Genomic DNA, 144,179 nt, shown 5'->3' with positions numbered 1-144,179 from the left:
GAGGACATAAAATTATCTGGGAGCAGGGCCAGGAAGGTGCTGGTGGGTAAACAGTTCCCCTTTATGTGCCACCCTGCGGAAAGGCTGCCTTTGCTTGGGGCCTTGCCCTGAGTTATGGGGCCATCTCCACCTAGGAGATGCTAAAAACTGAGAACAAGCATCACACATCAGTCCATGATTTATACTGGCAGGAAATGGTGTGTCAGATGTCCTTACAGCCTCCAGACAGGGTGGAGTAGAAAGGAGGAGTGTGAATGAGGAGACCCGGAAGGATGGCAAGAGATGATTTGTTTGGGAGAAAGTCTTAGAAGTTCAAGGTGGGAAGAGATTTAAAAGTTATCTTACTTAATCCTCCTGATCCCCTCCCAACATCCCCATCACATTGTCATCCTTCTTGGCCTCCACGGAGCAGCTCAGAGGCCACCTCTTCTGTTACCTCCCACCTCAATTCCTCCAGCCTATACTTTAGGTATTCCTTGTTGTTCAATTTTATGAGAAAAAAATTCAGTGCCCGCTGTGCACCAGGCAGTGTGTTTATGATTCGTTGATTGCAGTATGCCCTCCTGTGCCTCATGTTGTTTATTTATTTATTCAGGCAACAAACATGTATCAAACACCTACACTATGCCAGGCGATGTTCTAGACATTGTGATACAGTGGAGAGAAGGACAGCCAGGATCTCATGTTCTCTTGGACCTGTCATTCTAGTGGGGGAGACATACAATAAACAAAAAAATAAATAAGAAAATACCGGGTTATAAATGTCAAGAAGTCCTCTCTGGGAAAATCTAGGGGAAGAACTTTACATACAAAGAGAGCAGCTAATTCCAAAGTCCCAAGGGATAATTGTTGCTTGTTCTAGAAACAAAAAGAAGAACACTGTTGTATCGTGTATGGAGTACCCTTTTATGCTTTATCTGCAAATGAAAATCTTCTCATTTTTTAAGGACTTGGCTCAAGCATCACCTCTTTAGGCAAATCTATCCTATTTCTTTTCCCCAGGTAAAAGTGACCACTGTCTCCTTTCCTCCCCAGTGACTCAGAGCAGACATCTGTCAGCACACCTGTAACGACTTGCCATTCTTAACCACACTATAGCATTGCTACTCCCTAGTGCACCTCAGTTTTGTCAATGGCAGAGCTTCCTGTCTAAATTCCTAATGCCCGTCAGAGAGCCCGGCACAGAGTCTGTGATTGGTAAACATTTGTTCCTTGAATACATGAACTCTCACATAGCACTTTCTCAGAATCTCCCTCCCTTTATTGATCTGTGCCAGGCCCTGTACTGTGTTCTGTGTTTTTTCAACTCTGCTGCCTCTTATAAGCCTCATGACTGCCAGGTGCAATGTTATTATCCTATTCTGCAGTTAAAACTCAGAGAATCAGCGTGACTTCCATGGTGACTCAGAAATAAGAATCAGGGCTGAGGGACTTCCCTGGTGGCACAGTGATTAAGAATCCACCTGCCAATGTAGGGGACATGGGTTTGATCCCTGGTTGGGGAGGATCCCGCATGCTGCTGAGCAACTAAGCCCATGAGCCACAACTATTGAGCCCATGCGCCTAGAGCCCATGCTCCACAACAAGAGAAGCCACCACAATGAGAAGCCTGAGCACTGTAACAAAGAGTAGCCCCTGCTCAATGCAACTAGAGAAAGCCTGCATACAGCAATGAAGATGCAACGCAGCCCAAAATAAATAAATAAAATGAAAATTCTATATTAAAAAAAAAAAGAATCAGGGCTGAGATCTGAACCCAAGTCCTCTTGATGGCAAATCACAGTGCTTCATTTTCTGTGATGCACCCATCATGCATTAGTACATCTTGGACCTGTCCTCTCTGTTCTCTTAGATAACCATTTCTCTTAGAGAAGGATCTGTACCTGACTCCATCCTGTATTCCCTGTGACCCCAGAACAGTGCTATGTATTTAGGACACACTCAATACAAATCTCTAAGGATCAAAAAGAAAGAATGAATGTGTGAATGAATACTTCACCCAAAGTGGATCGACATCTGATAATAGTTCACAGGACTGTGATGCCGTGGAGGAAGAGATGTTTCTGAGCGGAGGGGCCTTCCCAGACACCTCTGCGCCCATCAGGGAAAGCTGAGTGTGCCGTCTCCACGCTACAGCACTCATTTCTTAGAAATCACACCTTTCACTCAGTTGTGCATCTCAGCAGGCAGGCAGGGGCACAGAGGGGAACACGCATGGCTTCCAATGAGTTGGGAAAATGAGGTTAGGTTTCGATTCAGATAGTTATTTGTGTTTTCTGGGTCTGCACGGTCGATAAATTTTCAATGAGCAGTGATTCTGTTCCTCATCTTTCATTGCTTTATGGGACTTCAGGGAATGAAAGCATAACATCCTGCTTTCCCATAAGTCCTCTGGCCGCTACCCTGGCACCAATTAAAGACATGTACATGCAATTAATCAAAACCAATTTGGAAGCACTCTGGCGCTGCTCCTCTGATGTGCTGCCTGCTCCACATACAGTAGTTCCTCAGCTACAGCGATGGAGCCAGGCACATAGGAGCTTTTGATGAACTGGTTGTGCCGGCCCCAAGTGTTAACTATGTCATCTGACATGACTAATGAGGCTCCCAGCTTGATCCTCGTGAGCGGAGCAGCCCTGTAGTCTGGAGCGGGCTCGGTTTCCACAGCCAGCCTGGGAAGAGGCTGCAATATGCAGGGTACACACTCCATCATGTCAGCTGGAGTCCTGGAGGCCTCTAGTGTTCAAGCTGAGAGTCGTCCATGGGGACGCTGATAGAAACTGTGGGCCAGGCTCTGTGCTGGGCGCTGGTGGGAATGTGACCCGATTTAAACTTCTAGCTCAGCCTCCTCATTTTACAGACATGGAAATCAAGACCCAGCAAAGTGAGGGGCCTGCCAAAGACCTGAGCTGTGGGGAGATAAATAAAGAAGACATGGTTCCTACCTTTGAGAAGCTAAACCCCTAGATGAGCAAATAAATGTGCGTAAGGGTAACAACTGGGGTCTGATGCAGGTACACTTTCTCAAGGGTTAAACTGTGGGTTTCCTTCCTTCATTCTGCAAATGTTTATCAAGAGGAAGACAGTCTGTGTTTTTGTCACCTCTGCAATCCCAACAGCACGTGATTTGAAGGCAACAGGTCTGGGTTTGAGTCCCAGCTCTCCTTAGAGTTGATGTAATCTTGAACAAATCACTTCATTTTTCTGAGCTATGGGTTCTTTGGCTGCAACATTGGGACAGGCCAAATATTGCCCACCCAGCCTACATCCTGCAGTCCTTGTGAGACCCAGTAGAGTTAATGGGTGTGAAAGTATAAGAGTCTCTGCACATGTTAGTTATTATTCGTATTACTACCCTCTCTAAGGACCCCTGGCTGAAATCTCTGCAATATGGATCCACAGATAGCTTTAACTCTCTTCCTCTTCCTGCCCCTTTCAAAATGCACAGGAAAGAAACGGATATAAAACCAATTGGTCATCTGCCTACAATCTCAACAGCTTTCCCAGAGAGTTCATGACACAGAAAGAGGAAGAACTCAGCTGTTGTAATTTAATGTCATTCCACACTTTGATTGAGCACCTACCATATGCCAGGCGTTGGCCACGCTGTGTGGGGAATCAGAGTTGGATAAGACATGCTCCTTGGCCACGCTGAGAAGCTCACCATTTAGTGGGAGAAACAGACATGGACATAAATAACTATAACATACTGCAGGAAAATACAATTGCCATAGGAAAGGTACAAATCAAGTGCTGTGGGAGTCAGAGGAGGGAATGATTCATTCCCCAAAAGGAGACTGGGAAAAATTTCATCAAGGAAGTGGTGTTAAAGGATGGGCAGGATTTAGCTCTGTCAGGAAGCACCAGAAAGGGTGCTCTAGATTGAAGGTATGGCTTAGGCAAATGCATGGACTCCCGAAAGGAATGGTAACCTAGAGGACAGAGTAAAATTGAGTGAGGTAGGGAGTGTTAGCATGAACAAAAAAATACTCACTGGGTTTGGATGTTGCTATTTCACTCTTCTCTTTGCTGGCTGAGGTCACCTTGGCCTCTGTCCCTCAATCAGAGAGAATCCTGTACTGGCTCTTCCTCTAGCAAGGCCAAACCCAAGCCCCAGGCAGGAGAGCCAACAACAAAAATGAATGGGGCAAAAAAAAAAAATGAATTAGGAACAAGGACTTCTCTGGTGGCACAGTGGTTAAGAATCCGCCTGCCAATGCAGGGACAAGGGTTTGATTCCTGGTGTGGGAAGATCCCACATGCTGTGGAGCAAATAAGCCCATGCGCCACAACTACTCAGCCTGCGTCTAGAGCCTGCAAGCCACAACTACTGAAGCCCGTGCACGTAGAGCCGGGGATCCGCAACAAGAGAAGGCACTGCAGTGAGAAGCCCGCACACTGCAATGAAGAGTAGCCCCCACTTACCACAACTAGAGAAAGCCTGCATGCAGCAGCGAAGACCCAACGTAGCCAATAAATAAATATGTATATATATATAAAAATGAATGGGGAACAGCAACAACCATCAGATACAAAGTGGCCTGGACCAGCCCTGGTCACAACCATACCTTCCAGCCCAAATGAGGGGGTCACACAGGTGCAGCCATGACACCAACATCTGAAGCATGATGGCAGGACCTGACGCCTCTTGGCATGGGTCATACACTACATTTCTGTCCTTTCCTCCGTTGTCCAGAAGAAGCCAACTTCTTTATGTGTACTGCCAGCAGAATGGCTTTAGAAGGCCAGGAGCTGCAGCTGGGATCAAGGCATGGCCATGGGCCAACCCAGGGGCTCATATTTTCTCCATGTTTCCATTTTTCATTGTAAATTGTTTTTTTATTGTGCAAATAATGCAGTGATAAGAACAGAAACCTCAAAAATAGGAGAAAGAGAGCACCTACTTACACATTACCTGTTTCCATTTCTTCTTGCCCCTTCCTGCTGTGGACTGGGAGCACAATTGTGGCAGGCAGAGTTGATCACTGATACAATTACATATTCTTATTGCTCAGCTTTGTATCATACAGCTTTTTCCATTTTGCTACCTACCACTAATCTCTGGTGTCCACACAGTCTTGGCTCTGTTTTCCCAAGAACGACGAAAGGTGCCAGGGCCGTGTAAAAGGGATGCCCCAGAGATAACATGGTGGTCGTTGACACTTGGCATTATGGTGCAGAGGGGAAACACTGGCTGCTCTGCCATCATATGGACTTGGGTTGGAATCTGCTTCGAAGCTGGATAGCCCTGGGCAGGTCACACCATCCCTTTGAGCCTCAGGTCCTTGTCTGTAAAATGGGGATGGTATTAGTACCACCCTCATAGGATTGCTATTGCTGTGAGAATTACATGAGAAACGAAAAAGCAAATGCCGGATAATAGAGGCTCCCCTTGCTGGGACTGGCCTTGGGTCCACTCTGCTTCCACCCTTCTCCTCCTGCCCACGTTGGACCTTCTCCTCTCCCCTGAACCCAGCAGGCCTCCTTGGTGAGTCCACCTAAATCTGACAAGCACTCCAGTCTGAGTATTTATTATCCATTGGATGAATGCACCATCTTTTGCTTAGGTATTCTCCTCTGATGGAAGTGTTTGTTGTTTTCCAATTTTTCACTGTTTCCAATGCCGAGTAATAAATATCTTAACATATATTGCTTCATACATTAATGTATAATACTTAATGTATAATACTTAAAAAAAAATATTCCATATGAACAATCCCCAGCAATAGGATCGCTAGGACAGAGGTTAGAAACATTTTAACAGCTTCTGATGCAAATTTCCAAATTGTTTTTCAGGTTTGTACTTGTTATTCTGCCACCAGCTCAAGAGAGAGGACCACTTGGACTACATTACAGGCTCTTGGATTCTGGCCACAAACTCTTGTTCCTGCTTTATTTTCCACCATTTTCTTCTGCAACATTTTGCTTTCTTTCTTGCCTCCCACGTGCAACCACACAGGACAACTCAATATTTTTCCTCCAAAATAATATTCCCATGCTTTTGTGCCTTTATACTTCCTACTGTTCCCCATCACCCTTGCCTGAGAATATCCTTCCCTTAACATACCCTCTCACCCCAGAGTTCATCCTTTGTGGAAATGGGAACTTCTGCACTATCTTTAAGACCCAGCTCAAATATCCCTTCTCTGTGAGCTAGTTCCAATCCTCCTAAGTGGAGTTAGTCACTCTTGCCATATGTGGTGACTGGAGGGACCCTTGGCATCCAAGTGCTCACCAAGAAACCGTCATCCTTAATCCCAGTTTACACGCCCAAATCTGTGTGATTCTCCCTCTCCCCCTCCCTCACTCTCTGCACCAGGCAATTACCAAGTTATGCTAATTCATATCCTAATTATCATTTTGGATCCACTTATCTCTCTCATTGCCATCATCATTGACCATCACCTCTCATCAGGATTCCTGCAATAGTCTCCTAAAAGAAAAAATAATATGTACATGGTTCAGAAGTCAAATTTTCTTTAAAGCTTATAATAAAAACCAATAGATTCTTCTCCCATCTCTCCCCACACCAAGCCCTTCTCCTCAGAGACAACTAGACACTTTCAACTCTTCCAGCTGTTTCATGTGGTATTTATTTCTACTTTCCAAATAATATAGCTATATTGTTATTTCTTGATTTTTAAGTCCAGACATTATATATTGACTTGGAACCATGGAAGATTTCTCTAACACCACTTCCTTGCCTCATCTTCCAATATAATTATATCACAATTTTTGGTTACATCATTATGTGGTATTTACATATTATGACCAAGAGTACCATTAAAAAGATTTGCCATCTGAGATGCCAGCATTTCCTCTAGGACCGTTGTCTCTCAGGGGTGAGGTCTAAGCATGCTGGGGGAAGGCAGAACATTCAGGAATGGGGGTTGATGTGTGGGAGGTGGAGCAGGCCGGAGGCTGGCTGGTAGCTGGTGTCCCTGGGACCCTGTAGGTGTAACAAGCAGGACTGAGTTAAGCCTTCTGGGGGAACCAAAGGCAGCGCCCAGGAGGGGCTGGAGGCTGCTGACTGACATAGGCACTGACTGATCCAAAGAGATGCTGGCCTTTCCAGCAGGGTCTGGAGCCCCAGGCTGTGCCAGGTATTGTCTCTGTAGTTGTGGATCCTGGGAAGGTTTAGGGAGTTCTAAGATGGGGGGCGAGGGCAGCTGGAGCAGTGGCAGCAGGGTACTCAGGGAGCTTGGGGTAGCTACTGTTGATGTTTACTAACCAGTATAGAAAAATATCAAAACGTTAACAACTTATGAAGTCTAATGTAACTAATACAGTCCTGTTGACCCTGATTATGACTAAATAAATATTATTCATAGTCAAGCCATGTAGGGCTTTGCGATTGCATTTCCATTTTTGTTAAGATTTTTCCTGGAGTTTTTCCTAGAGTTGATAATTGTTTTCTTTGCTTAGTTTCAATACACCCATCACTAAATCTTCTCCCAAACTCTTTGGTAAAACAATATGATTACCAAATCCATCAAGTAATTTCTCACTTTCAGCTACATCCCAGGCACTGTGCTAGGGGACTCAACTGTGAACAAGAAAGACATGGTCCCTGCTTTCACTGAGTTTAAGTCCAGCAAGTGATCAGATATAAGTAATTACAGTAATTTTAAGTGTCACAATAGGAGAAGTATGGGTTTCTCTCAGAATACACAGAAGAAATACCTCACTCAGCTAGAGAAACAGGAAAGGTTTCAAGCCTGAAGAATAGATGGAAACTATTCATTTAGACAATATATATATTTATTGAGGGCCTCTTACATGCGAGCCACTGTTCTAATTGCTGAGAGCACAGTACCAAACAAGACAGACAAAGCCCCTGTCTTCCTGGAGCTTACATTCTAGTGAGGGGAGACAGATAATAAACACTGAAGATAATTTTCAATTGAAACAAGGATGACTTGATGGCTGATGGCTGGGGCAGGAAGTTGTGGAGATGAGGCTAGTTTAGACAGAGTGACAAGGTCTTGGAAAGTCTCTCTGAGGAGGTGACATCTGACCTGATATCTGAAGGATGAGAATAGCCAGCTATGTGAAGAGCAAGGGAGAGCATGTTGCAGGCAGGAGGAGCAGTATATGCAAGATCTGAGAAGGAGCAAGATCATAAGGTTTCGGAGCAGAACTGAAAGCAATTCCATGCATCTGGAACATAAAGGGCAGGGGGCAGTTGCTAGAGATAGGGAATGGATGGAGCTACAGGATGAGACTCCTGGCATCTCCTATTATTATTATTATTATTGATAAAACCCCTACTCTGCAGTTATTTGTCTGTTTGCTGTAAGATACATTCCCCCAAACTCTTTGCTCTCTTTAGTATTACAAGAAGTATAGAAACTCCCAAATTACATTTTTTAAGCCTCCTTTGCCAGATGGAAGGCATTGACAGGAGACTGAAAGGCATGTAGAGGGAAGAAGCCATTGTTTTGTCCCACTTTTTGGTAGTGCCTCCAGCAGCAGCACCTCTAATATATCAGATACCTACTGTGGGCTAGCTTCTCCCAGGTGGTAGCACCTTCCTCAGCTCCCCTTCTCTCTTCTAACCCTCCTAAGCCCTTTCTTCCTTGGGCTGTTCCTATATGCTCAACAATTTCCTGCTTTAAATCCCTTTCTGCTTGAAATGATCTAGAGAATTTCTGTCTCGTAGAATGTCCTGTGATGATAGAAATGTCCTAACTGCCCTGACTAGTACAGTGTCGACTGGGCTTATGTGGCTACTGAGCTCTTGAAATGTGGCTAGGGTGACTGAGGAATTGACTTTTTAATTATTTTGATTTTAATAATTTAAATGTAAATAGCCACACATGGTTAATGGCTACTGTACCTGACAGCACAGACCAAGAAGGATGTTTTCTGACTGGACAATTGCTGATACAGTAGCTGATATGGAAAATGGTTGAGAAACTGACCCTCAAAATGGCACTCTGGAATCACCTCACACCAGTCAGAATGGGCATCATCACAAAATCTACAAACAATAAATGCTGGGAGGGTGTGGAGACAAGGGAACACTCTTGTACTGTTGCTGGGAATGTAAATTGATACAGCCACTATGGAGAACAATATGGAGTTTCCTTAAAAAACTAAGAATAGAATTACCATATGACCCAGCAATCTCAGCACTGGGCATATACCCAGAGAGAACCATAATTCAAAAAGGCACATGCACCTCAGTGTTCATTGCAGCACTATTTACAATAGCCAGGACATGGAAGCAACCTAAATGTCCATCGACAGACGAATGGATAAAGAAGATGTGGCACATATATACAATGGAATATTACTCAGCCATAAAAAGGAATGAAATTGGGTCATTTGTAGAGATGCGGATGTACCTAGAGACTGTCATACAGAGTAAAGTAAGTCAGAAAGAAAAATAAATATATATATTAACGCATATATGTGGAATCTAGAAAAAGGGTACAGATGAATTGGTTTGCAAGGCAGAGATAGAGACACAGATGTAGAGAACAAACGTATGGACACCAAGGGGGGAAGTGGGGGGGTGGGGTCGGATGAATTGGGAGATTGGGATTGACATATATGTACTAATATGTATAAAATAGATAACTAATAAGAAAAAAAAAGAAAGATGGGACTCTGGGATTGTTATATGACCTGATTGGGCTTGAATTCAATGATGAGGTCATTGCCAGTAGAAAACAGGATACTGGTCATGGAAGATGGCAAGCAGTAACAGGACTACAGGTTGGCTTGCTACACTCTAAAGGTCCCAAAAGTAGAAATGTTTGGTGGGTCAGAGAAAGACAGTGTATTTCACAGCACTGCAAACAGCAGGAACAACAGCATGGTACATCTGTTTCCTTGCCCTCAAGTTCCATGGGGCAATGCAATGGGTCCAGTTGGCAGCTACACATGCAATAGAGTTGCACTGTCACTGAGGAGCCCTGGACAAGGTCTCAGAACCTTTTATAACAAGCAACCAACAAGCCAGTCTCCTTCCCAAGGAAGTGAGTGAATAGTTGTACAACAGTCATGCCGTGGTCATCTTGGCCTACTTAATTGCCTTTGAGACTAGTTACAGAAATGACCCAGGGTCCAAGCATGGCTAGGCCTTGCAGTTTGGCACACTCAACAAGGATGTACAGGGACCCTTGGGGTCCCTGGTGGATTGCCTCTTCCAGTAACTAGTAATCCATGACATGTAACAGTAGAAGAGTGTAACTCACCTGTGAAATTAAAAAAAAAAAAAAAAATCTAAAAAAAAACTATCACCTGTGAATACCTGGGATGAAATGCCTATTGAAGGCCAGTCTTTGGGAGACCAAATTTTTGTTGAAATGATTGTTATGGTAGGAATTGTGACTATAAGGATTTTGAGACAGGTTGGCTGTTTCTGAAAGCATGGGAAGTCTTATTGGAAGAAAATCACAAGCTCAGAGTTCTAAACTCTGAGTTCTACACACATTAAGAGAAATGGAGAGCTTCTACTATGGCTCTAAAATAATTTTTTACCTATTATAGCTCCAGGACTAATATAATTGAAAATCAGACTCAAACTTTGATCCTGTGGCTGCCCAATTATAATGTTAGTGGAAGTCACAGGTTCCCCAGGTTTCTTAGATGAAAATTAGGGCAAGAATGGAAAGGAATGGAATCCTGAGACTTGAAATGGAGACATTTGGTTTGGTTCAGACAAATAGGAGAATCTGAAATACCTAAATTCTCCTGAGCTCCAGAAAAATAAAAAAGCTTATGCGTCTCTTTTCTATCTATCTAATTTCTTGGGGAATTATGAGAATGTGACCAAGTTTAAAAAAAAAAATCCTTACACATAGATGTGTGTGTGTGTGTGTGCGCGTGTGCGTGTGTGTGTGATGAGAGAGAAAGGGAGAGCAGAGAGAGAGCACACGTGCATAAAGGCATCTATATCCCCCCAAGACTATTTAGGACCCCTATGTTTGAAGATGTAATGTACAAACTCAAAGCTCTTTCCAAGTCAGAAGAATCTAGGTCTCCGATCTCCTCCAAATCACTTTCACTCCAGCCCTGACTGTTAGCATAATAGAGGCAGGCAAGGTCCATGTGGAAACACAAAATTCCCAATCATAAATCTATCAGCCTTAGAAGCATTCGCAGCTTCTTGCCAAGTCTGATTCAATCCTCCTCTTGAGGGCTTACATTTCCCTCTCCCATTTGTTCTACCCTTTTATTGTTTGTTTATTGAAATGCTCCACTTGCTGGAAGGCTCCCAAGAAAGTAAGTCATCATGCTATCTTGTTGCGGTTGGGATTCTGGGGGTGAAAAGGGAGGGAAGGTGAATGTGGTGCTATGTGGGGCTCCACACAACACCCATGGCAACTTCATTGGAAATTGCAGAGCTCCCCTTCACTGATAAAACTTCAGTGCAGTGATAACACTTCAACATGCTACTTATCTGAGGGTAGAGAAATGAATAAGTTGGGGAACCCTGCCCTCAACTCGTGGTCTTACAATCTCATGGTAAAGATAAAGAAGAAAAAGATAGTTACAATCCAGGGAGATCAGTGCAATGATAGAAGTAAGGTTTCAGGATCACCTGAGTTGCGGGTAGTAGGTGGAGAAAGAGGGGTTGCTTTCCTGATCCTCATCCTGAAGGATGAGGAGGGGTTTTCCAGGCAAGCATGGGAGTGGGGTTGGCATTACATTCCTAGCAGTGGAAGTAATATGTGCAAAGGCTTGGAGGAGAGAGACAGTGTATCTCTTCAGGGACAGCAGGTCATCACAAGGGACCAGCAACCAGAATTTGAAGGGAAACTGACGAAAGATGAGGCTACACAGGTGAGCAGGGACACCTGTTCCGGAGTTTTAGGTGTATGAGTGACACAGTCAGCTTTCTCTGTCAGAAGTGTCATTCTAGAGAATGCATGGGGTAGAGAGACCAGTTAAGAGGCTGCTGCATTACTCCAGGCTGCATTACTCAGGGAGATGTTGGAGGCTTCAGGCAGGGTGATGGTAGTGGGAAGAAAGAAGCATGTAACAATTTCAGGGTTATTTAAAAGGTAGAGTTGACAGACTTTAGTAACCTATTAGACATGAAGAGTGAGAGAGAGGGAAGGATGGAGGGTGAGCCCAGGCCTGGCTAACTGGAGGTATTCATAAGTGTGAACCAATGGGAGGTTCAAGCAAGTGCTCTTGGAACTCAGAGGTTAGAGAAACCACTGTGGGGAGGGATGTGGAAGGTGTGGTTAGTGAGGGTCTCTGCCTTCAGAGAGGAGGTTAAATGAGCAGAGTAAGAGGGAAAGATGGGTCTGTGGAAGGGTATGGGACTTTGGCATCAGAGATACATGGGTTCAACTCCCTGCTCTGCCATTAACTTGCTGTGTGATCCAGACCAAGCTCTTATTCTCTGAGCCTCAGTATCATCAGGTGTGAAAATTAGGCTAAAGCTAATTTCTACCTCTACTGGGAAAATTTAGTTTGTAAAAGTATAAGCATTGGACTTAGGTTAATTTATCACGGTCTTCAAGTGCATATGTGCACGAATTTACCTTCTGTAATCAATCAGCAAATAGTTATTGAGTACCTACAAGAACACTGCCACTGTGGCTTGAGAACATCTGTTGTAAGGGACAGCCTGGCCTCCAATGAGACACAACTGGACTAACTCTAATGCTTTTGTATACAAAATTTCTCTCTTGCCCCAGGTATTTAGTTCTACCTCCATGGACCTAACCACTTTCCAACTGCCCCAATAGGAAATTACTTTGCATCATCCACTGGGAGTGAAGCCAGGATGTCAGGAAGAGATTCTTAGCATCAAATGCAGGATTAGGCAAAATAATAGCTAAGGTCCATTCCTTTGCTGAAGAGTCTAGTATTACCTGAGAGGTACCAAGTAGCCTAGAAAAGCATTTGAGGTCCTCCTGAGAAAGTTCCAACATGCCAGGGCAGATGACTTGGTCTGAATTTGGTAGGAAATGAGGAGCCAATGAAGGCTTTTAATCAGAAACATAATATCCTCATGGGAATTCCCTGGTGGTCCAGTGGTTAGGACACTGAGCTCTCACTGCTGAGGGTACGGGTTTGATCCCTGGTTGGGGAACTAATCCCTCAAGCTGCATGGCATGACCAAAAAACAATACACACACACACACACACACACACACACACACAAAATATGCTCAGCATTATGCTTCTGTGTAGGTTAATTCAGCAGGCACAAGCAGAATTGCGTGGGAAAAGATGGGGAATCAGGGAGATCAATTTGAAGGTTTAAGCAATCCCTTCTCCCTTACCACCTAGTGAAAGCACTCCTTTCTGACTAGCAGAGCCCAAGTGTCTTGCATACCATGGAAAGGCAGCTTCAATGGCCTGGGAAGAAACTCACACCTCGCTCTGAGGGTTCCCGCCCAGCTCAAAGCTCACACTTGTCATGGTGCACGCAGCAGAGGCGCTGACAGAGCCAGAGGACCAAGATAGTTACACAGGGAGAGGAGGTAAGACTGCCAGGGCCAAGCTGCAGAGAATTATCACTGAAGACAGGAGACCCCAAAGGAGCTCAAAGCAGCCTCTCAGGCAACTGTGAGGAGCTCAGAGGAAGAGTTTCAGGCTCTGGGAAGGCTGGAGGCCTTAGTTAGTACTTAGAAGTGCAGGGCCGTCAGTCCCAGGATGTGAGGACCAGGGAGGTTTCTGAAGGATCCAGTAACACTCTTACTGAGAAGCTGAGCCAGTTCTGCATGACTACTGGGAGCAGCTTGGTCTTCTGGCTCTGAATCTAGAAGCAGGGATTGAACTGCATTTCCTCCATACTGTCACTGGCTGCAGAGAACTCCTGCCATTAGCTGCCTTTGGGCCATGGACAAGCCCTTTTCTGAGCCCTCTCAATTTCTTTCTACTTGATTCATCACCTATTTGAGATTCTGAGAGTCAGTGTTGGCTTCTCTTTGACAAGCTCTGGCCAGACATGCACATGTCTCCTACACCTTCTTTAAGACTAGCACTCCTGGCACATTCCTTCTTGATGGCCTGTGAACGTTGCAAAGTTTTATGAAAAGTAAGGCGGCCCCATGAAATCATCGCTCTTTATACAGCAAACCCTGCCGGTAACATAAATGAGTGAGGGGCCTGGGTTTAAGAGAAAGTTGCAGTTCTCCAACAGATACACGTTTCTTCACGTCCACAAAGAAACATGCTGTTCCTCATTTTTTTTGAATGTCTGGCCCCTGTGATCTAACCTCCATTTCCCCACTTTTCACGGAGACATGGGTACTAAGAAATATTTCTCCTGTTAAAGAAGAGTGCAAGTGTGATGATAAAGGGTGTGGTGGAGACTTGCAAGTTATAAAACACCTCTGGCATCTAAGAAGGACAAACAACACTTGGCTCATGTGAGAATGACAGCCTGGTGTGGCCAGATCTTCTGATTTTCAACAGAAGCTGGAGATCCAGAATATTATGTGAGATCTCCCAGTTTTAAAACGTTGGCTCATTTCCCTCCACTTCCCCACTGTGCTTCCACACTCTTCCTACCACACCAACTGCCTGCAGCACTCTCAGAACTTGATCTCTCTTCTGCAATGCTGGTCTCAGTCTGCAATGCACATCCCTTTCTCTGCCTAGGAATCTCCTAAGCAATTTCTCAAGACCCAGATCAAACTATACTTCCTTCTGACACCTACTCTTCTCTTTGTAAGATAAGGTGCCTTTCATTCTTTCTCTGCTCCCACAGTACTCTGCATATACTTCAACCAGACCTCTTACCACACTGTCCTGGAATTGCTGGACAATTTCCTTGAATTTCCTTGTCTTTTGTTCTCCAGCCTGAGAACTCCTTGAGGGCAGAAACTTTTATAGTCTCTGAGCTGAGAACCTAGGATTAGGAGGGTGAGAAATATGCCAAGAAAGTAGAAATAGTTTAATCAAAGGGGAAAATAAATATCCAAACAAGATAGAGAGTCAAAGGCCTGAACATTTCAAGTAATGGGTCCAAGAGGTGATTGTAGATGATAAAGAGAAGACAAGCCCAGGAGGCAGGAATCAGGATGATTAAAATAGGTTGGGAAGTGGACCGGTTTAAGATAGAAGCTATGGATGAAATAAGGGTATCTGAAGCCTGTTTTTACAGGGTGCTGCGAGTGTGATAGGGACAGAGAAGGGTCTTAGTGCCTTAATGTCTTTGTGCTGGGCTCCACTATTAGCTTAATAGTTTGATGAGTTTCTCTTCTCCATTTCAAGTATTCATTCTCAGCAAGTATCTGTTGAGCATCTATTCTGTGCCAGGTTATGTTAGGTACCATAACTGTAGAGCAGAATCAGATGTGATCCCTGTGCTTGAGCTTGTGGTCTGGGGAGGAAATGGATACATAAACAGATAATGACAAGAAAATGAAATAAATGCTACAACAGAGAGGAGCACAGAGAGCTATGGTAGCACAGAGCAAGGGCTCTTGATCCATTAAGGTCCAGAAATATAATTTACCCGAGCACGTACAGCTAGGGAGGATCAGAACTCAGGCCCGTTAGACTTAAAAGGCCACTCTTTTTCCCTTGTAGAAAATTGGGGGAAGTCAGAAATGACTTTATGATGACAGAGGAAATTTATATGTGTCAGCTTGGTTAAGCTGCAACTGTGTGATTCTAGATTAAACTTGGCTGAAAAAGGATAGTTTTTTGAGATTTGGAAGCAGAAGTGAATCACTGCAGCCATTGCTCTCTGAAGCTGTGGGTCTGACAGCAGACAGGGAAGTGCCAGCAGGTTCCAGTTTGTCTCCTCTCTCCTCCCCTCCACATCCAGCTCTTCCCACTGCTGACTCTGCTGGCCTATCATAGCTCCAAGCCCACCACCAGACATTTGGCTGTGTACCTACAGACTTCCTCCTTAGACTGCTCCATCAGCTCCCCGTCACAGCCCCATTGTGCTGCTGGATATGCTTGGCTTCTTCTGGGATTGGCTGGTTGGTGACTCCACTGATCCTCGCCACTTTCAGAGCTACACTGCCCCAGCTCCTTCCACAATTGTATAAGTTTCAATTCCTATAATAGACCCCTTATCCCATAATTCATAGTAGTTCTGCTTCCTTAGTTGAACATGGACTAAAATACTGTGTTTTTCCCAAGGAAGAAAATAATTAAGTGGAAAGAACAACAGGCTAAGATTAAAAGTCTACCTTCACCATTATCTCCATAACTCGAAACCCCTGCACTTAACAATTCAGTAAATATTTGTTGAACGGGATGGGATTTTTAGATTGCTTCCAGTTCATTGGTACAGATATCACTGTAAAGAATAGCTTCTGGGGAAGAGATTTTTTAATTTGTTTTTTGCTTTTGCTTCTGTTTAATTCTTTTCCTAGGATCATTGCATAGGTATGGAGTCCTTTATGGCTCAGGCTCTGAAGTTTGGACCCAGCAAAGTATCTGTTGTGTTGGCTCTATGTGTTCATCTCTTGGGGTACAACAGATTTTCCTCTGGCTTCAATTTTCCTCTTTCTCCCTCACCTTCCATCCCTTGAAAAAACAGAGGAAAACCTCTCTCTTGTGCATTTTCTCCAAAGAAAGTATTTCACACTCTAATCAGATCAGCAAAAAAAAAATACATATATTGAGTTACCCTTATGGGAATGCTCCTCTGGCCGAGCTGAGTTGGAAGTGAGAGAAACAAAGACATCTGGAAGTGGAGGCTCTGCTCACTTGGGCTGGATGGGCAGCAATCAACTCTGAACCACTTAATTGCAGGGGAATTTCCTCCTTGCTACTTACACCATTCAGGACGGGTTGGGAGAAGACACGTTACATGCTCACTTTGCCTCCTGGAAAGCTGGGTTAAATGTTGTTTCAATTAGATAACCATTCATGGAATGTCTGTCCTAAGCTAGTCCCTAATGTAGTTGCTGGAGATACTGCCCTCGAGGCATTTTCAGCCAAAGGGGGAGGGAAACACAATGAGTTATAGCACAAGTCAGTTTATACTAAGTGCTAGCAAACAGGCATAAACAAAGCACTATGGAATAGAGGAGGGAGCAATTATGCTTGAGGGAGTGGGGGGGGGGGGGGAGGGGGAGAGGAGTGGAAGAAGAAGCCTAAAGGAAACACTAAAGAATGTATAGGCTGAGGGACCTAACATTTTTAAAGCACTGAGCTGGGTTTCAGAGAGCTAACAGTTACTGATAATCTGTCTTGTGCTGGTCACTGACCTAGGCACCATACATATGTAATCACATTAAATCTTCCCCAAAACCCATCTGGAGGAAACAGAGGCACAAAGAAGTGAGGTCACTTGTTCAAGAACTTAAAAGAGGTAGAACTGATTCAAATCCAAATCTTTCTGACTTCCAAGAACATGCCCTGCTCCCATTCTGTGCTTGGAGAATTATTTTCAAAAGACATCTGAGATGGGCTGTAAATAATAAGAAGGATTTTGATAGGCTTCAAAAAGCAAGCGGGTGGATGAAGGGACAGGGTAAAAGCATCCAATGCAGAGGAAGAATGGAAGAACAGCCCCAGGGCAGAGCATGAAGGCGTAAGGCCTGTCTGGGAAAACTTAGGCAGTCAAGGGTGATTGTAGGAAGACATTGTCACAGGCCCACACCACTGTCCTTTTGGGTTCAACACACCATTCAGTAATTCACTCAACAGTGCTGGGGATTCAGAAGTCAAAAACCTCAGTCCTTGCTCTCAAGGAGTCTCCAATCTGATGAGAGTCTGGTGTTAGCACTGACTGCCTTGTACACTTCAGCTCAGGGTGTGTGTGGTGTGTGTGTGTGTGCGCACAAACATGATCATACTCACACAACTGTTCTTTGGACCATTTCCTTCCCACAATCATTTCTCAACACATATATTCCCCAGGCTCTCCATAAGCCTGTGTTCTTTTATTACCTCTGCCTTTAGCAAGGCTTGGATTTGAACTGCTGGCCTTGATGTGATAAGTTTAAAGTCCATAGCATCTCAACAAGTGCCCTTTCAACCCATGAGAGACTTGACCTAGTCTTCCACTAGCTCACTTAGAAAATAATGATCAATCCTCAGGCTGCAAGGAAAAAACCCTCACTGGAACTGACAAGAAAGTGGACACTTTCTACCATTTCTCTGCAGACTTCCCAAGTGCTCAACACTTTTTGAAAGAGAATATGGCTCTGAGGCTTTCGTTCTGCTGGCTGGAGCAGAATTTTTAAAAATGCATTTCATCTCTGGCAAATCACAGCAGAATGTCATAAACAGCTGGAAACTCTCTGAGGTGAAGACAAGTTAAATATTATGTTTGGATTTATAGCCCCCTCCTCCTTGATAGCTGATTTCCATTTCCGACAGGGTTATTATTTCCATCGTCATGAAATATCTTGGATCTCACCTTGGATAATTACTGATTATCATCAGCTCCTCACCTGAGGCACCTTAGCACTTGGGTGAACCTGAATTTTTTTTTTTCAAAAATGAACTAGGGAAAACTTAATGTGTGAGACTGTCTTTATTTCTATTTTCATTTGCAATTCCCTTTGGCTTTCTAATGATCAAGTCATTAATCAGTGTCAAATAACTGTCCAGAGTATGGACAGTATTCTTGCCACTTGGGTTCCAACATGGATTAAATGGCAATAACTTGTGTTATTAGGTCTGGTGCTCTCTTGTGAAGTACTGTGGTAATTATTTAGGGTACAGACAAGATCTCAGCAGCCACCTAAGGTTTTTAGCCAAGAGTGTACATCATAATCTTCTGAAATTTGTTAGAGCTCCCCAAGTTGTTTTGACAGGTACTCCCTGTTGAGGACCACTAAGAGTCCAACATCCCTCATTTCACTTCTATGTGTCCTTTTATGCCTCCATGCCTTTGCTTCTATTTCCTTTGCTGTGACACCCTTGATACCCTCTCCTTACTTCTCTGCCTGGTAAAATCCTGTTACTTTGTGAGGCCCAGTTCAAATGCTACCTCTGCTAAGAAGCTTTCTGTGATGGAAACAATCTTTTTCTCCCTGATCTTGTAGCACTCCTTAAATGCCTTTGTGAACATCCTGTGCTATCTCATTCTCCCATGGTATATAGAGCTATCTGCATGTGTCGAACTTCCTGACTTGACTGTGAGCTCCAGGAGGATAATGGTCGTATCTTACTAATCTTCATAACTTCAGGGCCTGACATTCACTGAATGAATAAGTTGATATCCAAAAGAAGTAAACAGTTGGGCCATTAAATTTAGCCAGATCTGGGCTTCCTTTGCATTTATTCACTAAGTTGCTTACAAAGAAAGATATGCAACGATATGAAAGGGAAGGATCTAAAGGGCCATGATATTAGTTTTTAATATTCTTTTAAGAACATCACTTTCCCAACAAACATGATTAACTGCTTTAATCTGAATTAGTAATAGAAGGCTAGATATCAGCTTGAATTTAAGGATGGGTTTTCAGAAAAGCAGATAATCTCACCAAAACCCAAATCTTCACTGATTGGTTCAAGCTACCTCTCTGGGTCTCAGACACTTCTGTAAAACGAGGTTAAAATGAGTATCTCTGAGGTTTCTTTTAACTGTGAGGATCTATGACCTTAACCAGAATCACTAGCCAACTGATGTAGCAGTTTCTTTATTCTGACTCTACTCCATACTTAAGAGAATGAAGTATTCTTGGTAAGATACTTGTACTAAGGAGTTTTACAAAATACATTAAATCATAACAATAATATAAATACTTAAGACATGGAAATATAGTGAAGGAAAAAGAACCACCCATGGTTCTACCACCCTAGTATGTTATTGTTTTGGCACGTTTTTCTTCCATTATTACCATTATTTTGGGGGTGTTTACATGTACATGCTTTTACCACTTATAAGCATATTCCTTGATGTTAATTATTTGTAATTTTCATCTTAAATGACTACATACTGAAACATATGTGTGGGTGCTTATCTTACAAATACTCTCCTATTGTAAGATAATTGTCAATTTGTTAGATAGCATTTAAATTAAAATCTTTGTATATATAAGTTTTCTCATATTTTGAATTACTCCGACAAATGGGAATCCTGTTTCAAAGGGTAGGAACATTTTTATGACTCATCACATTGCCATTGTTTACTTTAGTAAGCATCTGTTATTTTGCTGTATGACATTTTCCTCTGATAATAGTACTCTAACTTTCCTAAGGGAAACCAAGCCCATCCTCACACCCACTCCCTGTGCTTTGGGAATAACTGACTTTACCCACACCCTTCCTCCTCTCCCAGAGAGTAACATGTGGTTCAAGCCTGGCAAATCAGGGCATTACATTCCCCTGGCCACAGTTCAGGGATTGGCATGTGACTCAGATGGAGCCAACAGCAAGACTTTTGATGCGACTGTTGGAAGGGATGACATGTGCTCTTTTCTTTTGTGCACATAAGCAGGGGGATCATATAAACTTGGAACTGCTGGGAGCCAACACATGGAGCCTGAGAATGAAGCCAACACAGTAGAAGACAGAGCCGTGGGATGGAGAGATACATACTAAGACTGGCCCTGTTTGAATCCCTGGATTCAGTTATGCCTGAAGCCAGAACTTACTTTTTTTTTTTTTTTTCAAAGAGAACTTTATTATTTTTTGGCTGCCTTGGGTCTTCACTGCTGCACAAGGGCTTTCTCTTTAGTTGCGGCCAGCATGGGATACTCTTCGTTGTAGTGCACGGGCTTCTCATTGTGGTGGCTTCTCTTGTTGCAGAACACAGGCTCTAGGCACGTGGGCTTCAGTAGTTGCAGCACACAGCCTCAGTAGTTGTGGTGCATGGGCTTAGTTGCTCTGAGGCCTGTGGGATCTTCCCAGCCCAGGGATCGAAACTGTGTCCCCTGCATTGGCAGGCAGATTCTTAACCATTTCCCACCAGGGAAGTCCCAGGATTTAGTTCTAAGTGAACCAAAATTTTCCATTGTTCCTTAAATCATTTTACTCACTCACTCATTCATCCATCCAGGTATTCATTCATCTATCATTTGTCACACACACAAATACACACACACACACACACACACACACACACATAGGGCCCCTAACTGTACAGGTAGGTTTTTTTCCAATCCTTTTAACTTACAGTTTTGGTTTTTTCTTTTTTAATTAATAAACTTTATTTTTTTAGAGCAGTTTTATGTTCACAGCAAAATTGAGTGGAAAATTCTCATTTACCTCATATCCTCCCTCACTATCAACATCCCACACCAGCCTGGTACATTTGTTACAATCAATGAACCTATACTGACACATCATTATCACCCAAAGTCCAGTTTACATCAGGGTTCACTCTTTCTGTTGTACATTTCACAGGTTTTGACAAATGTGTAATGACTTGTATCTACCACTGTAGTGCCCTTTTGCTTCTTATTGAGGTATAATCTACATAAAGGACACAATTTCCATGTGCAGCTTTTTTTTGTTTAATAAATTTATTTACTTATTTTTACTTATTGGCTGTGTTGGGTCTTCACTGCTGCACACGGTCTTTCTCTAGTTGCGGTGATCGGGGGCTACTCTTCCTTGTTGTGCGAGGGCTTCTCAGTGCAGTGGCTTCTCTTCTTGCAGAGCATGGGCTCTTAGGCGTGTGGGCTTCAGCAGCTGTGGCACATGCGCTCAATAGTTGTGGCTCTTGTGCTCCAGAGTGCAGGCTCAGTAGTTGTGGTGCACGGGCTCAGTTACTCTGAGGCATGTGGAATCTTCCCGGACCAGGGATCGAACCCATGTCCCCTGCATTGGCAGGTGGATTCTTGACCACTGTGCCACCAGGGAAGTCCCTACATGTGCAACTTGGTAAACATGTACAGCTTACATGCACAGCTTGGTAAACTTCTACATGTGCATATCTATTTATATAACCCCTATCCAGATAAAGATATAGAACATTTACAGCACCCTGGTATGTTCCTACAAGCTCCATTCAAGTAGTTGCTCCCCTAAAGGTATTTACTTTTTAGACTTCTATAACTGAAGATTATATTTGACGGCTTCTGACTTTATATAAATGGAATGTCACAGTGTGACTGCAACCTCCTAGTCTCTGAACAGCCCAGGTCTGTCACAATGGGAAGAGACCTTCAGTTTTGGGTGGAAGGAATGAGTGTGTTTTGCATGTGAGAGGGATATGCATTGTTGTGGACAGAGGATGTTTTCCAAAAACATTCCTGGTCCTACATGTTCTTTCAGAACTCTACCACTCTTCTATCTAGCAATGAAATCTATTTCCCTTCTCCTTGAACCCAGGTGGGCTTGACTATGCCAATCAAGAGTATGGCAGAAATAATGCTATGACTTCTGTAGCTTGATTACAAAAATGATATAGTTTCCTCCTGTTTTCTTCTCTCCAGTCACTCACCCTTGGAATCTGGCCACATGTTGTAAGGAAGCGCCACATGGAGATGCCACACACAGATGTTGCCACTGATAATCCCAGCAAAGATTCCAGCAACAGCCAACATCAACTGCTAATCATATGAATGAATGAGCACTAGATGATTCCAGCTCTTAGACTTCAAGTTGCCCAGAGGAGTAGAGATGAGCTGTTCCAACTAAACCCCACCCAAACTGGAGATCTGTGAGCAAAAAAAATTGTTTAAGCCACAGCAATGGTTTGTTTTGCAACCATTGATAACTAGGACTCTGTAGTATCTGTGTGTTCTTGGGAAGTCTTCTAGTGATATCAGACTTTGGATAATTTTTTCTCTCTAGGCCTTGGTTTCCTTAGCTGTAAAATGGACAATAATTACTACATCATGGGAATGTTGTGAGGTTTAAATGAGATAAAACATATAAGGTGCTCTTTTTATAATGGGACTTAAACAAATGTTACCTAATATTATTTCAGCTTACTCCCGTCAAGTTGCTCTGAATTTATTGCTTTATACAAATTTCCTTTCATGGTATGTGTGTGCCATATACAAATATAAAACCTGATTTTGTATACACACAGGCAGGCATGTCACAATACTGCAGTTTCTATGTTGCTCTCCTGGATCACTTGCTCTGGGAGAAGCCAGCTACTATGTCATAAGCATGGTCAAGCAGCCTTATAAGGAGATCCATATAGTGACAAACACACCTCTTGCCTCAATAACTTGCCAACCATGTGAGTGACCTACCTTGGAAGCTGATCCTCTAGCCCTAGTCAGCCTTCAGATGACTGCCACCTTTAAAAGATCCCAAGCCAGAACCACTCTCCTAAGCCACTCTTGATTCCCACAGAAACTGCAAAAACTGTATGAAATTAAAAATAATTTTTTATTGTTTTAAGTCACTATGGTTTGGGATAACGTATTACGCACTAATAGTTAACTAAAAGATCAATCTACAAGAGGAGGGAAGCAGGGAAGAAACTAATCCAAGGTTGAGGGCTGTTTCAGGGTCTATGTGGAAGGACAAAGATGGCTGAATGGACTTGAAAGTGCTAATGAGACTGAGTTTGATATAAATCATCATGGAGTCCAGGGTAGAAAGGGAAGAAAGCAAAATCAGAGGAGGGAACAGACTGGGAACTGGGAGACTATAAATTGCAGATTTCACTGAAGTTGAAGAGCAGGTTTGGTGAGGGTAAAGGAGTAAGAAATCTGCAATAAAAGAAAGTTTTGTTCTGAATGTGGAATACCTTGCTTACTGATTTCAAAGGGTGGAACAGTTTTGGATAACAAAGTGCAGGATGTGGTCACAGAAATCAATGCATGAACAGCAATGCTGGGGAAAGGTTTTTATACCTTTCTGGGGAGTACACGGGCCAAGCAGACTATGCGGCAACCTAAGCTGATGTCAGCAGACTATTAAAAATCTTCTCTTTAAGATCCTTTCATCTCTAGAGTGATGGAATGAAGGTAGAACAGAGTTTGAATGGCTTGATGGTGAAAGCCTTAAAACAGGGGTAGTTGGTCTTAATACATATGGTAGTGACAAGTTAGGGGAATGCCAGTCTTTATTTCTGGTTCACGACACTGAAGGTGCAGGGAGAAGGAAGAACTCCATTTGAAAGGGCTTCATGGGAAGCAGAGAACTTAAGGAATACAGATTTTAGACTAGATTAAAAGGTGACAGCAGTGGTCTAGGGAAAGGTTAGATGCGTAAGGATGCTTCTTTGCTTATAAAAAAGCTAAAATTTTATTCTGTTACATCTGGGAGCCTCCCAAGTTTTATGCAGGGGACTGACAAGTGCTTTGAAATTTAGAAAACTCACCCTGACAGCAGTGGCAGTATGGTAGATGTACTGGCAAGGAGTACAGAGAGGTTCCTTTGGAGAAAGAGGGTTGGTAAAAAGGTCCATTTCACACAGGTGATGAGGCCTCATCATCAGCCTACTAAAACAATGGGGTCAGCTACCTAGGAAGTAAAGACTACAGGATTTAATGGACAGCAAGGGAGAAGAGTGGAGGCAGTCGATAAGGCAGTGGCCAGATCTTTTACCTTTCTGAATCTGTTCTAGATTGTTCAAAGCTAGAAACTTTGTTCTAGATTGAACAGAGGACTGTTCTAACCCTCTACTGAGCCTGGATGTGTAATTGCCAGTTATCTCCAGTTTACTTTCCTTCTTTCTTTTCTGTCCCCTAAATCCACTTATTTTGATCTACTATTTGATATTCTACTTGTATACATATTTTTAAACTTTGGTCATGCTATTCCCTTTTAGGACACATTCTGGCTATACCAGTATGGTAATAAAACTTCTGACAGAATCTAAGGGCAGTGTGATACAGTGGAAAGAGCAGCAGCCAAAAGGGCTGGTTTCCAGTTCAAGTCGCGCCATGAAATTCCTGTATGACTTTGGCTAACTCATTTCACTTCTTTGGATCTTATTTTTTTTTTAATTTAGAAAATGAATCTCTAAGGTCTTCTCTAGTTTGATTTGCCTACCGTACAATACCATAGAAGCTATTTTCAGATATTCTCATGATAATGGTGAAATCCACCTTCTCCAACATAGTACCACAAAATTAGAATGGTGAATGGTAGGCATTTTGAAATTTGTTCCAAGGAACCTGCTTAATATGCTTTGTCAATACAGGAATAAAGTTTGAGATAGCTACTATACGCCAATACATTTTTCCCAGACCAGAGGTAAGGGAAGGTGGTTCTCATTTTATTTACCACACATTACCTGGAGTCAAAGTGCCTTCACTTGAAATCATGGCTCTGCTACTTACTAGCTTGTTACCTTGGGCAAACTACTTGTCATCTCTGTGCGTTAGTTTCTTCATCCATAAAATGGGGGTAATAATATATCTCATAAGGCTATTATGGAGATTAAACAAGTTTATTAGGTATGTAACAGCATCTGGAACAGAGAAAGCCCTAGATAAGCATTAGCTATTATTCTTATGTGCTAGGCACAAGACTGGTCAGAAAGATTTTCAAACAAATGACCATAACTCAATGTTCTGAATTCTGTAACAAGATGTGTAGTAAGTGGTGTAGGAGCAGAGGCAAGAATGCCTGTCTCATCCTAGAAAGAAAGGCAGGGGCAGGACAATATTCTTGAGGGTAAAGTTTGAGTCTGATCCTTATAGAATTGAATGTTGGGATCATTTGGGAATATGGAGCAGCATGGGAAGGCAATTTCTTGCTGCAAAAGACAAATATGGTTCTGAGGAAAGGGAGGATGTGTGGTAGATCAGAGGTAGTAGTTGATGCCAGATCATCACTTGAGAGCTTGTTAGAAATACAGGATCTTAGGCCCTACTGAGACCTACTCAATTAAAATTTGTATTTTAATAAGATGCTCAGGTGGTTCTTTGAGGTTTGAGAACCACTAGTCCAGAGCAGACTCTGGAGCCAAGCTGCTTAGGTTTAAATCCTAGCTTTACCATCTACTTTGGCTGTGCCACTGCAGCATGCGTGATCTTAGTTCCTCTACCAGGCATGGGACCCATGCCCCCTGCAGTGGAAACAAAGAGTCTTAACCACTGAACCACCATTTACTTATATTGTGTAACTTTAGATAAGCTATTTAACCTCCTTCCTACGCCTCAGTTTCCTCATTTGTAATTAGAGATAACAGTTTCTACCTCATAAAGTTGTTTTAGGTATGGAATATTTTAAATGCTTAGAACAGTACTTGGCACCTACTAAGCCCAAGGATAAGATATAATAATTCTTGACTCATACACTACTTATTATGGTCAGGGTTGGTTTTATAAGCAGCTTGTCTTTCCATTTGTACTCCATTACCTGTCACCTTGATATATGTTGTAGAGGAAGATACTTGGAAGTCAAAGAACTTGAGTTATAAGCCCAGCTCCCTTCAATTGGGTGAGTTCTTGAATATCTGTGTTTTTCTCACTCATAGTAGGGGGTAACCTTAACTATACCTGCCTCACTAAGCTGCTATAAGACTCAAAGAATGTATGTTCAACCACAAAATTTTCTATTAAAGTTTCATTTACCATCTTTCCAAGAGTTCTTAAGAAATTGGTCAGAAAGCAGGTGGCACCTCAGTTTAGTAGGAAACAGATGGAAGAGAATGCATTGGAATATCAGGGAGGGAGTGGTGGGAAAGTCTGGAGACTATTTGTCCCACTTCCTGACTTTCTGAAGGAGCAGATTTGGGTTTCAACAATAACAATTTTCCTGGGCCTCAGAGAGGATTTTTAGCTAATGGGCAAACAGCACACAAATGCTGTTGTTTATTTTTTCTTCCTAACCTGCAATGGAGATTCAGGAACGTGAAGAGTCTCACATGCTTGTAGAGTGGTCCAAAATTTACAAATAACTTTTCTCTACGTTGTGTATCATAACATCCCCATAGGGTAATAGTAACCTAACATTTTATGAGAAAACTTTGTTAGTCATAAAGAAGATGAAAAACTCCTTTACATTTGAGCATTTTTTACCAGATCTGATGTTTCCCAAAGTACAAAACTTAAAAGGGAGGGCAAATCACAAAACTTGATTGGATCTTCAACAATAGCTGGTACTGGCTTCTAATGGCCGCGATTAACTCTATACTGGGCCCCGTTTATCATTCGTAAAACAGGTGCAACAATACCCTCTTCACACAACTGTTCTGTGATTAAATAAGAACAAAGGCTAAAGGGTAAACCTACCACGTCGCAGGGCCTCAAATAAATCCCTTCTCCTTCTTGCCTCTGTCAGATACAGCACTACCATGCCCACTTCACACGCGGAAAAACCCGAGGTCGAGAACGCTCGGGCTCCTGTTCTCCGCTTGCAACCCCCAGGTCGCGTACTCGCAACTGCGATGTCCACCGTGTCAGGTCTCGTAGCGTGGACTCTGTCTCCTCGAGCTGCGTCTGGCTGGGCTGGAAGCCGCTAATAATTGCTCCCAAGACTCTTGAGGAATCCGACCCTAATCCTCAATGGCGCTTCAGAGATGAACCTGCTTTCCCACCGTCCCTAACCCCGCCTAGAATAAAGGTCGTAGGGAACCACTGCGCCAGCTACCGACGCCATCTTGACCGGTACGTGTGACGCCACACGTAGCGTAGAGCGCAGCCCATTGGCTGGGAGACGGCAGCCGGAGGAGAGGCGCGCGAAGCCGGAGAGGAGGGTATGGAGGACAACCCAAGGAAACTACAATCCCAGCCTTCTTTGCGCGTGCACAGCGAGAGCGAAAGCGGAGGGAGTTTGGGTTCGGACCACAACTCCCAGCACTCCTCGCGATGTCTCTCCTTTCCTTTCAAAACGTGGAGGAAAAGAGGGACAGAAGAATGGAGGCCTTCTGGTGTCCGTTCTCCGAAAGGCGGGAAAGGCGAACTACACCTCCCGACTGGCAGCGCGCGGCTGCGCCTGCGCCCTGATACCTGTCGCCATCTTGCCCCTTCTGAGGCACCGCAAACAAACCCAATTCCTGGTGTCCCCTAGTCTTGGCGGAGGAGCCTTTTAGATGAGCCCAGAAAGGCCGGGCAGGTGGGTGACTCTCAGACAGGGTGCTGGGAGGAGCTGGCAGGATAGCCAGTCTGGAGGAGTGCCGGGCCAAGCATTCGGAGCCCGGCTTGGGGCACCCAGCCCCATCCTCCGTTGTCTTCTAACGGGATCATGGGGCTCCCCGAGGTGGGCTGAGGGGCTCTGGCAGGCCTGGTGCTGGGATTGCGGGGCTCCAGCCTCGGGAGGCCCCCGGTGAGTCTCGGTCGTCTGCTTGGCTGTCCGAGCGTCTACTCTTTCTCCCCGTTGCCCTCTCCGCTGAGGAGGGAGCGAGGCGCTGTTGCCTGCCCGGGCCCCTGGCTCCGGCTACTGGTCCTGAGAGGGCTTGGGTCGCGGGCTTGACATTGGGGTGGGCGCTGAGCCGCACCGGTGAGAAGGGTGGGCGGGCTGCTCTTGTTGTGGTGCTTCGAGAGAGTGCGTGTTTGGGGAGGGGGCGGGGCGGGTTTGCCTCCTTGACACTTGAGTGGGGGAAGGATTAGACAGTATTCTGGTTCTCGGAGCGGGCTCCGGCAACCTCTGCCCAGGTTTCCAGTGCGATGCGGCCCTGCAGTGGGGTCCGCTGGCGGGGACGCGTCGGGATGCCGTGACGTGGTGCCTGATTCCGGCGGTCGCCTGCCGCCTCCAAGATCCTGTCGGGAGGCGGGGACTGGCTTGTGGAGGGAGCGGATTCCTTTGGCTCTGCCCCTTCTTCCTCCTCCCCACCCCTTTTCTTTATGTCATTCTGCCGGCTGGGGCGCGCAGTCCAGTTCTCCTTGCTCTGGGTTGGTTCTTAGCTGAGAGGACTCTGGGAAGTAGGGGGAGGGGGTTCAACTCCAGGCGTGGAGTTGGAGTGAACCCCAGCTCTTGGAACGGGAGATAGCTCCCTCATTCATACATTCACTCACTCACTCGCTCATTCATTCATTCACTCATTCATTCCTTCATGTTACTCGCTCTTCTCAGTCATTCGTTATTTATTTAACAAATACTTACAGCGGATTCTCTGTGTGCTAAGCAGCGCTGTTGTCTTTTTGTCTAGACCATGGAAGTCCCAGTCCCAAGTTCCTGACATCTAAACTTTTGGTAAATGGTTTTTTAAAGACCGCGGGGTGTAAATTTCTGTTTCATTGTTAAGACTTGAGGAGAAAGTACTTTATTAAGTTCCATTAACTCGCTTAACATCGTAGGAACTTTACATATTGTATCTCTGTAACTCATAGTGAGAAAGCCAGAAGTCAGGTGACTTGCCCAAGGTTACGCAGGCAGTGACACCTATTTATTAAATAACGTGTCGGCCACTTAGGGTAAGAACTTCATACACGCTGTTATTTAATCCTCATAACAAACTGAGTGATAAAGTCTCTGTTTTACAGATGTATAAAACTTATGTTCAAATAAGCCAGTTTACCCAGGAGCACACAGCCAGTAAGTTGAAAGATCGAATTAGAACCTATAAGTGTCCGATGCCTATGCACTTTCCACTATGATAAGCTGCAATAGTAAGCTCCCAAATGGTTAAGTTCTTCTTTTGTCAGAAGTTGGAAAGTGTGGAGGTGAAATAGGATTGTGAGATACTCTTACTGGTTTTGCTTCTTAGCGTGTGGGTCTCCAGGTGAGTGGGCTTTTGAATGTACTTTGGTAATTTGAGTTTTTGGTTTTTGTTTTGGTAGGAAAAACAAGCTCTTTGGGGCTACCAAAAAGAAGCAGCAATGCCTGTTGTGTGGCCAACACTTTTGGATCTCAGCAGGGATGAATGCAAAAGGATTCTTCGAAAATTGGGTATGATTTTCATCTTTGATGTTTTGTGCTTCTCTGTGATACTTTTCCCTTTCTGTTTGGGTCATGGCTGTTTGCGTGGATATGTCATATTTCATGCTGTATTAGAAATTCTTTAGAGGTATAGTTCTTGCCCAAGGTGGGCAAGAACCTGTTATTTCCCTAGTGCCTTGTACACAGTAGATGCATGAATCCTAATAATAATAGCAGCTAAGAGTTCTTCAGGGCTACTGGGCTATTTTGAGTTCTTTACATTCAACATCTCATTTAATCCTCACTCAAACCAAAAAGATAGGTATGTTTCTTTTTTTGTTCCCATTTTACAGATGACAAAACTGAAGCTTAGAACTTGAATTAATGCTGATAGTAAGTCATGGGGTCAGGATTTCAACCCAGGGAATAGGATTCCAGTCTCACTTTAGCATGCTTCTAACCTTCATGAATGAATGTGTGAGTTACATACTGTTTCTGAATTCTAAGTTAATGTAAGCTATGCTGACTTTCCCAAATTATAATTTACTATCAGTAATAAAACACCATTTATGCTTGTAATCAATTATTTAGTGCCTTTTTTCCTTTAGAGCAGCCTTTCTCAACTAGCACTTAGGGAGAGAATTAAGCCCTAATGCTTAATCTGTTGTGTGTAATAAACTAACTTTTCTTCATGCATCTAGAACAGTATGTTATGTATTATCCTTGGGAAAGGGGAGGGAAAAAAAAGAGTTACTCAAATCATTTTCTGTATTCTGTGGTTCAAATGAGAATCCTTGGTTGAAGAATGCAGCCTTAGACTGTAAGGTCCAAGAAGGAACCTTTTTGTCTTATTTATTTACCACAGCCTCAGGCCAGCACATAATAGGGACTCAGTAAAGGAAAAAATAATTTGAAAAAGAACATTAAATATTTTGGCAGTGGATAAGAATTATTTAGATATCTGTAATTTTGAAGGGGAAAGTGTGGACCTTGAATACAGATAGACCTCGGGTCTTGGTCCTATTGCTAATGACTGACGTGATCCAAGGACAAGTTGTTTAATCTCCTGAAAACTGTTGACACTTTTGTAAAGGAAGGATAGTAATATGTGCCTCATAAGTTTGTTACATGGATTAAGTGTATATAAAAAGGGCCTATCACAGTGCCTGATATCTGAGTATATAGCATTTTAAAACAGTTGCTTTCAGACATTTATTTATTTGCAGGTGAATCTTTTCTTCAAAGGAAATCTTTGTTGGGAATTCCTATGAATAAATCTGAATCATAGCTACTCTGGCCCTGCCTGCTAATAACCTTTGCCCTTTTTATTTCCCCTTAGGCCACTATGAGGATTTCTATATTTTAAACTACTTCTTAGTATTGTATTTTAACACCTGTGGAGAGGTTTTTTGTTTTGTTTTAATTTTTTTTTAATTTAATCTTGTATCCAAACTTTTAGTACTAATTCGAGGATGATTTTCTACACATTTATATCCAATTGCTCTAACTTGCTAGCTACCAGTTATAAAGTTGTATTTTTATTTATTTCATGCTGGAATAATTTCAGAGGAACAGATCACAACTGCAGTTGATTGCATTAGAGTCTCTGGGCTTTTGGGACTTTGAATCAAGAGATTATGTTTAAATATACAAATTGTAACCTTTAAGTCTGAATTTATCCTTAATTTTAGTCAGAGCTGTGTGGGTAGTGTTGCTGAAGAACTGCTTCTGTACAACAGAAAACAGCCTTCCTACAGGGTAATGTCATCTTCAGTGACCCTTCTTTTGGGAGGTGAGCCATGATAGTGATTTGCGGAAAGACTTCCTCCCCACCCGTTGGCTCATTATCATAACAGTGAAACCTTTGAATTGCTTTCAAACACTAGCTCTAGGTCCAAAGTTTAGAGAAGGTACTGTATTTAAGCATTAGCTTAAAATATTTTAAGAATTAGCTTTAAAAAAATTCTTTTTAAAATAGTTATAAATTATTTTAACGTAAGATGCTGAACATTTACATATTACTTAAATGTAGAGAAATTGGGATAGAGAATTTCTTTATGACACACTGAACATACCAGTGATAGATAAACGCTTCATTCCTTCTATCCTGCTTCTCCCCTGCCCTGTTTTTTATGACCATTCCTGAGCTATAACATGAGGCTTTATGAACTATAGTATAGTTGAATGGCTGGTTTGTTTAAATGGAATGAGTTGAGGGCTTTATAAAACTGGTTTGGCAAATCTTTTGTTTTCTGTGTTTTTTCATGTGTTAATTATTTCTTTGTACTTATGTATCATTAGAGTAATAGAATGTTACCAAAAATAATATTAGAAATTCAACTAAGTTTGATATTTGTCGCAATCTTACGATTCTCATCAAATGAAATCCACAGATGTGAATGAGGTGGGGAAGCTAGTAAAAGTTCTTTACGATGAGTGAATTTCTCATTGAATGAAGGAGAGGTATGCCTTGGTGTAGCTATGAGAACTGTGTTCTGAGTTACAGTTTTATGTGAGGTTGCCACCTCTTACTTTTGTGCAGGCCATTTTTTAGTTAGACTTGGTATGAAACTCAAGAATCTTTGTCCTTTTTTAGTTAATTTCACTTTTTTTGAAATACTGTGAATAGTGAAATTTAGATCACCATAAATTCCAGAGGCCAAAAGTGAACTTTTTCCTCAAACCGATTCCTCTCTCTGACCTCTCCATTTCTTTTTATGGTGTTTTCATTCTTCTAAATATCTTGGAAACTGAAAAACCTGATTCTTTTCCTTGTGCCATTTGTTCCACATTTACTCAATCACCGAGTCCTATCAAAAACTTTGACTGCAGATAGCAGCTTTTTAGTCTGGCCGCAAACAGTTTTTCCATTTTTATCCTTGTTGGATTTTAATCACCTTGAGGGTAGGGACTTCGTGTTGTTCATATAAAAATTCGCCATGTACCATGTAGTAGTAGTGTTCAGTTAGTAGTTTGGTTTGAATTAGTGACTAAGTACAGGTGTATTTTTACTTTCTTTAGTATAAAACTCTCAAAATAGTCACTGACTATTACTGGAAGTTTAACGTCTCTATGAAACATTATATGCTTTTTTACTCTCACTGTTTCTTTTGGACATTTGCATTCCCCCCCCTGCTTCCCTAGAGCACAGATCTCTTTCTGATTAAAGCTTATGCTTCCAGACTAGATGGTATGTTTTCCCTCTGTGTCTTTACTATTGTAAACTGTATCAGAATTGTCTGATGACTTGTTTCATTGTAGCTTTATTCTAGAGTTAACTTATTAAGGGCAGGATTTAGCATACTGTCTGGTATATATAATAGGACTCGATACTGATTTGTTGAATAAAATATTCCATAAATGGGGTATAAACGTTTAGAATATAGTGATTTCTTAGTTATCCCCAGTGTCTTTCTGAACTCTACTTTGTGTCCTGATAAAAGCTGAAATATATGTTTCCTGGAACAAAGTATTTCCTTCACTACTCCAGAGAAGCAGAGTTTGTCCTTCCAGAGAGACCACATGAAACATCTACATAATATCCAGCATAGATTGAACATGCATGATATTTACACATGGGATAATTGAGTTGGACCAGACTTTAATATGGTCAGCTCACTCTTCTGTATAGTCTTTTTTTTGACAATCAGAACTGTAGATAATACGAACTAAGTGAGGCTACTATTTTATTGTTGGTGTAGTACCTTGGATACATGTATGCATGCCTTAATTATTTGGCTAACATTCAGTATCTGTTGTATGTAAGGCATTGGCAAATACTCGTAGCAAGTTGAATTGAGTAAGAAAATAACTGTAGACTTGGACACTTACTTCCCATCATTTTGTTTTGCTCATGTATACTTGTCTCATAGTGTTAATGGTTTGAAACAGCTATTTTATTATTTCTCATGATTCTCTGTAGGTTGCTTGTCTTGCCTGAGCACTCTCATGTGGCTCTATTCAGCTGGTAGCTTAGCTGGTTAACTGGACTTAGCTGAAATGGCTGGGTCTCCCTCTCCATGTGATGTTTCATCCTGGGCTTCTTCACAGCTTGGTGATCTCAAGGTTCCAAGAGAGCAAAGTCCTGTGTCCAAGGCTGCTGTTTGCATCACATATACTGATGTTCCATTGGCCAAAGCAAGTCACACGCCAAGTCCAGAGGCAGTGTGGGAGGGACTAAAGAAAGGTAGTACACGAGGAAGTACACAGAGAGGCAGGCATGGTTCATTGGGAGCCACTGAGGGCTTTTTGGTTTTATATTTTAACCACTAGTAGGGACTGACAGTTTCATTAAATAATGGTTGTTGCTATGGAAAGTCAGTGAAATGAAACTGTCCGGCATTAGGGTTCAGTGTATTATACTGTGATTGCTGTAAGAGCAATTCATGTTTGCTCATCTGCCTTAGTCATTTTGCTGGTGGTTTTTATAGATGCAGAGGATCTTAGAAACAGAAGGTGGCTTCAGAGTGTTTTCTAGATAAAGAAACTGAGGATCAGTGATGAGAAAGGACTTGTCAGGTCACACAACTAGTGTCAGTGCTGGAGCCAGAATCTGGTCATTTGACTCTTGATCAAGTAGTTTTTCAGTTGCTTACTATTCACAGATGGGAATATAGGTTGAATTCTTAGGCAAGCCCAGGGATTTATTTCAAAGTTTGCTCATTAAGGTATCTAACAATAATGCTAAAAACTTCTCTCATCAGCCTTATCATATCACTTGGAACCTGTTCCCAGTTGTTGGTAGCATCTGAGTTGAATATTCTTTAGTATGATGAGTAAGACAAAATATTTACCATTAGATTTTTCTGCCTAAACTTTTTACACACGTGACTTCTGTGAGGCAGTTAAAAGGAAAATAAGATTATAAAAGCCACATTTTAACCTATGTTTTTAGATAAAATTTTTGAAAGGACTTTAATGAAATATTTCCATAATGATTTTTAGGTTTCCTGCCCTGAAGTTTCACTGTATGTAGCCATAGTATTAAAATATCAATGGACTTTCTTGATAAAATAATTTTCTTCTTCTAGAATTGGAGGCGTATGCTGGAGTTATCAGTGCACTTCGGGCACAGGGAGATCTCACCAAGGAAAAGAAAGATCTTCTTGGAGAACTCTCAAAAGTTCTTAGGTAAATTATCATAAAAGTTTGTGAGACATGACTCTAGAAATTTCATTTTGAGGTGTTTCAGTACTTTTCACTCTTAAGCTGAAGACGGAGGTGTTCAAGTTGTTGATGTTTAGAGATCCCATCCCAGTTGTGTGCTTTGTTACGGAAAATTGTGTAATTACCATTTATTCTGTAATCTAATCAGAAAAGGTTTGAGTCAGGTTATCTTAGGTTTGGGCCCCCTGGAAAAGGGGGGTATTTTTGACCTGGGTGAAGAGCTGGCAGTGACTGGATATGAAGATCTAGAGTGGCCCAGTGGCATTTGTTAGGGACTAGAAGGAGACACTAGGAAGTTGTTGTCTTAATTTATAGAAATGGGTGGTAATTATATAGTCATAGCCTTAGGGATAGTTTATCCCTTCAGCTTTCCACTAGAGTTAAAAAAAAATTCATTAAAAAAATTCTGGTGAAAGGGATTCTCTGATACTTTGCCTTGATCCATTCTTAACATCTTGAGCTTTCTCAGAAGATTCAGTTCTGTTTTAACTGAAGTTTCCTTTCTACATTTAAGACCATTTTGCCCTGTTCTTTTTTTAAGTGAAAATAGGGAAGAGATTTTTTCCCCTACATTTAACATGAAAATAAGGATGTTATTAAGCCAAATCCTCAGTCTTATTGCCTCCATACTTAACAATTTATATTTTTTGTTTATTTGTTGTTTATATTGCCTCATAAAGTCTGCTTTCCAGCCCCTTAAACATTTCAGTCCATGGTATAGACTTAGCTTAGTAATAAAGATTACGATTTTAAGAGTGGTATTCACTTTATTGAGTATTTACGAATGAAATGGGTATAGCCTTTTTTCAGTTGTTTAGATTTAACTTTACATGTATTTAATTAGGATCAACATAAGCACATTTTTACCATAGTGGTAACATCATATAATGTAGATGACACACAACTCAGGTGTTGAGTAGTAAAGGGGTAATATGCTGGTGTCAAGTTTCATAGTATATAGCTATAGGAAAGATTATCTTGCCACTTTCATTTCTTTATTGTATTCACTGAACATAAGATTATAGACTCTTAAGCATTAGAAAAAACTTTAGAAGACCTTCTTCTAAGTGCCAAAATCCTCATCTCAGTAACCATGATTAGGGGTCATTCAGTGCCTGTTTGTATATTTATATAACAGGAACCTCTGCTAATCTCGAACACGGTCTGAAATTTCTGAGTTTTAGACGTAATGACTTGATATCAAGCTGAATTTGTCTTCCTGTGATTTCTAATTTGTAACTAATTCTCTCTGCAATTACACAGAATCAGTCTGAATCCTTTTCTATGACTTTAATTAAAGCATTTGAAGATATATATTAGGCCCCTGTCTATATCTTTTTACAAATCAGTTTTGTCCCCCCTTCCCCCCAAGCAAAATGTTGACTTAAACATTAATAAAAGTATAGAAAAGAGCTGCCTGCTTGGCAGAGTTCTATAATGGCTATTTTTCTTCATAGCATCTCAACAGAACGCCACCGTGCTGAAGTTCGGAGAGCAGTAAACGATGAACGGTTAACAACAATTGCACATAAGTAAGCCATTAGTCATACCACCCCTGATTTTTTTATGATGTAGTATACCATAGTTTTGAAACAGTCTTCCTATTGTGTAGCACATTCCTGAGTCTTTTACCTTGATGGTAATATCTGTGTACTCAGGGATCCTGACCATAGCTGTGTTAACTGTTTATTCAGTTGGTTATGTTTTTTGCATTTGGTTAGGCAAGCTTTAAGTACTCCAGGTCAAATCCCGTTACAATGTAATCTCTGTATAACTAAAGGCCTCTACAGTTTAGCAGATTATTGCTTTACTTGAAGCAAAGTTCAATAACAAAATAGCATGCCTCCCAAATTTGACAGCTCCTTAGAGGTTCCTTGTAATGGTATTTGATATGTATATTGCCTTATAAATAGGCATTATAAATTTTTTGATAACCAACTCTAATATTTCATGTATTTTGAGATTCAGCAAAGAGATTGTAAAACATATGTTCTGATTTTAAGAAATATTAATACATTTTAATATTTTAAATATTATATTTATGTTATATAATACTTATATAATATTTAATATTATTATAATATTATATAATATTTATATTATTATATTTGTATTTATTAAATATTAAAATATACATTTTAATTTACTTTGAAAAGCCATCAAAATAAAATTAAAATTATAAAGGATTCTTATCAAACTGTTTTCAGATCATTATAACTGTTTGATAGATGGGGTGGAGGGTGGTGGAAGACAGAGATTGAGGATTAACAGAGTATGTATGGAGACAGTGCCTCCTGAAGAATAGAAAGGAACAGAAATTATCCTTTAAATGTTAATGCAAGATGGTAGGAACATTTTACAAAATAAGGTATGTTATAGAATAATTCGTTTTTTATTTTTATGTTTTAATGTGAAATAAAACTAAAGGAAAAAATTCAGTACATTTCCATAATGTGATAAATAGTGCTTTTAACCCAATTGGCAGTATTTGTATCGACCTTGAAGATCCATTAGCTTCATGTTGTGCTTCACTGTTCCTCATTTTACTTGACTGATTAAATGGGGTGCTACTTTTTTAACTGTGTAGTTTGAAAGTTAAGGTGTTTGAATTTGGAGACTTTTGTCAGTGGTAGGTATGTATGCACTGTAGAAATTTGGAAAATTTCCTCTAGAGACATTAAGTATTATTTACTTGTTAGGCCAACATGGCTAAAACATTCAAATATTAATGTGTTCCTTCTTTAAATTGTTCTAAACTTTTAAAGTGGGATACTCTAAAAATAGTAACTGAGCCTAGATTCTAATTTGAGAACTGGTAATAGGAAACTTATGTGCTAGATAATAAAGTAGTAAATAATAGTTTGCATTCAGAGGCACTTAGAGACAAAATTAGTACCTTAAAAGCATTGGAACAATATTGTGGGGCAATTAGTTGTAAGTTGATGCATCAGTTTCATACTTAAAGATAACATTTATTTAGTCTCCTTTTCCTTTTTTCCCCTTTAAAGAATGAATTTATCCTTATATTTGGGTGAAAGACCAAGTTACAGGTATGCAAATAGGTTATTATTATTTCAGGCTTTTTCTTGTATTTATTTCAAAATTGAAGCTCTCAATTATTCAGGGGCACATATTCCATTTATGAATTAACCATGCCCCTTGCTTTTCCTTTACTTCCCCTCCTCCCCTTCCTAATACTGCCCACCCTTTAGCTGTTTTGCTGCTTGAAAGTACCTCTAGTCAGAGGGTGGGAAGGGAGAGGAGGTGAAAATTTTAATTAGTCATTTTACTACTTGTTAGTTGTCCTGGAAAAGGTTTGATGGAAGAATTTACAAGTATCTGCCAAAGTATTTTTGGATAATACATCAGTTTCTTTAATCTGTTTGACCTCTCCCTTTCCCTCCTCTCTCTATTAGCATGGATAATTGAGAGTTGGCTTCTATCTACCTGTCCTCTTTTTTTTCTCTCCTTTCTGATTTCTTTAATACACGAATTTAATTTTTTGAAAAACGTTTACTTCAGTGTATAATTTTAAGCTACTTAGGTCTTTCCATACTCCTGTTTTAATGTTTTATATTGTGATTTTAGTTTAACCAGACATCATATTTACTTTTTGGGCCCAAGGGTCAATGAGTGGGGAATAGTGAAGAAGACATAGATCCCTCATTCTGTCCGTCTCCTCTGCCCTCTTTCCCTCAGAAGTAGCAACAGAACCATAGTTCTAAAGATTATCTATAGGAGCTCTTCAAACTCTGAGCCTGAAAAAAGTAACTTGAGCCAAGGAGGAATGCATCTGAACTGACTGCATTCCCCTTCTCCTCTCCCTTCCCTCCCCCACTCAAAACAGCAGCTTAGGCTAGAAGGAATGTGGTTGAAAGGTGAAGAGAAAGCCAAGAAGATTGAGCACAAAGGAGATGGAAACAAAAGGAGTGGAGTATCTGGGATCAAAGAAAAGCCTTGCTTGAACCATAACATGTGTTTAATATTTGGCAGGAGACCATTTATTAAGTTTGATACTCTAATTCAGTTTTGAAACATGTCAAGATATTATAGTATTAAAGCCTGGAATGTTAAGGGGCTTCACAGTTTTTAATTGGGGCCACTCTTTCCAGCATTGTATCTAAATAAAGTAGCTATCCAGAATTACTGTTCTCTTAACTTCTTCCCCATCAGCCAGACTTTCATGGGATACTGTGTGAGTTTCTATGTGAGGATGAGGATTTCATGCTGGTGCTCTGCATACCAAAGGATGCGAGGGCCAAGGTAGTTCCACTAGTATCATGTTAGACTTCTCAGAAAAGGGGCTGGAACCAGGTTTCCACCCTCCCTTGCTATATTTAGTATAAATAGAGAGATATTCTTTGAAACTTAGGAATCACAGGAAAACCCTGGAATAAGATGTTTACAGAAACCTGTAAAATTCTATTTAGATGATTTGTGCAATTAATGAATATTTATACCCTCATTAATAAGCAGATAGGAATTTTTGATTTAATTCTAACATGTTTAATTTTTCACTCATTTAAAAAAAGTTTGAGCATGTTTGCATGAGTAGAAATTTGGAAGATTTATAGATCTTTCTAAAAGTTGCAGTTGTATCTTTTGCACTGCAAATTCTGTCCTTTCAATAGCACATGTATTCATGTGTTTTAAAATTATTAATCTTCCATAATTTCTGCCACCATTTAAACAATGTGCCAGGTAAGTGTAGACATCACTTTGTGTGGTAAACTCTCACCAAGCAAATTTATTAGTGTTATTCTAATAAAATAATAGCAAAGTAGGAGTAAGCCAAGAAAATGCTGAATTGCTTTTAGAATTTTTTCTTTTGAGAATTAGGCAACAGAGCTTTTCTGTCTCTCTTGTTTGTACCATCCTCTGTTTCAAAACTAGCATCAACTTGGAGATTACGTGATAACAAATTTGTGAGGGTTATTGGGGTCTTAGGAATCCCTCTTTCCCATGTCTTGGGTAGGACTATGTTATACCACAAAGAAATTTGCAGATTTCCCGCAGTAACTCAATTGAATTCATCAACTCAGAAATTCCTTTCTTAACTTAATGTAAATTCTTCTCAAGTTGTAAAGTAATTTATTTGTTCCATTCAGTGAAAGTTGGTAGTGATTAGGTGGCAGTGCCCAGTTAGTATAAATCAAAGGCAGAAGATAGACATAAAACGCATTTGAAAATTTTTATACCTTCCACTTGTGATGTGGCAATTTCAGTAGCATAATGTATGCTTGTTGAAGGAGACATTTAGTAGCTGTGTGACCCTAAACAAGTTATTTAACCTTTCGGTAACTCAGTTTTCCCATCTATAAAATGGAGATAGTAATATTACCAATTTCATAGGATTGAAAGAATTGTATGCCTTAATATATGTAAAATGTTTAGAACCACGCCTTACATATACTAAGTGCTAATTGATATTAACTGTCATCATCACCATCATCATCATTATTCCACTCTCCACTAACAAGGGCTTTTGTGTACTCTGCCTAAATCTGAAGAATCAGTGGACATGCGGAGTCTTAAACTCTAGGTTGGGTTGTAGAATCTTTGGTTTTGAAAAAGGTGCAAAAATATTTCTGACCTAGTGAAGAGACTGATTGACTGATTCGGGGTGAACTTCAAACCTCGACACTAATCATTAGTGGTGACACCACTACTTTTTGTGGAACCAAGCCAAGGGAAGTGAACAACTGTCTTTTCATATTTCAACCTCTGTTTGGATTCCTAGGATAAAATTTGCTCAAGAAAATTAGAATGAAACTGAACACAGTGTCTGTTTATGGGTAGAGTTCAATTGCTGCAAACATTTCTTAGAGTGAAGAATGGTATAAATAAGTAAAATTAAAGTAGTGGCAGTTTTCTTTCAGTGTCCTCAGATCTAGTCTATTTTTGTAACAGGAAGGATAATAATATAACACATTAGCAGTGACACATGCAGTGATATATACAGCCCCCTTCTATCCCACAGTTCCTAGTCTCCCTCGTTTACTGCCTCAGTTTCCCTTGTTTGAAAGCCTTAGAACCTCTGGCCATGCAGGCAGTCAGGATAATTTTGCAGAAGTTCAGTGAATTCCATCCTTAATTATTAATGAAAATCTGATTTTTGAAATTATGAGTACTTTTTACCTTTTTAGCTTAATTACAAATTAAGTTCTGAAAGTTAGTGGAAATACTGGTTTTCATTAGCAATACCAAATTTAAACTAATGAAAATAATGTTGATATTTATTTAAAAGGCATGGGATGATTTTTCATAGTTTCAATTATGTTTATTATAAGATTGAGATTATGGAATAAAGTGTGTAAAAAACCAAGTGTGTGTGAAATTTTTTGAATTCTGATTATTATTCATAATTTTGATCTTGCTTGCTTAAAATAAAGCCTCTTCTATTCACTCAGGGCACTTTTTATAATTTAAGAAGTTATATTTGAGTATATATATTTGATTCATTTTTAGCGATTGAGAACTGTTGTAGCAGCATTTTCTTTTTTGTTTAGTATGTCTGGACCTAATAGCTCTTCAGAATGGTCCATTGAAGGTCGTCGATTGGTACCCCTGATGCCTCGGCTGGTTCCCCAAACTGCCTTCACTGTAACAGCCAATGCTGTTGCCAATGCAGCTATCCAGCACAATGCATCTCTCCCAGTGCCTGCAGAAACAGGAAGCAAAGAAGGTGAGTAGAGAAATATTTCTGTGTGTAGAGATAACTTTTCTCAGATTCTTCAAGAAAAGTTCTCTTATTTTTCATCTGTTTTTGTCCCAGTGAATTTTTTTAGTATACGTGCTGCTGAAGTGAGCACTGTCCCAGTGTTTAAGGTTGTGAAACATAATGAGCAACTCTTGTTCTGAAACTAGAAACTGCCAAGTTTTTAGTCTCAGCCAAAATTAAATATCCCTTTTGTTCAAAGTGTGAATTACATTAATCACAAAATTGCAAAAAGGCTTCTTGGAATGAATTTTTGATATGAACGTGTCTTGTTAGAAGTGGATCAAAGGCCTTAATGGGTGACATGGAAAATTAATAAGATGATAGAAGTCATTTAGCTGCTGGAGAAAGATGCTGAACTGATACTTTAGAACATAAAGCTCTGTTTTTGTCTTCTGGAATCAATGGTATATGCTGCTTCTCTGCTCCAGTCAATGTGCTGAATCTATTAGGGGTTACGTGGCCGATGGAGAAGGCTTTCTTATTGTTATTTAATCTAATAATTGATACATGCTTTAAAAATCCTTGAAGTCTCCTGAGGTGACCAAGAGTAATATTAAATTTGAGAGTGCATGTTTGGGTTGACTTCAGTAGCTTAGTTTGGTGTCATGAAAATGACCTTGAAAATAATACAGCTGTCAGATTACTTTGGGGAATTGTCTCTTTTTGGCTAGCAATGGGTTGTGGAACAGAATGAGACGTTCATTTCATACCTGCCAGACTCTGTTTTACACTGAAGGAGGCTATATTTAGGAAGAGACAGTTATCAGTGTGCAAACTTGGCCTCCATTATGTTCCTGTTTTCTTTGTTGCAGGAGAGGTATCTTTCTTCTCTTCCCACTTTTATCTTTTCTGTTCACCACCTCTCTGGTTTAGTAGAAAGAATGTAGAATTTTCAATAATCTAATCTATGTTTGAATCCTAGTTTGCCATTTCCCTGCTTTGTGACCTCCAGCAAGTCTTTTAGCTTCTGTGAGCCTCGGGTTCTTCATCTTTAAAATGAGGGTGTGGTATTGTAAGAGTTAGTAATAATAATATGGAAAGGATTTAGCATTATGCATGGTACTTAGTAAATAGTGCCTATGAGCTAGTCCTGCTTGTTGTTGCTGTTATTCAAGAAATTGAAATATGATTTTGTCATTACCTTAGTTACTATTGCACTGCTTAGATGGCGAGTGACTAGTGAGTTGTTTATAATAAAATAAACTTACCTTGGTTCTCTCCAGGAGCCAAGTTGGAAATTGCTGTGGTTAGGGAAAAATTATCCATCACTCTGTCATTGGTACTGCTATTAGTATTAAAAAAGAATACAAATATATGCCTTTTTGTCCAACTCCTGCCATGAAGGAAAAATTGTTTTCATTTTTCTCAGTTTTAAACTTGGTTTCTTTGTAATTGTGCTCTTCTCCATTGTCAACGTCGCCTGTAGACGTTGCTAATGCTGAATACTTGGGGAAAACCTAGTTGAGTGATGATTTTCAGGAAAGGTTTATTAACGCCTTTTAACCTAGTACTGGCCTCTAACTTCTGATTATATGAAAATGTTAAAATTGGCCTGCAGTAAAAAAAATAATTTTCCTGTATGTGTGGACAGTTTTGGTGAAAGTTAACAGCAGACTTTTTTATCGTTCCTTCAGTAGTGGTTTGCTATTCCTACACAAGTACCACGTCAACCCCAACCTCTACCCCTGTTCCAAGTGGCAGCATAGCAACGGTTAAGTCTCCAAGACCTGCCAGTCCTGCCTCCAATGTAGTTGTCTTGCCAAGTGGAAGTACTGTTTATGTCAAAAGTAAGTGATACTCTCAGTGTTATCAGGGCCATCTTGGCTAAAAGCTGCAGCATAGGCTCTGATTAGATCTGCCTTCCTGATTAATTCATTTGTCAACTGGCTATTAACAGTGGTTAGTTTTTGAAGGTTGTAAAGAATTCCTTTCTTTACATATGACTAGGTATATATTGCTTTTTAATCAGTTCTGGGGGTTGAGAAATTATTTCTTTTTTATTTTCTGTGGGGAATCTGCCTTGAACAGTGCTATATCCTCCAAGTGTTCACTTGTTTTTATTTTCATGGAATAGAAATGTGAATAGAAACTAAAGGAATGTGTTTATGTCATTTATTTAATGTTTACTCCTAAATTCTTTGCAGTGTTTTAAAAAATTATTTATGTAACATATTATCCAACTGTTAAATTCAGTGAAGGGTTCTAGAGAGTCCTTTCATATTTGTAGTTGACCATAATTTTTTGAAGTTTATTTGCAGTTTTTAACCCTTTGATTTTATGCTGTGAAGCAGTTTGATGTCCAGTTCATTTTTTGTTCTTAAAGTCTGTATGTCAGTATTGATTGGCTTTTGGTATCAACTAGAGATCATTAATATTTGACTTTTCACTTTTCTCAATACAGTTTTAAACTTGATTTCTTTGTAGCTTTTAGAGGTTGACTTTGCTGTTTTAGACAGAAAAGATATTAGGTCATCGTCAGTCTTGTTTAGAGTCTAAAAATTGAAGGTATAAGGAGTTATGTATTATTACCAATTCCATGAGTCATGCTTTTTTAAATGTCTGCTTTATAGAGATTTCCTATGTATATTGCAAGGCTTTATGTTTCTCACTTGATTTTTTAAAAAAGTGCTAAAACAGTTGAGGCTTTAGTGCATGAAGGAAAAACTAAGAATCTGGAAATATTAAGCTTATATCTGATTTCTGTGGATTTAGGCAAGATGATCTTTTAAAATAACCATAGAGGTCTATCTTTTAATTGTTTTTTTAAACGTTGAAAGTGAATCCCAAACATGAAGAAACCATTTCACATAATATATAGTTTGAAGCAACAAGAAGTTTATTGCTTTATTTTAAGTCACACAGGCAACATTAGTTTGAGATATAATCATTCATTCACCTAACTTCATATGTGCAGGGCACTATACCAGGGAAACAAACCAGTAAGACTTAGTCATTGCCCTTTGGGAGCCCCTTAATAACAGGAGATGTGCAGACTGACAGCCGCATTGCCATGGAATAGGTGATATAGAAGAGTATGTACAAAGTGCTTTCTAAGTGCAAAGGAGACATGGATTAGCTTTGCTTAGAGGAGTAAGGGAAAGATTCACCGAGGAGATGGCCTGCAGGGTGATGATTGGTGGATGATGAAGAGGTCATTGATAGTATGTGATGTTCCCTAAATAACAATAGTATATAGAGACTCCAGATGGATAGAATATGTGATAAGGTGGCTTTGGGGATTGGTGAGCAGTTCAGTGTGCCAGGATTATAAGGTGTGTGGAATAGGGTATTGTGTTCTTAGAAAGATATGGGACCTTGAATGATACAGTAATGATGTTTGTGCCTCATCTTGTAGGGAGATTAAAACTACTAAAGGATTTAAGGCAGGGCATTGGCATGATCAGATGTGAAATTTTTATAACTGGTAGTTGGATGAAGGGTAGAATGAAAGTGGAGAGATTAGATGTACACCTTTTAGGAGGTTGTTGCTAGAATACAGGCAGGAAATAAGAAGGCTTGACATGGTTATAGGGTTAAAGAAAAAACAGAACGCATTCAGAGACAGCTTCCCTGAGGGAGGATTGATAGAACTTACTGTGTGATTGGGCATGAGGCAAAGGAAGAGGTCAAGGAAGACTGATGACACAATGATGTAAAAATAAAGTATAAAATACAAGATTAGATTACTGTAAATGTAGCAATATTGTCATTGCCTTACAGGTGTTAGCTGTTCGGATGAAGATGAAAAACCCAGAAAACGAAGGCGAACAAACTCTTCTAGCTCCTCCCCTGTTGTTCTAAAGGAAGTTCCAAAGGCTGTTGTTCCGGTCTCAAAGACCATCACTGTGCCTGTGAGTGGCAGTCCTAAGATGAGCAACATCATGCAGAGCATTGCCAACTCCTTACCACCCCACATGTCTCCTGTGAAAATAACCTTCACCAAACCATCAACACAGACAACAAACACAACAACACAGAAGGTATGTGGTGGAGGGAGTCTCTGCTTGCCAATTGCTGTTTTTATCTCTTTCAGTCAATATGATTCAGATTTAACAAACATGCACTGAGTGCTTACTATGTGCTTGGCATTATGGTGGGAATGTTCACATCTGTTTCTTTAATTCTGCACATAAAGCTTTGGGTTAGGTATTATTATTTCACTTTTTGTATATATTTTTGTAGATGAGGCTCATCTCTTTTTGTAGATGAGGCTCAGAGATGCCAAATGACTTGCCTAATATGACACAGCTAGCAGATCTTCTCAGACTTTTGTTATATTTACTATTGTGATTCCATGTGGAAAAAAATTAAAATATAAAGGATTCTTTCAGTCTGTATTTGGATAACTTTAGCTTTAAGAACTCAGTTTTTATATTGCCAGAGTAATGAAGTTGTCAGGTGTTTCGTAGAAGAAAGGAAGGATATGATTAATTGAATAATTGTTATCATCTTTTTAAATTCTTAAATGTTATCTTTAATTCATTTCTAAACTCTTCTTTCAGTATGTTCAAATCATTAGTATTCTGTGAGTTTTGTTATTAGAACCCTCTACTATCTGGAAGCTGATGGTACCTTGGCTTGTTACACACCTCTATGTCTATGTCCCTTCACTATCATTCTGATCTTTGTCTTTTTGATATACGGGTAGGATGGAAAGTAAAGTTTTTGAGACCTTGCACGGTAGACTGCAAATTTCTTTATTCTAGTCTCCTACTGTCTTGAGTAGGACAAGTGTAGCTAGGTGAGTATTCTAGGTAGGAGGTCATTTTCCTTTAGGATTTTGAAGATACTGCTTCATTGGCTGTTAACTTCCAGTATTGCTTTTGAGAAGCCCAGTAATGCCATTCTAATTCCAGATCCTCTTTTTCTCTTGGAAAATTCTTAGTAACTGTCAGAGTTCTGAAACTTCAAGGTAATTTTCTTTGGTGTGGGTCTTTATTTCATCCATTAGGTTATACACTCAGTGGCCCCCATTATTCTAGACACTCATATCCTTCAAGGCTAGGAAATTTCTTGAATTATTTCTTTGATTTTTCTCTGTCTTCTCTTTTCGGATCACCTGTTGTTCTGGATGTTGAATGCCTAGATTGATCTTTCAGTTTTTCAATCTTTCTCACCCCCAATTTCCATTTGTTTGCTTTTTCTACTGTAGTATAGTCGTTAAAAGCCTGGATTTTAGAACTAGACTTACTGAATTTGAATCCCATTTTTTGCTACTTACTAGCTATGTGACTTTGGGAAAACTAAACTCTAGACCTAAGTTTTTCTCTTGTAGAATAGGGAAAATAATATATCTATTTTATAGGGTTTTGGGGTGTGAATAAATAATACAAACTAGTAGAATAGAGCCTAGCACATAGTAAATGCTCTGTAAGTACTATTTTCTTTATTTTTTAATTTTATCCTTCGTTACTTCTTGGAATTTTTCATTTTCGCTATCCTATTTTAAATTTCCAGTAACTCTTTTCTGTTCTCTGAAAGTACCCCTCCCCCCCTTTTAATATCATCATGCTCTTTCATAGTCACTATGTTCTCTCTTCTGATGATATCCATGATTTTTTTTTAATGTTTTCTTCTTTCATGTTTTCTCTCTTACCTGTAAATTTCTTTCATCTGTTTGTTTTGATCTCTCTTTCATTTCAGTTTCCTTAAATGCTGGCTATGGACATGGACACTACAAAGCTGACAGAAAGCTCTGTGTGTAGGGTGGGACATGCTGGCTGGTGACTTTCATTGTAGGTTGACCTAGCTGGGCTGTTTTGTTGATAAATACCCGCTACTCCTTTATCTCCACCAGTTGTCATTCTCGTTAGGGCTTTTTCATGGACTGGACATACTCCTTAGGAGGAATCTTCCAGTCTTTTGCCTACAGTAGTAAACCTGTCTGCCAGTATTTTGAGAGTGAAGGGAGGGAGAGGGCTGGATAGTCTCATCATTCAGTAGATAGACTTTACTTAACCTCTCTGTTTTCAGCATAGCACCTACCCACCTCAGCCTGGTATCATCAAATTCCCTTGGATTCAGTCTCTCCCTCAAGAGAGTAAGTTTTAGTCTTTCTTTAGGATAGGGGAAGATAGCTGGGGATCCTAATGCTGCTTAAACAGATTTTCAACCAATTCCATCTTTTTAGTCCCACTTTTACCTCCACTTCAGAAGTATCTGGTATTCTCAAATTCCTGAGTTTTTCTGTTGTTCTCTGAAAGTTGTGTTGTTTTTTGTTCTTCTGTTTGCTGTCCTAGGTTTCCACTTTCTTGAGTATGCTTGATCAGTTGTCTGTTTGTTTTCCACTTTCCAAAACTTGATAGCTATTGTCTTCTTTCCATTTTGACCGTATGGGTTTATGTGCCTCTTCTAAAAAATCCCTTTGTACTGTTTTAGAGGGATTTGGGGGAAGGAGTAGAGGTGAATTCTTGTTTTCAATAGATGATCTTTCCTACTTTTAAATCTTCAGATCCATGATGATTTTAATTTAAGAACCTCCTTGAGTTTCTTGGAAAGATGTCATTATATAATATGTAAAAAATTATAATTTTCTTAATAAACTAGAAATTATAATGAGTTGATCTGTGGAATATAATTCTAACTTCAGTTTTAGGATGAGGCATTATAGTTAGTGTTAAAATCAAGTAAGAATTTTTGTAGTCAAAGAGGCCTGTGTTAGAACCCCAGCTCTTCCAGTATGGCCTAAGATAAATTAGTTTTTCTAAATCTGTTTACCCATCTGTGAGCTGAGAATAATGCCAATTTTATAAGGTTATTGTGAGGATTAAATGGGATTGGATATTTTAAAGTACAGCATAATGTGTGTACTCAAAAAATGTTAGGTCCTGTCCCTTGCAGGTATTTTATGGAGAGCAGTGTCACCTAACGTTATTAACTTTCCAATCTTCTTTGGTAGACCTGTAAAAATATTTTAATAGAAGGGGTAAACCTATAAGTGAAGTCAGTGAACTTAAAAAAATTTATTTACACTGTTGAGAATGAGCTGTTCCAAATAATGAATTTATCAGTTCACTGAAGCTTACCCCTTAGTATGTAGAAATTGACTTTTCGGTGACTTTTTAAATGTTACACTGAACATAACTTGTGTATTTATATTTGATGACTCCAAGGTAATCTTTCTGAATATCCCTTTTTATATATTATTATAATATTGCTTTCTGGGCTAGCTATAAATAAGGTGTCTTCAGCCTGCTATACTCTTAAGAATTTTTAAATTTATTTTTCTAATTTTTTACTACCTTCTTTACTGGATCCATTTTATCAGTAATTCTCCTCTCTTCTCCCCCTTCTCATCTGCTTTTTTAATTTGATATTTGAGAAATAATGTAGCAAAGTTATAGCTAAAAGAGCACCCACCTTCAATCCATGTCCTTTTATTTCCTTATTCTGTTTTACTTATATCTAGTTGACATTATAATTATTTATTTTCCATTTCTCCCACAGAGTATAAGTTACTGAAGGTAGAGACTTTGTCTTATTCATCACTCTTCCCTAGTGTTTAGAACAGTGACTGACATGCAATAGGTGTTAACTAATATTTGTTGAATGAATGAATGAGTAAATGAGTAAGTGTATCTGGTTCCAGTACTGGCTCTCCACCTTTCTTAAGCCTCAGTTTCCTTATAAAACAAAGATAATAATAGTGCTTACTAGATAATTGAATGAGATGATTCATGGAAAGTGCCTAACATAGTGCATATGATGAGTAGATGTCACCTGACATTATTAATTTTCTAGTCTTCTTAGTAGACCTATATAAAAATACTTGTAATAGATGGGAACTCACCTATAAGTGAAATTGGTGAACTTTTTTTTTGTGATTCACTGATGTTACCATATTTTAATTTTTTCTTTTCTTCTGAATTGTCAGTTGTCAGTTATGAGCCTGAAATTGTCAGGCTTGTAATGCTCATAAGAGGACATATTTATCTCCAAAAGTCATGCATGAGTCATACCATGAGGTTCTAGGCTCTGAACCTTAGATTTGTGTTTAAAAAATAAATATTTAAAACAAATTAAATTAAAAAATAAGACTCATTCATTCCACAAATATTTACTAAGTATTATATTCTAGATGCAAAACTGTACTCTTACTTCATGTGTACTCAGTGCCATTAATTTTGTTATTTCTTGGACAAGCTGAGTGTGGGTAGGACTAATAGATATTCTTTGGGATTTTTTGTATGTTTTTTGTTTTCCTTTTGCTGGATAATTGGATTTTTTTGAAATCTCTGTAAGGCTGTTGCCATTATTGCATTCACCCTGGATTTCTCACAAATTCTATGGAAGTCAACTTAGGAATTACTTTAGTTAAAGTTACTTTTACATTAAGTATAATTATTTATGAATTTGTGGACTTGATTCAAATTCAAATAGCTCATATATTTTCACGGTAGACAAATTTCCACCTGTGTTAATGTGGTGCCTTCATTTTAAGTATAACATTGGTACAGCACTTATATAAACAAAGCAACAATATAGCTTTATGCTTTCACATGCTTGATTGATATTTTTCATTTTATCCTTAGGGTGCAAGTCCCAGCACTCTTAAGGAGTTTTTGTGAGTGCTAGAAGGTCAGTAATTTGAATTATGGCCTGAATAAACACTGTTTGGTTCACTTGGTTTCAAAATCCCTTTGTTTCCCTTGTTGTAACACGTAACTAAATAGCAAGTAAATTTTTTTCAAGGTGGATCTCTAATTTTGGATAACCCCTTTTTAGATCACAAATTAGCTTACAGACTGAAATCTCAAAATATGTTTTATCATTTGTACCTGTAACCTAAAACATGCTCTCAAAGACTCTAGATTTATTTTGCTGAAATGTTATTGTCTTAATGTTAGATGTCTACATGTATACTGTAGTTCTGAAATTGCAAATATTTGACCCAAGTGTGAATGCTTCCCCTCCCCTCCCCATGACAAATATTGCTTATTAACTGTGGCATACTTTCCTGCCAAGCCTTGATGAATCCTCATCTGTACCACAGAGTCCTTATAAAAACTGTGCTCTAGTAAGGTACTACTATTAGTTCAGGATTGGCAAATATGAAACCTCATTGCTATTACTACTCTTAATTGGCTTGGTTGTGGTAGTAACTGTGAACTCTTTGGATTCTCAGGGGTATCAGAATTTGGGAAAAAGATATATAAAATTTTTTAATGAAACAAAAATAGAGTACCTTAAAATAAATTTCCAGTTTGATTTGATATATAACACCTTTACTGATATCCTTCTAACATTTATTAAGTAGTAATAGTAGGATACTAATAAGTACCATTTGTGAACTGCCAAATATTGACCACCTGCTATGTGCCTAGCACTGTGTTAGATGCTTCACATCATTATCTCATGTACTCCTTATAATGATTGGCAAGGTAGGTATTATTATCCCTATTTTATAGATGAAAATTGGAACCCAGAGATTTTATGTTCAGGGCCCTGCCATTTGTTAGTGGCAGAGGCAGGATTAAGCTCAGGTTCATTTGACTCTTGACTTCTGGTCTTTTTACCATATTGGTCTACTTCTCAGTTTATGGTGGCTGATGGTTGTGTTTGTAGTAGTGCTGTATAGGTGTTTGCTGATTGAGTCTATGTAAAAATATACTGGTCAGCTCTATAGAGGTGTTTGCTGGTCAAGACTTGTATGTCTCTCTTGACTCCTCAAATAATCAACAAACTCCTTAAAATAATGGACATGTACTTAGAATTCTCTAACACTGAAATATGTAATAATAATTATATAGTCAAAGCTTCTTTGAGATGTCAGTACTGAGTACAGACATACTCAGTAAGTTTGACTGACTGATTTAATTTTAGACCTTCTTTAGGACTGATATAAAAATGAAAAAGAATTTCTCCCTTAAATTATTTGGATTTTTCAAAACAATTTTCTGTCTTAGGTAAAAGTAATTTTGGTGAAAGAGGAAAAAGACACTGTGTTGTTTGGGGTATCATTAAACTGCCATTATACTTGCCCAGAATAAAACTGGTACTACGGATTTATAAATGAGTTTTGTATTTTCAGCTGTAAAATGGGGATAATAATAGTATCTCTACTATTAGTCATAGGATTGTTGGGAGATTTAAATAGGCCAATGTGTATTAGCTCTAGGAGCTAATCTTGATTCTGTTCTTTTCCTCAACCCTGCCATTTCCATACATCAGCAAGTCCTGTTGACTCTACCTCTTAAAATAATCTGAATCTGATCACTTCTCTTTATTTTGACTGCTAACACCCAGCCTCTGCCATTTCTTGCATAGTGTACTGCAGTGGTTTCTTTACTAGTCTCACTGCTTCTACTCTTGCCTCTTACCACGTAGCAGCTAGAATGATCTTTTAAAATATAAATCAGATTTTGTTGTTTCCTTACTTAAAGTCCTCCCATGGCTTCCCATTATACTTAGTATAAATTTTAGATTCTTTATTCTGGTTTTCAAATTTGATCTGGACTCTGCTTACTTCTGCAACCCCTCTTTGCCCTGTATGCTTTTGCTACACTGGCTCTCTTTTCTGTGTTAAAATACATCAGGCTAATTCCTGTCTTAGGTCCTTTGCTCCATCCTGTTCTGTCTGTCTGAAATGCTTTGTCCTATATCATCTGCAATTTTCCAGTCTTACTAGCTAACCTTGAAGTCTCTTTCCTGCCTCTATTTTCCTCCATTCTCTGTATCAATCTGTGAGCAAATCCTGTTGGTTTTACCTTTAAATATATTCAGAATCTGTTCACATTTCATTAGTTCTACCCCAAACATTTTGGTCACCATCCTCTCTGCCTGGTTTATTACAGGAGCCTCCTAAATTGTCTCTTTGTTTCTACTGTCTCTGTCCTGCTGTGCTTTTCACCTAGCAGATTGAGTAATGCTTTTTAAAAAGTACCTTACTTTTTAGAACAGTTTTGGATTTATAGGAAAATTGAAAAGATAGTACAGAGAGCTCTCGTATGCCCTGCATTCAGTGTCCCCTATTCTTAACATTTCGTATTAGTATGGTACATTTGTTACAATTAATGAATCAATATTGATGCATTAATATTAACTAAAGTCCATGGTTTATTCAGATTTCTTTAGTTTTTACCTATCTTTTTCTGTTCCAGGATACCACATGACATTTTCTTGTTATATCTCCTTAGGCTCCTCTTGGCTGTGAAAGTTTCTCAAACTTTCCTTGTGTTTGATGACCTTGACAGTTTTGAGGATTACTAGTCAAATATCTTGTAGGATGCCCCACTACTGCAGTTTGTCTCATGTTTTTCTCATGATTAGACTAGGGTTATGGGTTTCTGGAAGGAAGACCACAGAGATAAAGTGCCATTTTCATCATGTCATATCAAGGGTGTATACTATCAATGTGCTCTTACATTATCTAGTCCCCCATTACTTTTTTTTTTTTTACTTTATTTATTTATTTATTTATTTATTTATTTATTTATTTTGGGGGGGTACACCAATTCAATCATCTGTTTTTATACACATATCCCTGTATTCCCTCCCACCCTCGACTCCCCCCCACCCTCCCCCGACTCCCCCCCACCCTCCCCGTCCCAGTCCTCTAAGGCATCATCCATCCTCGGGTCCCCATTACTTTTCTAAATCTGTCTCCTACTACTCTCTACCTTTTAAATTCCAGTCCTGGTCATTAGGTCCTTGAGGTTTCTTGAACATACCAAACTTGCTTCTGCCTCGGGCTTTGTATCTGCTGCTGCGTTTTCCATTGGGCACACTTCCTCTAGGCAGCAACGTGGTTCAGCCCATACTTCTAGTTTCTGCTTAGTTGTCACTTTATCAAAGAGATCTTCGTTGAATATTTTATAAAAAATCATACACCACTCCCATTTTTTTTTTTAATTTCCTACCTTGCTTTCTTGTCTCTTCCATTTATCTCTACATGACATATATTTATTTTTTTGTTTATTATTTTTTTCCCCTTACTGGAATGTAGCTCCATGAAAATAAGAACTTTGTTTTGTTCATCCCATTATCCTCAACCTTTAGAACCATGCCTGGCACATAGTAGATGCTCAACAAATATTTATAAATGAATGACTGTCCAAATTATTTTCAAGAAAAATTGTGCCAATTTATACTCCCTAAGCAGTATATTGATATGCTTACTTTGCTGGATCTTGTACAGCATTGAATGTTGTCTTTTAAAATGTTTGGTTGGTAAAAATTGTTTCTTTTAAATTTTGATATTTACTAGTAAAAGAAAGGTTTCATATATTTCTAGTTGTAAATTTCTTTTTCTTGAATTGCTTCATTATGTTTTATAAACTATTTTTAAATTGTTTGTAATTGTGAGTCTAGATATGTTAGTAGTATGGTAGGTACATGAAAATAACTTATTTTATCTTCCTTAGGTTATCATAGTGACCACATCACCAAGTTCAACCTTCGTGCCCAACATTCTCTCCAAATCTCATAACTATGCAGCAGTCACTAAGCTTGTACCAACATCAGTCATTGCTTCTACAACCCAGAAGCCACCAGTGGTTATAACTGCTTCACAGTCCTCTCTGGTCAGTAGTAGCAGCAGTGGCAGCAGCAGTTCTACACCATCACCTATTCCTAATACAGTTGCAGTAACAGCTGTGGTTTCTTCCACACCGTCTGTGGTCATGTCAACAGTAGCACAAGGTAAGTGGTAATTCATCACATAATTCTGTCCCTGTGGTGTATGGGAATTTTTTTCTTTTTAAATATTTTAATTTTATTGGAGCATAATTGATTTACAATGTTGTGTTAGTTTCAGGTATACAGCAAAGTGATTCAGTTATACATATATATATTCATTCTTTTTTAGAGTCTTTTCTCATGTAGGTTATCACAGAATATTGAGTAGAGTTCCCTGTACTATACAGTAGGTCCTTGTTGGTTATCTTTTTTTTTTTTAATTTTATTTATTTATTGGCTGCATTGGGTCTTTTTTTTTTTTTTAGTAGATAAAAATGTGCATTTATTGTTACTTTACAATATTACAGATTATAGCTTTTTATATATTTCCATTGGCTTTTCATTATTTATAGTTCAATTAATTTAATTGATTATGCATTGGGTCTTAATTGCTACGAGTGGGCTTTCTCTAGTTGCTGAGAGCAGGGGCTGCTCTTTGCTGTGGGCACCAGGCTTCTTATTGCGGTGGCTTCACTTGTGGAGCACAGGCTCTAGGCGCACAGGCTTCAGTAGTTGTGGTATGCAGGCTCAATAGTTGTGGTACGCAGCCTCAATAGTTGTGGCACGCAGGCTCAATAGTTGTGGCTTGCAGGTTCTAGAGCACAGGCTCAGTAGTTGTGGCACTTGGGCTTAGTTGCTCCATGGCATGTGGGATCTTCGTGGACCGGGGATCAAACCCATGTCCCCTGCATTGACAGGCGGATTCTTAACCACTGTGCCACCAGGCAAGTGCCTGGTTATCTATCTTATATATAGTAATGTGTGTATGTTTGTCTCAAGCTCCTGATTTATCTCTCCCCCCCACATTCCCCCTTTGGTAGCTATAAGTTTGTTTTTGATATCTGTAGTCTCTTTCTGTTTGGTAAATAAGTTCATTTGTATCTTTTTTAAATTAGATTCCACATGAGTGATATATGCTATTTCTCTGCCTAACTTACTTCACTTAGTACGATAATCTCTAGATCCATCCATGTAGCTGCAAATGGCATTTCATTCTTCTTTATGGCTGAGTAATATTCTCTTGTATATATGTACCACCTCTTCTTTTTTTAAAATATTTATTTATTTATTTATTTAATTTTTGGTTGCATTGGGTCTTCATTGCTGCATGCGGGCTTTCTCTAGTTGCAGCGAGTGGGGGCTACTCTTTGTTTCAGTGCGCGGGCTTCTCATTGTGGTGGCTTCTCTTGTGGAACACAGGCTATAGGCACATGGGCTTCAGTGGTTGTAGCATGCAGGCTCAGTAGTTGTGGCTTGCGGGCTCTAGAGCGCAGGCTCAGTAGTTGTGGCACACGGGCTTAGTTGCTCTGCAGCATGTGGGATCTTCCTGGATCAAACCCGTGTCCTCTGCATTGGTAGGCAGATTCCTAACCAATGCGCCACCAAGGAAGTCCCTACCACCTCTTCTTTATCCATTCCTCTTTTGATGGACATTTAGATTGCTTCTATGTCTTGGCTGTTGTAAACAGTGCTTCAGTGAACATTGGGGTGGTGTGAATTTTGAGGAAGACTTTGTGGGTGTGTTTCTCTATTTTGGGTGTGAAGGTATCATCTTTTATATTGGATATTACCACTTTCCCTTCCCTAGTTTGAGAATGTCAGGATAGTGGGTTACTCAGTTTTCTTATATTAATATCCTTACTCTAAGACTTTTTTTTCAAATGTGTAGTACCTACTCACCTAGGCAGTTATGTAGGTTAAATCTTATCACAACAAATTTCAAAGGCATATACAAATATCTATAATATAATGACATTTTTAAGTGAGGAACTTGAAATTATTTTACTGTAGGTTTTTCAGAAGAAACAGTAAGTATACAACCTCTTCAGAGTAAGTTGTCCAGTGATAAGAAGTAGGGGGAAGAGGATGACTTTAAGGACATGCCATTCGCTTTTTCTTCAGGCTCCTAAATTTTTCTGCGTGGGTGGATGATGGAAGGTATTGAGAGGAACTGAGGCTGAACTGAAAGACAATTGCTGCTTAATAGTAGAGGAAAGGAAATGTGGAAACCTCAGTTCCATGTTAGGTTAAATCACTGGAGCTCTATTCCATATCTTTCTGTTCCTCCCATATAAAAGGCAGATAGCACACTGTCAGAATTTTGTTTTTATAGTGTTGGTAAGTCTTAAGATGGGAATCAGAGGTAGCCATTTATTATACAGAATTTGTAACCATGCTTGTAGTCTTTCAAAGGGAGCACAGAAGCAATATAGAACAGTATTTAGTATTTGTTTTCACTGAATTTTACTTGCACAATATGTAGCTTAAGATAGTCTAAGACTTGGAAATATCCTAGTTTATGAACTAGTAGTGATTCAGGCACTCAAATAGGAAAACACGGTGTTTTTCATAATTGCTTTAGTAATTTTAGTGTGTTTTATATAACTGTGTTAGTAAGGAAGAGGTTGCATAGATGCAGATGCAGTCAATATTCATTCACTCTGCAACTCTATAATTGGTAGGATGTGAGAGCATCTGTCATTTTCTGCCTCCAATACCCATTTAATGTCTCAGTCAATAACAGGAAATAGCAGGGTTGAAATTTTCTTTTATTTATTAAGTAATTTAAATAAACCATTCCAACCTTTCTATTTGTGCAGCAGTAAACTACAATATAGTATTATTAAAAATAGAAATAATTTTTACATAGAAAGTGTGTATAGTTGTTGGTTGCAGACATATCCAAATTCACCATTTCAAAATTTGAAGGTGATGAGAGAAGGAAAGACCACCTGTTTCCTCACCTGACTGACCCCTGTATCAAAGTTATCATCTATTGATAGTTGTTTTTCCCTTCTAGTGCTTATCATACAGTTTGCCGGTGTTGCTCTACTGGAAGGTTTACTGTTCTTCCAAGGAAATTATTATTATTTGAGATAAGAGGGGTATTTTTCTTAGTTACTATTGAAATATCTGTAGGCAAAATGAATATTTCATGCTTCCATATTTCATTTTTAATTTTCTCCAGATATCTTCTGAATCTCTTGGGAACTTATGACTTCCCTATTTTCTCCTTTGTTTCTTAGCATTCTATATCTCTTTGAGCCCTAAGTCATTTTAGGGGAGCTAGACAAGACGTGTCAGAGATTTCTCATAAATTCAGTGGAATCCAGTGCAGCATGAGAGATGTAAAAGTAAACTATCTGAATGTAGATACTCAAGGAAACTATATGATTATTTTGAGTTTTTGTTTGAGATATTTAATTTAGATATAAGTGCTAAGAAATTAAGGCATTTTCTTTTAAAAAAGGTAAATTTAGTGGAAGTAAAAGTTAGTGGAATGTATAAACTGCAATTGTGATTGTAACTGCAGGGCTTCTTTAGCAGTTGCTGGGTAGCTAGGGGACAAGGGCATTCAGTGTCCACTTCCATTGGGGACTAGAGACAGACTGTTTTAGAGCTGATTTATCTGTCTCTGGTTATTCTTGTGGGGGCAGCTGGTTGTAGAGGGGGGAGAGTCTTAGTAGCAGTAACTTGGTGGATGACTCCATGTTTATAAGTGTAGAGATGGTTTGAAAGGTAGGGAGTAGGGGGATTATGTATGGTTGGCTCATGCTGTGGAAATGGCAAGGAACTCCTTATTTGGAATACAGAAAGTCTTAGATTTTACCAATTGAAATGTTTATTCTAAATTGGTCATCTACAAAACAGGATAACTGAATTTTTTTTTTTATTATTAAGGAAAATTCCAAACACATAAGTAGATAGAATAGTAAAATGAACCCTTGTGTGCCCAATACCCAGCTTCAGGGATGAGCAACATATGTCAGTCTTGTTTCATCTGTACCTGCTATTTTCATCTACACATCCCTGACCCGAAATGTTTTGAAACAAATTCCAAATATCATATAATTTCAGTTATAAGTACTTCAGTATGTATCACAACTCATAATACACTGTCACATCTAGAATTTTAAACAATTTCTTCATATAATAAAATATTTAGGTAGTATCCAAATTTCCTTGATGATGTCATAAATTTTTTTTTTAAATTAAGACCTAAATAACGTCCACACAGTGATTGATAGTTATATCTTTTTAAACTTATAGGTCCCTCTTCCTTTTTTTTCTTTTCTTTGCAAATTATTTGCTCAAGAAATCATTTTTCCTGTGAGTTTCCCATAGTCTGGGTTTTGCTGATTTTAATTCCCATGGTGTGGTTTAATGAGTTCTCTTGTTCCATTTACTTCCATAAAACTGGTAGTTAAGTCAAGAAACTTGATCAGATTCAAGTCTGATTGTTTTTGGAGATATGGGGAATGAACATTTTATGAGTGGTATTCTTGGTGTGTACTTTTAAGTATATATAAGTGTACTTCCTGTTGTATCATTTTAGGAGGCACATGTCTGGTCTCTCTCTCATGATATTAACATTAATCAGTATTTATAAGTATTACCAGATGTTTTTATAGCTGTTGGTAATCTTTGCCTAGATCATTGTTTTATTGGTAGATGCAAAATGAATTTTATCTTTATTTTCTTCATTTATTAGCTGGCATTCTTAAAGAACTTTGCTTACTATCATGGGTTATCCTGAGGTACAATTCATATAGGAAAAGCAGGATAAATACCTGGTTATTTCTTTTTGTTTATATGTTTTCAGATAATGAGATGGTTCAATGACCGATAAGATTTTTGTTCCACATATCATTAAGATTTTTGATGTCTGTCAATCCATCACAAATATTCTTTTGGTGCTCAAATTGTCTGATCTGTTGCAGTGGGAGCCTCTTCAAGTTGGCTCCTAAATTCTTTTGACATGACCACATTAGTCCTTAATAGCTTCCTTGTTTTGTGATATAACAAGATGTTCCAGGTTCATCTTACACATTTTCTGTCCCTGATTTGGAACTAGACATTTCTTCAAGGAGCCCTGGATTCTTGGTGAGAAATGGTGGTCAGGCACCACAGTCTGGGCACTGTGGGGATAGTCATCACTACTGGGTTGGTCATTGTTTCTAGATCTTTTCCATGGACAGAGCTAGAGTCCTTTTTTTTTAAAGAGGACATACATCATCATACTGGTATTACCAATTCAAATTTAGAATTATGATTCTTACTTCTTTTTTTTTTGTTTGTATAATTGCATCTTTTCTCTTCTTTTATATTTAAAATCATAGTTAACAGTTAATAAAATTATGTACTTGATTTATCCTGTAATATCTAATAATTTCAAAATTTTTAAAAATCAGTATGACAGTATAATTACTGAACAGAATTTAAGCTTTTATTATGCTTCTTTTGGTTCTTAGGGTATTCTCATTAAGGATATACAGTCAAATTATTTTAAAGTAACTTGAAATAACTTCTTTTTCCTCTGGCTAGACTCTAATTTGGTATACAATTAGATTAATTTGTTTCATTTTGTTTTTATGGATTACAATGAAAATTTTTTGACCTAATTTTGTTTATAATTACATAAAATAATTTATGTAGTTCCCAAGTCAAACCCACAAAATAAGATGTGTTCTGAGAAGTCAACCTTTAATCTGTAGTTCTTATAGTCTGTTTTGTCCTTCCCTGATAGGTAACCTTTTTTTCCTTTGATTAGTTTTTAATTTATACTTTCATTTTTTTAACATATAAGCCAATATGTATATATTTTATTTCCTCTTTTTCTTAGATAAAAGGTAATGTATTATACACACTGCCATGCATTTTAATGTTTAGGAGGGATAATTTTTAATTTTGTGGTTATAAGTGTGGTGCTGCTAATACAGGAAAAGGTGATAGTTGAAATGTGTTTTGTGTGTGCAGAAGAAAGTAGTTTATTTTAGTTGACTACTTCATATTTGATTCCTCCCTTTTATCCCGTCTAGATTGCATATAGTATTTATCATACAAGAAGTTGTAAATAACCTTTTTTATCTTATCTCTTAAAACCATCTGAATCTTCTTGTTCCTCATTAACTAAAGAATAGGCTATTGTTTATTACAGATTGATTACTATGAGCTTTCTACTTTTTATTCTGCTTCTCAGATAAATCCTGTTGCATGGTCTTTTCTCTTTGGTGAGAGAAATTTCTTTCATCTCCTTCTTTTAATTTTTTATGGACTTGATGAATTACTTTACCCAATTCTGCTGACCTTTTATTTTCCCTCCTTGACCCCACTTCAACAGTAAGTAACATGGTACTTCCTATTGCATTGTATCCACTAATACTCCTGTTCTCTTCACTATGTTTATTTTTTTTAGTCTGGCCCTGAATGCAGTTCCCATTTTTCATTTCTGTTTCATGAAATTCTCTTCTTATGAAATCTCCCCAACCCTATCAATTCAGATGTGGTCCTCATTTAGTATCCAAGTTTTTTAAAACCTGGAAGTATTAGTGGATTAAATAATTTTAGAGTACAACAGAGAACAAAAGCTCATCAGTAATCTCACCAGTCTATCACAGTAGCACTTTCCATTGTGCATGTTATTGCCTTTTTACCTGTGTGAATAATATTTTTTACTTATTAGGAATAAAAAAAATCTGTATTGCATTTGGTATAATACTTTCTTCACGTAGTACTGCTTCATTAACATTCTTCTATTTGTCTGTATAATTATTCTAATTATTTTCAGTGCTGTTTAATATTTCTATTACTGTTACATAACTTATTAAATTATTCCCTTAATGTTGACTAGAGTATTTCCAGGTTTTGATAATTATAGATTTAACTATGGTAAACATCCTTGTGAATTTGAGTCCTCCATTTTCTTAGAACCAGCTCTCAGAAGCAAGATTACCAGATCCAAGGGATGGGATTTTTTTGTAGAGTTTGCTAAATGCCATATTTTAGCTCCCTGAACTATTATCATCTTGGATATTTCAGTAATGTGTATCCACTAGTAAGTCCTTGTTCCTCCCGGTTACAAAAAAGGTAGGAGTATAATTTCTAGGATTGGAAAAATTTTTGAATGTCATACTATTTAACCAGTCAGTTGTTTAACACCTGATTTTTTTCCTTTACTCTCTATGGGCATAAGGCAAAACACAGGTAATATTCTTATAGTTATGTATCTTCTTTTCTTCATTTTACATGACTTTGTTTTTTGATGTCTTTGAGCTTCATTGTTTTTTTTTTTAAATAAATTTATTTATTTATTTATTTTATTGGCTGTGTTGGGTCTTTGTTGCTGCACACAGGCTTTCTCTAGTTGCAGCGAGCAGTGGGCTACTCTTCGTTGTGGTGCACAGGCTCATCATTGTGGTGTCCTCTCTTGTGGAGCACGGACTCTAGGCGTGGACTTCAGTACTTGTGGCACACGGGCTCAATAGTTGTGGCTCACGGGCTCTAGAGTACAGGCTCAATAGTTGTGCGCATGGGTTTGGTGCTCTGCGGCATGTGGTATCTTCCTGGGGCAGGGATCAAACCTGTGTCCCCTGCTTTGGCAAGCAGATTCTTACCCACTGCGCCACCTAGAAGTCCTTGGGCTTCATTGTTTCTCTAGGGTTCATGTTAAAATTCTAAACTAAGTATTTCATATTTATTCAGAATTACCAATGTGGCCTATGTATGTAATTCCTGCAAATATGAACTATCACATTTGCTTCAGGGGTTTTCACAGCAGCCTGTATTCTTTTTGGCATTCAAATATTTAATAAATTGTTACAGAGCCCCCAGATTGTTAATATCCACATTGAATTGCAAAGTGCATTGAGTATTGCATGACTTTACATAAACTTGTATTGACCGAATGACTGGTTTTTAGCAAAAAGATAATTTATTATCTCACAAAACCAAAAGTCCGGAAGCAGGGAAGTTCCAGTTAAGTTATACAGTAGCTCACTGTAGCCATCAGGGACTTTATTTTCACTTTTCTGCTTTCCTTGGTGTGTCAGTCACCTTTTTTCTCAGGTAGACCCCATCATGGTTACAAGATAAGTATAGCAATTCCATGTATTACATCCAGATATAACAATGGGCACAGAAAGAAGAGACAGTTCCATCTGTGGGTCTGTCTTAGGAAAGAGAAAACCTTCCCCAGAAGTCCCCAGGAGAAGATTCCCCTCATGCCTTTTTTGGCCACAGCTGTGTCATAGACCCTAGCCTGAACTAGTCCTTGGCAAAAGGGAAGGGGCCAGCCTCCTCTAAAGTATATGCCAGTGACCAGGATCCTTTGGGGGTGAAAATGGGGTTCCGTTAGGAAGAAGGGCAGAGGAGAAAGAAAATTAGGCAAGCAACCCAGAGTTGATGGTGCATTAGATTATTTTAATAAATGGTTTTAGAACAATTGACTTTTCATTTGTTCTTACGCATGTCGGTGAGATTAAATTGGTTGATAGAATTAATCAAATTTTGCCCCCTTTTTTGTGGGAGGGGTCTATTTGTAGTATCAGTTATTGAGAGGAGTGTAAAAACCACCATCTATAATTGTGGTTTTGTACATTTTTTTGTCAGTTTTTGTCTCATGTATTTTGAGTGCTGTTATTAGGTGCATGCACATTTAAAATTGTTATATATTCTTGATGAATTAACTTCCTTTTTATTATGAAATACTGCTCTTTTTCTCTGGTAGTACTCCTTATTTTGATGTTTACCTTTTCTGATATTAATGTAGCTACTCCAACTTTCTTATAATTAGGGTTTGCATCATATTTTTCATCTGCTTACTTTTAACCCATCTGTGCCTTTGTATTTAAAAGGCATCTCTTATGAACATTGGATAGTTAGGGCTTACTTTTTTTTTTTATAATTAGAAAACAGATGTCTTTTTTTTAAATTTATTTATTTTGTTATTGGCTGCGTTGGGTCTTCGTTGCTGCACATGGGCTTTCTCTAGTTGCTGAGAGCAGGGGCTACTCTTCATTGTGGTGCGCAGGCTCCCTGTTGTAATGGCTTTTCTTGCTGCAGGCTCTAGGTGCATGGGCTTCAATAGTTTTGGCACACAGGCTTAATAGTTGTGGCTCACAGGCTCTAGGGCACAGGCTCAATAGTTGTGGCTCATGGACTTAGTTGGTCCGTGGCATGCGGAATCTTCCCAGAGCAGGGCTCGAACCCATGTCCCCAGCATTGACAGGTGGATTCTTAACCACTGCACCACCTAGGAAGTCCAGGGCTTACTTTTCTATCCAATCTGACCATCTTTGCCTTTTAATTAAAGGGTTTAGTCCATTTATATTTGATATAATTATCAATATGATTGAGTTTAGGTCTACCATCTTAATAATTGTTTTTTATTTGTTTTCTGTATTCTTTGTTTTCTTTTCCCCCATTTTCCTGTCTTCTTTTGGACTTATTGGGTTAAGAAAAAAGAGTCCATTTTATCTCTTCCATTGGCTTATTAGCTTTACTTTTTTTTTTTTTAAGATAATTGCTCTAGAGTAGGGTTCTCAACCTCCACATATGGATATTTTGAACCAGATAATTCTTTGTTATGAGGGCCTGACTTGTGCATTATGGGATGTTTCAGCAGCATTCCTGGCTTTTACCTACTAGATACCAGTAGCACACCCTCCTGTCGTGACAATAAAAAAAGGTCTCTAGTGATTGCTGGATATCCAGGGGCAAAAGGGAGAGCACAATTGCCCTTGGTTAAGAACTCAGCTCTAGAACTTACATTATACATTGTAAATTATAACGGTCTGTCTCCAACTTCCCATATTGTGTTAGAAGCTTAGAATAATACACTTCTGTTTCCGCTCTCTCATCCTTGTGCTCCAGTTATCATACATTTTAATTACATCTATCATAAACCCCACATTGTATTGTTACTATTTTTGCTTTTTTTTTTTTGGCACACGGGCTTAGTTGCTCTGTGGCATGTGGGATCTTCCTGGAGCTGGGATCGAACCCGTGACCTCTGCATTGTCAGGCGGATTCTTAACCACTGCGCCACCTAGGAAGCCCTATTTTTGCTTTTAACAGTTAATTTTCTTTTAAAGAAATTACAAAAAGTTGGGGGGGAGGGTGTTTTATATTTACCAACCTCATGTACTTTTCTTACTTTAGTCATTGAATTAGCCATTTTGCTAAGGAGGCCTGATTCATTTTAGTGGAAAGTGATAATTAGAAGAAAATCTGGGTGCTAGATATGCTCATTGCTAGGGTGTGTGTGTCTACATGTAGATTTATACACACACTCACATATATACATCTATATTTATTTCTGTAAATTGTGTTGAAGACATAATTTGAACACAATTCTCTGATTCTGAAGTCACCCTAACTGCCTTTACATCAGATACTTTTCCTATATGAAAAGTATAGGGAACATAGATTAGTTAGGGTGTTACTCATGTTCACAGTTTACCTTAATTAATACAGGAGTTCATTATGAATGCAATATAAAGGTTAAAATTTTCAAATAGTTTTAAAAGTGTCTTTCACTTGAATAGCACTTTATATTCATTAAGTTATAAAATGTTGGTACTGAAAAGGGCTCCAGAGATAATATAGTTCAGTACCACTAAGCAATATAGCATATACATGTCACCAAGATCCTAGCATTCAGGGAGGGATGGGGTGGACAAGGTGGGAGAATGTGTAAGTAATGTGAGTAAGGCCTCCAGGTGATTCTGACCACATCTTTCTTTTGTCTTCTCTCAAGTATTCCTCAATCTGTGATTTTACCTAATCCATGTAGCAACCCTTAGAGAATTATAGGGCAAGGAAAATTCAACATGTGGGGAAGCTGAGAGAGTCAGAGTGACTTCTCAAGGTTTCTTCTTCATTTTTATTATTCTCCAGAAATATTTTACATAAAACTGTGATATTATTTAAAATTTTTTCTGTAATGCAATGTAAATGTCATAATGGGGCTGTGGTGGAGGAAGGTGTGAAATAGCCTATTTGATAATTGGAACTTGGTAATTAGGCTATTAATTTATCGGTTTCTTTTCATTGTTTCAGCAGTGCTCAAAAAGTTGATAATGGTATTATATTCCCAGTTCCTTCTGTTAGGAGTTTTAATTTATTTACAGAAAATAGTCCTGTTGTATTGTTGATGAATTATAAGATTACTGATGAAAAATCTGGGAGAGGGAAGAATTTCTGTCAAACTCATACATCTTTAGTGAAAATTGTTGGTATTTGCTATTTATGCATGCTTGCTAATATTAGTATTGCACTGAAAATAAATGTCTTAAAACCCTATCACGAGAATATTTTTGCTGTGGATATATTGAATAGTGTGCCCACTTGTAACTTTCCAAATGATTATTTAATGACCCAGTTTTCAAGAAGTGACTTTAACTTATAGATTATTAGAAATGAGATATAGGAAAGCTATTGTACTTTGCCATGCTAAAAATTCAAAAGGTGAATGTTTCAGTGTGAATTATTTTGTCTAATCCTATATTTAAATTGACTCATTAGAACCTGAAAAGTAATATTTGAAAAACTGTATTACAAAGAAGTTCAAAACATAGTTTGCTTTGTTCTTTTATTTACACTGAGAACCTATATTTTCTAGGAGTAAAACCTGTTGAGAGGCATGTGTGAGAACATCCTGGCTGATACTTTGTTTCTTTTGTTCTGACCCTTCACCAAGGGAAAATGAGTTTGAGTGTTAGAGCAATGATGCCTGCCTTGCAAAGTTTGAGGACTAAATATCAAATTTGTAAAATATCACACACATTATAGCTGACGTTACTAGGTGCTTAATAATCATTATTTTTATTGATTTTCGTAGTTTTAAACTATTACCTACTACAATAACGAGAAGTAGCTTTAATTATGCTTTACTCTTAAATGTTCTTTTCCTTACTCTTCTGTAGGTGTATCTACGTCAGCAATCAAAATGGCATCAACCAGACTTCCTTCTCCCAAAAGCTTAGTGGGTGCCCCAACTCAGATTCTTGCACAGTTTCCTAAACAGCATCAACAGTCTCCTAAGCAGCAGTTACATCAGGTACAGCAACAGACACAGCAACAGGTGGCCCAGCCTTCTCCAGTATCTCATCAGCAACAGCCTCAGCAGTCTCCTTTGCCACCTGGTATCAAGCCTACCATTCAAATCAAACAGGAGTCAGGTAAATGGAAAATGTTTCAGGAGATGGTAATTTATCCCCAGTCACCAGTTCTCTGAATATTGCAATATATATGGATTTACTTCCACATACAGTTTCATCAAGCAGTAGAGTTTTAATCCCAAAGTATATTTTGAGATGCTCCTGTTGGAAATATTTATATATAGAGAATGGGTGCTTGGGAATAGAGAAGGGAGAAAAAGCAGTTTGCACAACAAGAAGAGATTTTCTTCAGTGAGCTCTCAGGAGACATAAAGGAAGCTGAGGAAACAAACCCAGATTTTAGAACTATACTTTGGAGCCCACTGGGGATGTGGGAAGTGAGCAGTGGAAAAATTAGCCTGGGGAGTCTTGTGTTAGAGGCCATATTGTGAATTTGGCATGAATTTGGCATGGGCAGAGGTGCTAAGATTAAAAGACATTGTGTACAGTGAAGAAGTTTGTGGTATAACAATTTAGCAGTTTACTGAAAGCATGTCTAGCACAGTGGGAATTCAGGGGTATGGGGCAATTGCTGTTAAGTTATTGAATCATAAAAGTATTGAATAGAAAGGTAGGTAGAATGGAAGCTTAGATACAGGGAGATTAAAAAGCCTCTTAACATACTTAGTATCTTTAAGAAAAGAAGATGGATTTTTTTTCCTCTGCTGAATCTGGATTTTATTTGGTGGTAGAACAGGATATTGGGAGATGCTGACATTTTCAGTTTTTTGTTTGTTTTATTTGTTGATAGGAACAATTTTATTATTATTTTTGAGATGTAATTGACATATAACACTGTATTAGTTTTAGGTGTAACATAATGATTTGATTTATGTATCTGTTGCAAAATGATTACCACAATAAGTTAACATCCATCACCACACAGTTACAATCTTTTTTCTTGTGAAGAGAACTTTTAAGATTTACTCTCTTAGCAACTTGCAAATATACAGTGCAGTATTGTTAACTATAGTCACCATGCTGTACATTACATCCCTAGCACTTATTTATCTTATAACTTGAAGTTTGTACCTTTTGACTGGAAGTTTGTACCATTTCACTGCTGCCTCATAACTAGTATAAGGTTATGGATAGTAATGTATCAATAGTCCTAGGGAAATTGGTCTGTAGTTTTCTTTTTGCCTGCAGTCTATCAGGGTTTAGTTTCAATGGTATGTGTGCTTCCAAGAAAGAAGAATTGTGAAGTTTTCCTTTTTTTTTTTTTTGGCTGTGTTGGGTCTTCGTCGCTGTGCATGGGCTTTCTCTCTAGTAGTGGAAAGCGGGGGCTATACTTTTTTGCATTGTGTGGGCTTCTCATTGTGATGGCTTCTCTTGTTTGAGGAGCATGGGCTCTAGGTGCACGGGTTTCAGTAGTTGTGGCGCATGGGCTTCAGTAGTTGTGGTGCACGGGCTTAGTTGCTGTGCGTGCGGTATGCGGGATCTTCCCAGACCAGGGATCAAACCAGTGTCCCCTGCATTGGCAGGTGGTTTCTTAACCACTGTGCCACCAGGGAAGTCCCAAGTTTTCCTTTTTAAAATGCTCTGGAATTTTTTTGTTTAAGACAGCTTTATTGAGATTAATTCACATACCATTCAGTTAACCCATTTAAAGTGTACAATTCAGTGTTAGGTAGTATATTCACAGATATTTGCAACCATCACCACAGTTGATTTTAGAACATTTTCATCACTTCTAAAAGAAACCCTGTACTATTTAGTTATCACTCCTTACTTGCCATGACAACCTCTTCAGCTCTAGGCGACCACTAATCTACTTTCTGTCTCTACATTTCTATAATCTGGATTTTTATGTGACTGGAATCATATATGTGATCTTTTGTGACTGGCTTCTTTTACTTAAGAGTGTTTTCAGGGTTCGTCCCTGAAGTAGCATGTGTTAGTACTTCGTTTCTCCTTATCTCAAAATAATACTTTATATGGTGTTTGTCCACTTATCTGTTGATAACACTTATTTGTCTCTGACTTTTTGATTCTGGTCATTCCAGTTTGTGTGATGTGGTATTTCATTGTGGTTTTGATTTGCATTTCTCTGATGACTAATGGTGTTGAGTGTCTTTTCATGTGCTTATTGGCCCTTTATATATCTTCCTTGGAGAAATGTCTATTTATATCTTTTACCACTTTTTAATTGAGTTATTTGCCTTTTTTATCATTGAATTGTAAGAGTTTTGTTTGTTTTTTACTATACATATTTTGAATATTAAACCTTTATTAGATACGTGAATTGCAAATATGTCTTCCCATTCTGTGGGTTGTCTTTTCACTTTCTTGATGATGTCTTTGAAGCAGAAATGTTTTTAATTTTGATGATGTACAATTTATTTTTTCTTTTGTTGCTTGTGTTTTTGGTATCTTATTCAAGAATCTTTTGCTAAATCCCAGATTATAAAGATTTATCCTTATTTTTTCCCTAAGAGATTGATAATTTTACCTCTTAAATTTAGGTCTTTGATCTATTTTGATTAATTTTGTTATGGTGTGAAATAAGAATCCCACTTCATTCTTTTGCGTATGGCTCTTCTATTGTTCCAATACCATTTGTTAAAAAGACTCCCCCCACCCCCATCCCTCTTTTTAATGGTCTTGGCACCCTTGTTGAAAATCCACTGAGCACATTATGACTTTATTTCTGAATTCTAAATTCTGTTCTATTTTATGTCTATTTGTATGCTGGTTTGATTACCGTTGGTTTATATTAAGTTTTGAAATCAGGAAGTGAGTATTCCTGTTTTTTTCTTTTTTAAAAGACTGTTTTGGCTATTCTGGGTCCCTTGCAATTCTGTATGAATTTTGGAATCAGCTTGTCAGTTTCTACAAAGAAATCAGGTGAGAATCTCATGGAGTTTGCATTGAATCTGTAGTTTAATTGAGGAGTATTACCATCTTTATAATGTTAAATCTTCTGATCCATGAACATGGGATATTTTTGTATTTATTTAGATCTTTAATTTCTTTCAACAATGTTGAAATGTGTGGTTTTGAGTGTATAAATTTTACACTTCCTTTGTTAATTTATTTCTAAGTATTTTATTTTTGTAGCTATTTTAAGTGGAACTGTTAGTTTCATCGTCTGGATTACTCACTGCTAACTTATAGAAATGCAACTGATTTTGTGTTGATTTTATACCTGCAGCTTTGCTGAACTCACTTTTCAGTTCTAATAGTTTTTAGTGAATTCCTTAGGATTTTCTATGTAAAAGATCAAATCATCTGCAAAGAGAGATACCTTCTTCTGTTACAATCTGGATGCCTTGTATTTCTTTTTCTTGCCTAATTTCCCTGACTAGAACCTCTGGTAAAATGTTGAAAATAACTGGCAAGAGTCAATTATCATTGTTTTGTTTCTTGTTCGTTCTATTCACAGAACTTCCTTTAGTGTCTGTTGTAAGGTGGTCTGCTAGCAACAAATTCTCTCTGTTTCTATTTATCTGGCAAAGACTATCTCATCTGCATTTTTAAAAAATATATTTATTTATTTATTTTATTGGCTGTGTTGGGTCTTTTTTGCTGTGTGCAGGCTTTCTTTTTAGTTGCGGTGAGTGGGGGCTACTCTTTGTTGTGGTGCGCAGGCTCCTCATTGCTGTGGCTTCTCTTGTTGCGGAGCACGGGCTCTAGGTGCATGGGCTTCAGTAGTTGCAGCACATGGGCTCAATAGTTGTGACTCACAGGTTCTAAAGTGCAGGCTCAATAGTTGTGGCGCACAGGCTTAGTTGCTCCGCGGCATGTGGGATCTTCCTGGAGCAGGGATCGAACCCGTGTCCCCTGCATTGGCAGGCAGATTCTCAACCACTGTGCCACCTAGGAAGCCCCTCATCTGCATTTTTTGAAAGATAGCTTTGCTAGGTATTGAATTCTTGGTTAACAGGTTTTCTTTCAGCACTTTAAATATGTTATTCTACTGCCTGTTGGCCTCTGTTGTTTCCATTGAAAACTCAGTTGCTAACCTTAATGCAGTTCCCTTGTAAATGGAAAATTGTTGTCATCTTGATGCTTTCAGGATTTTCTTCTTGGCTTTGACTTTCAGCATTTTTAGTATGATGTGCCAGTTTGTGGTTCTCTTTGTATTTATCTTCTTTAGTGTTTGTCTAGCTTTCTAGATGTGTAAATTATTGCTTTTCAAAGAATTTGGGACATTTTCAGCCATTATTTCTTTGAATATTTCTTTTTCTCTTTTCTCTCTGTTCCTTCTTTTTTGTAGTTACATCACATACATGTTGTGCACTTTATGGGTGTTCCACATTTCTGTTCATTTTCTTCATTCTTTTTTCTTTCCATTCTTCAGCTTGCATAATCTCTAAATGATCTATATTTAAATTTGCTAATTCTTTCTTCTGCCAGGTCAAATCTACTCTTGAGCCCTTCTAGTGAATTTTTTATTTTAGTTATTGTACTTTTTAAACTCTACATCTTTAATTTGGTTCTTTTTTGTAATTTCTATTGCTCGATTAATATTCTCTATTTTGATGCAACTTTGTCATCATACCCTCTTTTACTTCCATAATCATGCTTTCCTCTAGTTCTGTGAACATATGTGTAGTGGCTATTTTGAAGTCTTTTTGTTGTTGTTAAATCTGATATCTGGTTGCTCTCACAGTTTCTGTTGCCTCATTTTTTGTCACTGTATGGGTCATGTTTTCCTATTTCTTTGCATGCCTCCTAATGTTTATTGGAAACTGGACATTTTTAGATATTTACATTGATATTTTAGATATTAGTTATATAGATATTAGACATTATATATTAGAGCTGGGTACTGGTCTTCCCCTACCCCCACCTCTGATTTGTTACTGTTATTTGCATGGTTATTTGTTGTTTAGTGACTAGATCAATTATCTTACTGAAGTTAAGCCTCTGTTTAACTGCTTGTTCCTCAGGGGAGGTACAGCTCTGAGTATCCCAGTCATTCTGAGGTGACAGTGATATTGGTATGACTTTTTCCTCTCTTTTCCTGACCACACCCAGCTGTTAAAACTCCACTAACTGATTGCTCTATCTTTTTCATCAATGCCCTGGAGCAGAAGTTGCTCTACAAACTGATTCACATTGTGGCTTCTTTGAAAGAATAATTTCAAAGGTCCATTTTTGATATTTGTTATGACCACAGGAAGGTTCCTCTCAGCTTCCTTATTCAGTTCTCTCCTGCAAACTATCTAGCTTGTAGTCTAGAATGTATCTTAATTAAATCCATGATTCTCCTTCTAGTTGCCTTTCATCACATCTTCCACTGTTTTTGAGAGCACCCTTAGGCTTGAACTTCTCCATGCTCTGTTACAAATGAAGTCGGTTCCTCTGGGAAGAGGCTAGGAGCTATCTGTTTTATGACCTATTTCTATCCTCAGGCAGCTCTGGAGCTCTGGGGGTAAGGTCAATGGCAGGCTTCTCTCTGAATGATACCTCTACTCTAGGAGCTGAGCACTCAGTGAAAGCAAGTGTGGGAAGGTGGGCAGCAGCCTGAGATCCTCCCAGTTTGCTTTCCCCTGGTGGTAGAGCCACCACCTCACAAGCCAGGGCAGTGGTGGTCAGGACCCCAGTATTCTCAGAGGCTCTGTGCCCAAGGTAGAGCCTTTGTTCCATAAGTCAGGGGCTGTGCAGAAGAAGGGAGTACCCACCTATTGACTACAGTTGCCTGGGACTTAGCAATAGGTACTCGGGAGCAGAATGAGATAAGCTGAAGTCCTTTAAGGAGCTCTTAAAATTTTATTTTAAAGAAATTTGTCTATTTATATATCTTTTTTGAGGTCAATTTTTGATAAATGCTATTTTTCTAGAAAATTATGTATTTGATCCAAATTTTCAGCTTGTTTGTATAGGACTAAACAAAGTAATCTCTTATGATTTGCTTAATTTTTTTCCCTGTGGTTATTTCTTTGGGGGTTTCTTTTTATGTATCTTAAGCATTATTGTAATTCATTATTATTATTTTTTTAATAAATTTATTTATTTATTTATTTATTTATTTATTTATTTATTGGCTGTGTTGGGTCTTCATTGCTGTGCACGGACTTCTCATTGCAGTGGCTTCTCTTGTTGTGGAGCACGGGCTTCAGTAGTTGTGGCACATGGGCTCAATAGTTGTGGCTCACGGGCTCTACAGCACAGGCTCAGTAGTTTTGCTCCTGCTTAGTTGCTCCAAGGCATGTGGGATCTTCCTGGAGCAGGGATCCAACCCCTGCATTGGCAGGTGGATTCTTAACCACTGCGCCATCTAGGAAATCCCTAATTCATTATTAAGATAATACTAGAAATAATTTTTTCCGTACTACTTCACAGTTTATGATTTATTATAATCAGAATTTATTTATACAATAATAATACTTTGTTTATTGAACTTTTGCTGTGTATTAGGCACTTCACAATTTTGATGTAATTAATCTTCATAACAGCCCTAGAATGTATATACTAATAGTATCTTTATTTTGTGGATGAGAAAACTGAGTCATAGAGATTATTAAGTAATTTGCCGAATTATGCCTAGATCTCATAATTTTAATTTCTTTATTGGCTATAAATATTTTGAAATTATTTAACGCTATTAAATAAATAGATTTGTTTGCTTCCTAATGTCTTAACCTAATCACCATCCAAAAAAATAATAAAAATTTTATTTGTCTGTTGAGATATATTCTAGCCCATGAATTATTTCAGTGAATTTTAGTGGGGAAAAAGTGTTACCAAAAATTTCCTTCCTTAGTTAACGATTATTAGTATTAAAATTTGTAGTTAGCATGAGAGATTTCTTTTAAATGGACATCTTACATTTGAAAAGTCAATGTAACAGTTATACATTTAAATAAAAAATTTGAAAAATGTAAAAGATATAATATCACCACCCTAACATTTTAATTTTATTTTTATGTGAGAGTGAGTCAAAAAATTATCTGCACTCTGGCTGTAGAATTTATTTTAATTAACTTTTAGAAAAGACAAATACATCATTTTTTATGTAATCTCCTTCCTTTTTTAAAAAATTTTTATTTTATATTGGAGTGTAGTTGATTTACAATGTTGTGTTAGTTTCAGGTGTACAGCAGAGTGATTCAGTTATACATATATATGCATCTATTCTTTTTAAAATTCTTTTCCCATTTATGTTATTATAGAATATTGAGCAGAGTTCCCTTTCCTTGCTTTTCAATACACTTTGTCCATCTGTTAACAAGCTTTCATATTTCCTCATTAAAAAATGTTTTAGGCTGAGCTGTGAGCCACGAATGTACTGCTGTCTTTACTTCTTCATCAAGAGGAGTGAATCTTCCTTCTCATAACGCTGCTTTCAGGGGACCAAACAGGTGAAAGTCTGATGGAACAAGATTAGGACTGTAGGGAGGATGCTTCAACACCTCAAAAGGAAGTTTTTGCAGAGTGTTGACAGTGTGGGCCCACAGTGTGGGCTTTCAATGTGCCCCTGAAAGCAGCCCTATGAGGACGAAGATTCACTTCTGATGAAGAAGTGAAGACAGCGATGCATTCGTGGCTCGCAGCTCCGCCTAAAACATTTTTTGAGGGAATACAAAAGCTTGTTGGCAGATGGACAAAGTGTATTGAAAAGCAAGGAGATATGTCGAAAAATGATTCTCTTTTCTAAAAGTTAATTAAAATAAATTCTACAGCCAGAATGCGGATAATTTTTGACTCATCCTCATATATTGCCTTCAAATTCTTGTTCACATGCATATTTTAGGTAGGTGCAGTAATAGTGTATTCTTTACTTTTGACAAAGTGAGCTACTTATATACTTTTAAAAGAAGTCAATTTAAACGTAAAGGTTCAAATAGAAAATGTTCTTACTCTTTGTAGTCTTAAGAGGTTAGAGAAATCTTTTGTAGAGTTGAGAATATATAAAAGCTACATTGTTTTTTTATTGGAGTATAATTGCTTTACAATGTTGTATTAGTTTCTGCTGTACAGTGAAGTGCATCAGCTATATGTATACCTATATGCCCTCCCTCTTGGACCTCCCCCCACCCCCATCCCACTCATCTAGGTCACCATAGAACACCAAGCTGAGCTCCCTGTGCTATACAGCAGGTTTGCATTAGCTATCTGTTTTACACATGGTAGTATATATATGTCAATCCTAATCTCCCAATTCATCCCACCCTCCCCTTCCCACCCTGTGTCCACGTCTGTTCTCTATGTCTCTGTCTCTGTATCTGCCTTGCCTTTATTTTTGACTTCTTATTCTAATCCTTTCATTACTATTAATTAATGTTAGAATTAGCCATTACTATTATTTTAAATTTGTATAACTCTTACCAAACTTTTCTAGCCATTCAGATCAATGGCTAATTTGGTTTGAAAGCTCTTATATGATGTGATCATAGACAAAAGAAAAATTGTTCTTCATTAAGAACTTGTTTAATAGCTTCTGTTGTATTTTAATTATATTTCTGAATGAGAGAAATTGGAAACAGGATTTTTTTTTAGAAGTTGAAGAGTGACTTAATGTGTCCATTTCTGCCTGGAAAGATAGGAATTTGAGGAATAACAGTTTAAGGAATATCTTTCATCAGTGTGAAAAAAAGCTTTTTAGGCAAGACTCAGTAAATATGTGTAACTGCTGCCCTCTTGGGTTGATATAAAGCACATGTTATTAAAAATAATTTGTACTGAGAGTTATCTTTCTTTTTTCAAAGGTGTTAAAATCATCACACAACAAGTGCAACCAAGTAAAATCTTACCCAAACCAGTGACGGCAACTCTGCCCACCAGTAGCAATTCCCCCATTATGGTGGTTAGCAGTAATGGTGCAATTATGACAACTAAACTGGTAACCACTCCTACTGGTAAGTTTTCTTGAGTATCAGTCCATTCATTCATCTTACGCACTGGGTAATTTCTCTGTATGAGCAATGTGCTTGACATTGGGAATATAAGAATTAATGAGGCAATTCTTCAAAGAGGCCTTTCTTGACTCTTCCCTCCTCCTGACTGAAATTAGCTCTCTGCTATTGTCATGGTCTTCTTTTCCTTTATAACACATACTACAATTTCTAATTACTTAGCTACTTGTTTGTCGATTTGTTTAATGTTATTCACCTTATTAGACCATGAGCTCCGTGAGGATAAGGGACCTTGTCTGTTTTATTCACCATATATATGTAGAATGTAGAGCTGGTCTGTAAGTAGATGTTTTGTCAGGATTTGTTGAGTGAATGAAAACCCAGTCCCAGCCCACAAGGATCTCCCTCTGATGAGGTTGGGAATCTCTATTACATTACAGTGTAGTTAAGTGTTACTTGGACAGAGAGAAGCATAGGATGCTATTTTACCCAGTTATGGGAGCATCCAGGCTATGCCCAAGGAAGTGACAGTATAGAACATTTTAAATAGTACCACCCTTTGTGACCTTGAGCAGTTTAATTCCTCTCAGTCTTTTCCATTATCTATTTCAATATGATCATAATACCTGTACATAAGGTTATTGTAAGTGTTAAATCAGGTATGTAAACTCCCCAGCAAAGTGTTCATTAGCCATTACTATTAATTAATGTTAGAATTAGCCATTACTATTATTTTAAATTCATATAACTCTTACCAAACTTTTTGAAGAGGGCCGATTTAGATGATAGAATGTAAAGAGTGTAAAATGATTCTCAAGTTTATAAGCTATCATCTATTGGCTGTTATGTAAAAGTATGTATAAACGTTACTCTTAATCTCCCTTGGGCTTTAATATCTCCATTTTCAGAGACAAAACAGAGGCTTATGTTAAGCAACATGCAGAAGGCCGCACAGCCAATAAAAGACAGGACTGGGATTTGAATCCAGATCTGTTTGACTCCCAAAACTTTTTTTAAAAAAAATTGTGGTGAAATATAGATAACATGGAATTTACCATTTTCACCATTTTTAAGTGCATAGTTAGTTCACTGGCATTAAGTACCTTCACATTGTTTTGCAACCATTACAACCATCTAGCTCCAGAACTTTTTTCATCTTCTTAAACTGAAACTGTGCCCATTGAACAATAACTCTCCATTCCCACCTTTCCCCAGTCGCTGGCAACCGCCATTCTACTTTCTGTTTCTTTGCAAAGCCTATGCTTTAAAAACACTGTTCTTGCATTAAATTTATCGTACTTCGCCCAAAACTTTTCTCCATTTGATACAAAGATAGTAGTGTTATATAGATATGATTCCTCATGTTAGGGAAAGGTAGTGAAAAATAATAATGTGTGCTTATGTGTATATATTAGAATAAATGTTTCTAATTTTAAAACAAAAGCTTAAGTTGAAATATTTTCCAGTTATAATTAACTACTTCAAACTGTGTATCTTCATAGCATATTTATTTTGCCCTAGATTTTTTTTCTGATTTAGATGTGTGTTTGTAATCAATTTAAGGTAATTCTACTTAATGTTCTCCCGCTTCTCCCTTTTTTTGGGTAGTGATTGTATCTTAAAATGGTAAATACTAACTGGGTAAAACCATTTTTGGAAGGGGGTTGTTGAAAATGGTTATCACAGTGACCTCTGAATCTAATTATGAAAATTTTTTTTTCAGTTGAAGAAAGGGTTATCTGAGTTATCTTCATTCTCCCCTAAATTAACTGTTCTTAGGAACAATGTTAGGAACTTAGGAACAGTGCTTAGGAATAGTGTTTCTGAATTACCAGATTTGTGAGAAACTACGACAGGCTTATCTGGTTAATTTCTAATTCCTGTTTAGAGAAAGAAAAATGTCCAAGAAATAGTGGGGAAGAGTGTAAAAATCTTTGAGAGATATGAAGAAAAATATTCTAATGGGTCAAAGTTGAGGAAATATGTAAAAAGTGAACTTTTCAGGCTAAAAAGAAATATTCCTGGTAACTCTTGGCAGCTTCAACTTTAATCTCTAGTAAAATAGTGGAATAACTCTTTAAGAGATGGAAATATATTTAGAGGGTAGCAGAGTACAAAACAGTAAAAATTTATAAAATTTTAGGCAAACAATACACGGCCTTATTTGCTGAGTGCTGACATTGGGTTTGGCACTGAGACAGCATGAAACAGATGCAGAGACCTTGAAATCTATAACAGAAATATCTAAAATGCTCTGGCAAGAAAGATGATTAAATTTAAGTTTCTTTTGGCGTCAAACTAGTGGAAGAAGGGTAGTGGAAGAAGGGAACAGAGTTGGTTATACTTTTTCTTGGGGTTAGTAATTTGATGCAACACATCACAAAATTTTATGTGTAAAATTCAAATTCAGTTGGCTATAGTTCTTGCTATGTGCATTGAAAACTGGCTGTAAATTGTTACTTAATGGCTTGACACCTTGAAATTCCATTTTCAACTTAAAGCAATGTAGATTACATTGAATTATAGTTAAACGGTATAAATTGTCATTTTTCTAAAAGTAATGACAAGGTTTTCTCTTGGCTTTTCCCTTTTTATAGGCACACAGGCAACCTATACTCGGCCAACAGTGAGCCCATCTATAGGTCGGATGGCTGCAACCCCTGGAGCTGCAACCTACGTGAAAACTACCAGTGGTAGCATTATTACAGTAGTACCCAAATCATTAGCTACCTTGGGGGGCAAGATAATTAGCAGTAATATAGTTTCTGGTAGGTATATCTGAAATATGTTAAAGGTTGTGGTGACCATAAGAGAAAAAACATTTCACTGTTGAAGGATTCTGTTTGATCTCAGTTTTCTGCTTAGAAGTCTAGAGCTTTGTTTTTAATCCTGATGTTTAGTGATTAAGTATAGTTTTTAGTTCTAGTATTAAATCTTTACTTGTTAAGTTTTTTGAGAGTTTTAAAATAGAAAAATCATTTAGTTGCTTTTAATAAGAATGGAAGGATTATGGTTTACATTTGCATAGAGATTATTCATTTACAAAGTGTTGTCCCATTGATCAATTCATTCATACCTCATAACTCTGAAATAGTTAATATCATCCCCAGTTTACAGGTACAGACATGTTTAAGTTTATTTTTTTTTTTATTTTTTTATTTTTTTTTGGCACACGGGCTTAGTTGCTCCGCGGCATGTGGGATTTTCCTAGAGCAGGGATCGAACCCGTGACCTCTGCATTGGCAGGCGGATTCTTAACCACTGCGCCACCTAGGAAGCCCATGTTTAAGTTTAGAGAGATGAACTTGACCTGTCCAAAACCACACAAGCCAGATAGTGGAAGAAGTAGTATTTATTAGTCTAAATATGTTTGACAAATATCTCATAATTTCAATTACTAATATCACTTTAGCTTATTAAAAATAAAAATACTTGAATATTTTTATTTGCTTTTCACCATTTATATTGGCTATTTACTTTTTAAAAAATATTTTACTCAGATAATGAAAGCTAATATTTATTGGTATTTTGGAAACTTACCTGGTTTTTATTGGCTCATTTATTCCTGCAATATTTGAATTGTGTACCCTGAAGTGAAATGTTAACATGGTATCCATTTTCATTGATTATTATTTTTTAATTAAAATGATGTGAATAATCTCTGACCAAGCAAGCCCTGTCGACCTTAACTGTCTACCATTTTTGTAGACTAACCATATTTTGTATGCCCCAGGTGAATTGTTCTGACATTTTAAAGTGAAGGGGTTGAAGTTCCTGGCAGTAATATGATGTTGCTGATAACTCAAGGAGTGAAAAAAAACAAAGCAGGGCATGGTATTGGCATAAAGCACTATATTTAAAGCTGCTGATTTTGGCTTTACATTTTAAGTGTAAGTGAGAAACTTTAATGTTTGCCAAACTGAAGAGGGTGAAACCAGTAAGGAGAGAATCATCATCCTCCAACTTTTAAGAGGATATTTTAAATAACACAGTTAAAACTCAAATTATAATTTATTACCTGACAATATCTTTAAATAGTATAGAGCACGTACATAAATATTTTTCAAAAGGTAATCGTGTTTTTTAATAGTATGTAGCTTTTTATAACCGTAAAGGTTTTTCTTTACCTATGTATGAGTTCTTAATACCCTATAGCTTGAAGAAGGGTCTACATGTCATGAAGCCTTTGTTTTCAAACCTTATTTATGATTTAGCTGCTTTGTATGAAGTTAGAGCAATATAAGCAAGCACATTTGCCTAGAAGCAAAGAGGTGGTGAGATATATATCCTACATGTGTATACATTTCATCCACCTTTGTTTTTAAATATAAAGTAACTCATGGTTAGTTGCTATTTCAAGTGTATGGGTATATAGAGGAAGAGTTCTTAAAGTTTTTCAGCACTGGTAGGACATACTGGGCTCATAGTTGAAATAGCTTTGTTCATTGCATGGAGCTCATTTTACCTCTACCTCTGCTTCACTATTTGACACTTTCATTCTAAAGAACTCTCATTTCTGACTGCTTTAAACTGATCCTTTTGTTACATATCAATACTCTTTATAAAGATAGTTTTCTTATTTTATAATACTCTTCTTGTTCCATGATACTGGGATTATCAGTTAGTTTATTAGTAGTTTTCAATCCGTCTTTTCATAGTAAACCGATAAGCCTGGTTGGATAAACTTAAACAGTTTTCTGCCTTTGTCCATAATCAGATGCTGGATGCTAAAGTCCATGCCCCCACCACCCCCACAACAAAAAAGAAATGCTTTTCTTAAAATATACTCAAACACCTGGCTGTAAGAATAGTAGGCCTTAAAAAAATAATGCTTTTCCCTTTATTGTGGGGAATTTGGAAAATACAGAAAGATATACAAAGAAAATTAAAAACCTGTAATTTTCATCATCTAGAGAAATATGTTAAAATTTAAGTGTATTTGTTTCAGTTTATTCCTTTTTCTATTTAGGTTTTTGTATAAGTGTTTTTGTGTATGTATGTATATTTTAAAATTTTAGATCTAATATAATCAATTTTAACCTTTTTTCATATAATAATATCATTTTCCCATTCCATTAAATGTATTTTGACACCCCACCTCTGCCCCGGATTAATGACTATACAGTGTTCTCTCATATGATGCACCATAATTTAACTGTTTATTCATTGTTTTTGTGGGGGTTTTTTGGCTACGTTGGGTCTTTGTTGCTGTGCTCGGACTTTCTCTAGTTGTCTTTCTCAAGCGGGAGCTACTCTTCCTTGCAGTGCACAGGCTTCTCAGTGCAGTGGCTTTTCTTGTTGTGGAGCACGGGCTCTAGGCATGTGGGCTTCAGTAGTTGTGGCTCACGGGCTCTAGAGGGCAGGCTCAGTAGTTGTGGCACATAGGCTTTGTTGCTCCCCAGCATGTGGGATCTTCCTGGACCAGGGATCAAACCCATGTTCGCTGGATTGGCAGGCGGATTCTTAACCACTGTGCCAGCAGGGAAGTCCTTGTTTATTCATTGTTGAGTGTTTTAGGTTACTTAACAATTTTTTTTGTCATAAATAATCCTGTAATGAACATCATTATACATAAATATTATATAAAGTTCTTATTTCCTTTGTATAATATCCTGGAAGGCAAGTTCATGCTTCCGAAGTGCTTTCTAGAAAGGTCAAGTTTTTATTTTTATTAGAATAAGCAATTAAGTGGAAGGCATGACTGTTTTTGCAGTTATTTAATTCATATGGAGTCAAATATTATATGTGTATATATGGAGAGAACTTTCAGATATATAAGTCTTTTGGTGAGCTTTGTTGAAGGTTGGTTGAAAAATCATGTCTATTTTATGCAGATGACTGGATCCTTCAGAGATAAACTCATTACCTTGACTCTGAGGACATTTTGAGAACCTGTGACAATGGCAGGACTTGATTTTGATTCCTTTGATCTTTAATACAATGTCCAGGCAAGAAGCTAGTGTTTATATACTTGTTCGTTTGTTCATTCATTTGCTCATTCTTTGAGCAAAGCAACATATAAAACATTACCTGAAAAATCAAGACTGTCAGAGTGATTTAAGGATCTATGAATAGTAAAACCTGGGCCAATAAATTTGTGTTCTTTAAGCCTACCTACCATAATGCTCAAACTTTTATAGGCATCTTATTTTTGAATAGGAATCTCTGGAATGTGTCAGCATCATAGCCCATGATCCAAATGTGATTCAGTTAACTTGCACCCATTGTATCTTGACTTTTTATAAGTAAAGCCTATATATATAGGTGAGTTCTCTAATATACTATGAGCTAGATATGGGGTTGGGTGCTGTGATACACAGTGATTTACATGAGGTGCATTCTCTGCCCTAAAGAATACTAAACAAGTGAACTTATGTACAGTCTCTTGTAACATGAGAACTGTAGACTGAATGCTATGAAAGCACAGAGGAAGACATTTTTAAAAAATGAGTAATACTTCTTTCTTCAATATAATGTAGATGTCTTGAGACATCTACATTACTTTGAGATATAGAAACATGCTATTGGAATGTTCAACTTTTGTAATTTGATAATTCTAGTCATAAATTGTATTCTATCTTAATATAATGCCATACTTGCTTTTCCTTATGCTATGCCTTTTTCTTCTATTTTCTAACACTGCCCCCACCCACCTCCCATTTTGTTAAGCTGGTGAACTTGGTTTGCAACTGTCTCATAAATTGACACAACTGTAATGGAAAGGATTTGACATTTTCAGAGTCATAAATATAATTCATTTGTTAAGCAAGTTTTGTGGAAAAAGTGATCCTTGTACTTTTTTTCTTTTTATAAATTTATTTTATTGGCTGTGTTGGGTCTTTTTTGCTGTGCCCGGGCTTTCTTTTTAGTTGCGGTGAGTAGGGACTACTCTTTGTTGTGGTGCGCAGGCTCCTTATTGCTGTGGCTTCTCTTGTTGCAGAGCACAGGCTCTAGGCGCGTGGGCTTCAGTAGTTGCAGCACATGGGCTCAATAGTTGTGGCTCACGGGCTCTAAAGCGCAGGCTCAGTAGTTGTGGCGCACGGGCTTAGTTGCTCCGCGGCATGTGGGATCTTCCTGGAGCAGGGATCGAACCCGTGTCCCCTGCGTTGGCAGGTGGATTCTCAACCACTGCGCCACCTAGGAAGCCCGATCCTTGTACTTTGATATAGAGTTAAAGCTTGGTTTACATTTCCTTGAGCTAGTTTTTAAATCTTTCTTTTCTTGCTTTCTTGCTTTTTGATATAGAGTTAAAGCTTGGTTTACATTTCCTTGAGCTAGTTTTTAAATCTTTCTTTTCTTTCTTGCTTGCTTGCTTGCTTTTTTATTTATTGACTGCTTTGGATCTTCATTACTGCTCGTGGGCTTTCTGTAGTTGGGGAGTGTGGGGGCTACTCTTCATTGCAGTGCTCAGGCTTCTTATTGCAGTGGCTTCTCTTGTTGGGGAGCATGGGCTCTAGACACACAGGCTTTAGTAGTTGTGGCACTTGGGCTCAGTAGCTGTGGCTTGCGGGTCCAGTAGTTGTGGCATATGGGCTTAATTGCTCGTCAGCATGTGGGATCTTCCCAGACCAGGGCTTGAACCCATGTCCCCTGCATTGGCAGGCGGATTCTTTTTTTTTTTTTCTTTCCATTTTTTATTTTTTACAATAAACTGCATATATTTAGAGTGTACAACTTGGTATCCCAATCTCCCAATTCATTCCCCCCCAACCCTTGCCACTTTCCCCACTTGGTGTCCATATGTTTGTTCTCTACATCTGTGTCTCTATTTTTTGCCTTGTACACCAGTTGATTTGTACCATTTTTCTATAGTCCACATATATGTGTTAATATACGATATTTGTTTTTCTCTTCTTGACTCACTTCACTCTGTATGACAGTCTCTGGATCCATCCATGTCTCTACAGATGTCCCAGTTTCATTGCTTTTTACAGCTGAGTAATATTCCATTGTATACATGTACCACATCTTCTTTATCCATTCATCCGTGGATGGACATTTAGGTTGCTTCCACATCCTAGCTATTGTAAATAGTGCTGCAGTGAACGTTGGAGTGCATGTGTCTTTTTGAATTATGGTGTTCTCTGGGTATATGCCGAGCAGTGGGATTGCTGGGTCATATGGTAGTTCTATTTTTAGTTTTGCAAGGAACCTCCATACTGTTCTCAATAGTGGCTGTATCAATTTACATTCCCACCAGCAGTGCAAGAGCGTTCCCTTTTCTCCACACCCTCTCCAGCATTTACTATTTGTAGATTTTCTGATGATGCCCAATCTAACTAGTGTGAGGTGATACCTCATTGTCGTTTTGATTTGCATTTCTCTAATAATTAGTGATGTTGAGCAGCTTTTCATGTGCCTCTTGGCCATCCATACGTCTTCTTTGGAGAAATGCCTATTTAGGTCTTCTGACAGGCGGATTCTTAACCACTGCGCCGCCAAGAAAGCCCAACGCTTACTTTCTAAAAACACTTTTTTATTAACCAAATATTTGGTGAGGGAGCACTGTCAGAGTAGGCATCATAATCACATATGAGGGATTGGAGGCAATTAAGAGTTAAAGTTGATATAAGTGAATAATGGGCAGCTTGGTTTTTGTGGCTCTTAACAGTTCACTATTCAGAGACTGCATATAAAGGGAAAAACATTTGTGAAACTGGCCCATGGATAAAAGTGCCTTTTTATGTAACCTGAGCATGTTACCTTGGACTGATGAAGCATTAGATGATGGCAAGTGTATTATAAAGATATTATAACAAGATTGCCAAAAATTGACATATAATTAGAATATTCTTATTCTTGTGCCATGTTATTTCTAAAACTAGTAAGAAATGCTAAGGTTTCCCAGTAGAAAAAGGATAAAATTTTAATTTTTCATCTTGAGAGTATATTAATCAATCGTGTTTTTAATGTGTACCCATTCTGTGCTTAGTCATTTGATAAATGATATGCAAGCCTATAGAAGAAAAATATGACTTGCCTGTTTTCGTAGGCAGAGGAAATTATAGATACAAAAGTAGCATAGGGATTGGTGTACTTCAGTGTGGAAACCAGCAAACTGAAGGAGAGGTATATATTGGATAATCTTAAAAATTAAAGTCTGATGGAACCTGGAGGGTTTAGCAGAGGAGTTTGGTCTTTGTGTGGTAGTAATAGGAAGCCAGAGTGAAAGAAGTTACTTATTAAACTAGAGTTTATGGTGTGTATTGTGGAATAGGAACAAATAAGATCAAATTGGTGGATTTAAGGCCAGATTATAAAGGATTTTGAAACCCAAGAAAGGAAGTTGAAACTAAATACAATGGAGAATTGGAAGGTGTTTAACCAGTTTCACAGTGTTGGTTCTTGACATGATGAAATGAGTTGGATTTTTTTAGGATGTTTGCTGGGGCAGGATGCATCAGAGCTATTTGCATGGGATAGAGAAACTTGAAATAGGGAAAAGATATGGGAAGCCAGAAGAGATGAGGGCCTGTCTATTGAGCTGGCATTGATAACATTTTGAAAGAAGACATATGTTGGTGACAAATTTAGTTCATTCACATACTTATTGAATGATTACTTGAGTTAATTGGCATATGGTGTGTGCTAAGCACTGAAGAGTCAGCGCATGAAAAATTACAGTGTGGAGCTAAGGGGCTTTCATTTTGTTAGAGGATACAGGGAGTAAAGGCAAGACAAGAATCAAAGATTTGCACCAGGATTTCCAACTTGAACAATTACAAGAATACAGGGTATAAATTTGATGGGTAGATAGATTTGATAGGTGGAAGAGAAGCAGATTGTGGAAGGATGTGGGGGAGAGGGTAAGATAATATTATGTTTGGATCAATAGATATAGCTCTTAATGGTTGAAAATATAAATTTACATATATAAGTATATCATTTAGGGTTTCATCCTCAGACTTTTCAGAGTGCTGCAGGTTATAAAAGTATACATTTCATCTGACTTGATCTGTGACTCAATGTTTATTTTGTCTTTTTTTGTCACATAAGAATAAATGAGTTATTTCTTTTCATAAATTTTTTCTAGAGTCGTGTTGTATGAGAATTTGGATGCATATTTACCTCCTTTTTATGCTCTTTTTTTGAAGAGTTTTCATATTACACTAGTTACATAGGCAGTGCTTATTGAGTTTGGGAGAAATGTTTGTCATGGAATAGAAATTCTAATTTGTTTCAATTAATATTGAATATTAATTGGAATATTGCTGGGGAAGCAGATGGTGATATTTTTAGATTCTGAGTTTGGTGTGTAGGTCCCCAGATTCCAAAAAGATGAATGCTGCAAGAGTCAATTCTTAGTATTGTCTTATTCTAAGACAACTTGTAATTTATTATTCCAGGCCTTCATTTTCATCCTCATGACAGCCTTCACATCATCTAGGGGTGACATTGACTACATGTATTAATTGTGTACAACATAAACAGAAGTAACCAAATATCACTAGTCCTTAACTCAGGCCTCCTTTTCTCCCCCCTTCTCTAAGGAACGACTACCAAAATCACTACAATCCCAATGACTTCCAAGCCCAATGTGATTGTTGTGCAAAAGACTACAGGAAAAGGAACGACCATTCAAGGCCTCCCGGGCAAAAACGTTGTCACAACGTTGCTAAATGCTGGAGTAAGTAAGAGCTCGAACTGCAGACTCAGCAATCTGCTAAGGATTTTAAAGACCAGCTATACAAATATTTGTCTAAGGACTTCAGAACCTACAATGGCCAGAATGGTTTGATTTACCCCTACTGTGATGAAATAACTGTTAAAACACCACCTACTGATGCCATTTTTTATAGTAATTTCTAAAACTTGTTGCTCATAGCTAGGTTGCTTATGACCATGATTCAGATGCTTAGCTTGGTCCAGATGGAAGATTCTACTGGCTTAGCTACAGAGTGGCCTCTTGTCAGAGGACAGTTTTATCCCTGCTGTGGCTAGTAGATACCAGTCTAGTATTTCACCTACGCTAGGCAAAGAGAAATATTTGAGACTAAGGCTGAATTAATGACAAAGATTTGTTACTTTCATTTTTACTTCTTTGAGCTAGTGAAAAAAAAATCAAATAAATAACAGATTCATTTATGGTTCTGAAGGCAGTCGTTAAGAGGTTAAGAGATTTGGAGTTAGCCAAACCTAGGCTTTGTCTCTGAGTATTGTAGTTGTTTGATTTTGGGTTATTCAACTTCTCTCATCCTTAATTTCATCATTTGTACGTTGGGGATGATGATCTCTACCAGTGAGTTTGTTGAGTAACTAACTGGTAGCTGTTCAAAGTGCTTAGAACAGTGCCTGGCACATAGGAAGTCCTCAACAAATTGTTTTTTCTTACTGTTATTACTCTTTGTACTTAACTGTGTAGGTTTGGTAGTGTCCCTACTTTGGTAGAAAAAAGAATGCTATATACTTCATTGTAGTTGATCTCTAGTAGCTTCCTAGGCATCACAGTCTTTACAATGTTGGTAGGGGTCTAGTATTAGATTTTTTTCATTACGTGGGAAAACATAGCTTTTGTTCCTAACCTCAGTTCACATAGTAATCCAAAAGTAAAGCCAGGATTAGAATTCAGGTTTTCAGAACCCTTTATCTTCTGGCTTGTAATTTCACGGAATTTAGTATTAAAAGAGGGGGGTGCCATGTACTCTAGGTCCTGTGGTCACATAGATCTAAGAATAGTGTGTGAACACTAACTGTCAAACAGATATATATATAATAGCAACTTACATATAATAGCAACAGTTTGACATAGGAAATGATAGTTAAACAAGCAGATCAGAGTATAAGACCATCCTCTTCACTACATATGTATATGCATCTGCACTCATAACTTGCTTACCTGTGCATGCATGCACATACACACACACACCCCCCCCAGAAGAGCTTTTTGAAAAAATAGCCTGCTAGTTGGTTTTGATTGGTTTTGAATGGGTCTTTACAATTATACTTGGACAGGGCTCATTGAGCTGCTTAATAGAAGGTATTCCCACTTGCAAACTAGCAGCTTTTAGGCAAATGAACTAGAGCTCTTTCCAGAGATGCTGCTCTGAAAGGTGTGTGTGTATTAAAACGTTATCATATGATTGGCAGACGCTCCATGCTTCCCTTAGATAATTGCCGCAGGTATTTAAATGGGAATTTTGTAATCATTTAGCTCTAAATTCACAGAGTGATCACCATTTTGCCAGCTCATCTGGGTGCGTTGTTTCTACTGGCTGCTAAGTTTAGATGGCCACACATTTAGGTGATAATGACTAAAAAGAAAAACTGATAAGGTGAAAAAGTTTCAGATCCTTTCCTTTTTAATTTTATGGATTTTAATTTTTAAAATTTTAATAGTTTAGTAAAATGACTGTATTTGAATGTAATTTAGTTAGGCTCAAGTATTGACTCCATAAATGACCAGAAAATGGTACTTAAGAATAAAGGAGATGAAAGTACAGGAAATGGTGAAAAGTTAATGGGCTTATTAAACTATCTAGTTAATAGACTAAAGTGATATTAGTAACATGCTAATGTGGGAAATGTCCTCAGTTTTTTCTTTGTATCTTCCCATGTAACCTCAGAAAGAATGTTAATACCTCTGCTGATTTCATCTCTTGCCCATACTATTTCACTCAGGCATTTTGCTATATATCCTTATAATTTCATATTTGGGGAACTTAGGCAGTTTATTTTATATGTGAACATTTAGCTCTTGGTAAAATGCACAGTAATTTTTTTTATTACACGTATGTTCATTTCAGATAAACTGTCACAATAAGATGAATGTTGGGGGGGGCAAAACCTATAGTCCCAACACTTAGAGATAACCAATGTTAACATTTTAGTATATATTCTTCTATAATTTTTGACTATTTTAGTATATATATAAAATATTATATATATTAAAATATATATATACTGTGAATGAAACAGTATAATAAGTATTCTTACATAAAGTAATTTTTAAAATTCATTCACCAAGAAATATTTAGTGCCTTCTTTGGACAGAAGGTTGGTTAGATGACTTCTAAGATCATTTCAACTAAGATTTCTGATAACCTGGGAACATTGTACTTTGTTGCAAAATTTACAGCCCTTTCCCTATGATCTTGGTAAAACCTTTCTGTGATTTTTCAGTGAAAGAACAGTTGTTTGTTTTTCATTTAAATGCACATAAATCTCATATATTTACTGACTTCAATTTAGGGAGAAAAGACTATTCAGACGGTGCCAACAGGAGCAAAGCCAGCTATTATCACTGCTACAAGACCCATCACCAAAATGATTGTAACTCAGCCAAAAGGAATAGGTTCCACAGTTCAACCAGCAGCTAAAATCATCCCAACAAAAATTGTTTATGGGCAGCAAGGGAAAACACAGGTATGCTAAGATCTGGAGATTTTTCTTGACTCTGGCGTATTTCAAATTCCTAAAATTCTAAGGTAGAAATTTGAATGAAAAGATCAGTAATATTTAAAGAATAAGATTATTAAAAGTTATGATTGAATGTGTATAATCATCTGTTTTCAAAACCTGTGTTTCTCTTTTCAGTATTTTTTAAAAAAATCTTAATATTTGTGTCATGTCATGAGCAAAGGTTAGAGGAAAGAATCCCCTTGGAATAAAATTTGCCGAAGTTGTATATTGTTTTTTGAGAAGAAGATGGTTGAGGAGGATGGTAATTATTTATAATCTCTCAAAGTGTTTATTTTTTATAAGCTTACATGGCCTTTGAAAGCACTTTGGATATTTACTTATAAAATTTGATTTACTTGAAACCTGACTAATGGGGAAGTTAGAGATCTGTTCATTTTTCAACCAGTAAATGAAAGGTAGCTTTTCTGGAAATTTGCCTGGGAAATTGAGGCTCAGGATTTAATCCTATGTTGCTGGGCTACTGTTTATTTTACAGGTACTTTACTTTTCTAAGATTATCAAAGGAAGCAGTGTCAGCTTTGGTTGAGAAATGCTCTCCTAGAAATTTTGTGAAAGATACTAATTTACCTACAAACTAATAATTTGCCTTTAAAATCAGTTCCCTCAGTATTATAGCCAAATTGTTTATGTATCTAAATAATGTTTTGTGATTTTCTAATAAATTCAAATTGTCTTTAAATTTCAACTGTAACAGTTTCATTTGCTCCATCATCTAAGTCATAACCCATGTTTTCATTCTTGAATTTTTGGAAATGTGACTTAATAGAATCTGAAAAGGTTTAGAAACTAATGTGGGGAGAAATAAAAAATAATTGTGGTGAAGTAACATTTTTATTTCATGCACCCAATTGAAGTTAACTCCTAGGGTCCAAATTTTGGAGTGGAATGGTTCAGTGTGAAACTTCTCTCTCATTTTACTTGTTCTAGTGTCTGTGGTTTTGACCTTTGCCAAGAGTTAATCTATCACGTTCTGTATCGATTCTAGTGGTTGTCTAAATTAGTGTTCCTCTGGGGATGTATTTCAAAGTTGACCAGAGTCCTAAGTAAGTTTACTTCGTGCAGATGTGTTAATTAGGAATTTCACTTGGTTGCTAAAGAAAAGAAACCTGAAGAACGGTGGCTTAAACAAATTAGGGTTTTATTTTTATTATGTTGAAAAATATTCAGAGGAAGCAAATCCTTAACTTATTGTGAATCAGAAGTTCCCCTGGGAATCTAGGCTCCTTGTATCTTTCTGTTCTGCCATCCTTAGCTTGTGGCTCTCATTCTACTATGCAGCCTATAGATTATAAAATGAATCCTGAAGTCACTGTAGGCAAGAAAAAACAAAGGCAAAGGCTCTTGTCAGAATCATAGCTGTTGTAATGTAGCATGTACCACTTGATATGTTGTATGTGGCCTGCTATAATTTGTTCATAGGTCAAATTCGTCTTTGATTAACAGTACTGTGCCCAAAACATAATAAATGTGCAGAGTACCGTTTTCTACATCAGGAAAATGTTTCATTGTGACCTACAAGTGAAGCATTTTTTAAATGCTCTAAAATTTATACTGGTTGTATTTCTGCTTGTGTTCTAGGTTCTTATTAAACCCAAACCAGTGACGTTTCAAGCTACAGTTGTTAGTGAACAAACAAGGCAGCTGGTCACAGAAACATTACAGCAAGCATCCAGGGTGGCAGAGGCTGGTAATTCATCTATTCAGGAGGGAAAAGAAGAACCACAGAGTTATACAGATAGTAGTTCCTCTTCTACAGAGTCCTCCCAAAGTTCCCAAGGTAAGATCCATCTTACTTCTGGTTTATATAATAACAGCTGACATAGTGCCCTAGTTCTAAAATAGTTAAATCTAGGGATCTCAAACAAACATGTATGCTTTGACTTATCAGTTCTTTGATTTTGTTGTCTTTTGTTTGATATATAATCAGTGAGCTGAAGTTTTGTATTTGGTGAGACTTACCATTCTTTCCTGCTTGGCATATGTTCATTAAATAATGGGTAAACTTTAGATGATTATTTTGGCAGGTGGATATTATCAGAGTGAATAGACCTGTGATTCCTTCTGTTTGCTTTGAGTAAGTAGGAGAAGTATGCAAGAAAGTGAATATACCTTTTGAAATGGTTGTCGCTGAACCCTGAGAAAGGATCAAGGTGGCCAGACATGGGGCCTTAAGTGGGCTGTAAGTGGGTAATCATACATTGTAGTTTGCATGGGACAAGTAAGTTTATTTCTGTTCTAGAATAATTATTAGTAGCATTCTCTTTCACTCTCAAACGTGTTCCAGTTTAAATGATAGTTGTATGGTTGTCCTAATTATAAGGAAGGTGCTATGAAGCCAGACTCCATAGTAGGGAAACTTATTATCCTTGGTGCTGTTTTAATTATGTTGTTCTAGGAAGCCACTTGAAATAAACTCCTGATCATAACTTTTGAGACTTTCTACAAATCTAGTACCCACGTCTGTTGTTACTTTAACCACCCACATTGTCAGGTAGTATATTTATGCCTGTACTTCTAAGCTCTGATACATCCAAACAAAACTGTTTATCTTCTCTTGATCATTCCTCACTCACTCCGTTTCCTCTCCTCACCTCTCCATTATTCTCTCTGGAATGCTTTCTTAGCACTTTCACTTTTCTAATACAGTTTTTTCATATTGTACAGGCATTATTATTTTAACTCTTCAGTGGAATCTTCCAGATTAGTCTTACTAATGGTTCAAATTGCTGATTATTCCACTAATTCAATTTGACATTTATTTATTAGTTTATACTATGTACTAAGCTGCATGAGAAAGCTTCATGAAGGAGGTAGCATTTGAAATGGTCTTTGAAAACTCATCAATTAAAAATAAAATGTTGATTTTAATGAACAATATGGCTCTCATTTTAGAAAATGGATAATTTTCTTCAGCATATTATCAATAATAGTAATATTTTCTGACTCAATTTGCTGAGATTTAATTTATATAATTATAATTTATATAATTTAATTTATACATTCTATATTGATTATGAATCAGTTTATATCTGGTTACAGTGGGGTGATGCTTATTCTCTGATTATTTCTTTCAGAGTTACTGATTTTGTATGTATAGATTCCATTCTTAGTTTAACACATCAGATGCTTTTTTTCCTCTTTTATTTTTAAGTCTGCAGTTATTTGAATAATACCAGCCTTTTTTCCCCTTGAGAAGTATTTTCATAGAGGTCAGGTAAAATGTTTAGGTTATGAATTGGTGCTGAAATGGGGACCTGAACAGTAGTTGTCTGTGTATACATAATCTCAGATTATCTTTTGAAATTGCTAGTTTTTTCCTAAGGGAACTATAAGCCAATCATTACTTCCCTAACATGCCATTTCATTAGGGAGCCTTCAGTTTTTATTGAAAGGGACAAAAATTTGGCTGTTTTTGGAAGTGATTGAGTGTAAGTTTTCTGCTCTTTGATCTGTTACTATACATGGCATCATTTGTTTTTATTCTTGTTATTTATCTTTCATTGCATATTACTTTATTATTTTTTTTCCAAATATATGTTAAGGCCTACTCTTTATTTGGTTGTGCCAGGTCTTAGTTGTGGCAGGAGGGCTCTTGGTTGCAGCAGGATGGCTCCTTAGTTGTGGCTCCAGGACTCTTAGTTGTGGCATGCAAATTCCTAGTTGTGGCATGCATGTGGGTCTAGTTCCCTGACCAGGGATCGAACTTGGGCCCCCTGCATTGGGAGCACAGAGTCTTGTCCACTGTGCCACCAGGGAAGTCCTCATATTACTTCTTTTAAAAATATTCTATAATACAGAAAAAATTCACCAAAGTACGCATATATAATATAGTTGACTATAAAGCCAGTTTTTATAATCTGCATTTACTCTTCTCACCATATCCCTGTATAGTTCCTTAGTACATTCTCACGAAGACAGGGGGCTGGGAATATATATGCTATGATTTAAGAGAAAGGGATAAAGGTTTTTGTTTGTTTGTTTTTTGTTTTTGGGGGGTTTTTTTGGCCGTACCTTGCGGCATGTGGAATCTTAGCTCCTCGACCAGGGATTGAATCAGCATGCCCTGTAGTGGAAGTGCTTAGTCTTAACCACGAGGGAAAGGGATAAAGATTTTGATCAATCTAAGATTCATGTTTGGTTTTCAAGGTATAAGAGGGTATACCTATGGGTAATTATAAGCACTATATAACAGTCGATTTTTTCTTTATATTGCTTTTGTAGTTTTTAGCCCACCTCTTTTTAGTAACTTTTCTTTTAATGTAATTTCAAACTTACGGCAGAGTTGCAAGAAGACTATCCCGTGTATTTTCTTTATCTAGATTCACCACTTATTTATATTTTGCCCTATTTGCTTTGTTGTTGCTTCCTTCTGCCCTCTTCCTTGTGTTTATAATTTAAAAATTTTTTAACCATTGAGAGCAAGTTGTAGATATCATGTCCTTTACTTCTAAATACTTACATTGTAGGTTTATATTTCTTAAGGGTTAGTCTCTTCATAACTAAAATACAGTTATCAAAATCAAGACATAAGAAGTTATAATTCTATAATCTACAATCCATTCAAATGTCATCAGCTGTCCAATCATGTTCATTGTAGTTTTACCACCCCCTCCCCCCACCAGTTCACAATCCCAATTAGGATCATGCATTACATTTAGTTGCATTTAATTGTCATGGCTCTTTATTTTCCTTAAATTTGGATAATCCTTCAGCATTTCTTTGTGTTTCTTTTAAAAAATTTATTTATTTATTGGCTGCATTGAGTCTTCATTGCTGCATGCAGGCTTTCTCTAGTTGTGGCAAGTAGGGACTACTCTTCATTGTGGTGTGCAGGCTCCTTATTGTGGTGGCTTCTCTTGTTGCGGAGCATGGGCTCTAGGCACGTAGGTTTCAGTAGTTGTGGCACGTGGGCTCAATAATTGTGGCTCACAGGCTCTAGAGTGCAGGCTCAGTAGTTGTGTTGCATGGCTTAATTGCTCCTCGGCATGTGGGATCTTCCTGAACCAGGGATTGAACCTGTGTCCCCTACATTGGCAGGCGATTTTTAACCACTGAGCCACCAGGGAAGCCCTCTTTGTGTTTCTTGATCTTGACATTTTTGAAAGAAATAGATCAGTTACTTTATAAAGTAGTCTTCAATTTGATATTGTCTGATGTTTCTTTATCATTTGATTCAGCAGAAATTCTACAGATGTGATGTATCCTTAGCTTTATCTTATCAGGAGGCACCAATGTCAGTTTGTTCCAGTATTTGTGATGTTAATGTTGATCTCTTGGTAATTAAGATGATGTCTTCCTGTTTTTTTTGCATTATGAAGTTACCATATTCTCTCTGACATTAATGGTAATTTATGGGGAGATGCTTTGAGACTATATAAATATCATATTCCTTTCAAACATTTATCTACCAGTTTTAGCATCCATTGATAATTTTCTAAAGCCCATTATTTGTTATATAGTTGATAGTTTGCATTCTTCTGTAAGAATGAATCAACTTTTCTTGACTTCATATCCTTTTTCTGATGATTTCCTTTTTACACAAGGCTTAGAACAAGGATGTCTCTTATGCCAAGGGATTTCTTGATTCTACTTGTGGGTTCTAAACTTTCCCCACCATTCCCCACCCACAAGGAATAGCATTTTAGGCCTTATAACCTTATTTCTGAACTATCTCCTCACAGGCTGGAATAGAGACCTTCATCTTCACCTTGTTGTGGCACTTTCCTTGATCACCGTGGGAGGGTTCATTACTCCTTTTATACTATGCTTCCAAAATTGCTTTGTACTACCAGCTATTTTAACATTGATCATTTTATTTTGTACTTTTATTTGTTTAATATAATTATTTTCTTTTTCACTAGGCTACTAGCTTCTCAAAGGCAAGGAGCATATTCATCTCTATGTATTCAATATTTAGTAAAGAGCTTAGTTAGCTCTAAGCAGACACCCAGTAAAAGTTTCACTGAATGAACAAACAATAATAACTGTGGCACAGGGTTAAGCTTCAGCCTTATAAACTCATTTTTGTTGCCTGAGTTCAAAACATTTTTTCCTTTCTGGGGTTTCGCCTAACGTAGTGGGTGGGCCTTTTAAATTGTATGCACATGAAGTATTTTTACAAACTGATAGATAGCTAGATGACCAACCCTAATAGTTCAAGGTCATACTTGCCTAGGTCACTTACTGAAGATTGGTATGTATGCCTTCCACAGTTCCTGAGCTTTCCTTCCTATTTGGATCTTCTTTTTTTCCCTTTCTAACTTGGGAATAGGGTTATTGCGCTTATTGGGTTCCAGAGTTTTTTAAAAAGAAAGAAAAAAATGTTAAAAGTTTTCTTCATTTGTATTCTCTTTAATTCCAGAAGGTAGATTAGCTAGAATACAAATTATGTGAAGTAAAATGGAAGAGAAAATGGAGACAAAACCAAGGGTAGGGATTTAAGATGGAATGTGGCATGAGGCAAATACAAAAATGCATCCTGTAAAGACATTGCTTGAAGTAGGCCACATCTTGGTTTCTAGGATGATTTTTCCAGAAGCTTCATGATCTCGGTAGGTCATGGTGAGGTTGAAGAATAAATCTAAGTTAAGCAAAACATACTTATTGCAGAACTTTTCAGAGCCATTATGTGATAATATATATTGTGAAAGATGGACATAATGTAAAATGCCCCCCAACTTTTTTGACCATGGAACCCTTCTTTTGCAGAACATCTTGAGGAACTAGTTTTCTCTGGAACATTTGGGGCAAAGCTGTATAAGCAGTTATATACTGTGAAGGCCTTGGGCTTTATGACAGTACTTCAGAGGGAAGGTACATATTACATCATGGAAGGGATATAGACATCTTGGGTTTAGTTGAGAAGAGATGGTTTAGATGCATAAGGCATCTGGGAATCATTTTATATGAAGAATGGTAGGTGGAGATAAGATACTTATTAGGGAGAAGAGAAGGTGAAGATTGGGTTAGGTTGTATGGGACACGGGAACTGTTGTCAGTTATCTTTTTTTTTTAAACAATTTTATTTATTTATTTTTCATTTATTTTTATTTATTGGCTGCGTTGGGTCTTTGTTGCTGTGCATGAGCTTTCTGTGATTGCAGAGAGAGGGGGCTACCCTACATTGCAGTGCATGGGCTTATTGCGGTGACTTCTCTTGTTGCAGAGCACGGGCTCTAGGCTTCAGTAGTTGCGGCATGTGGGCTCAATAGTTGTGGCCTGTGGACTCTATAGAGTGCAGGCTTAGTAGTTGTGGCGCACGGGCTTAGTTGCTTCGTGGCATGTGCGATCTTCCCAGACCAGGGATTGAACCCATGTCCCCTGCATTGGCAGGCGGATTCTTAACCACTGTGCCACCAGGGAAGTTCCTTGTCAATTATCTTGAGGACTGTGACATGGAAGAGGAAAAGAATTGGTCTTTGGTAGGTACATGGACAGAACTGGAACCATTGAGTAGCAATCAGAAGACCTGTTTCCACTACATAGAAGAAAATTATCTAATTGTCATAACTGTGCAAAGATGGAAGGAAACTGTCTTGGAAAGCAGTGAGTTCTCTGGTGCTAGATTCCTGGACTGTTGGGGATATTTTGAAGATTTTAGCATAGGATTGATGGTAGTATTAAATATACTTTTAGACTTTTTTTCTAGCTGAGCAGTCTTATGATTCTATGCAAATGCTTCTTATAGTAAAGACATAGGAGACATAGAGATGCCTGAATCTGCCTTTGGATGTAGCAGTACAATGTATATCTCTAGTACCTAATATGTAGTAGATGCCCAATAAATATTTGTTAAATGACCTGTGTGGGAAGATATTGAGGGTCAGTAAGCCATCATCCTCAGGAGAAATAGGGGAGTCTAGATGGATGCACACTGCATAATCAAATGGAACTGTTAGATCAGGCTTCTGGTGTCTAAGTCTTTGCACTCAGACCCCAGCATCAGACTTGGTAGGCAGTAGACTTATCTAGTTTAAGCATAAGCCAAAAGTAGAGAGGAAAATCACTCAAGGAATGTTTTTCACATTTAGGTTCATGCTCTCATTCTTTGTCACAGCTGTTGGGGTTGCTGCATTGATGCTTTGTATGGTCAGCTACGCTTTCTTCTGAGTATGGGCAGAAAGAGAAAGACCAATTTCCCCAAGTCCCTATGGGATGATGTTATATGGGGTGATGTCACTGATAGGTGCTCCTATGTGGAGATTTGTTTTCCTTTTCCAGTCTTATTCACCTTATTTCTCTACCAATGCAGTTTTTGCTTTTCTGGGTATTTAGTATGTGTATTTTACAGAGCTGGGTTGCAAAGTTGTTCTTTGCCTGTAGGTCTTCTCATCTAGCCAAGGGGTACTTATAGCATCATGAGAAATACTTAAAATTGAGAACTTAGTTTATATAAAATGAATGATTCCCTAATATAATAAGTTCTCTTAAGTTTAAATTCTAAATATCAGCTTAGAATGAGTAAAGAAAAACGGTTATATGTCTCACGTAGCATTTCATATTATTACAGGATACTGTCCTTCAATCATCTAGTTTTCTTTTTGAAAGTTTAGTGGAAATTATACATCCCTGGAGTGGCATGTATTCTACCTAGTGTTGAGAGGGTAGTATGGGGAGCGGAAATACAATTTGTTAATGGTAAAGAAAAATTCCAGATATTTTGTATTTGTATATTGATTTTGTTTTCTTTGGGAAGACAGGTTTTTGTGTTTTGGTTTTTTGTTTTTTTAGAGTCATTCCCTCCTGCTTCACCTTTTTGGACAGCTTTGTGGTTTTTAAAAATATAAAGTTCATAGAAGGTTGAACTTAAGTTGTATTTATTCTTGGTTTTGGGGCTGCATGAATTCTTTTCTGTGATGCTTTCACTGACCATTCCAATTCAAAATAGTCTTTTTCTATATAGTTGCCCTAATCATTTGACTTTATCCCAGAATACAAAGCTATGTTTATGTGTTTATTTTATGTCTCCTCCATTATAATCTAAACTTGGGAGTAGGAGTCATACTTTTATAGTCTATATAATTTCCTGTGTGGTATCTTGGACCAAGGAGTTTAGGAACTTAACAACAGTCTAGTACAACCTACTTATTCTGTAGATGGAAAACTCAATAAATAATTTGTTGCTTGCTTTGATGTGTATTTAGTATTTACATGCATACTTATATAGCATGAATATTATAAGCCTTGAGTTAGGGGTATAATTTATTTTGAAACTAACAAAAAGGCTTAGAATTGAGAACTTTTCAGGCCACAGCCAGAACAACAATAAAATAAAAATAAAACATTTCTATTGTCCTTAATAGTTTATAGAGCTCTTTTACGTATATCATTTCATTATATCCTCAGAAATCCTGTGAGGTAGAGAGGTAATTTTAGTGTTGCCATTTTAGAAATAATGATACTAAGACCCGAAGAATCAACTTGCTGATAACTGATAGAGCTGGGACTATAACTAAGACTTTGAACTCCAGATGTTATACGTGTCCTGTTATATCATGCCGCTTGTAGATCATTTATCCGTTCTTATTTCCTTTCAGTAACTCAGCCACCCAATAAGTGTTGACTGAATGCTCAGATTCTGAATACAGAACACATTTTCAGGTGCATTGGGGAAAATAAGACTCATGCAGCATTTTGTTCTTACTGTACACAAACATGCACCCATACACAAGGCACACCTATTTATGATAACAATTATAACATTGAATTGTAATTTGTCTCTACATGTCTGTCTCTCCAACCAGATTGTGTGCTTCTTGAGCATCCTTTTGTTATTCTATGAGCTCCCTTATATCCTCAGTGCCAAACATAGACTCTGGCACATAGGTGCCCAGTCTGTTGAATGAATGAATGAATGAATAAGTGAATACAGACATGAAAGACATTATTTCCTCTGGGGGCTTACAGTCTTCTTGGGGAGATAAAGCATGAAGTGTATAGTAAAACAAAGATTAAAAACAAAAACAAATTGTTTTTTTTTAAAGAGAAACTTTGTTTATAGGGTTTTTTTTTTTTAACTAATATAAAACAGATTCCCAGCCTGTAGTTCATGTAATTGCTTCCCGGCGTCAGGATTGGTCAGAACATGAGATTGCAATGGAGACTAGCCCCACCATAATTTATCAGGATGTATCCAGTGAATCACAATCAGCTACTTCAACAATCAAAGCTCTGTTAGAACTCCAACAGACAACAGGTATGAATTCACATGCTCAATTGAATGAAGCATGTTTTCTCTAGAGATGGGTTGTGCTAAAATACTATTACTGTTATATTTTCTTTGTTATTATTTGAGCACATTTCCCCCCTCTGGACTTGTCTATAATTATTGGTGCAGTCTGTTTACTTGTCAGTTCATTAAGGTGTTCACAGGAGTACTGAAGGATAGACAGACTATAGTCAGTAGAAAGAAGAATAAATGGCAGAGCTCTTTCTTCTCTGTCTCCTGCTTAAAATGGACAATCTTAGTTGCCTTTTGTTACCAGAAAGGAGTAGGTCTATCAGTTCTAAGCACAAAGATAAATGCAGTACAGTTGCCAATTCTATTCAACAACAGTAGGAGGCAGATTGAAGGGCCCCTGCCATCCTCCTTGATATTGGTGGGGCATTTTTGTGGCCATTAAAACACCATTAATGGCCTTCTTAGCATTCTAATTTTTTTTTATCTTCATATTCTTTGTGTAATTTAACAACTTGAGCTTCCACGTAAAGCAATTCTTACTTAACAAGATCCAATCAGTATTTCTAGTTATTAAATATCTTCAGTAAACTCTAAGCAAAACTGTATTAGTTATACTGACTTTTATATTATAATATGTCAGATATTGTCAGAGTATTTGAGAGACCTTAGCAATGATCTCATCCAACCAACCCTTTCATTATGGATAAACAAACCAGTTGATTAGCGGCAGAGTGAGAGTCCATGTCTTTTGATTCCTAGGTCAATGCCCTCTCTACTTGTGGGGTAACTTTTGTACTCCTTTGGTTTTGTTTTGCTTTCTTTGTTTAAATGATTATCTTGATTTTGTCACATTATATGCTTGAGAATAATCTGAATGATCATTCAGTGGGACTGAATTACTGATTACTATTTGTTGTAACATCCACTCTACACTACCCAAAGAATACTAGCTTTTAAGTCTTTGGTCTAATCTTTCTATTGGTGTTATTTTTGGCTTTAGGCATTTCCTCAGCTTCTTGTCTTTGACATACTCAGCTATTTCCATTAATGCCTTATAGAGGGTGGAAAACAAATTATTTTGTAGAAAAAGTGATAATATAGAAAGTTATTCTATCCATGGAAACCATTCTTGATTCCAGATCATTCCATAGACATTTTTGCAGGAATAGAGAGGCCATATTTTCCTGACACTGAAACTTTTTTTTCTTTAAGAGTCACTAAAAATATTGTAACATTTCTTCGGAGATTATCTTGAATTTTTAATAGATCACATTAAACTGGTCACTGTGTTGTGCTTTTCTGGGCAGGTGTGCCCTAGAGCAAATCATGCTGTGTACTGCTTACTCACACTTTGTTTTCAGGTTGGTGAACTCCACAATACCAGGCAGTACCTTGAAGAAGGGTAAAGCAAATGTTCTAAGGGGAGTATGTACAAGGGAAACAGATCTAATTACTTGGCCTAGTGATAATGGGGGGAAGGGGGTTAGTCTGATTGCATATGGATTCTTGCTAGGCTGCTGAGTATGGTTGCACAAGTTGTGCATTCCACAGCCATACATAGCAGTCTGCTCTTTTGTTTTCAACTCACTGACTCCTTAGTCACTGCCCATGTGGCACCCCAGAGGTCTTGTTCATTATTCCCATGAACTACTCTGGTTTTAGTACTTGTTTGTAATAAAAGTTAATTTTTCCCCTGACTTTTTTATACAGTGAAGGAAAAATTGGAATCTAAACCAAGACAACCCACTATTGACTTGAGTCAAATGGCAGTGCCTATTCAGATGACCCAGGAAAAGAGACATTCTCCTGAGAGTCCATCAATTGCTGTGGTAGAGTCAGAACTAGTTGCTGAATACATCACTACTGGTAGGTGTCCTCTTAAAAAGTAGTATTAAGGTAGGAGAGCTACCTTTCTGGATTTCATGGGATGTTGTTTGGGGGAGAATATATTTTTTATATTTCTAGATCTCTTCCGGTTTTCTCTGAGAGCAGATTCACATTGTCCTTGGGATTTACCCTGTCTTTAATGACTAGGGAGAAAAAAATCAATAGGTTGTTACAAAGTTTGCAAGTAATATAAAACTGCCAGTTGGCCATAAATAACATCTGTGAACATAGGGCAATAGTTGTGAGAGGATAGAATATCTTTTTTATAAGAATAAATATTCATATGCATCTGGATCTTTTAGTTTTGGGGAAAGGGAGGTGGGTCAAGGGAGGTGGGTCAAGGGAAAAAGAAGGTATAAAATCCAACCCTTTTTTAAAAATGTAAAGAAAAAAATGTGGAAAATTTTATATCCCTGTAAATACCTTAGAGTTCTAGTGGAAAGCACATTAGGTATTTGTTTAAAATGTGGTCTGGCAGCAAAACACTAATGAGATTTTTAGATGGCATATGTAGAGAAGTGGAGCAGGAAGGATAATAGATTCTTTCATATTCTGGTGAGACCACACCTGGAATGCTGCTCTCTGTTTTAGACACTTTATTACCTCAAGATTTGAAATAGTTCAGAGAGTAGTAATGTGAATAATTAGGGGTTGGGAGAGATGACTTATGAGGCAGTATGTAAAGAACACCTGTCTTACGTTTTTCTAAGCAGTGATTAAAAGAGAACATAAAGTTACAAATATTTGAAGGATGTAAATACCAAAGTGGAAAAGGATTTCTTTGGCATCATTTTAGGAGATATTGTTAAGACTAATAGGTTAAAATTGCCTAAAGGGAAAATCCAATTAAAGATTATGTAAATCCATCTAGCATCTTTTTTAGAGATATTTAACAAAAAGCAGAGGGCAGTATGTTGGGGAAATCAATAATAACTTCTGGGGATAGACTATATTATCAAACGGTGAATAGATGAAAAGACCTATGATTTCTTCCCTTACTTATCCTTTTCAGAACGCACTGATGAGGGCACAGAGATTGCTTTTCCCCTTCTAGGTAAGTGGTGTGCATCCATTTGTAGTATAACTGAAGGTAAAAGATGGTTGTTTGGGGGGAACCACTTAAATGGATGCGCTCTACTCTGATCTGGTAGAGGAAAGGTAAGCTCTACTCAGTGAAAGGGAGAGAGACTTTCCTTTTGCAGAATATTGGCATTCTTTCTCAGAAATGAGCAGTTTGACATTGGAAAAATGAGTTGTTTAAAGAAGTGACTGTTTTATGGTGTTTACATGGCCCAGTTAAAGTCACTTCAGCTGTTTTCCAAATATGCACTCAGTGACCTCCCTTCCATAATCTTCTCCCATCATAGCCTGAGCCTCAGTGTGTTTTCTCTGACTTCAAAGCCAATTTCCTGGCCCTGGCCTCTTGTATCATCCTGCAGTGGATGTTATTTTTCTCTAACTTTCCTGCACTCTGAGGAAGTACTATGAAGAGATCTATAGTTATCTTGAATGAGGATTATTTTTAAATGGTTTTAGTTGATCATCTATTAAATCCACTTCATTTCTTAATAAATTTAATGTAATAATTATGAAGATTAGTGTGGGCAGCAGAAATCTTCTGTATAATCTGATAATTTCATCAGAAATTATATTTATTTTTTATTTTCAAATGTCATTCATTTCTGATAATGCTTCCATCAGTGAAAAACTTCATTAATTTGCTTGCTTAATTTTAATATTATTAGTATGATTTGTTTTTTCTCCTATTCAGTTATAAATTTTAATATAAACCTTAACTCCCTTTTTTTTCAGTTTGGCTGAACACATATGAAAGATTTTATTAACACATATAATTTAAAATGTACATATAAAGGGTATTGTGAAATATAGTGAAATACTGTAGTACATTTATAAAAGAGTACTGGTGATGCTGCCTATAACCTCATATCACATGTAGGCATATGTATAGCAACAATAGAAAAACTGCATTTGTGAGTATAGATAGAATGTGTTATAAAAATAAAGCTTCTTTATATTTCACATGTAAGCATAGTTTTCTTTAAGATTTATTTTATTATTTATTTATTTTATTTTTGGCTGCATTGGGTCTTCATTGCTGCGCACAGTCTCTCTCCAGTTGTGGCAAGCCGGGGCTGCTCCTTGCCGCAGCGCATGGGCCTCTCACCATGGCGGCCTCTCCCGTTGCAGAGCGTGGGCTCTAGAGCGCAGTCTCCGCAGCTGTGGCACCCGGGCCCAGCTGCTCTGTGGCATGTGGGATCCTCCTGGCCTAGGGATCGAACCCGTGTCCCGTGCATTGGCAGGCAGACTCCCAACCATTGCGCCACCAGGGAAGCCCCCACTGCATAGTTTTAAAGTGCTGTACTTATAACACATAAATGGCACTTTCACATTCATTTCTGTAGTGATCATCTTACCCTTGGGCACCCCAATGTGACTTTTCTAAGTATGGAATCACTACTACTTGAAATTGTAGGTCAAGATATATGCGAATTAGAACCGTGGATTATTGAGAGAGTTCTGATATTCTCAAAATCCTTAACTAATTTTACAGATTTATTTTAATCTGTTCCTTATTCAAAAAGTTGGTTTCCCAGTAAACATAAACATTTTTGCTCTGTAGAATAAGAAGTGATGATTGTTTATACTGTTTAAAAAGTTGAGATTGAGATTGATTAAAAATGGTAGTTTGGCATCAACATAGATGTATAGTTGATGTATGGTTTTATATCTATACATAAATGTAAATATAAATGTATAGTTTACTCCATGGAACCTTGTTGCAAGAAACTAAGACAACTAAGGGGTTGTTTCCTAAACTATACTCTTACTTATTTGTGTCAGATGGGCTAAATTTGAGAAGATGAAAGAACACTGACTTTTTTGTTATTTTGTTAACTTTATATTTTAGTACTTAACAATTTAAGGACCATTTTCAATTCATTACTTCATTTGGTCCTCTTCTAAGAAATAAATTTTTATCCCAATATAAAACCAAAAATAAAACAAACAAAATAAAACCTCTGCATTTTAGAGGTTAATAACATAGAGTTTAAGTGACCTCTTCAAATTCACATGGCTGGTTGATGGCAGAGTGGGACAGAATCCAGTTATGACTCTTGGTCCAGTTCTCTTTCTGCAGTATCACTTTGACCTCTTACATCTTCAGGATATGAGACAGTGTCACTTTCTATATAAAGGAGTGAATTTTTTGTATTGCATCTGGTTTTTGTATTGCATTTGGAACTGGGACCAAGAAATTAAAGAACTTGTACTGTCTCACTGTCCTTAAAGATGTTAGTCTGGCATTTGATTGCAGAAACTTATTGTTCTGTTACCTTAATGGGGTAAAGGTCACTGGAGAAAGAGTACAATTCACAGGAGGATATAACTTTAAGGGACTTGATCCTCCTTTGTGATAATAGTTTTCACAGTGCTTCCACATACATTTCTCATCTCATCCTTATAATAGCTTTGTTATTCCCATTTTACAGATGAGGACACAGAGTCTCAGAGAAGATAAGTGACTTTCTCAGAGTCACACAGCTCATAAATGGGCAGACTCTGGTCTTCTGCCTCCTAGTGCCACACTTTCTCTCTGTGATGCAATCTCACAGACATTTGTTTAAAATGACTGCTGGTTACAGATGCAGTGGTGATTTCTGGAGAAATATCATCACCTCCTCTATTTTCAGTCAGCCATCGCTCCCAGCCCCAACAGCCCTCCCAGCCTCAGCGGACCCTCCTCCAGCATGTGGCTCAGTCACAGACCGCAACACAGACTTCGGTGGTGGTGAAGTCCATCCCAGCATCTTCCCCTGGAGCAATCACCCACATAATGCAGCAGGTTGTATCTCTTCTTTTTCCTCCTACCTTCTATAACTGCCTCCTTCATAAAGTAAGGTTCAGTTTCATCTCCCATTATAAGAGGGGAAATAACTGAGTTGAAGAGTGTTTGTATAGTTCTTTCATCTGTGAGGAGTGAGTAAAGGAAATGAACTGAGAGTCTTAACACCAGAAAGTAATTAAGAAATAGTATTCTTGGGCTTCCTAGGTGGCGCAGTGGTTAAGAATCCGCCTGCCAATGCAGAGGTCACGGGTTCGATCCCAGCTCCAGGAAGATCCCACATGCCGCGGAGCAACTAAGCCCGTGTGCCAAAAAAAAAAAAAAAAATAGTATTCTTGGATCTTCTGTGAACTCTTAACATTTCAAAAGGGTAAGGCTATCTAGATGAATCTGTGACATCAGAATTAGTCACTGTTTCTATGTATTTTATTGTTATGAAAGGATTTATCACTAAGGTAAGATTTTCAGATGAAATAGAAGTTGGCTTGCTTAGCAGTTTGTTGCTGGGGTTTTCATTTGTTTTACTCTTTGCTTTTATAATGAATCCTTATGGAAACATTAAGAATAAGTAGGTAAATAAATATTTGACTTCTTTTACTGTATGTGACCAATTGAGGAAGAGACTCAATAGGAAGGAGAGTGAATTAATATGAAACAAAGTCTGGTACCGAGGGTAATGGGGAAAAGGGAAAAATACATTGACACATTGATTTTGTGCCAGATACTGTGCTTTGAGCTTTAAATACTTTAACTCGTTTAATTCTTGCTATGATCGTGCAAGGTGGGTGAATTATCCCTCTTACAAATGAGGAAACTCATGCTCATAGAAATTAAATAACCAATTCTGGGTGGCAGAGCCAGGATTTAAAACCAAAGTATCCTGCCTCTATTCTAAAGTAATATCATAAATATCAGATTTAGGCATGACTTATCATTAGCAGCCACATAAATTGTCATCACTCAACTGGTAGCAGTTGGCCCTAATTACAAGCAAACTATCAGAGAGGCAATGAAGAAATTGTTGAATTAAAAACCTGTATGTGTAAGGTCATTAGGAAATAGAGGAGGGTTTCAACTGAATCTCAAAGTTTTAAAGTTTAGAGTAGATGCGTAGCATTTGACAAGGCAGTGGGAAGGATGGGGTTGAGTGGATCTTCTATAACTGAGGGAAGCCAGATGGCTGGAGGTTTTGCTGGGTGTCAGCTCTCAGCCTGGAGTCTGGCCCTCATCTGGCTGTCCTGACGTTGACCTTTCTCAAGACATCAAGAGAGATTGGACAGCTGGCCCTAATCATGTCACTCAAGATCACTGCCTCCTCCCAACCCTATTATAACTGACACCAGGCCATCTCCCTTTCTACTGACAGGGCTACTTTTGTCCCCTCCCCAGTTTCCTTCCCTCCTGGGAGCCAGGTGTCTGGGGAGCCATTGCTGGTGGACCTGGAACCCAAGCAAAGAAAGGGTGAGGAGGGTGGATGCAGAGGGCAGTTCACACAGACCTTGGTGAAGCCTGACAAACCGTCTCCACTTGGAGCAGAGAGGCCCTCTGTGGGGACTGGGATGGGCATGGCCCTCAGAAACTCCTGCCTTCTGGACCATGCTGGATGGGTGCATGGATAAAGTGGGCTTCTCTAAACCTTGGCTTTTCTCTACATAACTCACTTCTGGGTTGCTGTGTTCTTCCTTTGGATGGATGAACAGCTCTGATGACCAGGCTGAAGAGCTGTGTCCTGAGCCAGGGAGCCTTTTCTTTTTCTGTGTTGTGCTGTGCTTGCAGGGCATCCTTATTTCTCTTACCTATAAGTTCTGGGCCCTCCAGGACTTTTCTTATTGCAGTGAGTTGGCCAGTTTTTTCAGTAATTAATGTCTAAGAGTTGAAGTTATGAGAGTCTCAACCTAAGCACCGTTTAGATTTATAAACCTTGAGGTTTTTTGGTCTTTTTAGGTTCTCCCTTCTGAAATTTTTTGAATGATTCTTGTAATCAAGTCTCTTCCAATTTGAGAAAAATGTAGCAATATAGGTGTTTTTCTTATTTCATTCTTATTTTGTGCCTTTTTTACTTAGGCATTAAGCAGTCACACTGCTTTTACCAAACACAGCGAGGAACTTGGAACTGAGGAGGGCGAGGTTGAAGAGATGGACACTTTAGACCCTCAGACAGGTCTGTTTTATCGATCTGCCCTGACTCAGTCACAGTCAGCTAAACAGCAGAAACTTAGCCAGCCACAGCTGGAACAGACTCAGCTGCAAGTGAAAACTCTGCAGTGCTTCCAGACTAAACAGAAGCAGACCATCCACCTGCAGGCAGACCAGCTCCAGCACAAACTCCCGCAAATGCCCCAGCTTTCCATCAGGCATCAAAAACTCACCCCTCTCCAGCAAGAACAAGCACAGCCCAAGCCAGATGTACAGCACACACAGCATCCCATGGTGGCCAAAGACAGGCAGCTTCCTACCTTAATGGCACAGCCCCCACAAACTGTAGTACAGGTGCTTGCAGTGAAAACCACTCAGCAGCTCCCTAAGCTGCAGCAGGCTCCGAACCAGCCAAAAATCTACGTGCAACCCCAAACCCCCCAGAGCCAAATGCCGCTCCCAGCCTCGTCAGAGAAACAGCCGGCAAGCCAGGTAACGGAATATTGATAGCATGCAAAGTTAAACTTCTCTGTTCACGGAAAAAATGAGAACATCACGGCCCTATTGTGATTAGCAGTGCATTCTCCTGGCAAGAGGAAACTCAAAAGCCTCATTACGCTGGTATTACTTTACCCCATCAGAAGGTTGACATTAGGGAAGAAATGCACGCATTAATATAGGATGAAAAAAAAAAAAGCATAGCACTCAGAACTTGATTTTCCAGGCAGTTTTTAATGAAATAACTTCAGCATTGATCAACAGTGCATAGAAGAGATATCCCTAAATTATTTTTATTTTTTAGGTATAAAATATTTATTTCCATGCCTGTAAACTCTTATTTCTGTGGCAGTAATGCTAATAAGTAAACTATAGTCTTTTAAGGATCTTCATTGACCGTCTTCCTTTGTAGTTTACATCATCACCATTTGGTTAATAAATTTATCTTCTAGATTTATCTTCTAGATTTTGGAGGAATTATCTGTGAATATTGAAAAGAAAAATTATATTAGGGAAAATCAGTGGCTTTGAAGTGATTTATGTGTGTATGTGTGTATTGTAAATGCATATATATATATATAGAATATGTTTGTATAAATGTATTTTGAAGCAAAAGATTGAAAAAAAACCCCTACTTTTTATTTTAAAAAGCTGAAGATTATATGAAATAATTTGAGGTGGGTTGAAGGTGTACTGTGTGGGGATGTAAATCCCAAAGGAAAACAAGGCTGCTGTGACATTTTTTTTCCTTTACTGCTATGAAATTTGGCTGGATGAAAAAAGGTTCTTTTGACCCCTCTTCCTCTTTTGCTAGGTTTCTTAAAAGCAACCAGATACTTTCCCATCAGCCCTCTTTTTAAAACACCGAGCTTCAAAATATCTTCCTAGTGTACTGCACAAATGTTTCTTTTGCCATATTGTCTGGGGTGTTTGATAGGTTTTCTCAAAGATATGTAGCTGTAACACACACAACCCCAATTTGTTTTCAGGTGGAGCAGCCAATTATAACCCAAGGATCCTCTGTTACAAAGATAACTTTTGAGGGGCGCCAGCCTCCCACAGTTACAAAGATAACTGGTGGCAGTTCTGTGCCTAAGTTGACATCACCAGTTACAAGCATATCTCCCATTCAGGCCTCTGAGAAGACAGCAGTGTCAGACATTTTGAAAATGTCTTTGATGGAAGCTCAGATTGATGCAAATGTAGAGCATATGGTAGTGGATCCCCCAAAGAAGGCTCTTACCACTAGTATGCTCACTGGTGAAGCAGGATCATTACCCTCCACCCATGTGGTGGTGGCAGGGATGGCGAATTCCACTCCCCAGCAACAGAAATGTAGAGAGTCCTGTTCAAGTCCATCTGCTGTTGGCCCTCCCCTAACAACAAGGAAAATCGATGCGCCAGGAATACCTACGACAGGCCAGTTCATGCGTATTCAGAATGTAGGCCTAAAGAAAGCTGAAGAGAGCCCAGCAGAAATTATCATCCAGGTAAGAATCGGAAGGAACATAAGAAATCTTGGGCATCTTGTGGGTTGGGGGTTTGGCGTGTTTTGGGATGTCACAGGAAGAGTCAAACCAAAATGGGAAAGAGATTATCTTTGAGATGGCATATGACAAATTTGGTTTACTACCTGTTACAAACACACAAATTTATACTATTTTCTCAAAAAGAGTCCTAAAAAATTGATAGATACTGTCACAACAGCACACCTTAGAGACAGTCAAGGGCCCTGAGCCCCTGTGTCTGCTTGATTCATAGGTGCAAGCCACACTTGCTAGTGTTGACCCAGCAAGTCAACCTACAAGATCAGCAACTTCCCAGGTCAAACTTTGGGCTCCTCTGTCTTTGCCCAAAGAATATAAGTAGTTTGTACTCCTGGGATATAACTGGATTGTACTCCTCTTTCAAGTTAATTTCAGGGACCCTTTCCTTGCAGAAACTCAGTTCTTGATCTTGATCCAAATTTATGATTTTCAGGATAATAAAACCTTAATTAACTGAAATGTCTGGAGAAACAAGTTGTAAGAGAATGTTTCTTAGTAATTTAATTTTATGTCTAATTTGGGATTAACTGTAAAGCTTTGCTTTTTATTTCAATCATTGTGTTATTGAAAAATCTTATTATGGTTACTGTCCTGCCTTGGTAAGTACAGGCTAGTGAACATAATGAATTATTCTTTGACAGTAGATCTAACTATGCCTCACGTTCCCTTCATTCTAAAACTCATCTGTCATTATGTATAACAGATCCAGACTGAAGAGGTACTGGGTCCAGAGTAGCTTTTAGAAGTTGTGTTTTATTTCCCTCTCTCTTTACAAGGTATCAGGTTGTTTTCTTAACATTTGTCATTTTTTGCTTGGAAGGTATCAGAGCAGCACATTTTAGTTAATTGAGAATTTGGATTTATTGAAATGTGGATAGTCTAGTATTTACCATAGATTCACTATTGTGTAACTTAGACGTTCCTGTAGTAAATTTTGCCTTTCCTGTGATGCCAAGCCATGAGAGAATGCAAATTGACTAATATTAATCCAAATATAATGTAACTTTGTACGTGGGAATTGCTTCAGTGGAAATAGATCTGGCCATTGAATTATTCAAATAATTTGTTCCTTCCTATCAAAACAAATGTTAGTGAACTAAATAATCCTTGACTAAAGGGATTTGTTATGTATTTTTTCTCCTGAAGAGGTAAGGTTTGGTGGAAAAGGAAGTTTCCTGGCTTTGCCATTCACTGTGTGACTTTGGGCAAGACTGCTTAACCTCACTGTGCCTTAGTTTCCTCATCAGTAAAATGGGAATAAGGAGTGCCTACTTTACATGATTGACATAAGGATTACACAGAATTGAGATGAAGCACCTAGCACAGTACCTGGCTTGTAGTGATTGCCCAGTAAGTGGTAGCTATTACTATTTTTACTAAAATTTACTGTGGCTGCTAGGAGTTTGAATTGGTGTACTCACTAAATTGAAAATAATTTTGAATAGCTTATTTGGAAATTATTTTCTGTACTTTGTGAACAGGGGTGAAAATGTAATTTGCTTCATGTATCAAGGATGATGGCTAACGAGTAGGTTCTCTGTAAGAGTACTCAGCAAACTTTTAGCATGTACCATATGCTGGGTTGCTGTGTCAGAGGGAAGAGCAGCATAGTGATTAAGAACCAAGCTTTTGGAGTGAGAAATACCTAGATTTGAATCTCACCTGTACTCTTTACCCACATTGTGGCTTTGAGCAACAGAATTAACCTCTGTCTCTGTGATGAAATAGGAAAAATAACACTTACCTCACAAGGTTGTTTTGAGGATTTAGAAAATGTATGTAAAGCAGCTGGTTAAGTGTCTGATATAGAGTAATACTCAGTAAGGATAGCTCCTATTATCATAATCATCACTAATAAACTGTTAGAACATTTTCAGGTCTCACTAGTTATGTTTAGCTTTGACCCAAAGGATTGATTTTTACTGATTTAGTAAAACACCTGTTGACATGAGTGAAGGAAGTCTACAGAAGTTTTGATTCCTTGAAAAATGTTCTGTAAAAATTCAGCACGTTTAATATTAAATGCTTTGTAGACAGATAATCTGTATTCCATTCATTCATTCATTCATTCCACATGTATTTAGCCTTTGTATTTCAGGCACTGTGCTAGGTGTGAGGATAGGGGAGTAAACAAGATGAATGTATCTTCTATTCTGGAGTCTGTATATGAGGAATTCATAGAATTTTAAAACTGCAAGGACCTTTAGAGCATATCTTCTCTAATTACCTTATTTTACACAAGATTAAACTAAAGCTTAAGGAAGTGAAGTGACTTATTCAGAGGTCCACAGCAAGTCAGAGCCAGAGCTGAACTAAAATTCTGACCCCACCTGAGACTCTTTCACAATGATTAGCTTTATGGAACAGGGGCAGGAGGGTGAGGGAAGACAGACAAAAACTTCAACACCCTAGAATCAATGCATAGGCATCTTACACTGTTTTCTTGATAGTATTAGACTCAAGGGGGGGAGTCAAGGAAGGGAGGGAATACAGGGATATGTGTATAAAAACAGATGATTGAACTTGGTATACCCCCCAAAAAATAATAAATAAATAAATTAAATTTAAAAAAAATTAAATTTTCACCTCCCCTCAGTAGAAAGTTGTTTTGGTTAGGTGTATTTTCAAAGTGCTGATATTCAGCTTTGCTCTGGGGTTTTTTATGTTGAAGATACATTATTCATTTGGAAAGTATTTATTGAGCATCTGTTGTGTGCCAGGCCCTGTTCAAAGTTCTGGGCATCTAGCAATGAAAAAGACAGTCAAGATCTGTGCTCTGGTCCATACTCTCTTGGATCTTACGTTCTAAGTGTGAGAAGAAAACAAAGAGAAGATAAATGCAGCGAAGAAAATGTAACAGAACATAATAGGGGTGGGGGGGGGTGGGATCCACCCAGTACTCTGGTTTCCTTTCATAGAAGTAAGGCTTCTCAAAGCTTTTTACTCTAAGCATTTGAATGAAGATGCAGATGACAAGATGGAACCAGCCATGTAAAGATTTGGAGGATGAGTATTCCAGGAGGAAGGGAAGAACTAGTGCAAACACCCTATGGTACAAGTGAGTTTGGCAGAAGGCTGGAGCCATGGTAAGGCTTTTAATTTTATAGCAAGTACAATAGGAAAGAGTTGTAGAGTTTTAAGTAGTGGTATGATATGAACTGACATACCTTTTAAGAAGGTGTATAGTAAAGTTGAGGAAAAAGAATCTGACAAGGAAATATGGCCTAATATGTGTTTCTCTATTGCTATTTTTATTGTTTAAAAGTTTTGTCCTCTCTAGTCTTATTTTAAATGAAGATTTTAATTATGTGACCCAAACAAATAACTTTCCCTTTGAAGTACAAAATGGCTTAAAATATATTGTAGTATCAGCAGATTAATCATTCATCTTGCATATAATAATAAGCAAAATCTGATTACATTTAAAATTTGCTTAATGACCAAATAAAAATGTCCGTAATAGTAAGCAAAATCTGATTACATTTAAAATTTGTTTAATGACCAAATAAAAATGTCCTGTCTCTTGAATTAGTCACACACTTCAGCCTCCTTTGTTAGAAGAGGCACCATCAAGGTGTGAAAAGATCACTTTGAGTTACAGAGGACTTTGATTTCAATCTTGTCATCCTGGCATTAACCCTGACCAACTGTGTGACCTTGATTGAGTCACTTACTATCTTAGTTTCCTCATTTGTAAAACGGGAATAATGTTAAGCATCTAGCACAGTGCCTGGCATCTAGTAGTTGTCCAGTTATTGTCAGTTTCCTTTCTTCTTACCTTATTGTTGTTAGGGAAATCATTCTGTTACTTTTTTTTTTCTTTTTTTACCATAAAGCTTCTCTCCTGTGTCTTCTCTTCCAGGCCATCCCCCAGTATGCTATTCCTTGCCACTCCAGCTCCAACGTGGTAGTAGAGCCCAGCGGGCTCCTTGAGCTGAACAACTTCACCAGTCAGCAGCTGGATGATGATGAGACGACAATGGAACAGGACATAGACAGTAGCACAGAGGATGGAACCGAGCCCAGCCCCTCTCAGAGTTCTGCTGAACGGTCCTAGTGTTTTGGACACAGGAGTGCACTTTAAAACCTATTTGGTTACCAAGTGTCCAGGGAAGCCCTTGTATTTTGATGTCTAAAGAGAGCACTTTGCCCATGCTTAGGCCGTGGACCCTGAAACAGCAGTGTTTCAACAAGAATTGCTGCAGGAGTAGCATTTTAAAACAAGGTGAAACTCACAGGGGAATGTACTTTTTTTTTAAGAAAAGAAAAAGATGCACATCTACAGTGACATAAGACCTGATAGATATTCTTTTTCTGTTGGACCATGGCTAATGGAAAAGTTTGTCTTGCAGTGGAAAGAGACTTTTCCTGTGAATGTTCCGCAACTGGTTTCTACTGAGCAAAACACCTTGGAAAGAGGAGAATGTGAATAGTTTGTATTTTGGAGCAGTGTGTCAGGAACAGCTTTTAGTTTCTTTTTTTAATCTTGAATGTTTTTACAAATCCCTGCAAGTGCTGAATTGGTTAACATATTACATCTGCTCGGTTCATATTTTATAAAATAACTAGTTCTTTAATACTGGCATTAAAGAATCCTTGTTAGATGATGGAAATCAGGTCCCTAACCAGTGGGAAGTGCTTTTTGGGTGGCTTGTACAGTCTCACCAATTGTATGCTAATTTATTGTGTTGTTGTTCCTTTGTGCTCTAGGCAGCACACTTGCCTTCTATTTATTTAAATGTAAACATTTCAAAGCAGGCCATATTTCTCTGACAGATTTCCTGTAAGCCAGGATTGCCTACCTTTTCCACCTCCCAACCTCCCCCTTCTCCTTTAAGAAAACTTATGAGAAAATGTTTCATTGTGAAACAGAGGAAAAGAAACATTTTCTGGTCCAAAGGAAGTTTTCGGTTACTTTTAGGAAAACAAATTATTCATATGATACTATCTTAACATTGAAATTGCACATTCATGTGGGACTTGAGACTTTGAAAATAACTTTTACATACTTTTGTTTAACCCCCTTTGAAATGTATAAAAAGTTCATTTACAGTTCTAAATGTAATGTTTTTAAGCATTCTACCTTTTTAGGGCATGATTTGTTTAAGCAATATGTTTGGGTCTTGTGATCACTGTCTGTCACAAGTAGAGTGAGGGGTAAGAGGGTGGGAGGGTAAGAATCAGTTTTGACAAGCAGTGGCAAAGGAAACTATACTTTTCATTTTTTAAAAAAAAATGTAAATAGAAAAGTTTTTAACGGTTTTATATAGATTTCACTATAAATAAGCATTTTAAGGCTGACAGATGTTGAACTGTACATACATATATCAGCATAACTGCCCAATTTTTTGGTGCTGAAGTACTGTAAGTAGAATTCATCAATGGTCTCCTAATTTTTACATCTGTATCTGGGAAAAAAACTGTGATCCTGTAGTTAATAAATTCCCACTAGAGTAACACTGAAGATTTAAACACAAGCATTCACAAGATGCACTGATCTGTGGTAGTTGTCATTATTTCTATTACGTGATAATGACTTATACCCATAGATGGAGCTGTTGGATGTTATTTTGTTGTACAAATTCATGTTTAAAAGACTTTGTGACTGTTTCTAGTTAAGTAATTTTTTTAACCTCTTGGGTTGTAGACTTCTTTGAAAATCTGATTACACTATGAACTCTCTCACCAAAAAAATACACATGCCAATATACATATTAGGTTTTGCATACATTTTTGGGGGTTCATGGGCCCCTAAGCCTATCCATGTATTCCAGGTTAAGCCCTCTGTTATGGTCAGTCCATTACTTACAGATGTAAGTTTTTATAAAATAAAATATCTTTTAAATATTTGTGGATCAGGTAACAAGAGCAAACTTGAATAAAGTCGTTATGTTCTACTTATACATATTCTGGCACCACAGCATACCTGTGTCCCTTTGAGAATTTAGCCTTAATATGTTTCAGCAACTGAAATGGCAAATGAAATTTCCATAGTCTACATTTTAAAAAATTAATATATATTTTAACAAATTATCAAGTGGGGAATTTAATTTTTTCTTTTAAAGTTGTTAATTTCAAGGAGAGCATGTATTTCAATTTATTTGATGAATATTAATTAAGTATCTTCTGTGTGCCAGGCGCTATTCTAAACACCAAGTATATACCGTAGTGAATAAACAGAAAATCCTACCCTTATGGAGTTGACAAACAAGGTTACGCGCTGATGAAATGGATATGAAGGCTAAAGGAACGAGGAAACAAGAGTGGCTCTTTGATTTCTTGATTAGGATGGTGATGCCATACATGAATCCCCAGGCATTAGATCTGTTAGCATTTCATATATTTTAAGTCCATAAATTAAATGTAAATTTAAGCCATCCACACAAAAGATATTCATAGGTTATGATGCAAATGCTACAAAATTAATAAAACCCTAACAACTGTTACAGGCAGTGATAAGAAAATTCCATTTGGCTTAAAGTAAACTTTGATAAATACTTTGTACTGCAGATGAAGTTTATGGTGAACTTAGAGAACTTTTAAAAAAAAGCAGCTTTATTGAGATTAATTTACATGTCATACAGTTCACTCAGAGTATGCAGCTCAATGGTTTTTTAGTATATTCACAGAGTTTGGCAGTTATCACTACAGTCAATTTTAGAGCATTTGCATGACCCCAAAAAGAAACCCCGCATCCCTGAAACCACCACCACCCTAGCTCTAGGCATCCACTAAACTAATTTCTGTCCCTGTGAATTTGCCTATTCTGGACATTTCATTTAAATGGAATCGTACAATATGTAGTCTTTTGTGACTGGCTTCTTTCACTTAGTATGGTGTTTTCAAGGTTCATGTTGTAGCATGTATCAGTGCTCCATTCCTTTTTATGGCTCAGTAATAGTCCATTGTGTGGATATACCACATTTCATCCGTTCATCAGTTGATGGGCATTTGGGTTGTTTACACTTTGGGGCTCTTATGAATAATGCTGTTATGAACATTAGTGTACAAGTTTTACATAAGTTTTCAATTCTCTTGGGTAAATATCTAGGCGTGCAGTTGCTGGGTCACATGGTAGGTATTTTTAATAATTTGAGGAACTGCCAAACTCTTTTCCACAGTGACTGCACATTTTACATTCTTGCCAGTGGTGCAGGAGAGTTCCAATTTCTCTGCATCTTCTCCAATACTTGCTATAATTTGCCTTTTTAATTATAGCCATACTAGTATATGAAGTGGTACCTCATTGTGGTTCTGATTTACATTTTCTTGATGGCTAGTGATGAGCATTTTTTTCATGTGCTTATTGGCCGTTCACATATCTATGGAGAAATGTCCTTTGCCAATTTCTCAATTGAATTATTTTCTATTATTTAAATTGAGAACTTTTGAAGTACCAAAATATTACTACTGTTAAGAGAAAAGTAAGCTGTTTTCTGGAAATTAATTCATCACTCTTAAAATCTTAATCAGGTTCTCATTCTTCGTCTCTAATGTAACAAATTGCCTAACGTCCTTAAAACTGTATAGAGCTTTATAGTCGAAAACGCTTTTAAATACATTGTGAGGTTCTGTCAATAGCCTGTTGGGCTAGGAGACCTCAGTAGCACCTGCAATAGTGCAGAGGAAATAGTGGTCGGGTTGAGTTCCAGGTTCCTCTGTTTATTGGTCGTGTGAACTTGAGGAAGTTACATTGCCCATAATACAAAGTGAGTATTTCTGACCCTATAGGATTATTGTGAAGGTTAAATGACATAGTTTATGTAAAAACGCCGGCCATTTTTTAAAAAGATTCACTTCAAAAAAATGCCAGGCACAGAGTTAGGCGCTCTATTTTTAAAGTCTATTATTTATATCACTCCCAATTTATAATTCGAAAACTGAGGGCTGGAGGACAAATGATGTACCAAAACTCACAAATTAAGTAGGCATCATGCTGAACCATGAGTTGCTACTTTGTATAGAGGAGTGCATTTGTGCCACCAGACACAGGACTGGCCTTTGGAAGGACAGAGGAACTTGACGTTGGTCTATAACATGATCTTTTCTCCAGCCTTATGTGCCTTCACACAGAGGTGCTCAATTCAGTTTAATTATGTGTCAAACTCCTGATAAGAGGAAATGGAGTGAAAAAGCACCATACAAGCAAGGCCTTTCCAAGAAAGGATAGTGAAAAAACAGTCTTCTGCCTCTGCTTGCAGGTTTATAAGCCTTTAAGTAAGCGAGATTTGATGACCTATATATGTATTGAAAAAAGAATTGAAACACTGTAGATTTGTACTTGTGAGAAGGCTCACTCTGCCTTTTTCTCTCTTCCTTGCTTACCTATACACTGTAACTGAAAACACATGCTTACTTTGAAAAACAAAAACAAAAACCCAACAAGTCTGGGTTTGAATCCTGACAAGCCATGTGAGTTTGGACCAGCTTTAAGAGGCTTAAAACAGCAGAAGATGGAATGAACTATAATTCCTACTTTTAAAAAAGACTGATAGATGAGCAATATTCCTCCCAAATGGTTCTTTCTGGCTTTTCTTTCTCTTCCTTCCAATAAATAGCTACTGGGTACTTTCTTTGCGGAGACATCAGGGATACAGTTGTGAGCCACGGGGAGAAGCCCCTGTCCTCATAGAGCTTCAGCCTAGCGAAGGAGATACATTTATCAAAGATCACACCTAAACGTATTCAGTGCTAAATGCTGTGACAGAAAAATAGTTCCAAGATAGCATAAAAATGGGGAGGTTGGGGAGTTTCCCTCAGGAAAGATTGTTTAAACTGTAATCTGAAGGGAGAGAATTGAACAGCTATTCAGTAGATGGACAGTAGATAAAAAACCTCGTGGTGGAGGGAAGCTTAGGCCTGTGTGGCAGCAGCATGGAGAGCCAGGGCTTCGAGCATAGTGGGAGCGGAAACTGGAGACTGAACTACATGGATTTTGCAGCTTATTGTAAAGGTTTGGGTCTCTTTTCTAAGAACAATGAGAAGTCATTAAAAAGTTTTAAGCCATTGGAGCTGGTAAAACGAATTAATGCATTTGCAAAATATTTAGAGTTATGTTGGTCCGTTGGAACAGAAAAATACGTTTAACATTTCTTTTCCGATGCCAGCCTCATCTCCTTATGTCCTTTTTCTCTAACATCTTCAGTGGTTCCCCAGTACTGTAGTATGAATCTGGCATTCAGGGGTCTTAGCCAAAGCTTCAGTCTACAGTTCCAGATTCATAACTCATGTCACTACACTGGCCTACTGCCTGTCTCCTCCACCACACACAGTTTATGCTCTGCATTAGAAAGTCTCACTCATTCCTCAAAGCCCAGCTTGGATATCACCTCCTTCACCAAGACTGCCCAGATCTCTTCAAGGAGGGTTCCTCCCCAGCACACACCCCAGTGCTAGGTTCCTCTAGCATTTTAGGAGAAACGCGTGTTTACTGAGCACTTATCATTAGTTACCCACTGTGAATTATTTGTATTGCATATGGATCTTCTTTATAGTCTTTTTTTTTTTGGTCAGTACTTAAAGGGTTGCCAATTTTGTTGTTCTCTTCCAGTAACTGATTTTGGGCTTCATTGATTCTATTGTTTTTCTATTCTCTGTTTAATTTATCTCCATTCTATTCTTTATTATTTCTTTTGCTAGTTTTGGTCTTAGCTTTTCTTCTTTTTCTAGTTCCTCAAGATGTAAAGTTAGGTTATTGATTTCTTTTTTAATGTCGGCATTTGCAGCTATAAATTTCCCTGCATGCATTTCTTTTGCTATATTTGCATTTCTTTTGCACTTTGGTATGTTGGTTTTTTGTTTTTTGTTTTTCATTCTTCTCAGGTGTTTTCTAGTTTCTCATGTGATTTCTTCAACCACTGGTTATTTAAGACTGTGTTGTTTAATTTCCATATATTTGTACGTTTTTCAGTTTTACTACTTTTATTAATTTCTATCTTCATTCCACCATAGATGTTCTATCCATGATTGAAAGTAGTGTACTGAAGTCTCCACAAGTCTATTATTCTGGAACTAATTTTCCCTTCAGTTTTATTAATATTTGCTTCATATATTCTGGAACTCTGGTGCATATATCCTTATGATTGTTTTGTGTTCTTGATGAATCAACCCTTTTATCAGTGTACATTGTGCTTCTATGTCTCTCTATTTTTTTGTGTGTGTGTGCTTGTTTGTCTCTTAACAGTTTTTACTTAAAGTCTATTTTGTCTGATATTAGTATAGCCACCTCAGCTCTCTTTTGGTTACCATTTGCATGGAGTATGTTTTTCTGTCCTTTCACTCACAATCTATTTGTGTCTTTGGATCTAAAATGAGTCTCTTGTGGATAGCAGATTGGATCTTTTTTTTCAAATTCAATCTGCCAGTCTTTTTGAATGGAGAGTTTGATCCATTTGCATTTAATGTAATTATTAATAAGGAAGGATTTACTTAAGCCATTTGGTGTTTGTTTTCCATGTGTCTTATGCTTTTTTATCCCCCATTTCCTCCATTGTAGCCTTTTGTGTTTAGTTGATTATTTGTAATGAAATGTGTGTTTTTTTTGTTTTTTTTGTTTTTGTTTTTTTTAGTATATGTGCTGCCGAAGTGAGCACTGTAATGAAATGTTTTGATTTCCTTCTCAATTCCTTTGTGTATATTTTTTATGTATTTCCTTTGTGGCTACCATGGGGATTACATTGAATATCCTAAAATTATAGCAATCTAGTTTGAATTGATACTGACTTAACTTTGATAGCATACAAAATTCTACACCTATAAAGCTTCATCCCTTCTTTATGTTGTTGTCACACAATGTTTGTACATTGTGTGATCAATAACATTTATAATTTTTTTTTCGTACTCTTTTTTTTTTTTTTTAAGCTCTTTACTGGAATATAATTGCTTTACACTCTTGTACCAGCTTATGAGGTACACCAAAGTCAATCAGCTGTATTTATACACATATCCCCATATCCCCTCCATCCCGCGACTCCCCATTCCAGCCCTCTAATGCATCACCCATTGAGTTGATCTCCCTTTGTTATACAGCAGCTTCCCACTGGCTATCTATTTTACGGTTGGTAGTATATATATGTCTATGCTACTCTCTCACTTCATCCCAGCTACCCCTTCGCCCCCACCCCCCCAACCCCATGTCCTCCAGTCCATTCTCTGCATCTGCATCCTTATTCTTGTCATGTCACTGGGTTCATCAGTACCTTTTTTTTTTTTTTTAGATTCCATATATATGAGTTAGCATACAATATTTGTTTTTCTCTTTCTGGTTTACTTCACTCTGTTTGACAGACTCTAGGTCTATCCACCTCATTACGGATAGCTCCATTTCATTCCTTTCTATAGCTGAGTAATATTCCATTGTATATATATGCCACATCTTCTTTATCCATTCATCTGTTGATGGGCATTTAGGCTGCTTCCGTGTTCTGGCTATTGTAAGTAGTGCTGCAATAAACATGACGGTACGTGTTTCTTTTTGGATTATGGTTTTCTCTGGGTGTGTGCCCAGTAGTGGGATTACTGGACCATATGGTAGTTCTATTTTTAGTTTTCTAAGGAACCTCCAAACTGTTTTGCATAGTGGCTGTACCAACTTACATTCCCACCAACAGTGCAGCAGAGTTCCGTTTTCTCCACAGCCTCTACAACATTTGTTGTTTCTAGATTTTTCGATGATGGCCATTCTGACTGGTGTGAGGTGATATCTCACTGTGGCTTTGACTTGCATTTCTCTAATGATGAGTGATGTTGAGCATCTTTTCATGTGTTTGTTGGCCATCTGTATGTCTTCTTTGGAGAAATGTCTATTTAGGTCTTCCGCCTATTTGTGGATTGGGTTATTTGATTTTTTGGTATTAAGCGGCATCAGATGCTTGTATATTTTGGAGCTTAATCCTTTGTCTGTTGCTTCATTGGCAAGTATTTTCTCCCATTCTGACGGTTGCCTTCTCGTCTTGTTGATGGTTTCTTTCGCTGTGCAAAAGATTTTAAGTTTCATTAGGCCCCATTTGTTTATTCTTGATTTTATTTCCATTATTCTAGAGGTGGGTCACAAAGGATCTTGCTTTGATGTATGTCACAGAGTGTTCTGCCTATGTTTTCCTCTAGGAGTTTTATAGTGTCTGGCCTTACATTTAGGTCTTTAATCCATTTGGAGTTTATTTTTGCGTATGGTGTTAGGAAGTGTTCTAATTTCATTCTTTTACATGTTGCTGTCCAATTTTCCCAGCACCACTTATTGAAGAGGCTGTCTTTTTTCCATTGTATATTCTTGCCTCCTTTGTCAAAGATAAGGTGTCCATATGTGCTTGGGTTTACCTCTGAGTTCTCTAGTCTGTTCATTGATCTTCCTTTCTATTTTTGTGCCAGTACCATACTGTCTTGATCACTGTGGCCTTGTAGTATAGTTTGAAGTCAGGAAGCCTAATTCCACCAACTCCATCTTTCCTTCTCAAGATTGCTTTGGCTATTCGGGGTCTTTTATGTTTCCATACAAATCATAAGATTTCTTGTTCTAGTTCTGTGAAAAATGCCATTGGTAATTTGATAGGGATTGCGTTGACTCTGTAAATTGCTTTGGGTAGCACAGTCATTTTCACAATGTTGATTCTTCCAATCCAAGAGCATGGTATGTCTCTCCATCAGTTTGTATCATCTTTGATTTCTTTCATTAGTGTCTTATAGTTTTCTGCATACAGATCTTTTGCCTCCTTAGGCAGATTTATTCCTAGGTATTTTATTCTTTTTCTTGCAATGGTAAATGGGAGAGTTTCCTTAATTTCTCTTTCTGCTTTTTCGTTGTTAGTCTATAGGAATGCAAGAGATTTCTGTGCCTTAATTTTGTATCCTGCTACTTTACTAAATTCATCAATTAGTGCTAGCAGTTTTCTGGTAGAGTCTTTAGGGTTTTCTATTTATAATATCATGTCATCTGCAAAGAGTGACAATTTGACTTCTTTTCCAATTTGGATTCCTTTTATTTCATTTTCCTCTCTGATTGCTGTGGCTAAAACTTCCAAAACTATGTTCAATAATAAAGGTGAGAGTGGACACCCTTGTCTTCTTCCTGTTCTTAGAAGGAATTCTTTCAGTTTTTCCCCATTTAGAAAGATGTTGGCTTTTGGTTTCTCATATATGGCTTTTATTATGTTGAGGTAATTTCCTTCTATGCCCATTTTCTGGAGAGTTTTTATCATGAATGGATGTTGAATTTTGTCAAAAGCTTTTCCTGCATCTATTGAGATGATCATATGGTTTTTATCCTTCAATTTGTTGATATGATGTATCATGTTGATTGATTTGCATATATTGAAGAATCCTTGCATTCCAGGGATAAACCCCACTTGATCATGGTGTATGATCTTTTTAATGTGCTGTTGGATTCTGTTAGCTAGTATTTTGTTGAGGATTTTTGCATCTATATTCATCAGTGATATTGGCCTGTAATTTTCTTTTTTTGTGATCTTTGCCTGGTTTTGGTATCAGGGTGATGGTAGAATGAGTTTGGGAGTGTTCCTCCTTCTGCTATATTTTGGAAGAGTTTTACAAGGATAGGTGTTAGCTCTTCGCTAAATGTTTGATAGAATTCACCTGAGAAGCCATCTGGCCCTGGGCTTTTGTGTGTTGGGAGATTTTTAATCACAGTCTCAATTTCAGTGCTTGTGATTGGTCTGTTCATAGTTTCTATTTCTTCCTGGTTCAGTCTTGGAAGATTGTATTTTTCTAAGAATTTATCCATTTCTTCCAGGTTATCCAATGTATTGGCATATAGTTGCTTGTAGTAGTCTCTCATGATCTTTTGTATTTCTGTGGTGTCCATTGTTACTTCTCCTTTTTCATTTCTAATTCTGTTGGTTTGCGTCTTCTCCCTTTTTTCCTGATGAGTCTGGCTAATGGTTTATCAATTTTGTTTATCTTCTCAAAGAACCAGTTTTTAGTTTCATTAATCTTTGCTATTGTTTCCTTCCTTTCTTTTTCATTTATTTCTGATCTGATCGTTATGATTTCTTTCCTTCTGCTCACTTTGGGCTTTCTTTGTTCTTCTTTCTCCAATTGTTTTAGGTGTAAGGATAGGTTGTTTATTCAATATTTTTCTTATTTCTTAAGGTAGGACTGTACTGCTATCAACTTCCCTCTTAGAACTGCTTTTGCTGCGTCCCATAGGTTTTGGGTTGTTGTGTTTTTGTTGTCATTTGTTTCAAGATATTTTTTGATTTCCTCTTTGATTTCTTCAGTGATTTCTTGGTTGCTTAATAGTGTATTGTTTAGCCTCCATGTCTTTGTATTTTTTACAGTATTTTTCCTGTAATTGATATCTAGTCTCATGGCATTGTGGTCAGAGAAGATGCCTGATATGATTTCAATTTTTGTGAATTTGCCGAGGCTTGATTTGTGACCCAAGATGTGATCTATCCTGGAAAATGTTCCATGTGCACTTGAGAAGAAAGTGTATTCTGTCGTTTTTGGATGGAATGTCCTAGAAATATCAATTAAGTCGAGATGGTCTACTGTGTCATTTAAAGCTTGCGTGTCCTTATTTATTTTCTGTTTGGATGATCTGTCCATTGGTGTAAGTGGGGTGTTAAAGTCTCCTACTATTATTGTGTTCCTGTCTATTTCCCCTTTTATGGCTGTTAGCATTTGCCTTATGTATTGAGGTGCTCCTATGCTGGGTGCATAGATATTTACAATTGTTATATGTTCTTGGATGGATCCCTTGATCATTATGTAGTGTCCTTCCTTGTCTCTTGTAATAGTCTTTAAAGTCTAATGTGTCTGATATGGGTATTGCTACTCCAGCTTTCTTTTGACTTCCATTTGCATGGAATATCTTTTTCCATCCCTTTCCTTTCAGTCTATATGTATCCTTTGGTCTGAAGTGGGTTTCTTGTAGGCAGCATATGTAAGGATCTTGTTTTTGTATCCATTCAGCCAGTCTGTGTCTTTTGGTTGGAGCATTTAATCCACTTACATTTAAGGTGATTATTGACATATGTGTTCCAATTACCATTTTCTTAATTGTTTTGGGTTTGTTTTTGTAGGTCTTTTCCTTCTCTTGTGTTTCTTACTTAGAAAAGTTCCTCTAGCAATTGTTGTAAGGCTGGTTTGGTGGTGCTGAATTCTCTTAATTCTTGCTTGTCTGTAAAGCTTTTGATTTCTCCGTCGAATCTGAATGAGATTCTTGCTGAGTAGAGTATTCTTGGCTGTAGGTTTTTCTCTTTCCAGACTTTAAGTATATCCTGCCATTCCCTTCTGGCCTGCAGAGTTTCTGCAGAAAGATCAGCTGTTATCCTTGTGGGTTTTCCCTTATATGTTATTTGTTGCTTTTCTCTTGCTGCTTTTAATATTTTTTCTTTGTGTTTAATTGTTGTTAGTTTGATTAATATGTGCCTTGGTGTATTTCTCCTTGGGTTTATTCTGTATGGGACTCTCTGTGCTTCTTGGACTTGATTAATTATTTCTTTTCCCATGTTGGGGAAGTTTTCCACTATAACCTCTTCAAATATTTTCTCAGCCCCTTTCTTTTTTTCTTCTTCTTCTGGGATGCCTATGATTCGAATATTGGTGTGCTTAATGTTGTCACCAAGGTCTCTGAGACTATCTTCCATTCTTTTTATACTTTTTTCTCTTTCCTGCTCTGTGGCAGTTATTTCCCCCATTCTATCTTCCAAATCACTTATTCATTCTTCTGCCTCAGTTATTCTGCTGTTTATACCATCTAGAGTATTTTTAATTTCAGTTATTTTGTTGTCTGTTACTGTTTGTTTGTTCTTTAGTTCTTCTGAGTCCTTATTAACTGTTTCTTGTATTTTCTGTATTTTGTTATCGAGATTTTGTATCATCTTTGCTATCATTACTCTGAATTCTTTTCCCAGCAATTTTCCTATTTCCTCTTCATTTATTTGGTCTTGTGGGTTTTTTTCCTGCTCCTTTGTCTGCATGGTGTTTCTTTGTTTTCTCATAGTAGTCTAAACTTCAGAGGTTGCTTGTCCCAGCAATAAAGGGGTTTAAAGAAGACTGTCCAAGCCCCAGACTAATGGCAGAGTGTTGAGTCAAACAAATACTAAGTCAAGGAAACACATACATGTATAAGACATAGAAATACTGAATCCAATAGATCATAAGGCACTAGAAAGCCCTGACAGGAGAACCCCAGTATGCTATCAGACAATCAAAGAGAAAATCAACAAAAATTCTAAACCAAAACAGAACAAAACAAAAACAAACAAACAAACAAAAAACACCACATACACACAAACACAAATCCAGGGAGATTTTGAAAGCTAGGATCAAATATAATAAAGACCAAGAGTACCACCAGACAGACTGAAAAGTTTCAGAATGAAATCAGACAATTATACTTAGAACTAAGATAAAGACAAAACCTAATAATAAATACCAAAGCAGTGTGTCATCTGGAGAATAAAGCAAGGAAACAGAGCAGACCGATAATATTGCTTATAAGTATATTAAGATAAAATAAACTAAAAAAGGATAGAAGGCAGAGCAACAGAAGAGTGTAGTGTGACTGGAAATATGAAAAGAAAAAGAAAAATAGAAATGTATAAAATAGAAATGAAAAGAAGGTAGGGGAGATACAGTCAGCACTACAAAAAGCTTAGCTAGAAATAGAGATATATGTAGAAAGGCTAAAAATAAAAATAGAATAAAAATAGAATAAAAAATGTTATAAAACTTGTGGATCCCTTAGGACTAAGATTGTAATTGATAATAATTTTTAAAAAAACCCACAAAACTAGAACTGACCCCAGAATGGACCAGATCAATAGAATTAATACTAATATTTCTATTTCCTTGGGGTCTCATCTCTAAGTGTCCTTCTACCCACCTTGGGCTTTTTGTATTATTCTGTGACCAGCAGAGCATCCTTTATTGTTCATCTATAAGTGCTGGTGTGTGGGGAGAGAGAGGGTACAATAGTGGCTTCTTCCCCTGGGAGTGAGTGAGCAGTGGTGCCCTGCCTGGGTCACGGTGGCTTGGGTGGCTCAGGCCAAGAGAGTGACTCCACCCGTGGCTCCTCCCCACTGCTACAACTCCACCACTGCGCCCTGCCCGGGTCACGGTGGCTCAGTCAGCTGTGGCAGTGCCTGTTGCAGAGGGATGCTGGCAGCTCAGGTGTAAACATAATGTCGCCAGAGCTGGGCCACTCTGTGGGCTCTTGGCTCTCGGCTGCAGGCACTCTAGGCCAGCCTTGCCTGGGGGCCTTTGTTATCCCTGAGTGCATTAGCTAGGCCCACAGGGGTCCTTCCATTGTCCGTCGCAGGCTCCAAGAGAGAGGCTACACACACAGCTCATCCCCCCTTCTTGTGAGTCAGCAGTATCCAGCTGCCACTATGGCCATGCAGCTTTCCATGGTAGGCACTCTCCACTGTGGGTTTTTCCCTCCTGTCCTCTCAGTCTGTCTCCCCACTGCCAGTAATGTTTCTCACCCTGAACCAGTTCTCCGGTTCCCACATTCCAGTTCCCAGACCCCCGTTCAGCTGTGAATTGATGTCTTGGTCTGGGCAAGCTGAGCCATGATGCAGACACGCCGAATGTTTCTCCTTCTTTCCTGTCTGCCACAGCTCAGCCGCTTCACCCTCTTTGAACAGTCCCAAATGCCTCCCTTCTGACCCAGGGAAATTCCCCATTGGAGAAGGGGTTTCCCCATCAGATAAGGGATGTTTCCCCAAATTCAGCAATCTCCCCTCTGTTTCAGATACCCCCACCCTAGGGTGTGGGATCCATCCCTTTCCTTTCTTCTCCTCCTCTTTCTCCTTTTTTTTTTTTTCCCTCTGTCCTACCCAGTTATGTCAGGATCTTTGCAGTCCTTTTTGGTGTCCGAGGTTGTTTGCTGGTGTTCAGCTGGTTCTCTGTGGGAATTATTGCATCTTTTGGTGTATTCCTGATGCATCTGTGGAGAGGGATGCATTCCACGTCCTTCTACTTCACTGCCATTTTTCTTCCAAGTGACTTTTCTAAGTTAAAATTTCTTTTTGTGGTGATACTTTCAAACATTTACTATGGAATATACTTTCAGTGTAGGTTTAGGCCAGTGAGTTACAGTAATTTCTCTTTCAGCCCTTTAAATATGTTATATCACTGCCTTCTGGGCTCCATGGTTTCTGGTGAGAAACTGGCTGTTAATTTTATTAAAGAGCACTAGTACATGACAAGTTGCTGCCCTCTTACTTCTTTCAAAATTGTCTCTTTATCTTTTAACAGTTTGATTATGATGTGTCTTAGTGTGGATCTGTAAGTTTATCCTACTTGGAGTTCACTGAATTTCTTGAACGTGTAGATTCATGTCTTTGTCATCAAACTTCAGAAGTTTTCAGTCATTATTTATTCAAATATTCTTTCTGCCCCTTCCTCTCTCTCTTCTCCTTCTGGGACTCCCATAATGCATATATTGATCTGTTTAGTAGTGTTCCACAGGTCTTTTAGTCTCTGTTCATTTTTCTTCATTCTTTTCTCTTTCTGCTCCTCAGACTGGATAATTTCAGTTGTCTTATCTTCAAGTTCACTGATTTCCATCTTATGCATTCTCAAATTTTCTGTTGAACCCCTCTAGTGAAGTTTAAAAACAACTTGTTTACCAACATCTCCCCCATTTTCCTACCCCCTGGCAACCACCATTCTACTCTCTGCTTTTATGAGTTCTGCTTTTTTAGATTCCACATATAAATGAGATCACACAATGTTTGTCTTTCTGTGTCTTCACTTAACATAATGTCCTCCAGATTCAACCATAATGTTGAAAATGACAGAATTTCCTTCTTATTTTATTTTATTTATTTTATTATTTTATTATTTATTTTATTGGCTGTGTTGGGTCTTCATTGCTGCATGCAGGCTTTCTCTAGTTGCAGTGAGCAGTGGCTTCTCTTGTGGTGAGCAGAGCACAGGCTCTAGGCACATGGGCTTCAGTAGTTGTGGCACATGGGTTCAATAGTTGTGGCTCATGAGCTCTAGAGCACAGGCTCAGTAGTTGTGGCACACAGGCTTGGTTGGTCTGTGGCATGTGGGATCTTCCCAGATCAGGGCTCGAACCCATGTCCCCTGCATTGGCAGGCAGATTCTTAAGCACTGTGTCATCAGGGAAGCCCAGAATTTCCTTCTTTTTAAAAGCTGAATAATATTCTATTGTCTATACATACAACACACACACATACACACATTTTCTTTATCCATTCATTTGTTGATGGCCAAATGTATTAGCTATTGGGAATAATGCTGCAATGAACATGGTCTGCAAATCTCTCTTAGAGTTACTGATTTTATTCCCTTTGAATGTATACCCAGAAGTGGGATTGCAGACCATATGGTCATTTTATTTTTAATTTTTTAGGAATCTTTATATTTTTTCCATATTGTTTTCATTTTAATAATTGTATATTTCATCTCCAGAATTTCTGTTTGGTTCCTTTTTATAATTTATCTTTATTGATATTCTCATTTTGTTTAGACATCACTTTCCTTATTTCTTTGTTCATGTTATCCTTAGTTCTTTGTCCATGTTGTCCTTTAGCTATTTAAGTATATTTAAGACAGTTATTTTAAAGGCTTTATGTAGTAAGTCCAATGTCTGAGTTTTCTGGGTGACTTTCAGTTAATTTTGTTCCTTTGAATGGGTTGTACTTTATTTTTTATTTGTATACTTTGTGATTTTTTTTGCTGAAAAGTGAACATCTGAATATTATGATTTGGTAACTCTGGACATCAGATTTTCCCTTTCCCCCAGGATTTGCAGGGTTTTTTTTGTTTGTTTGGTTTGGCATTTTTTATTTTTGTTTTTGACTTTGATTGTTAAAGGCTATCGTGGTTCACTTGTCTAGTGACTTCTCCTAAGTATTTTATTTTTTTCAGAAACTGTTTTCCTTTTCATGTATGGTCACTGAAGTCTCTATTCCTCAGCATGTATTCAACTAGTGTTTTGATAGAGATTTCCTTGAACCCCAGGAGCTAAACACACACACACACACACACACACACACACACACACACACACACCCCCCTCCTTGTATGTGCAGATTGGCTTTGTCCTGTGGCCCTTGAACACTTACCCAGACTTCCACTGAGCTTAGAGACCATCCTGAAATGAAAGCTTGAGGTCTTCTCAGTTTTTTTAAATAAGCATGTGCATGACTTTCTAAATTTCTCCTTGTATACAGGTGCTTTTGAATGCCCTAATTTCAAAAAAACAAAAAAAAACAAAACAAAAACAAAAAACAAACAAAAAAACAACTCCCCAGCTTTTCTTCCCAGTCCTTAGGTAGTTTATTGATGTCTCAACCATAATATTTTGCTTCAGGTGTCTTTGGGTCATCAGCCTTACCATGTTTTCAAGAGATGTCTGCTGTTTTTTCAGCCTGAGTGAGTTCTGATTTAAGTGAACCAGCAATGAATGCGTTGCATCAGTCCTTCAAATAGCCCTGAGGCAAGTTAGAACAGACGTACACAATAATTTGCAAATTAGGTTTGCTGTGCTCCTTCCATAACCAGGAACCAGGACCCTACACCAATAATATGGACATTTTTAAGACTACTGCCAAGCCAGGGAGAGGTAGGGTGAAAGCTAATAAAATGCCATAAAGCTTTCCTATGGTTGCTTTTTTTTTTTTTTTTTTTTTGGTCTCATTTTTTACTTATTGTGGCAAAATATGGATAGCATAAAATTTACCATCTCAACTATTTTAAGTGCATAGTTTATTGGCATTACGTACATTCAGATTGTTGTGCAACCATTACTGCTATCTGCCTCCAGAACTTTTTCCTCATCCCCAACTGAAACTCAGTACCCATTATACAATAACTCCTATTCCTGCCTCCACCCCCACCACCCCACAGCCCGTATTAACCGTCCTGCCCTTTTCAAGTTGCCTTTTGCTTGATTCAGCATTTGGTTATTGCTGAAAACCTTTGACTATATTCCAGAGTCTGACAAAGTTGGTTCTGACAGTTTCTGCTTATTTTTCAATGTTTCTATGGGAAGATGGGAGCTTGGAGCTGACTACCATTTTGCTGGCATCACCAGCAACACAAGATTTTGTTCTGAGCAATTTAGAAGAGTAGAATAGCCATTAACTGAAATCAGAAAGACTGTGGGAAGATCTAATTTTTTAACTGAATTTTTATTGATATATAGTTGCTTTACAATGTCGTGAAGATCTAATTTTGAAGGAGGATATCAAAGGCTCAGTTTAGGATAAATTAAATTCAAGATACCTGCTAGACATCAAGTGGAAAAGTCAAGTAGATAGATAGGAAAAAAAAAAAAAAAAAAAGAGGTCCAAGGGCTGATCCCTGGGCAGTCCAGCACACAGGGGTCAGAAAGATGAGGCAGAAGCAGAAAAGAGACTGAGGAGTGGCCAGAAGGATGGGAGGTAAAGCTGGAGATTGAGGTGGTAGTATATTGGAAGCAGCTAAAGAAAGTGAGTAGGTCAAATAAAATGAGAACTCGCAGAGTTAGCTCTGTGAAGTCATTGCTGACTTTGGGAAGAGCAGTTATGGTGGAGATAGGAACAAAAGCTAGAGGAGAATGTTAGGAGGAAACTGGAGATTGAGAATATGGATAATTCAATGAGTTGCTGTAAAGAGGAGCAGTTGCTAGAAAGGCAAGCGGGGTCAAGAAGTTTGCTGTTTTTTACTTTAGTTTTGTAACTGAAGGAAATGGGATTCCTGATGGGATTGATTCAATGGAGAGAGAAAGTTTATAATGCAGGAGAGAGGAGAATTGCTTGTGCACTGTTCTTGAATAGTGGGAAGGGAAGGGATTTGTGGAGGTGCTGGGTTCATCCATCACAACACGAGAGAAAGAAGATATTCAGGAACAGAAGCAGGTAGGTGGATAGGTAACATTTGCTTCCATTTTCTGTTTTCGCACATCCATATCTACAATATGATTTCTTCCCTGAGCCAAAACACACTGCCTTGAGACATCCCCAACCGGATTTCCTATAAGTACGTAAGTCTCAAGTTGTCCCAAACCAAGAAAGATCCACTCCTTTTCTTCTAATTCATGGTTTCATTAGCAACCCCAGAGCTGATGTTGGAAGGAGGGTAGACATCTTCCATAGGCAAGAGGGTAGGAGAATGAAACAGGCAGTTAACCCAAAGATGGGGTGGGAAATTGGGCTTGAGTGTGAGGTGACTAGGGAGCCGTGAGCTCAGGGCAGTCCCCTGGAGGCTGTCACACACCCAGAGGCCAACAAAGCATTCTGTCAGGGTTTCATGGAGTTATCCATGCTTTGTTACATGATCTAAAGGGCTGTTTATCGTCAGTTTTTCTCCATAGCATTAGATTGTTATCCTGCTGCAAAAAGAACCCTGGCAAGCCCTTTTACCTCCTGGGCCTTGTGTTCCTTCCTACTGCACCACACTTACCCCTGATTATTGACCAAACCCCTTCTCACCCTGCATCTCCAAGGTTACTTCCAGAGATACTTTCCTGAACATTTTCCCCCTTAGCCTCTCATCTATATCTCCTTTATAGCTTTTCTATATTTTCATTACGGCTCCCAATTTTTGCTCCATGAAAGTTTTGCTCTGAGAGTTAGATTCCTCTTCAAGTCGCTAGAATAGGACCTGGAGTGGATGAGGCATCAACAAATTTGTGGATTTACTGCATGAAAAAAAACAGACCATTCTGGTCCTGGGGCTCTGCCCACAGGTGCACAAATGCTTTTTAACAGTAAAATGCACGAGCAAATCCCAGAAATAACATCCTTATTGCAGGCTGTTTTTGGATGAGGATGTTATTGTTGTGAGATATTTGTGTATCAGCCACTCTGGACTCAGAGCACAGTGTCCATCTCTGCTGTCATTTGTTCTGTCACTTCAAAGTGCAGGAAAACCATGGGTGGTGATTTTAGAATCTTATTCAGAACGCTCAGGGAATGAGTCATTTCGTACTGACGACTTTTCCGGATTGCCACAGTTCAAATGAATTAAGCAACAGGACATTGCTGTTGTTGTTGTTGAGGTTGTTGTTGTTAATGTTGACCTCTTTAGAAGGTAAATTTCAGAAATACATTATCATACCATCCTGAACATGATTCTACCATCTCTTGTTTCTTCAGAATCATTATTATGAACATAGTTATAATAATTTTCCAGCTCAGCAATGAGAATACGCAGCCTTGCTCAAGGAATAAGAGGAGGCATAATTCAGGCTCAGTCTCTCCCTGGAGCAGATCCAGACTAGAGCCCAAAATCTAAGGTGGAGGCAGCTGAGCTGCCCCAGACGTCAGAGGGGTAAGTGAGGGAAAAGAGGCAGGCCCTGACCTGAGCACAGGACCAGTGAGTCTCCTGCTTCTTTGTGCATTTGAACTACGTGGGGATTTCTTAAAATGCAGATTTTGATTCAGTAGATTTGGATTCCGTTCTGGGCTGGGATCTGAGTTCTGCGTTTTTAACAAGATTTCAGGTGATGCCAGTGCTGCTGGACCACAGACGACATTTTCAAAATCAAGTCTTTTGTTGAGCTACCAGAGGTTTGCTTGTGACTTTGTGTGGGTTTTCTTGGGAAGCTTATCTTTATTGAGTCTTTCTCTGGGGTGTCTTACAAGTACCCGGTGACCTCTGGCAGTATGCACACAGTGCTCTAAGTGTACAGAGTGCTCTCCCATGCCCTGTTTCCCTTCATTCTCATAATAGTCCTGGGAGGTAAGTTAGCACCATTTTACTGCCTGGGAAATCAGTTCCTGACATCTCACAGCTCACTAAAGGGCAGGACCAGGGCCCACGGCTCTACATGTGGTGCTCTTTCCACTGTTTCCTGCCGCCTCCACCACAACTGTGCTGTGTGCCTTACACAGCCCTGTGGACTCAGCATGGTGTGTGCCTGTATTAAAATCAAAGACTGATCAACCGCTGTAGAACACGGGCCCGTGCAGTCTCACTTAGGACACCCTGACTGAGAGTGGCATTTCCTCTCCCCTCAAATCTCCCCTCAGATGATGACCTCGCCTCATATTGTACAGACTGAACCCTGGACTCACAAGTGGCAATGACCGTCTGCAGCATATGCTGAGATGTTGTTGGTACCCCACTCATCTTTGCTTTAAGCGTTTCCATTTCCGGGCTGGCTGGACACCATCTGCCAGCATCAGCCTCTCTGCCTGCCCGAGGGCTTTCTCTGGCACAAGGACCTTCTCTGCCCCGTGCAGGTGCTAAAATGCTGGGAAATTTACAGCCCTCTACTCAACCAGGGACTGATGGGAGTTGGTGTAGAAACGACCCAGCTCTCTAGCCTCTTAATTTGGGATAACTTGGAGGCATTTTCCCCACATTAAGCCCCAGTTACCCACAGTGGTAACTTGCTTGGTGATGTTGCCTTTATTTGCTGCCTTCCCTTCTCTGCCTCACTTCCCCACTCTTGTAATAGTGTTTCCTGGGATCCCCTCCTAAATGGATGACTTACATGCAACTTCTTGTCTCGGTGTCTGCCAGGGGAACCCAAACTAAGACACTTCTCCCCACCACTATTTCTACTGAGCTACTTGCATCTGGACCCACATGCCTGCCTTCCCGCTAGTCATAATGGAGAAAGTATTCCAGTTGCTTAGTAAGATCACACCCTCTCCCAGGGATCCAGATGACATTCTCCTGCTTCTTAAGGATCTCCCTCCTGCAATTATTCCATTTCTTTCCCTTGGTCCCTCTCTCTCTCCTAGATCATTCCAACCTGCAAACATGCCTCAATAGGACCTCTCAGGCCATGGTCTTCTGATTCTGCCCAACATGGAATAACAGGAATTAGATTTCTCTTCTGCCTGAAACAACCAAACAAAATATATGAAACAATGGTTTTCAAGACACTAGACATCAAACACCAAAGGACAGTGATTCTTGAGAGGTAGGAACCAAATACAGGAGAGAGTTTCCAGGCCCGAGAACAGGGAGGAGAACCCAGGAGGAGCCGGTGCTTGAGAAGACAGAACTAAGAGTCCAGAGAGACTAAGGGAGATTGAATGTGCAGGACAGACTACAGGGAAGGAGTGCGTCACAGAGAAATCTCTGAGGTCTGCAAAGGGACGCCCCAAGTGACTAGCAGAGCGCTGATCGGAGCCTGTGTGTGAAGACACTATTGAATACTGGGGAAGGAACCCAGGATTAGAGGAAATAGTAGTTGGCACTCACACAGGGCCAGGAATAGTATTGGTTCCCACCAGTCAGGCTGGAAAGCTACGTATTTCACAAGGCTTCGGTTAGAGTGCTCAAAAGAGTTTTGCGTCCGTCATGGGGAATGATAAACACTGGATGAATTTCTGTCCTAGTCCTGCCTGATAAATCTTAAAAGAAATACCCCAAGAGGATGAAACTGTTTCAAACTAATTTAAGTGCATCCCAGAACGAAGTATAAGAATATCTATAGAAATACAAAAATATCCAACACTCAGCGAGGTAATAGTCACAATTACTTGCACCAAATAAAAATGATCAGAAATGCAAATAAGCAGGAAAATACAACCCACAATGAAAAAAATCAAATAATCAAAACAGATGCAGAATTACCACAGATGTAAAAACTAATGGAGGAGAACATGTAAAAATGTTATTATAACTACATATATGTACCAAAACATTAAATGGAGACATAAAAGATATAAAATAAAGACCCAACTGAAACTTTTAGAGATGAAAACTGTAATACCTGAGATGGGATGAAAAGAAGATTAGGCATTTCCGAAGAAAGATTAGGGTACTTAATGACAACAATAGAAATAATTCAAAATGAAACACAGAGAGTAAGAAGAAAACTTTTAAAAATGAACAAGAGCATCAGTTAACTGTGAGACAGCTTCAAGCAGTCCACTATGTGTGTAAATTGGTACCCTGGGGAAACAAAAGGGAGTGGGGGACAGAAAAATATCTGAAAATAATGGCCAATATTTCCCCAAATTTGATGAAAACTATAAACCCACATATCCAGGAAGCTCAATGAACTGCAAGTACAAGAAACATGGAAGACTGTACCTAGCACTTCATAGTCAGCTGCTCAAAATCAATGATAAAGAGAAAACCTTAGCAGCAGTGTGAGGAAAAAGACATATTACAACATGAAGGGACAAAAATAAGGATAACACGGGAACAAAGAAGAGACAGATCAAATAGCAAGATGATAGATTTCACCCTAACCATATAAATAATCACATTCAATGTAAATTATCTACCCTCAACTGAAAGGCATAAAGCATTAGATTAAATATAAAAGCAAGACTCAGCTACATGCTGCCTCCAAGAAACTCACTTGAAAAATAATGTCATAACTAGGTTAAAAGTAAATGGATTGAGGAACAAACTGCTATGTAGAAAATAATACAAGATTATAGGATCTATTCTACAGAACAGGGAATATAGCCAATGTTTTATAATAACTTTAAGTGGAGTATAATCTATAAAAAATATTGAATCACTATGTTGTATACCTGAAGCTAAGATAATATTGTAAGTCAACTATACTTCAATTTTAAAATGTAAATGGATTGAAAAACATATACCATATTATCAATAGTACAAAGAGAGTTGGAGTGACTATATCAGTGTCAGATAAAGTAGATTTCAGCACAAAGAACATTATCAGGGATAAAGAATATCATTTCCTAATGAGAAAGGAGTAAATTCATCAAAAGGACATAATGCTAAAAGCACACGCACCTAATAACAGATTTTCAAAGTATATTAGAGAAAAACTGCTAGAATTGCAAGGAAAAATAGACAAAATCACAATTATGTTCAGAGACATCCCTCTCTTATCAGTTAATAGAAAGAAAAGAAGTAAAGGGAAAAAAGCTTTTACAATAAGAAAGACACAAAAAAGGGGAGCCCCAAAACAAAAACATTATGCTAAGTAGAAGAAGCCAGTCACAAAACACCACATAGTATATAATCTCATGTATATGAAATGCACAGGATGGGCAAATCCATGCAGAAAGTAGATCAGTGGTTGCCTAGAGCTTGGGGTTTGGGGTGGGAAGGAGTGACTGCTAATAAGTATGGGGTTTTTGTCTTTTTTTTTTTATATTGATATGATGCAAGTGTTCTAAAATTGTGGAGATGATTGTGCCACTCTGTGAATACATTAAAAACAATTGAATTTTCACTTTAAAAAGGTGAATTTTGTGGCTTGTGAATTATACCTCAATGAAGCTGTAGTTAAAAAGTTGTTTTAAATTTTGTAACTAACCCTTGGGTTAAGTATCAAACAAGCAAACACCTGATAGCTTCTCACTGCATTTAGGATGATATCCTGCCCCCTAACCCTGGTGTGAGTGACCCTTGCCTACCTCTCCAGCCTTATCTCCTTATCATTCACGTGCTCCAGCCACAGCGGCTTTCTCTCTGTTCCCAGACTTGCCAAACTGATTCCTGTCTCAGGACCTTTGTGCTTGCTGTTACTTTTGTTTATAAGTCTTTTCTTTTCTTTTTTAATTAATTTATTTATTGGCTGCATTGGGTCTTCATTGCTGTGCTTGGGCTTTCTCTAGTTGCGGTGAGTGGGGGCTAATCTTCGTTGTGGTGTGTGGGCTTCTCATTGTGGTGGCTTCTCTTGCTGCAGAGCACAGGCTCTAGGCACACAGGCTTCCGTAGTTGTGGCATGTGGGCTCAATAGTTATGGCTCACGGGCTCTAGAGCACAGGCTCAGTTGTTGTGGCTCATGGGCTTAGTTGCTCCACGGTATATTGGATCTTCCCTGCCAAGGGATTGAACCCTTGTCCCCTGCATTGGCAGGCGGATTCTTAACCACTGCACCACTGGGGAAGCCCTTCAAGTCTTTTCTACAGAACTACTTCCTTCTCATCCATCATGTTTCATCTCAAGTATCATCTTCTTCTAAAGGCCTTCCCACATTGTCCTGGCAAAAGCCTACTTCCGATTCCATGTCACCCTATTTCATCTATTCCATGGAATTTAGTACCTGAAATCACTTTCTTTGTTTATTGACATATGTGTCTGCCTGCATTAGAATGTAATGTAAATTTGTTGAGGAAAAAGTTTCTTGTCTTGTTCCCTGCTATATCCATAGTTCACAGAACAGTGCCTGGCACATAGTTGTTAGCTGAATAAGAGCTACCCAGGCCAAAGAGAATTGCCAGAAATATGCATTGGTGGTAGAAATAGTAGCACTAGGCAGCAAGGCCTGAAGGCTAGCAGGAGTGGGTGAAAGTCATGCCTAAGTGACACCAATCTTGCCTCTACCAGTGGCAGGGCCTGAGGAGGGTAGGTTGACTACTCTCTGCAGGTTAGCAGGCTAAAGTACTAGCACTAGAAAGAGGCTAATGCAGTAGGAATAGACGCTTCTATACTCTTCTTTAATAATTTTTAAAATTAGAAATACATAATATATAAATAAGAGTATATATGTTTTTTACAGTTTAAAGAATAGTTATAAATCAAGCATTCATGTAGAAGCAACCCAAGTTAAGAAACAGGACACTGCCAGCCACCCTCCATGTCTGGGATTCTTTTTGTCTTATTCCTCTTCTCTTCTCAAGACAAAACCACTCTCCTGATTTTTATTATAGTCATGCTCTCGCTTTTTTTTTTTTAAAGTAGTTTATCATCTACTTGTGCATGACTAAATAATATATTTTTCAGTTTTTGAACTTTATATAAGTGACGTTATATTGAATGTATCCTTCTATGATTTGCTTCTTTCACTCAACATTATGTTCGTAAGTTGTTTCTGTGTTGATGTGTATGGCTGTTAATTATTATTGTTTTTTTTTTAAATTTATTTATTTTATTTATTGGCTGCATCGGGTCTTCATTGCTGCACACGGGCTTTCTCTAGTTGCTGTGAGCGGGGGCTACTCTTCATTGTGGTGCACAGGCTCCTCATTGTAGTGGCTTCTCTCGTTGTGGAGCACGGGCCCTAGGCACGTGGGCTTCAATAGTTGCGGCACGTGGGCTCAATAGTTGTGGCTCATGGGCTCTAGAGCACAGGCTCAGTAGTTGTGGCGCACGGGCTTAGTTGCTCCGTGGCACGTGGAATCTTCCCAGAGCAGGGCTCAAACCTGTGTCCCCTCCATTGGCAGGCAGATTCTTTGCCACTGCACCACCTAGGAAGTCCCATTATTATTGTTGTATAGTATTCCACTGAATGGACATACCATTATTTTCCAGTCTACCGAAGGTGGATGGTTTCTGGCTTTTTGCTGTGCCAGAAATATTTTTGTATATGTACAAGCTTTTGCAAGTCTAGTGTGCCTAGTGTGTATGTGTGTGTATAATATAAACATACATATATATATATTTTGCACTCCCACCAGCAGTGAATGAGAGTTCTGTTACTTCACATCCTTGTCAGCATTTGTTATTGTCAAATTGTTTTAGTCATTTTAATAATTGTGTAGTAGAATCTCATTGTTTCAATTTGTATTTCTCTAATGACAAATTATTTTGAGTGTAATCATATTTTCAATGTTCACTTTTCTGATTATTATTATTATTTTTAATTAATTAATTTATTTTATTTTTTATTTTTTATTGTCTGCATTGGCTCTTTGTTGCTGCATGGACTTTCTGTAGTTGCGGAGAGTGGGGGCTACTCTTCATTGCAATGTGTGGGCTTCTTATTGAGGTGGCTTCTCTTGTTGTGGAGCACAGGCTCTAGACACGCAGGCTTCAGTAGTTGCAGTGCATGGGCTCAATAGTTGTGGCTCGTGGGCCCTAGAGCGCAGCCTCAGTAGTTGTGGCACATGGGCTTAGTTGCTCTGCAGCATGTGGGATCTTCCCAGACCAGGACTCAAACCCATGTCCCCTGCATTGGCAGGCAGATTCTTAACCACTGCACCATCAGGGAAGCCCTGATTATTATTAAAGTTGGGTTTATTTTCATATATTTATTGACCCTTTGATTTTTCTCTTTACGAAATGCTTGTTCAAGTTTTTTTTTTGCTCATTTTCAAATTTGATTCTTATCTTTTTCTCATTATTTCCTAGAACTTCTTTATATATTCTGGGTGTAATTTATCTTCTGCTATAATGCACTGCACACATTTTCCCTTACTTTGTGGCTTGCTTTTCATTCTTTATCATGCCTTTTGGTGAACAGAAAACCTCTGTATTTGAACTAGAGCATTTACTCTATTTATATTTAATTTAAATACAGATATATTGAATTTATATCTATCACTTACTTGTGCTTCTATTTATTCTATTTACTCCATTTCTTTTTCTCTCCTTTCCACCTTCATTTGGATTGATTATTTGGTGCCACTCCATTTTTCCTTCTACTAATCTGAAAGATATACACTCTGTTTTTATCTTCTTAGTGCTTTCTTTAGACATTAAAAGAGCATCGTGAATTTACCAAAATCCAATATAGTTAATATCTTTACCCTCCTCTTGAACAATGAAAGGATCCCTTGCTCTTGTTCTCACTCTCTCGCCCCTTTCTGGGACTCCAATTACACTTATGTTAGACTGTTTGGTAGTATCTCACAGCCCTTGAATTCTCTGTTTGGCTTGTTTTTTGTCACTCTTGTTTTCTTTGTGTTTTAGTTTAGGTAATCTCTATTGGCCTATCTTCACTGAATCACCCCTCAGCCATTTTCAGTCTACTGATGAGCCATTGAAGGAATTCATCGTCTCTGATACTGTGATTTTTATTTCTAGGATTTTCATTAGACTCAATCTGAGTTTCCATCTCTTTGCTGAAATTCCTCCATCTGTTCTTGTGTGCTGCCCACCTTTTCCACTAGATTCTATAATATATTACTTTTAGGTATTTTAAAGTCCTCCTCTGATTGTTCCAACATCTGGATCAGTGGGGAGATGTTCTCTTTGTCATGTCCCCACCTCAGTCTTAGGCTGGCCCTGTGTGCCTGAGCCTCAGAGGTGGGGCTTTCTCAGCACTCCTGTCCCTCCTGCCCGTGGAAGCCAATTTCTGCCTTATATTCATGATGAGTCTTGTACTGGATAGGATTTCCTGCCCTCCTTCAGCAGGAAGAGACCTCTAACAGTGGTATTAGTTCAGGCTTCTGGGCCTGGGACAGTTTTCTGCCCTCTATCAGGGTGGAGGGAGTTTTTTTTTTATCCTTCTCTCATCAGCAGTGAGATTTTGCCTGTGTCCCTGGGGACACTAAGGTTTGCTACCTTTGCCCATGTAGCTTAAGGGTTTTGTTCCAGATGAGAGAAGGGTCTTGGCAGGGGGACAGTACTGTGTACCTCTCCTCCAGGACCTCTCCTGCACATCCTCACTCCCCAAGCTGCCCCTCTATAGTCTTATCTGTAGTTTATCTGGCTTTTTCTCGTCAGGGTGGTGGCACCATTCCTTCTAGCTTTCTACATCTTGGGCAGTAGTGAAACTTCCCTCTGGTATTCTTTTTTACTGGCTGTGTTGGGTCTTTTTTTTTTTTTTTGCTGTGCGTGGGCTTTCTTTAGTTGCAGTGAGTGGGGGCTACTCTTTGTTGTGGTGCGCGGGCTCCTCATTGCTGTGGCTTCTCTTGTTGTGGAGCACGGGCTCTAGGCATGTGGGCTTCAGTAGCTGCAGCACATGGGCTCAATAGTTGTGGCTCATGGGCTCTAAAGCACAGGCTCAATAGCTGTGGCGCATGGGCTTAGCTGCTCCGCAGCATGTAGGATCTTCCTGGAGCAGGGATTGAACCCGTGTCCCCTGCGTTGGCAGGCAGATTCTTAACCACTGCACCACCTAGGAAGCCCCACCTCTGGTATTCTTAAGAAAATAAATAGGTTTAACCTCTTTTGCCAAGTCCCCCCTCCCCCTTCCCTACTGCCCTCTGATCTGGTTCCTCTCTGCTTACCCTCCAACTCTGTTCTCCATTCCCAAAGTTAAAGATCCTCCCTGACATTGCAAGACCCTCCTTACAGGACAAGGATGGGCAGAAACTGAAGGGAAAAGGTAGAGTTTTGTTAGTGGGCAGGGGTTAGGACAAGCTCTTGAATACTCATATGTTAATAATTTTTGTCACAGCTTTAAATAATCATAGTAATTGGGATGGGACTGGGTCACTACACAGGATCCCATCCTGCCAAAGGGAATCCTATGAGGCACCATGCAGTTTTCCCCTTTTTTTCCCTATTGCTGGACAAGAGGCCAAGTTGATCCACATAATAAAGTGCTGAGGGTGAGAGGAGGGAAAAAAGAGAAAGAGCTGAATAGTTTAAGCTGGAGAAGGTTTCAGGGCATTCGAGGTGAGAGAAGCCAAATTCAGCAGAGGATAGAAGTGGACAGGAGATGAAAGTGGATTCTAAGAGCGTTGCATGCAGTGTATTTAGATTCATTTTTCTTTTCAACAGAATCAAGTAAAGAATGGATTATTCTACCAAGACGGCAGCCACTGTGAAGAAGGTGGCTGCAGAAGATGTCAATGTTACTTTTGAAGATAAACAAAAGACACATTTGCACAGAATACAAGTAGAATCCCAGAAGTGAAGGAAGAAATAGAAGTAAAAAAGAAACAACTTTAAAATTTGGAAGATGCTTGTGAGGACATCATGCTTGCAGATGATGACTGCTTAATGATATCAAAATGGTATAAAATTGGTGATGCTTTCATTAAGCATTCTCACCAATGAGCACAAGAAGTGTTAGAAGAAGCAAAGAAAAATTTACAAGAAGAAATTGATGCCCTGGAATCAATTCAGTGGATGTTAGATTTGAAAGTTCAGTTATATGCAAAATTTGGGAGCAATGTAAACCTTGAAGCTGATGAAAGTTAAACATCTTATAAGACCTTAAAAATTTGCTTAATAAACTTTCTTTTGTTATCCTAAAATATTGACTGTAGTCCCTGTGTTGTACAATATATCCTTGTAGCTTATTTTACACATAATAGTTTAAACCTGTTAATCCCTTCCCCTCTTCCCTTTCCTCACTGGTAACCACTAGTTTGTTCTCTATATTAAACTTGAATAATGTTTAAAATGATTTTTTTTTTAGAAAGAAGGATGAATTATTCTGCTGGCTTTATCTGTTTAGGTGCGCTTCTCAAATGCAATGCCAGTCTGAGGCTGAACCCTGAGTGTCTCTGGCTTTAGAAGGGCTCCACTGCAGGCTTGCTATGGATGTACCAGACTGTGTTAAGGACTTTAATGATGGAGAAACTGAGGGTCAGAGGTGGTGGGAGGCTCGCTTCTAGTCACACAGCTAAGAAATGGCAGAGCTTGGACACAAATCCAGCCAGGTCTGGCTTTCTAGCCTGAGGTCTTTCAGTCTTGCGGCTCAGATGGCTCTCCTTTGATCATCCACTGACCCTTAGCTCACTCCTGCCCCCTTACACTTCCTGTGCACCCCCGTTCATCCACAGGGGCTGGGCCCCGCCTCAGGGCCCAGCTGAGCCTGCACCCTATCTGGCTCCTGCCATATCAGCCTCTAGAGACATCCCCCCCTGCCCCCATCAGTGAGAAGGAGAAAAAGTTCTTTGCTTCCTGACACTCCCCAGACAGCCAGGCCCCAGGGCTTGCAGCCACGGAGAACCCCTCTGGGTGCCCCCAGCCTGGGCCCCGGGTACGCCCCTGTCACAGCCCAGGAATGCGGGCATCCCTGCATCAGCAGCAGACACGCTGGCTGTCCGCCCAGCCAGGGCCCCTGATAACTGACAGGAGCTGAAAGAACCATTAGAGAGGAAGGCGGGGTGGAGGGGGCACGTTTCAGGGTTGCCTGGGCTGGGCAGAATGGTGCGAGGCAGCCAGGGCTGGCAGCCTCGGAGAAGGCACGGCCTCACGGGCCTCAGTTTCCCCATCTATAGAAGAAGGTTGGTATTTCTTGACCTGCCTGCCTCACCAGGCTGCTGTGCGAAAATGAATGTGGTTGATGATACTACCTGACTGTATTGCCTACTCCAGCCCATCTCAGAGAACCACAGGGGAAACTGAGCCCCCAAGAGCACAGATCACACCTTGAGCTGCTAACAGAGCCAGGATCAGACGGCAGGTCCCTGTCTCTGCAACCAGAGCTCTTCTACCCCAGGTTCAGTCCTTTCTGTCCTGAACACACTCAGGTAGGAAGGATAACTTCCTGCATGGGGGGGCCAGGATGAAGCAGAACTAGTCCAAGGACCTGGGATGAGGCCAGGAGTGCTGTGCTCCAGGGTTAGGCTGTCCCTGACGTGCTGTGGGAAACAGGGAGAGGATTTCTCCTCTTAAGGCCGTTCTTTTTTGTTTGTTTGTTTTTTTGGCTGTGTTGGGTCCTTGTTGCTGCACGCAGACTTTTTCTAGTTGCGGCAAGCAGGGGCCACTCTCTGTTGTGGTGCCTGGGCTTCTCATTTGCAGTGGCTTCTCTTGGTGTGGAGCATGGGCTCTAGGGAACACAGGCTTCAGTAGTTGTGGCACACATTCTTAGTTGCTCCATGCATGTGGGATCTTCCTGGGCCAGGGATCGAACCCGTGTCCCCTGCATTGACAGGTGGATTCTTAACCACTGCGCCACCAGGGAATTCCTCAAGGCCGTTCTTTATTATAAAATGGAGGCGTCACCGTGAACAGTGCTTCTTAGGCTTTCACGTGCTTGTGAATCACTGGGATCTTGTTAAGAGGCAGATTTTGATTCAGCGGGTCTGTGGCAGAGCATGAGAGGCTGCATTTCTAACAAGCTTCCAGAATCTGCTGATGTTGCTGGCCCTCGGACCACCTTTGAAGAACATGAGGCTGGAGGAGCCCTAAGGGCTTCTGGGTCTGGCCTTTGGTAAGGAGCTGGGACTCGGACATGCCTCCTTCCCTTCTCCCCAACACCCCCACCCCCGGCTGTCCAGAGGCTCCTGAAACTCCTCCTGGGGAGCACTTCCTCACTTCTCTGAGACTCTCCCCTCCATCTGCTCCTGCTTCACCTTCAGGATCAAGGTGAAGTTGCTCTTTCCTCCCGCCGGGACTCGCCTCAGAAAGACCCTCCTGCAGCCTTTGGTAGGAGACAGAGCCCTGTCTCTGTTGCAGATGTGAGAAGCTTGTTACATAGCTTCCCAGCTCTAAGTGAAGGCCAGGAAGCATTAGCAAGCAGGGCTCCTAGGAGCCTCCGGTCCCGAGGCCTGGCTCATGCCACTGGTGTGGGACCGCCTGGGCTTTCCTGCCCCCACGCCCGCCCAATAGCAGCAGCTGTCAGAGTGAGATTTATGTGATGCCATTGGAGTTTTGCTTAAAAAACAAAAAAAGAGGGTGTGTGGTCAGAAGGAAGGAAGAAACCCAACATTTATTAAGGTCCTATTGTGTGGCAGGCATGTTCGCAAACATCTCTTCCTCCCAACCCTTGGCCCTGAAAGGCACACTTGCCTGAAGGTCATGGTGAGGATGAAAGAAGATGAAGCCTGTGAAACTCCTGGGTAGCTTGTCAGCAGTTTGAGGAGTGGATAGAGGCCAGCCTGGCTTCAGAGCACAAAGAAAGAGGAGGCTGGGGTAGGCGGAGGAGGGGCATCTAGCTCCCGGGGGGCCTGCGGACCTTGGATGGAGCGGGGACTTCTTTCTATGAGCAGTGGGAGCTGGTAAGATTTAGACAAATTTAGGGCCAGATCAGATTGGCTCTCCAGAAGTACTGTGTGGCCACTGAGTGGAGATGCATGGAAGGGGCACGGCTAACTGTGTGGAGGCTGGCAGAGGTCCAAGGAGCCTCCAGTGAGGTCCCTTTTACCTCTGGGACCTTGAACTACGCAGGCTGTGTGGCAGGCCTCTTTGTCTACTCCCTAAATGTTTCTACCGCACATTCATACCCACAGTCTGAGTTCCGCAGTCAAAATCCCCAGGAGGGGGCATCACCGGCCTCAGTCTCCTCTTTGGGAGATAAGCTCCAAGGAGCACCAAAGGCTTCCCCAAGACCACCTTGGGATGAGTCA

General features: G+C 38.5%; 1 protein-coding gene and 1 pseudogene across 11 annotated transcripts; both read left to right on the top strand.

Moving 5' to 3' along the window:
- The first annotated feature begins 27,652 nt into the window (after positions 1–27,652).
- Positions 27,653–114,403, top strand: EMSY (EMSY transcriptional repressor, BRCA2 interacting). 11 transcript variants are annotated; one of them, XM_057750880.1, is made up of 22 exons: positions 27,653–27,813; positions 29,478–29,586; positions 34,587–34,686; positions 36,180–36,254; positions 37,731–37,772; positions 41,232–41,407; positions 43,081–43,230; positions 45,164–45,423; positions 53,806–54,082; positions 65,824–66,078; positions 74,715–74,864; positions 77,459–77,629; positions 85,352–85,488; positions 88,050–88,223; positions 89,859–90,057; positions 98,311–98,475; positions 100,171–100,326; positions 101,360–101,401; positions 104,061–104,212; positions 106,277–106,840; positions 107,836–108,336; positions 112,256–114,402. In XM_057750880.1, exons 2-22 carry the CDS (start codon positions 29,517–29,519, stop codon positions 112,448–112,450), a joined length of 4,011 nt encoding a protein of 1,336 aa, XP_057606863.1. In that variant the 5' UTR covers positions 27,653–27,813; positions 29,478–29,516; the 3' UTR covers positions 112,451–114,402. The 11 variants fall into 11 exon arrangements, with proteins under 11 accessions (XP_057606863.1, XP_057606866.1, XP_057606868.1 ...); XM_057750878.1 differs by having other exon boundaries at positions 27,654–27,813; positions 43,078–43,230; positions 112,256–114,401; XM_057750879.1 differs by lacking the exon at positions 27,653–27,813 and adding an exon at positions 27,967–28,023 and having other exon boundaries at positions 43,078–43,230; positions 112,256–114,401.
- An 11,158-nt stretch (positions 114,404–125,561) lies between these two features.
- On the top strand, positions 125,562–141,126 carry LOC130861521 (prefoldin subunit 4-like; annotated as a pseudogene).
- The last annotated feature ends 3,053 nt before the right edge of the window (positions 141,127–144,179 follow it).

Source organism: Hippopotamus amphibius, chromosome 9 (assembly GCF_030028045.1).
Source record: "Hippopotamus amphibius kiboko isolate mHipAmp2 chromosome 9, mHipAmp2.hap2, whole genome shotgun sequence".
Classification (NCBI taxonomy): Eukaryota; Metazoa; Chordata; class Mammalia; order Artiodactyla; family Hippopotamidae; genus Hippopotamus; species Hippopotamus amphibius.
The sequence above is the reverse complement of the archived record's forward strand: the minus strand, read 5'-3'. Positions and strand labels throughout refer to the sequence as shown.

Excerpts from the sequence above, each read along its gene's own strand:
- EMSY (XM_057750878.1), top strand. The coding sequence starts at position 29,517 with ATGCCTGTTGTGTGGCCAACACTTTTGGATCTCAGCAGGGATGAATGC. Across the intron at positions 29,587-34,586 it reads AAGGATTCTTCGAAAATTGG|AATTGGAGGCGTATGCTGGA; the intron begins GTATGATTTTCA and ends TTCTTCTTCTAG. Across the intron at positions 34,687-36,179 it reads GAACTCTCAAAAGTTCTTAG|CATCTCAACAGAACGCCACC; the intron begins GTAAATTATCAT and ends TTTTCTTCATAG.